We start from the raw sequence: 144,179 nt of genomic DNA, 5'->3' as shown, positions 1-144,179 counted from the left end.
CTTCTTCCTTCACATTTTACAATCTCTTCTGACTCTAAGAAGAGTTCTGTCTCTTCACCAGGCCTGTCAGAATAGGAAGCAGTATTGTGTTCTGGTCAAGTGGATGAACTCTCAACCCAGATTAGCTGGGTTCAAATCTTAGCTTTTCTACATATTAGCTGTATGACTTAAGCTCTATGCCTCAGTTCCCTTATTGATAATATAAGAATTATGATAATAGCATGTTGTTATTAATTATTATATCAATTATTATATCAACCCAATTTAAGGAAAACAGTAATACAATCCAAGAATTGAAAGACAATATCAAAAAGCTAATTTACCACAATAGAGTAGGCTTTCTTTCTGGGATGCAATGTTGGTTTAACATATGCAAATCAGTAAATGTGATTCACCACATAAACAGAATTAGTAACAAAAACCAGCAGAAACAAAAGGTTTGCCCTATAGAGATCTCTGGTATTGGCTAATGATCATTATGTCTCTAGGAGTGAAATAGATGGGCTGCCTATTAAAATATTACTTCAGAAGTTTTAGGTCTGGTGAATTGAAGTCTAATATTAATCACCACACCAGAGGGCCATGGCTTCTCAGTCAATTTCCAGACATGAACCCATTCACAGACTCAGAGCTCCTCAAATATAAATGAATCAGGTTTCTTTAAGGAAGGAACTCACTACACATCCAAAAATTTGTTTTGTAAATATTCTTCCCAGATTTCCCTGAAAAAAGTATGGCTTCTTACACAGGTGACTGTGTATTAAGGAAGAGGAAATAGCCAGACTTTCATCTACTGGTAGAATCTCCACATAGTCTCCCAACTTATGGAGCAATTGTGATAATACTAAGTGGTATTACGATAATACTAAGTGGTAGATACTAGAAGTTCCTTTGTTATAGAAGTTCCTTTGTTATAAGAAACAGTACACCAAAAGCAACATGACATATCTGAAGGAATTACAAAATTGGTGCTAATATTAGGACTTGAAAGATGCAAAACTGGTAATTCTCACTACATTTAACTTGCTATTTATTGTGATGAAGGCAGATAGGTCCTGGATATTGACAGGCAATTATTATAAAATTAATCAGACAGTGACTCCAATTGCTGTTGTCATTTCAGATCATAGGTTCCCTAGACCTGGCATGCTGGTGCCAGTTTGTCAATCGAGTTTTTCTCTATAATGTTAGTAAAGACTACTGGAAGCATTTTGCTTTTGGCTGGTGGGGTCAGAAGTACACCTTCACTATTATTATTATATACAGCAATGTGAAGTACACATTTGCTCTGTAGTAACTCTCCACTGTCCAGTCTGCAAGAACTTGAGTGTTTTTCCATTCCACAGGACATCATACTCATCCAGTACTTTTATGCCGGCATGTTCTTTGGACCAATAAGCAGGAAGGATCAATTTCCATAAAATCCTTGAGAGGACACATGTGTGTTAATGGGCTTAAAATAAAAACCTACCAAAATTTAAATGAAATTTTGAGAGGTCATGGTATATACTGTGTCAAGATATTTCTCCTGCGGTGCTGACAAAGTTGTTGAATAATGTCCTTTTGGAATTTGGAGGCAAGACATGGTTCAGGTAAATGTGGCATTGTGACACATTTGCAGAATAACAACAGGGCTGCCAGTTTTGAGTACATCCTAGGGTAATATAAAGGCTATGGATTATGTCCAGTCTGCTCTGATTCTTTGCCATTTAGATCACCTGTCCCTAAGTGACCCAATGCCACTTGAAGTGTCTTGTCAGATAAAGATGCTGTAAAGAGGCTTTGGCAGGTCCCTATGGGTGATTCATGATGTGAGCTTTTATAATTTTGGAACAAATTGTGTTATCATCTGTAGCTAATGTTATTTTGAGAAAGATTTTAGAGACAGAGACCTAATACAGACTGAATACTTTACCATGAACCACCAAGTTACCATGAAGTCTGAGCTGCCTGGGAGTTTTCTGGCCTACCAAGCCATAAGATTGGGTGTTGGTAGCAGAACTTCATCATCAGAGGCAGTGGTATATTTGGGATCGGTCACATTTTTGATAGTTCTTAAGGCAAAAGTAAATTGTACAAGGAAGTGGCTCAGATTCTCATTTCTCCTATCCCTGCTACATTGCCATCTGTGTTTCAACCCACACCCTTGGCTTTATGAATTGATTCCTATGACCAACTGACTAATAAACTCATCAATAAAAAATTCAGGTATTGTCTAAAGATGCTTTTGAGTGATTTGTTGGTAATATCTGAATGCAAATGCTGCAGAGCTTGTCCTGAAAAAATACAATAAAAGGAAATCTTACCAATGGAAAGAACTTTGAGCTGTGCGCCTCATTGATTATTTTGCCTGAAAGGAGAGATGACCAAAAGTATGGATCTATACTAATTCATTATCAATGGCTAATTGCTTGACTATAAATTCTGAACTTTTGTAAGAAACACAATTGATAACTAAGAGGTGTGTGATTATATCCTTCAAAATGGATATAGTGTTGTGAATATATTTGTATCCCATGTAAATACTAACTAAATAGCAACCTCAGCAGAGAAAAAACTTGTAAATTAGGTGGATCAAATTATTCGTTCTGTGGGTAATCACCTAGCCTCTTCTCCTGCTACCCCTGTTTTTTTTTCCCCATGGGATGATGAGTAAAATGGCCATGGTCACAGAGATGGAGGAATTGAGCAATTAGGCTGTTAGAGCATTTATATTATATTTTACAACACTGTATTGCAGTCTTGTAGAAAAAGACAAGTACTGGAGTTCTAGAACTTTCAGCCCATGGTTTGATAGATGAGCATGGAAATCCTAAGATACCTGTGGTGATCTTAGAAATAGTTGTTCAAGTGCTCATAACATTGATTTTTCTTTCTGATTATGAAGAAATTTCATTGCCTAATGCACTGAAATAGAGAATATATCTAAGTAAGATCAACAAAACTGTGGCTGAGTTACTTGTGTAAGAAGGCCAAAAATATAAATTTAGGTCCTACTGACTTTTAGGCTTCTTCATCTATGTCTTTGCCATATAAATAGTCTGAGGAAGAAAGAAGATGTTAAGAAAGCATAGTCCTTATTTTCTTCTTTAGAGAAAGGTTTTAAGTTCTACTTTAATGTAAAATTAGTGTGATAAAATAGTTCCTTCTTAGCCTATTTATTTCTCTGTCAACTGTGAAGAAAGTTAAACCCTTGAATTCTGCTTTATAGGGTCCCTGTAGCAGGATGGTTTGCATTACAAAAAAATGAGAAATACATCACCTCTACTTATTCTTCTTGGGACAAAAGATGCCAGACAAGAAAAAAAATCCCGAGAAAAATTATTTTTGCACTAAAAAAGCCATCAATTTAAAGGTATGAATGGAGAAAAATATGAAAAAGAAACTTTGGTTATTAATCAGAAAATATGGTAGATTTGAATTAGAACATATAATAAGAGAAGAAATACTTATATATATCCTTTTAATTTGGAAAATCTGGGTCTAAATCCAAGATGGCCAAAAGGAACAGCTCCAGTCTACAGCTCCCAGCATGAGCGATGGAGAAGATGGTTGATTTCTGCATTTCCAACTGAGGTACTGGGTTCATCTCACCAGGGAGTGTTGGAAAGTGGGTGCAGGACAGTGGGTACAGCACACCGAGCATGAGCCGAAGCAGGGCAAGGTATCGCCTCACCCGGGAAGTGCAAGGGGTCAGGGAATTCTCTTTCCTAGTCAAAGAAAGGGGTGACAGATGGCACCTGGAAAATCGGGTCACTCCCACCCTAATATTGTGCTTTTCCAATGGTCTTAGCAAATGACACACCAGCAGATTTTATCCCGTGTCTGGCTTGGAGGGTCCTATGCCAATGGAACCTCACTTATTGCTAGCACAGCAGTCTGAGATCAAACTGCAAGGCGACAGTGAGGCTGGGGGAGGGGTGCCCGCCATTGCCGAGGCTTGAGTAGGTAAACAAAGTGGCTGGGAAGCTCGAACTGGGTGGAGCCCACCACAGCTCAAGAAAACCTGCCTGCCTCTGTAGACTCCACCTCTGGGGGCAAGGCATAGCCAAACAAAAGGCAGCAGAAACCTCTGCAGACTTAAATGTCCCTGTCTGACAGCTTTGAAGAGAGTAGTGGTTCTCCCAGCATGCAGCTTGAGATCTGAGAACAGACAGACTACCTCCTCAAGTGGGTCCCAGACCCTCGAGTAGCCTAACTGGGAGGCACCCCTGAGTAGGGGCAGAATGACACATCACATGGCCAGGTACTCCTCTGAGACAAAACTTCCAGAGGAACGATCAGGCAGCAACATTTGCTGTTTGCCAATATCCACTGTTCTGCAGCCTCTGCTGCTGATACCCAGGCAAACAGGGTCTGGAGTGGACCTCTAGCAAACTCCAACAGACCTGCAGCTGAGGGTCCTGACCATTAGAAGGAAAACTAACAAACAGAAAGGACATCCACACCAAAACCCCATCTGTATGTCACCATCATCAAAGACCAAAGGTAGATAAAACCACAAAGATGGGGAAAAAACAGAGCAGAAAAACTGGAAACTCTAAAAATCAGAGCACCTCTCCACCTCCAAAGGAACGAAGCTCCTCACCAGCAACAGAATAAAGCTGGACGGAGAATGACTTTGGCGAGTTGAGAGAAGAGGGCTTCAGAAGATCACATTACTCAGAGCTAAAGGAGGAAGTATGAACCAATGGCAAAGAAGTTAAAAACCTTGAAAAAAAATTAGATGAATGGCTAACTAGAATAACCAATGCAGAGAAGTCCTTAAAGGACCTGATGGAGATGAAAACAAGGGCATGAGAACTATGTGATGAATGCATAAGCCTCAGTAGCCTATTCAATCGACTGGAAGAAAGGGTATCAGTGATGGAAGATCAAATGAATGAAATGAAGCGAGAAGAGAAGTTTAGAGAAAAAAGAATAAAAAGAAATGAACAAAGCCTCCAAGAAATATGGGACTATGTGAAAAGACCAAATCTACGTCTGATTGTTGTACCTGAAAGTGATGGGGAGAATGGAACCAAGTTGGAAAACACTCTAAAACACTCTACAGGATATTATCCAGGAGAACTTCCCCAATTTAGCAAGGCAGGCCAACATTCACATTCAGGAAATACAGAGAACGCCACAAAGATACTCTTCGAGAAGAGAAACTCAAAGACACATAATTGTCAGATTCACCAAGGTTGAAATGAAGGAAAATATGTTAAGGGCAGCCAGAGAGAAAGGTCGGGTTACCCACAAAGGGGTAATCAGACTAACAGCGGATCTCTCCGCAGAAACTCTATAAGCCAGATGAGAGTGGGGGCCAATATTCAACATTCTTAATGAAAAGAATTTTCAACCCAGAATTTCATATCCAGCCAAACTAAGCTTCATAAGTGAAGGAGAAATAAAATCCTTTACAGACAAGCAAATGCTGAGAGATTTTGTCACCACCAGGCCTGCCCTAAAAGAGCTCCTGAAGGAAGCACTAAACATGGAAAGGAACAACTGGTACCAGCCACTGCAAAAACATGCCAAATTGTAAAGACCATCAAGGCTAGGAAGAAACTGCATCAACTAACGAGCAACATAACCAGCTAACATCATAATGACAGGATCAAATTCACACATAAAACTATTAACCTTAAATGTTAATGGGCTAAATGCTCCAATTAAAAGACACAGACTGGCAAATTGGATAAAAAGTCAAGACCCATCAGTTTGCTGTATTTAGGAAACCCATCTCATGTGCAGAGACACACAGAGGCTCAAAATAAAGGGATGGAGGAAGATCTACCAAGCAAATGGAAAACAAAAAAAGGCAGGGGTTGCAATCCTAGTCTCTGATAAAACAGATTTTAAACCAACAAAGATCAAAAGAGACAAAGAAGGTCATTACATAATGGTAAAGGGATCAATTCAGGAAGAAGAACTAACTATCCTAAATATATATGCACCCAATACAGGAGCACCCAAATTCATAAAGCAAGTCCTTAGAGTCCTACAAAGAGGTTAGACTCCCACACAATAATAACGGCAGACTTTAACACCCCACTGTCAACATTAGACAGATCCACGAGACAGAAAGTTAACAAGGATATCCAGGAACTGAACTCAGCTCTGCACCAAGCGGACCTAATAGACATCTACAGAACTCTCCACCCCAAATCAACAGAATATACATCCTTTTCAGCACCACACCACACCTATTCCAAAACTGACCACATACTTGGAAGTAAAGCACTCCTCAGCAAATGTAAAAGAACAGAAATTATAACAAACTGTCTCTCAGACCACAGTGGGATCAAACTAGAACTCAGGATTAAGAAACTCACTCAAAACCGCTCAACTACATGGAAACTGAACAACCTGCTCCTGAATGACTACTGGATACATAACGAAATGAAGGCAGAAATAACAATGTTCTTTGAAACCAATGAGAACAAAGACACAACATACCAGATTCTCTGGGACACATTCAAAGCAGTGTGTAGAGGGAAATTTATAGCACTAAATGCCCACAAGAGAAAGCAGAAAAGATCCAAAATTGACACACTAATGTCACAATTAAAAGAACTAGAAAAGCAAGAGCAAACACATTCAAAAGCTAGCAGAAGGCAAGAAATAACTAAAATCAGAGCAGAACTGAAGGAAATAGCGACACAAAAATCCCTTCAAAAAATTAATGAATCCAGGAGCTGGTTTTTTGAAAAGTTCAACAAAATCGATAGACCACTAGCAAGACTAATAAAGAAGAAAAGAGAGAAGAATCAAATAGAAACAATAAAAAATGATAAAGGGGATATCACCACAGATCCCACAGAAATACAAACTACCATCAGAGAATACTACAAACACCTCTACGCAAATAAACTAGAAAATACAGAAGAAGTGTATAAATTCCTCAACACATACACCCGCCCAAGACTAAAACAGGAAGAAGTTGAATCTCTGAATAGACCAATAACAGGATCTGAAATTGTGGCAATAATCAATAGCTTACCAACCAAAAAAAGTCCATGACCAGATAGATTCACAGCCAAATTCTACCAGAGGTACAAGGAGGAGATGGTACCATTCCTTCTGAAACTATTCCAATCAATAGAAAAAGAGGGAATCCTCCCTAACTCATTTTATGAGGCCAGCATCATCCTGATACCAAAGCCGGGCAGAGACACAACCAAAAAAGAGAATTTTAGACCAATATCCTTGATGAACATTGATGCAAAAATCCTCAATAAAATACTGGCACACCAAATCCAGCAGCACATCAAAAAGCTTATCCACCATGATCAAGTGGGCTTCATCCCTGGGATGCAAGGCTGGTTCAATAGACGCAAATCAATAAATGTAATCCAGAATATAAACAGAACCAAAGACAAAAACCACATGATTGTCTCAATAGATGCAGCAAAGGCCTTTGACAAAATTCAACAACCTTCATGCTAAAAACTCTCAATAAATTAGGTATTGATGGGATGTATCTCAAAATAATAAGAGCTATCTATGAGAAATCCACAGCCAATATCATACTGAATGGGCAAAAACTGGAAGCATTCCCTTTGAAAACTGGCACAAGACAGGGATGCCCTCTCTCACCACTCCTATTCAACATAGTGTTGGAAGTTCTGGCCAGGGCAATTAGGCAGGAGAAGGAAATAAGGGGTATTCAATTAGGGAAAGAGGAAGTCAAATTGTCCCTGTTTGCAGATGACATGATTGTATATCTAGAAAACCCATAATCTCAGCCCAAAATCTCCTTAAGCTGATAGGCAACTTCGGGAAAGTCTCAGGATACAAAATCAATGTGCAAAAATCACAAGCATTCTTACACACCAACAACAGACAAACAGAGAGCCAAATCATGAGTGAACTCCCATTCACAACTGCTTCAAAGAGAATAAAATACCTAGGAATCCAACTTACAAGGGATGTGAAGGACCTCTTCAAGGAGAACTACAAACCACTGCTCAAGGAAATAAAAGAGGATACAAACAAATGGAAGAACATTCCATCCTCATGGGTAGGAAGAATCAATATCGTGAAAATGGTCATACTGCCCAAGGTAATTTATAGATTCAATGCCATCCCCATCAAGCTACCAATGACTTTCTTCACAGAATTGGAAAAAACTACTTTAAAGTTCATATGGAACCAAAAAAGAGCCCGCATTCCCAAGTCAATCCTAAGCCAAAAGAACAAAGCTGGAGGCATCACGTTACCTGACTTCAAACTATACTACAAGGCTACAGTAACCAAAACAGCATGGTACTCATACCAAAGCAGAGATATAGACCAATGGAACAGAATAGAGCCCTCAGAAATAATACCATACATCTACAACTATCTGATCTTTGACAAACCTGACAAAAACAAGCAATGGGGAAAGGATTCCCTATTTAATAAATGGTTCTGGGAAATCTGGCTAGCCATATGTAGAAAGCTGAAACTGGATCCCTTCCTTACTCCTTATACAAAAATTAATTCAAGATGGATTAAAGACTTAAATGTTAGACCTAAAACCATAAAAACCCTAGAAGAAAACCTAGGCAATATCATTCAGGACATAGGCATGGGCAAGGACTTCATGTCCAAAACACCAAAAGCAATGGCAACAAAAGCCAAAATAGACAAATGGGATCTAATTAAACTAAAGAGCTTCTGCACAGCAAAAGAAACTACCATCGGAGTGAACAGGCAACCTATAAAATGGGAGAGAATTTTTGCAACCTACTCATCTGACAAAGGGCTAATATCCAGAATCTACAATGAACTCCAAGAAATTTACAAGAAAAAAACAAACAACCCCATCAACAAGTGGGTGAAGGATATGAACAGACACTTCTCAAAAGAAGACATTTATGCAGCCAAAAAACACATGAAAAAATCTCATCATCACTGGCCATCAGAGAAATTCAAATAAAAACCACAGTGAGGTACCATCTCACACCAGTTAGAATGGCGATCATTTAAAAGTCAGGAAACAACAGGTGCTGGAGAGGATGTGGAGAAATAGGAACACTTTTACACTGTCAGTGGGACTGTGAACTAGTTCAACCATTGTGGAAGTCAGTGTGGCGATTCCTCAGGGATCTAGAACTAGAAATACCATTTGACCCAGCCATCCCATTACTGGGTATATATCCAAAGGATTATAAATCATGCTGCTCTAAAGACACATGCACACGTATGTTTATTGCGGCACTGTTCACAATAGCAAAGCCTTGGAACCAACCCAAATGTCCAACAATGATAGACTGGATTAAGAAAATGTGGCACATATACACCATGGAATACTATGCAGCCATAAAAAATGAAGAGTTCATGTCCTTTGTAGGGACGTGGATGAAACTGGAAACCATCATTCTCAGCAAACTATCGCAAGGACAAAAAACAAACACTGCATGTTCTCACTCACAGGTGGGAACTGAACAATGAGAACACATGGAAGCAGGAAGGGGAACATCACACTCCAGGGACTGTTGTGGTGTGGGGGGAGGGGGAAGGGATAGCATTAGCAGATATACCTAATGCTAAATGACGAGTTAATGGGTGCAGCACACCAACATGGCACATGTATACATATGTAACAAACCTGCACATAGTGCACATGTATCCTAAAACTTAAAGTATAATAATGATAAAATAATAAAAAAATAAAAAGACAAAATAAATTTATGGGTATAAAAATCAGAAAATGAGTTAATGTTAGAATGATGGGAAAGAACTGTGATTGGGGCAGTATGAGGGAGTACTGTGGGGTCTAGCAATGCTGTATTTTATGATCTGGATAGTGGTTACATGCAATTATTTAGTTTGTAATGATTCATAGGGCTGTGTACTTATCGTATGTTCCTTCTTTTGTATATATTATACCTCAATCATGAATTCTTACTAGGCAAGAAACACTCCACCACTATGAGGAGTTATATGCCCAGTAATGTTTAAAGTTTAGGGATTTTTTATGAACGAAATCCTGGCAGTCCTGCAAATGCTTATTCTTAGCCAATGCATCTCCTCCCTCAATACACACCTATATTTTGGGGAGAATTTCATTTAACCAATTTACCAGGAAGGAAAACAATTGAGCTTAGCTTGTAGATAATATTTGAGTATATGCTTATCTAACCAGAAGTAAGTTAATAACCATGTACATAAAGTTTTCTTTCTGTGGATAATAGTCACTTTTCTTAGCTAACTACTCTGTTGTTTACTTAATTGGGAAAATAATAAAAACAGCCATGCTGATTCTTTAAGACATTATTTATAAGCTCAAGATATGTACTTTGACAACAATACTGACTTTGACCATGATGCGGGCCTACATTGTCTGAGAAAGTGACCCATCCTAAGAACTTGTTTTGGCATCATATCTGTAAAGCAAATGGGAAATATTTGTTTCTAAAACAAATTTTATTTTATATAGGGATGGGGATATGATTTTTCTTCCTGTCATGTTATACCAGTACCAGTACTGATGAACTATCTATATGCTTTTCCACTGGCAACTTATCCCACATGAAACGTTTTTGATTAAGACATGTCTATTTCAGCAAAATAAATATGGCAATGGCTTGGTGCCACATATATTCACTAGTGTTTTCATATACCATAACATATGGAAAAATTTGTCCTTGCAGAATGATGCATTGTCCTATTGAATATCAAGAGGATGGGTACATTATCTTCAATGTTGCCTTGTAGGAGATATACATAATGTTATGAACAAATAGCCTACGTATGCCCTAAATTTTTCATAGATAATATATGGGTCAGAGAATGAAGAATTAGAAGAAGGTGGCTGTGCTTTTCATGTTTTGCAACAATGACTCACCAATAAGTTTTCAGTTAGTGTGATGGTTAATACTGAGTGTCAACTTGATTGGATTGAAAGATGCAAAGTATTGATCTTGGGTGTGTCTGTGAGGGTCTTGCCGAAGGAGATAAACATGTGAATCAGTGGTCTGGGAAAGGCAGACCCACTGTTAATCTGGGTGGACACCATCTAATCAGCTGCCAGTGCAGCAAGAATATAAAGCAGGCAGAGAAACGTGAAAATGCCAGGTTGGCTTAGCCTCTCAGCCTACATCTTTCTCCCGTGCTGGATGCTTCCTGCCCTTGAACATCGGACTCTAAGTTCTTCAGCTTTTAGATTGGAGCTCACTTCCTTGCTCCTCAGCTTCCAGATGGCCTATTGTGTGACCTTGTGATCATGTGAGTTAATACTACTTAATAAACTCCACCCTCTCTCTAAATATATATCAAATTGATATAACTGTATATTTGATATATATGATATATACATATATACACACACACATATGTATATCCTATTAGTTGTGTCCCTCTAGAGAACCTTGACTAATACAGGGTTATCTATTTCTTTGTAACAAATTGCCACAAACCTAGAGGCTTAAAACCATATGCATGTATTATCTCACAATTTCTTTGGGTCGGGAGTTCAGGCATAGCTTAATTGGGTCCTCACAAATGAAGTCTCATCTTAGAGCTCTACTAGGAAAGAATCATTTTTTGGATTCACATGGTTGTTAGCATGATTCACTTCCAGGCTGGTTTTTGAATGGAGAGCTTAAGTCCATTGCTTACCGTGGGCTGGAGGTAACCCTCGGATCCTTGCCACAGGGGATGAGGTCTCTCCAACATGGCCACTTGATTTATCAAAACAGGAAAGACGAAAAGGCAGTAGGGAACTTTTGCTAGCAAGATGGAGGTTGCAGTTTCTTGTAACCTGGTCATAGAAGTAACATTATATTATCTTTGTTTTACTTTATATGTTCAAAGCAAATCTCTAGTCCAGCCTTCACTAAAGAGGAGGAAATTGTACAAATGTGGAGATGTCAGAAGGCAGAGATCATTGGGGGGCATTTTAGAGTCTGTCTGCAGCAGTTAAATTTTACATTACTGTACTCAGCTGAGTAAATATTTTAATATCTGAAGGAGGAATGTTTTAAACAAACTAACACTTGTTAATTTTCTTCACTTTTATGTTAGGTTTGGAGTACATGTGCCGGTTTGTTACATAAGTAAATTGTGTGTCATGGAGATTTGGTATATTTCATCACCCAGGTAATCAGCATAGTACCTGATAGGTAGTTTTTCTATCCTCATCCTCCTCCCATCCTCCACCCTCAAGCAGGCTCTGGTGTCTGTTGTTCTCTTCCTTGTGTCCATATGTACTCAGTGTTTAGCTCCCACTTACAAGCGAGAACATGCAGTATATGGTTTTCTGCTCCTGTGTTAGGTTGCTTAGTATAATAGCTTCCAGCTCTATCCATGTTGCTGCAAAGGACATAATCTCATTGGCTGCATAGTATACTGTGGCTGTATATGTACCACATTTTCTTTATCCAGTCTACTGTTGATGGATATTTAAGTTACAAAAGAAGATACATATGGCCCCAACAAGCATATGAAAAAATGCTCAGCATCACTAATCATCAGAGAAATGCAAACCCAAACCACAATGATACAATTTCCCAGCAGTCAGAATGGCTACTATTAAAAAGTCAAAAGCTAACAGATGTTACTGAGGTTGTAGAGAAAAGGGAACACTTACACATTGCTGGGGGGAATATAAATTCGTTCAGCCATTGTGGAAAGCAGTTTGGCAAATTCTCAAAGCACTTAAAAAAGAATTACCATTCGACCTAGACATCCCATTACTGGGTATATATTCAAAGAAATATAAATCATTCTACCATAAAGACACATGCACACATATGTTCATCACAGCACTATTCACAATAGCAAAGATATGGTATCAGACTGACATATGTTGTATGATGACTATGTTGAACGTCTAATACCACTATATAAACATGCAAAAGAAAACAATGTGTTAAGCAGGTGACTTAATCTGATTATTAAGTTAAAATATATTTATTCACTACTACAGTAGAGCAGGAGGATATATGGATAAAACACGTGATAAAGATGTACCTAAATCAAGCATAAGCAAGATGAACAAACACTACTATTTCTCAGCAATAAAGATTTTGGTCACCCAGCTAAGTATAAAAAGCTGAGAAAATGCTAGATGAAGGAAATTGTAATCTGGATAAGTAACATAGGAGGGGAAATAGGAATAAAATATATGGACTTGTGATTAGGTGCTAATTTTTATCTTCTTTTACCTTTCTGTTTTATCAAATACTGGATTTGCTTAGGCATATTTTTGATGATTAGTTTCATCTGAAGTTTGCATAAAATTAAAATAGGATCATGAGAAAACCAGAGAAAGATTGAGCAGCATCTAAAGAGCATGAAATTTGGCCAGGTGCAGTGGCTCATGCCTGCAATCCCAGCACTTTGGGAGGCCAAGGTGTGTGGATCACTTTAGGTCAGGAGTTCGAGACCAGCCTGGCCAACATGGCAAAACCCTGTCTCTACTAAAAATACAAAAATTAGCCATGCATGGTGGCGGGCACCTGTAGTGCCAGCTACTTGGGAAACTGAGGCAGGAGAATCACTTGAACTAGGAGGTGGAGGTTTCAGTGAGCTGAGATCGTGCCATTGCACTCCAGCCTGGGTGACAAGAGTGAAACTCTGTCTCAAAAAATGAAACAAAACAAAGCAAAACAAAACAAACAAAAAAGATCATGAAATTTGCATGGGCTGGATGAAATGTTTGGTAATTAAATTTTATCCCTTAGGGTAAAGACAAATGGATTCTTAAGCCTTCTCTGTCTTTCTGTCTCTGTCTCTTGTCTCTCTCTGTCTCATACACACACACACACACACACACACACACACACACACCAGCCGAAATATTCATTTGTGTTTGTACAAACAAAATGAATGTACAAAAGCATACATTATTTATTTTCATTAGCTTCACAAAGTTGATGAAGCATACATTTTAAATATACATTTTGAATGTCCTTCTGTTACGGTCTCACCAATGCACCACAATGTAATAGTCTCTCCTGTGAGGTATTACCCGGAGTTCTTCGTCTCATGTCCAAGATGATTAAGGAGCACAGACACAAGGGTCAGGTTGGAGGAAAAGTTTAATAAGTGAAAGAAGAAAGCTCTGCACAGTGGTGAGGGGAGTCTGAGTGGATTTCCATTTTTACGGTTGAGTTCAGAAGCTTTTATAAGAAACTCTTCTCATCTCTGTAGCAGTTCAAGTAACTTCTCTTATCAGTAAAGCTGTCTGTGCAGCTCACTTTATCTTATGCAGCTGTGGGTATGTCTCTAGGCAAGCACAAAGCGCAGCTTTTTTTGTTTGTGTAAGTGTGGGTTTGTTTTAGGTAAGCCTGCCTCCTCCCTGTGCAAGAGCCCACAGAGCCCACTGTGTACTTGTCTGAAAAGAGAAGGAAACTTTTTCCTGGGAGCTTGTTAATCATACAAAGAACAAAGGGCTTGTATGCTGGACTTTGCCTGCCTGTCTGCCTATCTGTGGCTTATTTGTGCAGCTGTAGTCTGAATTTTCACCAGACTGATCTATTTTTGCCTGTAGCTGTAATTTTTCAGGCAGGCAGCTTCTCTAAGGACTGGTCTCTTAGTTGTTTACCCAAGTAATTTTTCCTTTCCTTCTCCCTCACTTTTACTCCCTGCAAAACCCAGGGCATAGGTATGTGGTTTTAGATGAGCTAATTGGATTCTTAAAACTGGTACTTCAAATCTTAGTGAGTGATATAAAAATGAAGGAAGGTGAGATTAGATGTTGTATTAGGCTGTTCTTACCTTGCTATAAAGAAATACCTGTGACTGGGTAATTTATAAAGAAAAGAGGTTTAATTGGCTCACTTTTCTGCAGGCTGTATAGGAATCATAGCACTGGCATCTATTTGGCTTCTGAGGAGGCCTCAGGAAACTTACAATCATAGCAGAAGGCCAAGGGGGAGCAGACATGTCACATGGCCAGGGCAGGAGCAAGAGAGAGCAAGGGGGAGGTGCTATACACTTTTAAATGACCAGATCTCACGAGAACTTACTATCATGAGGAAAGCACCAAGGGGGTGGTGGTAACGTATTCATGAGAAATCTGCCCCCATGATCCAATCACCTCCGATCAGGCCTCATCTCCAACATTGAGGAATACATTTTGACATGAGATTTGGGTGAGGACACAGATCCGAACCATGTCATGTATTCCTACAGCCTTGCCAACATCTGGCTCAATGGCAACAGCTTCAAATGAAAGTTGTTTTTAGCAGATGAGAACTCTCGACAGTATCTGTAGTCTTTGGGAAAGACCCTTCCTACTGCTCATCTCATCTCTGCTCATGATCACATTCTAGGCTTGCTTAATTAAATTTATCAGAGCATTTACATTTTGCAGTAAATTTCTTTTCTGCTTAACTTATTCTGGGCCAGTTTCTATATGCTACCCTTTGCTGCAGAGCAAACCATTTTAAAACTTAGTGGTTTAAACTAACAGCCTTTTTTTTTTTTTTTTTTGCTTATAATTCTGTTGTGAATTGTCAATTTGGTCAGGGTTCTGCTGATGCAGTTCCTCTCTACTCCAAGGGATGCTGGCTTGGCTCAGTCAGGTATTACCAATTATTTAGTAAGTCAAATGAGGACAGATCTGTTTTGTGCAGTCCTACTCACATGTCTGGTGGTTGGTGTTGGCTCTGGATAGGCCACACATATTTCCAGCAGGTGAGCCCTAGCATCTTCACATAATAATTGTGTTCCAAAAGCAGAAAGACGGAAGGCAAGCTCAAATGTACAAGCATTTTCCACTTCTCCTTGTATCATTTTGCAAATGATACAGCAAGGGAACCATGACTCCCTAGTCCATTAATGAAACGATCTGTTATGACTTCTATTGTTAATAACCCTAGGAAAACCCAAAGTGCTGTGGAGGCATGTAGGGTGACAAAGCTTTTGATTCAGCTAGAAATGTTTGCTTGCACGTATGAGACACCTATTTTCAACTTGTTAGAGACAATAGACTCTGTTGATTGATGTGAGACAGAAAGTCTGATGGTAGGGCTGGTGCTTGGTACACTATGATTCAGAAATTCATGTCACTTTTTTTTTTCTGGTTCCACCTCCCTAAGAATTTTTAGGTTCTACTCTTCTCAGTATGACTTTTTATCCTCATGCTGGCTCCCTTTATAGTAGCAATACTTGTGACAGCAGTTCTGCATATAATATCCTTATATAACATCAGTGAGAAGAAAGAAAGTAGTCTGGTCTCTAGGGTTTTCAGGAAAAATTAAGATCTGCTTTTTTTCGTAGGGTCATTTTCAAGGCACTACGGTAGCTAGGCAAACAGAACATGCTATGTGAATAATCCTAGACTACATCATTTACTCTTGTAGTCAACTATAAGATAAACATGTTTTTTTGTTTGTCTATTTGTTTTGCCTTATATGGTTTATTATGAGAAAGGAGAAAAGGTGCTGAGCAGAATAAAACAAAAACTGAAACTAAAACAATGCATGTTTATTACAATATGTATACTTTTTGATAGCCTAGTTTCCACAAGCATGCTTCTTCCTCTACGTATGCTTTTTAAACATCTTTAAAATTATATTTAAAATAAATTGAGATACAATTTATGTATCATAACATTTATCCTTTGAAATTGTACACGTTTTAGTATACAAGCTTTTGAAAATGCTCAAGGGTGCATAGAACTTAATAAATAATTCTCAAAAGGCAAACCCAAAGTGCATTTTCCTTTAAGTCCAGGAATATTGGATAATGTTGAATTACTTTTATTAGTTGTAGGTGCATCTTTCCTCAGATATGGAAGTTATTATTAAATAACGTTGGCCACATCCAACACACCCAATATACCATGGTAGAGAGAGAAGGTGATAATGAAAATGACTTCATTTCATTTCATTATTCCACGTTTGGAATAATAAGGAAAATAATGTATAGCAGTTACTAGTCTATAAATTGTGTCATGTTCTAATTGGAAGGCATAGCAAGAATTAATTGCCCAACTGGAGTGAATCAATTGGTGGCCAATCCAGGTTCCCGTGGTTTTGAAATTTGGGAAATAGTCTTCATCTTGTCAGAGTGCACATACTTGAAATGGGCACTAAAGCTTTCCACCACAGGGATTTGTACAAAACTAACAGTTCACTTCTTGCTGAAAATGGGAGTGTATGTCTCTTGAGATTTTCTGAGGAGCTAAGCAATCATAAGCTGTTGGACAGACTTGGTGTTTCTTTGGCATTGGAGGAGCTTAAATTATTGGTATTTTGCAAAAGCACAATATGTGCAACCATGAAAAGCTTTGTATTAGGTAATGTCACACAGTAAAAATAATAAGCATTATTTTAAAAATTAAGTTTGTGCAAAGCAATTCTAATAAAAATACTAGCACAGGTAAAATCTATGTTAAATTTTTAATAAATAAACACTATAGTAAATATGGGACTTTACCTTAAAAGGTAGTTGAATGTAAGGGTTGGTAGGAAAGGGCTGAAGATGCTGAGTTGTGGTGATAAGGGTAGTTTCAAGACAACATATGCCAAAATGAGCCAAGAGGAAGAATTCTGGATGAATCAGTCTGGTTTCACGATGTTATAATGCTCTATGGTTTCCTGCATTCTTCTCTGATAGTGCTCTTTGCTATTACTTGACTGTACAAAATATTACATGCTGGGAAAAAATGATAAATAAACTAAAGACTCCCATGTTATCTTGACAATATATCCCCATTCACTTATCATTTATGAGCCAAGTCATTACAGAAGCAAAGCTGAAGATATTTTTAAGTCAGATTCAGAAATGAATCTGAGGACTTGTGACATGACATCCAGCTCTTTTCCAGTGCTTTATTCAAACCTCTCATTAGTAACTGTCTTAGACTTGATCATGAACTGGAGACAATTCAAATCAGTGGCCAGGTGTAGGGAAGCACCTTTAATCTGCCTTGTGTCTCCAGAATGGATCCCTCCTACTCTGTTGTAAACTGGAGTCAATCTTTACTAGTTGTAGCAGGGGATGCATCATGAAAATTATTTACTGTGGTACAGTGCCCGAGTAATAAATCCTATTGTTGAGTCCCATATCCCATATTATTTCTTACTAGAGTTCTTTATTCTAGACTTGCTTTCATTAATTTTAACTTGCAATATACAAAATTGACTTTTTCAAGCTTGCAAGGCTGCAGATTACTGATTTACAGGAATTCTGAGAAATAATTTAGTATCTTTTCTTTTTTCTGTGTGAGTCAGTTTCAAGTAAGCTTTATTTTTCTCTATTATATGACCATTTTGATGGCTATAGAAAGCTACTTAGAGTCAACCACCCTAAAATTTTTCCACTGTGTCCCCTAATCCTGTAGTTTTGCTAGACACAAATCCTGCATTCTCAACACAAGCCTGGTGGCAGTTTAACCAATTTGTTCACTACAGTATAAGAAATTTTTCCTTTCTTACATTGGTTTGTACAATTACAATTTTTAGATCTGTCACCTCTTTCTGCTACTCTTGGTAGCAATTTCTCATATCTTTTACTGGCAAGTTACCAAAAAAACCTATGTTGGTGTAAGAAATACATCAATATACATACAAATACTCCAAATAATTTATTGACTGAGTTCATATAACTTGTGGAATTAACCTTTCTCATAGTTTGATCCAGAGGTCCATGAGGCAATAAGGGTACTGTTTCCATCTCTGTGTGACTCACTGAGCTACGTGCTCTAACCTTATCTGTGTGCTGGCCTGGTACTCAGGGTAGTTCCTTCGCTGATAGAAACTGTAACCATAGCAGTGTTAGACGTTACTTTTTCACACCATATCGGAGAAAGAATGTACGATGTATCAGACTTCCAGAAGAAGTCTTGATTAACTCTGATTGGCCTGATTTAGATCACAACCCTGAATTAAAAACACTGTGGATTGGTTAATAGAATGCAATAATTAACTTTTGGGGGGTTTTGAGGTTCTCCACTGAAATTAGGAATGGAAACAACTTTCCTGAAACATTCAATTTGATTAAGTTGTTCACTGGGTGTTTTACCTTCAACCCCAAAGATTAATGTAGGCTGAGAAACAAAGCAAGAGGCATTTGTCAAATATTACCAATAGAAACAAATGACATGGGCTTAGAGAACAGGTGAATATTCTTGAATTTTATGTCACTCACTATTATCCCAAGATGAATGGTGTCAACTGTACAGTGTGTTTTTACATTTCATTTCTATTTACACAGAATAATTTATTCACATATTCAAACTTTCATACGGGCAATCATTCATTCATTCATTTATCAAATATGTTCTGTGCATTGTGCAGCAAGATTATTGTATTTGGTGCTCGTGGTGTGGGAAAGGGATGACTAAAACATGTATTATCTATCTTTATGCATTTATGATCAACATAGGATTTTATTTTTCCTAAATGGCATAATGATGTATGTATTATCTTGCAAATAGTTTAAAATTTTTTTTTTGTTTTTTTTGAGTTGCAGTCTCGCTCTGTCGCCCAGGCTGGAGTGCAGTGGCATCATCTCAGCTCACTGCAAGCTCTGCCTCCTGGGTTCATGCCATTCTCCTGCCTCAGCCTCCCTAGTAGCTGGGACTACAGGTGCCCACCACCTCGCCCAGCTAATTTTTTGTATTTTTAGTAGAGACGGGGTTTCACCGTGTTAGCCAGGATGGTCTTGATCTCCTGACCTCGTGATCGGCCCGCCTCGGCCTCCCAAAGTGCTGGGATTATAGGCGTGAGCCACCGCGCCCAGCCAGTTTTTAAAAATTTTAATATCCTTCCATTATAAGATCAAGTTCTATATCATTTGATAAGTACTACATCTTATGCTGTAATTCCCTAATTGACTTACACATTGCCAAGTGATGTTCATTTGGTTATTTTCAATCTTTTACTATTACAAAATGACTGCAATGAGTATAATAATTGGCAAGTAGATTCTGGCATAAATCCCTAGATGTTGATTTCTAGATGAAATCTTATATGTACTGTTAGTAAATATAAATTCCAATGTTTTCAAGTAAATTGTGCATTGAGGTGTATGTTTTACTTTAAGTGTTAGCATACTGGCTAATATTGAACATACGAAAAATTTAGTTTGTGCAAATATGATGGGTGAAATGTATATCATGACTTTAATGTTTAAATCTGTGGCTAATAATGAAGTTGTGCATCCCTTCCTATTGCTATAGGTAATTTTATTTTTTAGTAAAATAAATATCTAATATTTTCTTGGTATTTATAGTAAATTTGTTGCCTTTTTTGATTCATAGAAACTTCCTACATATTTATTATATTAAGCCTTTCATGTTAACTGTACCATAAAGCTATTCTTTTACTTATGTTTTCTCTTTAATATTTTTCATGAAATTTTCTCTTTTTGCTGTAGATATTTTAAAGTTTGTTACTTAAATCTGACTTTTTTTCAGTGAGGCAAGGAATTTGTATCTTGATTAAGAGTGAATTCTCATAGACCAGGTGCAGTGGCTCACGCCTGTAATCCCAGCACCTTTGGGAGGCCGAGGTGGGTGGATCACTTGAGACCAGGAGTTTGAGATTAGCCTGGCCAACATGGTGCAACCCTGTCTATACTAAAAATACAAAAATTAGGTGGGCGTGGTGGCGCATGCTCTTAGTTCCAGTTACTTGGGAGGCTGAATCATGAGAATTGCTTGAACCTGGAAGTTGGAGGTTGCAGTGAGCCAAGATGGCACCATCGCACTCCAGCCTGGACAACAGAGTGGGAATCTATCTCCAGGGGAGAAAAAAAAAAAAAAAAAAAGAATGACTACTCATAGAAGTTGGGAAAAAAATAACTTCACACCCATATTTTAAAATTATCAGAGAAAATCAACTGGAAAGAAGGAAAAAAGAGTGGTTTAATCTGGTTAAGGATTAAAAGTGATATATTTTGTCTATCATAGAATATTATTCAATAATTAATTTCTCAGTACGTAAATTAATAAAAAATTAATGATTAAATGGCTATGCAGTCAACTTGATTGCTCTATAGACTAAGAAATTACAAAGTTGGTTATTGGCTTTATGAAAAATATGAAGCAGATCTTTTATATTGATTTATCAACTTAGGTACACTTTACTTTTTTAAACGAAATGCAATTTTTTTGAGTGAGTCATGAAAGGCTTGTTTAACTTGCTCATTCCTAAGAGTATATATGAAAGAATTCAACATAGGTGATATGGATGAAATAAGCACTGACACACCTTTATTAATGTTTACCTCTTCTTTTGCAGATGGCTTGATATAGATGAAGATGCAGCTGCCATAAGTGATGGAAACCACAGTAATATGTGAAGAACAGGTAGAAAAGGCTTTTTTCTTTTGTTGAACAGAAGGGAATTTTAGAATTGTTCTTATGATATATGTGTAGGACAGAACTACACATACAAGAGTGATAATAAAGGTTAATACAGCAGAGGCTACAACCATCTGCTCAATTAATGATGTGTCTGAGCATGGTATTTTCAGAATAGGCAATGCATCACAGCCAAAATGATTGATGACATTAGAGTCACAGAATTCTAGATGAAAACCTAAGCTAAGTGGTGGGAGGATAATCATAAGTGCTGCCATCCAACAACAAATAACCATTGTTTTGCACACTTTGTTGCTCATGATTGCCATATAATGCAAGGGTTTGCAGATGGCCACATAGCGATCATATGACATGGTAGCCAAAAGAAAAAATTCAGTTACCCCAAAGAGGTCTGCAAAAAATAGCTGAATGACACATGCATTATACGTTATTATTTTGTTCCCAGTTGAGATACTGTATAAGAATCTTGGAACACAGGTAGCTGTAAATGAGATTTCTAAGAAAGATAAATTTTGGAGAAAAAAATACATGGGTGTTTTCAGGTGGGGATCCAACATGGTGAGGGCGATAATGGTCAGTTTCCCTGTTACACTCAACATGTAGGTGATAAATAGAAACATGAAAAGCAGAACCTGCAGCTGAGGATCTTCTGTCAGTCCCAGAAGGATGAATGTTGTTATTGCTGTGTGTTTTCTCATTACTGACTTCTGCATTTTTCCAAAACTACATGTAAATGTCAGAGAAATTTGAACTGCAGCATTCAATAAAAAAAGCAGCTAATGATGAACACTCTCATGCATGTTTCATTTATCCAACATCATAGGTTTTACTTGTTGATCTGCAGAAGTTTATAGTGAGAATATAAATAACATATATGTACATGTTTTAGTACGTTGAGCTCCCTTGATCTATTTATACAAAATGGCCAAATAAGATTATTTTATAAATTTTAGTCAACGAACTATAGAATAACTTTTCTTTATTAATCTTCTATAGTAATTAATTTATAGTGTATTAAACATTTTAACTCATTCTGAGTTGTGCCTTTTTATTGGATTGCATTATTTTTTGAAATATGACTGTTTTTTATGCTGCCAAATGTTTTTCTGCAACTCATAAGCTACATTAAAATAATTCGCTTTAGTTTCATCTCTGTTTTAAAATTTGGGAATTGTAAAACCCTAAAATAAAACATACATCAGGTTCCAAACAAAACATTTCAATTCCCTCTAAGATGTATATTTATTTGCTTTTTGACTGCTTTTTAATTGTTGGTTATTCATTTTAAGAGAAAACCATCTTTTGACCCTAAGGCATCCACGTTTATAATTTTACATATCTCTTCTAAGCTTCATTATCTAAATCTTATATCTACTCCCTGGATAGTGCTGTGTAGTATAATATGATTATTTTTCAGTGCCCTTTTATCACAGTGCAAGACAGTTTTGATTATAATAAATGAACTGCTGAAAAATATAAAAACTATGTCTTCCTGCGTTCAGTTAGCTACTCAGATTAGAACAAGTTATACAACATGGATAAAAGTCAAGACAAAAATTGCTGAATATCCTCGCCATGACACAATATTCTCTCCTTTTTCATTTCCTTCAGATCTACATTCTTTGACTCTATTTCCACAGTACGCATTCGTTTCTCAATCTGTTACTCTCTTATTTTTCACCTCACCAGATTTTTAAAAGTGCTTAATCAGTTAACTTCCTGTGACTTAACCCAGTATAATCATAATATGACAAACACAAATCTCTTGCTATGCTTCAGGCAAATCTCTTGCTATGCTTCTCTTTTAAGTATATTACATATATAATTAATATAATCCTTAGGACAACCTGTGAAGTAGGGAGGTATATTATCTCCACTTAAAAAATGAAAAAGCTGATCGACAAAGAGGTAAAGTATGTGGCCATTGTTTCAGGATAGTAAGTGGCTAGAGAAACCCCAGAGTCCCAGTTCTTTAATCACTGCGCTGTGTTTGTGGTGAACACTTTACCTGAATGTTTTAATTTCATGAAGATAATATTCTGTCTATTGGTAATTGAAACAAAGCTGGGGTTACTACATAGTTTATTATCTAAACCAAGATACTTGAGAAGCACAGCGGGGGCAGTTAATAATTACGTTGATACAACTGGTGTAAACAGGGCTATCAAGAGCAAAAACTAAATGTGTGCCATTCTCTATACAATTACTTACTCCTTGATTCAGGTGTAATATTAGGGCTAATGGAGATTAAACTTTGCCAAAGTGCAACTGGCTAATTTTCCCCATCTTATTGTTTATTTCTTTTAGTATATTGATCCCTCAATGTTTCCTCAATATTTCTTTCAGTGAAATAATAAGACTGAAGACTAGGGACTCTGTTATTCTGGGCTAAGTTCAATAGCTAGGTAGAAGTTGCTGTTGTGTATTCTCAATCATATTGTTAGATATTCACAGGTTTCTAATTTGTAAGTAATGTCTTAAGAGCTTCAAATTTTCTTACCTTTATTAAATGCAAGAGAGATATAAAATAAGGCATTTTCTTATGGTTTTAGAATATTTCCCTCAAAAAGCCCTAATGCATCTACTACAAGAGCTTTAAACAATCAGTGTTTTTCCCTTTTTTGTCTAATCAAGTAAGCACTGTCTTCTGCTAGTATACACCCAATATACTGAGCAAAATCTCCATGGTAGAGGAACACCATCACAGGGCATGCATCTTAATCTAGGCTCAGGGTAGATAAAGCTTGCTAGGAAGCTAATACCCTTTTGAGAGAACATTATAATCAGAAGATGACTCTGTAACTCACACTTAGAACCTCTGTCCTGTTTTCTTCTTTTTCACTATTTCAATTTACCATCCAGTAGTTCTCTTGGTATTGGATTCAGCTTTGTTTGGGTCTTAAGACTATCTTTCATTTTTGATATTTTGCTTTCCCTGAATCCAGTCTTGCATAAATATTAAATATTTAACAATATCATCATATTCATATTGACTCAATACTGCTTTGCATATTTATTTATTTATTTATTATTTTTTATTTTATTTTATTTTTTATTATACTTTAAGTTTTAGGGTACATGTGCACATTGTGCAGGTTAGTTACATATGTATACATGTGCCATGCTGGTGCGCTGCACCCACTAACTCGTCATCTAGCATTACGTATATCTCCCAATGCTATCCCTCCCCCCTCCCCCGACCCCACTGCAGTCCCCAGAGTGTGATATTCCCCTTCCTGTGTCCATGTGATCTCACTGTTCAATTCCCACCTATGAGTGAGAATATGCGGTGTTTGGTTTTTTGTTCTTGCGATAGTTTACTGAGAATGATGATTTCCAATTTCATCCATGTCCCTACAAAGGACATGAACTCATCATTTTTTATGGCTGCATAGTATTCCATGGTGTATATGTGCCACATTTTCTTAATCCAGTCTATCATTGTTGGACATTTGGGTTGGTTCCAAGTCTTTGCTATTGTGAATAATGCCACAATAAACATACGTGTGCATGTGTCTTTATAGCAGCATGATTTATAGTCCTTTGGGTATATACCCAGTAATGGGATGGCTGGCTCAAATGGTATTTCTAATTCTAGATCCCTGAGGAATCGCCACACTGACTTCCACAATGGTTGAACTAGTTTACAGTCCCACCAACAGTGTAAAAGTGTTCCTATTTCTCCACATCCTCTCCAGCACCTGTTGTTTCCTGACTTTTTAATGACTGCCATTCTAACTGGTGTGAGATGGTATCTCATTGTGGTTTTGATTTGCATTTCTCTGATGGCCAGTGATGAGCATTTTTTCGTGTGTTTTTTGGCTGCATAAATGTCTTCTTTGAGAAGTGTCTGTTCATGTCCTTCGCCCACTTTTTGATGGGGTTGTTTGTTTTGTTCTTGTAAATTTGTTGGAGTTCATTGTAGATTCTGGATATTAGCCCTTTGTCAGATGAGTAGGTTGCGAAAATTTTCTCCCATTTTGTAGGTTGCCTGTTCACTCTGATGGTAGTTTCTTTTGCTGTGCAGAAGCTCTTTAGTTTAATTAGATCCCATTTGTCAATTTTGGCTTTTGTTACCATTGCTTTTGGTGTTTTGGACATGAAGTCCTTGCCCATGCCTATGTCCTGAATGGTAATGCCTAGGTTTTCTTCCAGGGTTTTTATGGTTTTAGGTCTAACGTTTAAATCTTTAATCCATCTTGAATTGATTTTTGTATAAGGTGTAAGGAAGGGATCCGGTTTCAGCTTTCTCCATATGGCTAGCCAGTTTTCCCAGCACCATTTATTAAATAGGGAATCCTTTCCCCATTGCTTGTTTTTCTCAGGTTTGTCAAAGATCAGATAGTTGTAGATATGCGGCGTTATTTCTGAGGGCTCTGTTCTGTTCCATTGATCTATATCTCTGTTTTGGTACCAGTACCATGCTGTTTTGGTTACTGTAGCCTTGTAGTATAGTTTGAAGTCAGGTAGTGTGATGCCTCCAGCTTTGTTCTTTTGGCTTAGGATTGACTTGGTGATGTGGGCTCTTTTTTGGTTCCATATGAACTTTAAAGTAGTTTTTTCCAATTCTGTGAAGAAAGTCATTGGTAGCTTTATGGGGATGGCATTGAATCTGTAAATTACCTTGGGCAGTATGGCCATTTTCAGGATATTGATTCTTCCTACCCATGAGCATGGAATGTTCTTCCATTTGTTTGTATCCTCTTTTATTTCCTTGAGCAGTGGTTTGTAGTTCTCCTTGAAGAGGTCCTTCACATCCCTTGTAAGTTGGATTCCTAGATATTTTATTCTCTTTGAAGCAATTGTGAATGGGAGTTCACTCATGATTTGGCTCTCTGTTTGTTTGTTGTTGGTGTATAAGAATGCTTGTGATTTTTGTACATTGATTTTGTATCCTGAGACTTTGCTGAAGTTGCTTATCAGCTTAAGGAGATTTTGGGCTGAGACAATGGGGTTTTCTAGATATACAATCATGTCATCTGCAAACAGGGACAATTTGACTTCCTCTTTTCCTAATCGAATACCCTTTATTTCCTTCTCCTGCCTAATTGCCCTGGCCAGATCTTCCAACACTATGTTGAATAGGAGTGGTGAGAGAGGGCATCCCTGTCTTGTGCCAGTTTTCAAAGGGAATGCTTCCAGTTTTTGCCCATTCAGTATGATATTGGCCGTGGGTTTGTCATAGATAGCTGTTATTATTTTGAAATATGTCCCATCAATATCTAATTTATTGAGAGTTTTTCTCATGAAGGGTTGTTGAATTTTGTCAAAGGCTTTTTCTGCATCTATTGAGATAATCATGTGGTTTTTGTCTTTGGCTCTGTTTATATGCTGGATTACATTTATTGATTTGCATATATTGAACCAGCCTTGCATCCCAGGGATGAAGCCCACTTGATCATGGTGGATAAGCTTTTTGATGTGCTGCTGGATTCATTTTGCCGTATTTTATTGAGGATTTTTGCATCAATGTTCATCAAGGATATTGGTCTAAAATTCTCTTTTTTGGTTGTGTCTCTGCCCGGCTTTGGTATCAGAATGATGCTGGCCTCATAAAATGAGTTAGGAAGGATTCCCTCTTTTTCTATTGATTGGAATAGTTTCAGAAGGAATGGTACCAGTTCCTCCTTGTACCTCTGGTAGAATTCAGCTGTGAATCCATCTGGTCCTGGACTCTTTTTGGTTGGTAAACTATTGATTATTGCCACAATTTCAGCTCCTGTTATTGGTCTACTCAGAGATTCAACTTCTTCCTGGTTTAGTCTTGGGAGAGTGTATGTGTCGAGGAATTTATCCATTTCTTCTAGATTTTCTAGTTTATTTGCGTAGAGGTGTTTGTAGTATTCTCTGATGGTAGTTTGTATTTCTGTGGGATTGGTGGTGATATCCCCTTTATCATTTTTTATTGTGTCTATTTGATTCTTCTCTCTTTTTTTCTTTATTAGTCTTGCTAGCGGTCTCTCAATTTTGTTGATCCTTTCAAAAAACCAGCTCCTGGATTCATTGATTTTTTGAAGGGTTTTTTGTGTCTCTATTTCCTTCAGTTCTGCTCTGATTTTAGTTATTTCTTGCCTTCTGCTAGCTTTTGAATGTGTTTGCTCTTGCTTTTCTAGTTCTTTTAATGTGATGTTAGGGTGTCAATTTTGGATCTTTCCTGCTTTCTCTTGTGGGCATTTAGTGCTATAAATTTCCCTCTACACACTGCTTTGAATGCATCCCAGAGATTCTGGTATGTTGTGTCTTTGTTCTCGTTGGTTTCAAAGAACATCTTTATTTCTGCCTTCATTTTGTTATGTACCCAGTAGTCATTCAGGAGCAGGTTGTTCAGTTTCCATGTAGTTGAGTGGTTTTGAGTGAGATTCTTAATCCTGAGTTCTAGTTTGATTGCACGGTGGTCTGAGAGATAGTTTATTGTAATTTCTGTTCTTTTACATTTGCTGAGGAGAGCTTTACTTCCAAGTATGTGGTCAATTTTGGAATAGGTGTGGTGTGGTGCTGAATAAAATGTATATTCTGTTGATTTGGGGTGGAGAGTTCTGTAGATGTCTATTAGGTCCACTTGGTGCAGAGCTGAGTTCAATTCCTGGGTATCCTTGTTGACTTTCTGTCTCGTTGATCTGTCTAATGTTGACAGTGGGGTGTTAAAGTCTCCCATTATTAATGTGTGGGAGTCTAAGTCTCTTTGTAGGTCACTCAGGACTTGCTTTATGAATCTTGGTGCTCCTGTATTGGGTGCATATATATTTAGGATAGTTAGCTCTTCTTGTTGAATTGATCCCTTTACCATTATGTAGTGGCCTTCTTTGTCTCTTTTGATCTTTGTTGGTTGAAAGTCTGTTTTATCAGAGACTAGGATTGCAAACCCTGCCTTTTTTTGTTTTCCATTGGCTTGGTAGATCTTCCTCCATCCTTTTATTTTGAGCGTATGTGTGTCTCTGCACGTGAGATGGGTTTCCTGAATACAGCACACTGATGGGTCTTGACTCTTTATCCAATTTGCCAGTCTGTGTCTTTTAATTGGAACATTTAGTCCATTTACACTTAAAGTTAACATTGTTATGTGTGAATTTGATTCTGTCATTGTGATGTTAGCTGGTGATTTTGCTCTTTAGTTGATGCAGTTTCTTCCTAGTCTCGATGGTCTTTACATTTTGGCATGATTTTGCAGTGGCTGGTACCGGTTGTTCCTTTCCATGTTTAGCGCTTCCTTCAGGAGCTCTTTTAGGTCAGGCCTGGTGGTGACAAAATCTCTCAGCATTTGCTTGTCTGTGAAGTATTTTATTTCTCCTTCACTTATGAAGCTTAGTTTGGCTGGATATGAAATTCTGGGTTGAAAATTCTTTTCTTTAAGAATGTTGAATATTGGCCCCCACTCTCTTCTGGCTTGTAGGGTTTCTGCCGAGAGATCCGCTGTTAGTCTGATGGGTTTCCCTTTGAGGGTAACCCGACCTTTCTCTCTGGCTGCCCTTAACATTTTTTCCTTCATATCAACTTTGGTGAATCTGACTATTATGTGTCTTGGAGTTGCTCTTCTCGAGGAGTATCTTTGTGGCGTTCTCTGTATTTCCTGAATCTGAACGTTGGCCTGCCTTGCTAGATTGGGGAAGTTCTCCTGGATAATATCCTGCAGAGTGTTTTCCAACTTGGTTCCATTCTCCACATCACTTTCAGGTACACCAATCAGACGTAGATTTGGTCTTTTCACGTAGTCCCATATTTCTTGGAGGCTTTGCTCATTTCTTTTTATTCTTTTTTCTCTAAACTTCCCTTCTCGCTTCATTTCATTCATTTCATCTTCCATTGCTGATATCCTTTCTTCCAGTTGATCGCATCGGCTCCTGAGGCTTCTGCATTCTTCACGTAGTTCTCGAGCCTTAGTTTTCAGCTCCATCGGCTCCTTTAAGCACTTCTCTGTATTGGTTATTCTAGTTATACATTCTTCTAAATTTTTTTCGAAGGTTTCAACTTCTTTGCCTTTGGTTTGAATGTCTTCCTGTGGCTCAGAGTAATTTGATCGTCTGAAGCCTTCTTCTCTCAGCTCGTCAAAGTCATTCTCCATCCAGCTTTGTTCCATTGCTGGTGAGGAACTGTGTTCCTTTGGAGGAGGAGAGGCGCTCTGCGTTTTAGAGTTTCCAGTTTTTCTGTTGTGTTTTTTCCCCATCTTGGTGGTTTTATCTACTTTTGGTCTTTGATGATGGTGATGTACAGATGGGTTTTCGGTGTGGATGTCCTTTCTGTTTGTTAGTTTTCCTTCTAACAGACAGGACCCTCAGCTGCAGGTCTGTTGGAATACCCTGCCGTGTGAGGTGTCAGTGTGCTCCTGCTGGGGGGTGCCTCCCAGTTCGGCTGCTCGGGGGTCAGGGGTCAGGGACCCACTTGAGGAGGCAGTCTGCGGGTTCTCAGATCTCCAGCTGCGTGCTGGGAGAACCACTGCTCTCTTCAAAGCTGTCAGACAGGGACATTTAAGTCTGCAGAGGTTACTGCTGTCTTTTTGTTTGTCTGTGCCCTGCCCCCAGAGGTGGAGCCTAGAGAGGCAGGCAGGCCTCCTTGAGCTGTGGTGGGCTCCACCCATTTCGAGCTGCCTGGCTGCTTTGTTTACCTAAGCGAGCCTGGGCAATGGCGGGCGCCCCTCCCCCAGCCTAGCTGCTGCCTTGCAGTTTGATCTCAGACTGCTGTGCTAGCAATCAGTGAGATTCCGTGGGCGTAGGACCCTCCAAGCCAGGTGTGGGATATAATCTCGTGGTGCGCCATTTTTTAAGCCGGTCTGAAAAGCGCAATATTCGGGTGGGAGTGACCCGATTTTCCAGGTGCATCCGTCACCCCTTTCTTTGACTTGGAAAGGGAACTCCCTGACCCCTTGCGCTTCCCAAGTGCGGCAATGCCTGGCCCTGCTTCAGCTTGCACACGGTGCACGCACCCACTGGCCTGCGCCCACTGTCTGGCACTCCCTAGTGAGATGAACCCGGTACCTCAGATGGAAATGCAGAAATCACCCGTCTTCTGCTTTGCTCACGCTGGGAGTTGTAGACTGGAGCTGTTCCTATTTGGCCATCTTGGCTCCTCCCTCTGCTTTGCATATTTAATCTCCAGAAAGTATTTCAATTTGGCAAGAGATCAGAAATTCATAATAAGATCTCATGTAATATTTCAGTCTGCTGCTATTATGCACACTGTGCACTTGAATTTATATATTTTTTTGCATACCTGTGTGTGTGTGGCAGGGGGGAGTTTTATTTCTGAATATTTCCCACCCAGAATTGATAGATTTCTAGGCTCATCATTCTAGAAAAAAAAAAGGCATTTCATAAATGATTGTAGGATCTTTCCATCAAATGCTAACATAAGTATTCAACATATTGATTATTTAAGCCTAACACTTTACTTAAAGAGAGAAATATATCATTACACTTCCCACTCACCTCTCTCTTCCTGCCAGTATATATGCAACTGTACACTGAAATACACTGAAAATAACTTAAAGTAAAAAACGTGTTCACACTTACCCTTTAAGCAGTAAGTTATTTCATGAAATCTGTTGACAGTTTATTTGCAGAAGCTCACGGTAAGAGAGGCTGAACAGGAATACGACTGTGGAGTCATGTGAATGCTAAGTTTTCTCAGGAACCAGAAAAGGCCCTGGAAGTGCCCAGGGCCCTTTTTCACAGATTTTTTTTTCCCCTGAAAGGGCTTCTGCCATTTTAATCTAAGAAGCCATGTTTTTGTTCTCTTGTTATCTAAAATAAAGAAATACCTGGTGTAAAGTGCTGGGGATACCATGAGCTATTGGATGATAAAGGAGAGTTGATCTTCTGAACTTATCAGTCAGAAAAACATGTTTGGCCTTAAATATTCATTTATAAAAGAAGTCAAGAGTCAACAAAAAATAGAGTCTTTGGATCCCAGGTTTAAAAGTCACTAAGGAATCTTTATTGTAATCACTTTTGGCAATCAACCTCATACAGGCAACAATGGGGACAGAGTCCCTGGGGACAAAAAAATGCAACATGAGACATACTGTGATCAGACTGGACAATATAAGTCAAATAATAAGGTGTTTGTTTTTTCCCTTGTATTGTCTAAGGCAATAAAACTGGTATCGGAACACTTTCTCTACTTTTAAAAGGTAACTCATGGATATCATGAAAAATATGAAGATTCAAAAAAGACACATAGATAACCGTTCAAATATTAGCACATAGGTAAACCTGTAAAAACAGTTGTAATCTACTATTTTTGTTTATTATAGGTGTTTTTAATGATCATGTTTAGTGACTGAATTTATATATTTTAAATCTCAATTTGATAATAAGTACCACCAGTTTGGAAACTTAAATTGTTTACATTTCTTCTTTGTAATGAAAATACTGCCCTGAAGTTTTTATATAATTATCTTTGCACACATAACTGTTTATATACCAGAGCATTTTCATAGGAGAAATTCTTAATTGTAGGTAGAAAATTTTTGCATTTGTATGGCTTTTGATATGCATTTCCCACCAGATATACTAAAAAAATGAGACCACAGGTCTCAATCTGGAGAAAGAAACCATTAGAATAGATATGATTGGGTGGATAATCTTAATAGATCCTTTGGGCAGACTTAGGAACTTTCTTTGTACTCGAAAGAGTTCTCTTGTAACTACACAAAGAGAATAGTAGTTCAGTCGACATAATTTTGTTTTTTTTAGTCTAAAAGGACATCTCTAGATGTCTCCAATAAGTATGAGTAGAGATGTCAGAGAACACCATCTCCATGACAACAGCTAGGCTATTGAAAGGTTGGGGGCAATGCTGAGAGAAAAATAAGGTAGAAATGTGGAGCACTTAGATATTTAGAGACTGTTCCAAATAAACATTTCCAAATCTCATTTTATTCTCTTCCTTCTTTTGTATACTCGATTGACTATCTCCTTTTTTCTCATTAAAACACAAGCATTCTTTCATTTAGCCAGTATTTATTGAGAACCTATTGTGTATTCTGGGTACTGTTCAGGGTAGTAATGTTACATCAGTGAACAAAAAAGACAAAAATCCATGCAGGTCTTTATATTCTAATCTTAAGGAGATAGAAAACAATCAGATAAATTAGTACAGTATATAATGTTTTAGATGGTGGTAAATGTGAAGAAAAAACAGCATAGTGTGAGAAAGATAGCAATGTGAGGAACATTTTCCACAGTGGATTTGAGGCAGGCTGTCACTGAGGAGGTCCTTTAATGCTGGAAACAAATATAAACTATTCTTAAGAATAATCGCAATTCCTTACATTTTCCTAAAGGTGAGTAAAATGGATTTCTGACTTAATGCTTAAGAAGTAGTACATTTGTGACACGGGAAGAAAATATGACAAATAACGAAAAGTTTAAAATGTGTCTCACTGTAACCTGAAAAATGTCTTCCTGAAATTATGTTTGGAAACAAAATAGTATTATATGTTTCTGTAAGGCACAAAAAGACATTTAATATAGCTTTTTAAACAACAGTGGAAATTGTAAGCGAAGTAAATTTCCAACAATAGAGCATGGCTTAATGGTTTATGCATTCAATAGAATGCCATATAGACTTGAAAATGATTAGGTACTTTATTAGTCAGGGTTCTCCAGAGAAGCAGACCCAAAAGGAGATTTATGTATGTATGCATATATGATGGAAGATGAAGGGTGGATTATTTATTTATTTATTTGTTTTAAGAAATTAGCTCACATGATTGTGGAGGCTGGCAAGTTCAAATTTTTCAGGGTACGCTAACAGGTCAGAGACCCAGAGAAGGGGTGATATTGCAGCTTGCATATGATTTAAATAGAATCTCATCTAAAAAAAATCTTCACAGCAACATATAGACTAATATTTAACCAAATATCTGGGAGCTGTGGCCTAGCTAAATTGACACATAAATTAGCTATCACGAGTGTATTTATACTTACATAGAAAATATTAATGAAAAGTTAATATAAAATAATTTAGGTTATAATGTACAGTTTACATATATGTACACACACACACACATACACACACGTACCCATGCTAGAAATGTATACCTAAAGCTCTTAATTAGTTCTATCTTTGATTATCTCTGTGTTGTGACAGTTTTGAATTCTAGAATACATTTCTATTTTGATAATGATATGCTTTGATATTATGAAGAAATGATAAAGGAAAGAAAGGGGGTTTTGTATTCTCCCAAATACCTTAAAAATGGAAAGCAGCCAACACGATGTGACACTTATTGTTTATACTTCCTCTATGTCTGATGGTATTATTGCATCTTACTGTCTTTTAAGGATGCTGTCCCCACTACTGCCTTTTTGTCTTTTACTTTGCAAAAGTGCATTACACAATAGGCTCATTAGTAATTTTTGAAACTGAGTATAAATGATCATTTAGATCTCTTCTTACCATTTAAAGACAAGTGTATTTGTATGTGTGTGAGTGTGCCTGTGTGTGTACATATTGTTACTGGAATAAAATCTGTCACCAGGCTTTATTTTATGTTGCTGTGAAGATATTTTTAGATGAAATTCACATTTAAATCATATGCAAGCTGCAATGTCACCTCTTCTCTGGAAGAATTAAAAAAAAAAAAAATAATCCCGCTCCCCCAACCATCGTCCTTCATATATACATATATACATACATTTCCTATTGGTTCTGCTTCTCTGGAGACAGATTTTATTCATTTTCTTTTCTGGCTATAAAATATGATTATATGTCAGAGGTCATATAATTACTTTTTTCATAATCAGAAATTAAACTTCAGAGTTTTTCATCTAATATTTAAAGACATAAGTGAGTGATTTTGGGGTGTTGAGGTAGGAAATTATTAGAAGACCTCTATTGAGGCAGATCACTTGAAGTCAGGAGTTCAAGACCAGCCTGGCCAACATGGTGAAACCCCATCTCTATTAAAAATACAAAAATTAGCTCTTGCTCTCGCTCTCGCTCTCGCTCTCCCTCTTCCTCTTCCTCTCCCTCTCCCTCTCTCCCTCTCCCCACGGTCTCCCTCTCCCTCTCTTTCCATGGTCTCCCTCTGATGCTGAGCCCAAGCTGGACTGTACTGCTGCCATCTCGGCTCACTGCAATCTCCCTGCCTGATTCTCCTGCCTCAGCCTGCCCAGTGCGTGCGATTGCAGGCACGCGCTGCCACGCCTGACTGGTATTTTTTTGGTGGAGACGGGGTTTCGCTGTGTTGGCCTGGCTGGTCTCCAGCTCCTAACCGCGAGTGATCCGCCAGCCTCAGCCTCCTGAGGTGCCGGGATTGCAGACGGAGTCTTGTTCACTCAGTGCTCAATGGTGCCCAGGCTGGAGTGCAGTGGCGTGATCTCGGCTCACTACAGCCTACACCTCCCAGCCGCCTGCCTTGGCCTCCCAAAGTGCCGAGATTGCAGCCTCTGCCTGGCCGTCACCCCGTCTGGGAAGTGAGGAGCATCTCTGCCTGGCCGCCCATCGTCTGGGATGTGAGGAGCCCCTCTGCCTGGCTGCCCAGTCTGGAAAGTGAGGAGCGTCTCTGCGGGGCCGCCATCCCATCTAGGAAGTGAGGAGCGCCTCTTCCCGGCCGCCATCACATCTAGGAAGTGAGGAGCATCTCTGCCCGGCTGCCCATCATCTGAGATATGGGGAGCGCCTCTGCCCCGCCGCCCCATCTGGGATGCGAGGAGCGCCTCTGCCCGGCCGCGACCCCGTCTGGGAGGTGAGGAGCGTCTCTGCCCGGCCGCCCTGTCTGAGAAGTGAGGAGACCCTCCGCCCGGCAGCCACCCCGTCTGGGAAGTGAGAAGCATCTCTGCCCAGCAGCCGCCCCGTCCGGGAGGGAGGTGGTGGGGTCAGCCCCCCGCCCGGCCAGCCACCCTGTCCGGGAGGGAGGTGGGGGCATCAGCCCCCCACCCGGCCAGCCGCCCGCCGGGCCAGCTGCCCTGTCCGGGAGGGAGGTGGGGGCATTAGCCCCCCGCCCGGCCAGCCGCCCCATCTGGAAGGGAGGTGGGGGGGTCAGCCCCCCGCCCGGCCAGCCGCCCCGTCCGGGAGGTGAGGGGCGCCTCTGCCCGGCCGCCCCTACTGGGAAGTGAGGAGCCCCTCTGCCCGGCCACCACCCCGTCTGGGAGGTGTGCCCAGCAGCTCATTGAGAACGGGCCATGATGACAATGGCGGTTTTGTGGAATAGAAAGGGGGGAAAGGTGGGGAAAAGATTGAGAAATCGGATGGTTGCCGTGTCTGTGTAGAAAGAAGTAGACATGGGAGACTTTTCATTTTGTTCTGTACTAAGAAAAATTCTTCTGCCTTGGGATCCTGTTGATCTGTGACCTTACCCCCAACCCTGTGCTCTCTGAAACATGGGCTGTGTCCACTCAGGGTCAAATGGATTAAGGGTGGGGCAAGATGTGCTTTGTTAAACAGATGCTTGAAGGCAGCATGCTCGTTAAGAGTCATCACCACTCCCTAATCTCAAGTACCCAGGGACACAAACACTGCGGAAGGCCGCAGGGTCCTCTGCCTAGGAAAACCAGAGACCTTTGTTCACTTGTTTATCTGCTGACCTTCCCTCCACTATTGTCCTATGACCCTGCCAAATCCCCCTCTGCGAGAAACACCCAAGAATGATCAATAAAAAAAAAAAAAAAAAAGAAAATGAATTAAGCTGTACATAAAGAGCCTTAAACACTTCAATTAATCTAGGAATCTATCCTATGGAAATAACAAAAGTTACAAAGAGAAGGGTGCCCATTCCAGAGTTTGTTGTGTGTGTGGTTTTTTAAATAATGGGGAGAATTTGGAAAATAGCTAGTTATTCATAGAAGGGGAAATGGAAGATAATTATGCTTTTTGCAGCACCGAAATAGATAAATCTATTGTCTTCTGTACACTCAGTTGAACATTATGCAGCCATTATGTGTGGTATTTGAAAAAAATTTATTGGCAGAGGGTAATGCTTATGAAATAGAATGTGAAAAATAGAATACAAAATTATATTTATGATATGATCTCAATTGTATATATGGGTGTTTAAGTTCACAAACTTAAGAAGGTTTCCAGATATAGGGACCTAGGTTGGTTTGTTCACTGCTCAGCCACCAGCCTGGAACATAGTAAGTACTCTATAAATACTTGGGAAGTGCTTGAAAAACGTATATAAAAAGCTGAAAATAAATACATCATACTAGTTGTAAGATTGCAAAAAAAAAAAAAATTGTATACTTATTTAATTAAAAATATTGCTCAACATTCTTATCCCATTTACCATATCAGGTATCAGATTATAGACTATTTTCTAAGTTAAATATCTTCCTCCCTCTATGTATCTATCTATCTATCTATCTATCTATCTATCTATCTATCTATCTATCTATCCATCCATTCATCTATCCATTCATTTGTTTTATTGGAAGTATGTCACAAGGGTTAACAAATTATGCTTGGAATCAAAGATCTGATTGCAATCATGTCTCCAAAATTTCTAAACTCTGCCATGAGTGTGAATGAGCATGATTATTTGCTTAATTCTGTTTTTAAACAGCAGAAAGTTCATAATTATTCCTCCCTTGCTTATTGTGATGAATTTTATTATTCTATTGTTAAATAGAATAATGTATGCACAACAGTTAGCATATGCTTTATGCATAGTGAATATTCAATACATGACAGGTATAATCATTTGTAATACTAAAATGGTTGAATTTAGGTGTCAATTCTCAAATCACTGCAGAAAATATTCAAAAGTTTATTCTCAAATTTAATATTATGCAGAAGTTATGCTTTTTTCTTAAACACAATTGCCTCTTAAAAATATAAGTAGAAATAATGTTTGTGTTAGGTACTCATATGCTGTTTTCCTGGTGATAGATAGATTCATATACTGGGGAAAAATGTCATCAAAAGGAATTATCTTGGCAACAGGGCACATGTGTTATCTATGATCCAATACAACCTGCTAATTTGCAGTGTCTCCATGATCATCTTGAAATGGTTGTTTTTAATGTGACAAACCTAATGGTGCTTTATATCATCATGTTTGAAACAATAAATCTACTTTTATTTAAATGATAAAGACATAAGTCAACTGGTGTTTATAGGCTTTTTTGGATATATTTAATCTTCTCTGTTTTTCCTTAGGGACACCATCCCCTTAGATTTTCCACAGAGAAACAGTCACTCCTTTTAATTAATTGGAAACTAGTAAATATTTCACAAGTTTAAAGCAGATCTTCTCAGTTATAATAATCTTTGCAAAGGTTTGTGTGGAGGAATTATTTGGACATACATGTTATCTTATAATTTATCTGGTATTAAAAACAGGAATTTATTAGCAATCTTTATTATAGAAAACATAGATACTTCCATGTGTTCAGATATGTGTGGTATTGAAGAATAATTACATTTACATCTCAGCTTTCTGCTTTGAATTAACCTGAGAGATTATTTTATGTTAATTTTCCTGGTGACAAATTAAATACTGTTTCACAATGAATGCATTTGCCTTTTATTACAGTTGTTCATGTATTCTAGAGGAAAAGAAAGGAATATCATTATATACTGCTTATGGTAAGTAAAATAGTGGTGTTACTTTTTTCACAAATAGAAGAATTATGAATACAATGTATGTTACAAACATAACAGTGACTCAGAGATTATACTTTATTATTCCTCTTTTAATAAAACATTAATAATTCCTCATTTTCCATGTTATGAATCCCTAAATGCAAGAATGTGAACTTTCATTTATGCACTCACTTGCACCTGCATTTCTAATGCTTTAATAATTTAAACCAACACTGCACTGTAGAATTTTGGAAGGAATGAAGTTTGTTCTACTTCCATCTAGATAAAGAAAACCTGAACAATTTTAGAAGTCAATCAAACATAACAAGGTTAAAGGTATTTTTCTTGGAGAATTGACTTCATTGTGTTCATGCATTTTTAAAAATAGAAAAAATATTTCTTTTGGAACTGCTTATTTTGACCAACATGTGTGAGCAATGAAAACTTATTGATTGCCATATTTGCTCTGGTTGAAGAATAAAAGTCTGCTTTATGTACCCTGATAATCACATTGAATTTACAGAAATGCTTAATGTATTTTACAGAAAATATATATGTTAGAACACAGACTCATTGGCAAAATGAAAAGTAGCAAAATAAGATGAGATCAAGGAAGCAGGTTTTCTGTGGTTCTCTAACACCTACCATTTCCATTAAAAGCCTGGAAATAATTGACTGAAAAATTACTACAAGAGGAGAAGAAATATACTAAGAAGGATGATAGAGAAAAAATTTGCCAAAGGATTAACATTGACAGATGAATGTGGGGGCTCTTGAATTTACATTGAGATAATATGCTAAGTCATGTAGAAGAAAAACATTACATATTCAACAATAAAAATAACACTTCAGAACAGGCAAAAATATTGATTGACAAAATTTAATTCAGAAGAAATTTAATTAAATGTTTTGAGAGAAGAAAAAATATTGTATATTACATAATATAGTTTACTTTTTTCTCTTTCAGTTCTTATGTTTTAAGTTTATTTGGAAATAATTTAGCTGCTTTACAAATTAACAACAAAGGTTTGCTCAAGAGTAAAACAAATCTGGGTGTGGTGGCTCATACCTATAATCCCAGTGCTTTGGGAGGATCCCAGTGCTTTGGGAGGCTGAGGTGGAAGGATTGCTTGAGACCAGGGATTTGAGACCAGCCTATGCAACATAATGAGACATCCCCTACACCCGTCCCAACAATCTCTACAAAAAAAATTCAAAACAATTAGCCAGGTCTGGTGATGTGCATCTGTAGTTCTAGCTACTTCTGGAGGTGGATCACCTGAGTCCAGGAACTAGGGTTTGAAGTTACAGTGAGCTATGATTGGGCCACTGCAACCCAGCCTGGGCAACAGAGTGAGACTCTATCCCTGAAAAAATAAATGAAGTGCATCACCATTTTCTTAGTTGAAAATATGACTCTAAAATATATAATCAATTTCTGAATTCATTAGTAGTTGTTTTCACTCTTATTAAAAAAATAGAGATTAAAAAAACATAACGATTTAATCATTTCCTTTGATAAAATACTATTAAGAGTAACTGAATTTTATTAAAAATATAAATATATCATAATTTAATCTCACTACAAGAGAATTTTATTTTTCATCATGACTGTTTTGTACACATTTGCAAAAGTCATAGCTATATGCAGCAAATGTAGACATTATTAAAAAATAAAATCAATTTACACAAACTTCTTTGGAATTTTGTATCTAATGTATACTTTGAATATTTTTATGAGAATATATATTTGTCAATATTCTCACATCCAAATATGTTATTATCAGAGCCAAGTGCAGGGGCTGGCACCTGTAATACCAGCCAAGGAGGCTGAGGCAAGAGGATTGCTGGAGCCCAGAGTTGGAGGTAGCAGTGAGCTATGATCATGATACTGCAGTCCAGCCTGGCTGACAGAGTGATACCATGTCCCCCCCAAAAAAGTTATCTGAATGAATAAATTATTTAGATTTGCTTATTTTTAAATATTAAGTTATTTTTCACTCTTAAACTCTACCATGACTTTTAGTTGATATATGAGAATTGAATTGCTTGTTTTTTCAAAAGGTACATTTTATACTATATATTCTAAAAATGTTTTCCTTTTCAGAAATTTGCTTTATCTGCTCTCATTATTGAATTATCTTCTTGTTATAATAGTTTCAGTCTATTATCTGTCATATTCTAAGGACTGAGTCAATATCAATAGAAAGTAAATCTATTTTATCTACCAATCAAGTATTTAATTGAATTTCATCATGTATAATTTGCCTTTATATGCTTAATTTGGTTACAGAGTTCAGAATAGTGCTGAATAATAGTGATGATGGTCAGTATCTTTGTTTAGTTTTGATTTCAGTGAAAAAAAACTGTTAGGATTTAATTGGTCAATTAGTAATGCCCATTCACTTAGTCTTGCTATCCTAGGAAAGCTTAATATTGCTTTAATTTAGGAATCAACATTTGATGGCAGAGTGTAATGTGACATCTCGAAAATACTGCTTTCCTCCTTTATACTGTTAGTTAATTACTAACAGATAATTACTAATTTTGGACTGTCCACGTATCATTTAAGTTGAAAATAAAACTTACTCGATGCAACACGTATTATTTTTCTTAGTATTGGCAATGTTATAGCTTCTCGTATGAAGTTGAACCAAAAATGTTTTCAACCAAGTTTTAGTATTGTAAAATTTCTTCTGGAACATGTAGTTACTGGAAGTATTTAGGCATTTCTGATGGAAATAATCATGGGAAGAAAAGACAATTTTTTGCAACAAGCATAATGTATTTATCCACGCCCCCCCCACACACGCACTCTTTCATTTTCTCTCTCCCTGAATCTGTCTCTGTGTATGTATATAAGTATGTATGTATCCATCAATCATTTATCAACCCTATCATATTATATGGGAACTAGTATTCTATATATTGTATCAATTATATGATTTTTCTGGGACATGCTTTTTGGACTTAATATTACATATATAAGATTTATTTATGTTGTGTATGTAGCTATAGTTTGAACATTTTATCTGCAGCAAAATATTCCATTGAAAGTGAACAAATCACAGGTTATTTATTATGCATTTATATTGTTTTATCTTGTATTTTTGCACTTATATGCAAAAAGGAGAGCTGTCTTTCAAGTTATCTGTGTTCTTTTTCTAAGTCTTAGCTATTTTGGCATAGCTAGCACACATTAATCTTTATATATAAGAAGTATGTAAGTAAAATGAAAATTATTTATTCTTAGAAGATGTTTATAGTCGCTTAATAAGCCAGTTAAACGTTTTACATCTACTGAAGTTGGAAAATAGATGTTTTTGAAAACTCTTTTAGTTTTCATTGTAGCAATTTTCTGGTTATATTTTTATATTTGCTAACTTATAATTTACTATTTCCTCAAAAATTTCTTATTCTAACTCTCAATTCCTAACTTAATTTTCAAAAAGAAGGTTGGAAGATGCCTTTATATTTTGAAAATTTTAAAATATTATGACTTTAGCCTCATCCTTCTTTCTAATATTGTCTTTTCCCCACAGGAATTTGTCCTCTTTAAGGATTGTCATAGGTGTGTCTCTTTCACTAAGCTTTTTCTCAAATAATATGTACTTTAAAAAACAGGAATTTTATTCTCATTATATGAAAAGTTATTATTAGTGCATTTTCTAAAGAATGTATTAGTTTTAGTTTTAAGTCAAATGAGTCAGTGACATTTGCATTCTAGTGAATAACTTGAGTTTTATAGCTATTTGAAATAAGCCTGCAAAATTTTACTAAAATAAACATCATTTAATTTGCTAATATTACATCTGAATTTGGATAATGAAATCAATTAGATGAGAACTAATTCAGCATCATTTACCCTTCACTTAAAATGTGAAAAGTTGTAAGTAGATTTCTTACACTATTAAAAAATAAAATTTAATATTGTATTAGTAACAGTTTCTTAACATTACGATTTTAGACAAAGATGCTGTGAGCAGTATTTTCTACAGTCCTCCTTATCACTGTTTTTCTTCTCTGCATTTTTCTTTTTTACTTCTTTTTTTAAAGAGATGGGGTCCCATGATGTTGTCCAGGCTTGTCTTGAACTACTGGGCTCAAGAGATATCCTCTGTCAACCATCCAAAGTGCTGGGATTACAGGCATGAGTGACCACACCCAGCCCTTCCCTCTATCTTAAAAGTGAGCTAGAAGAAATTTCACTCAAATATATTTGCTTTCTCAGAACTGAGAAAATAGGACAAATTCTATACTCATCAGATGCTGAAATTTGGAAACATAGTTATGTTTAACTACAGAACTGTGATTTTTATAAATTATGTAATTTATTTTATGATACACATGGAATATCTTTTCCACTATCCAGAAACCCCCACCAGTCTCCAAAGATTTCGGTGATTAGGGAGCTCTGCTATATCTGCAGCTATTTGAAGCTTACTAAAACAATGGACACTCTAACTACATTTTTAATTTTTTTCTTTTTTTTTGAGACAGAGTCTTGCTTTTGTCACCCAGGTCAGAGTGCAATGGCATGATCTTGGCTCACTGCAACCTTCACCTCCTGGGTTCAAGTGATTCTCCTGCCTCAGCCTCCTGAGTAGCTGGGATTACAGGCACCCACCACCATGCCCGGCTAATTTTTGTATTTTTAGTAGAGACGGGGTTTAGCCATATCGGCCGGGCTGGTCTCGAACTCCTGACCTCGTGATCTGCCTGCCTCGGCCTCTCAAAGTGCTGGGATTACAGTCGTGAGCCACTGTGCCCGGCCTTAATTTTTATTAATCTCTTCACTGGTTATTAAAGTTATTAGACATGTGTTGTGTATACATCTCAATTAATCCTTCTAACTGAGATCAGAATTATTTTACCTTTTTTTTGTAGATGAAAAAACTAAAGTAAGAAAGTTAGTTTTCCCAAGACCATATAACTAATAATAATGGAGAAAATTCCAAATTTTATTAAACTTTTCTAAAAATTTCAAGATCTTTGACTTTAAACTGTTAACTTAGCCATTTTACACTTTCTTATGTCTTATTTTTTTCGTTTGTTTGTGATACTCAGCTTAACATTTAAAAATTAATTATTAAACAATAAAGAAGCTTCCCAAACTTTAACCCTGAGAGTGGATTGCCTTTTTTCTCAGTAGCCATTGATAAGTTATTTCTCAGATCCTTAGCTGGATTTTAAGTCCACTTTCTAATTCCTAGCAGTCTGTCACCTTTGCTTTACTTCTGTACTATTACTCACTTCACTTTTTTCATTGGCAACCTGATACTCTGGGAAACCTACAATAACAAACTTAAAATACCATCAGAATCCTTTTGTCCCATTCAAATGATTACACCCTTCCTACCCCATTATTTCCCTAAATTAATAGTCGTTGGTTACCTGCATGAATAATTGTTGGGGACTCAGATAGTGTGGCAAGAAAGCACTGATTTTTCACTCACAGTATTACATCTAGAAAGTAGGTTTAGACTGTAGGTACCTGTAACTGTAGCGACTTGGAAGAGATGCAATGTTTTATCTGTTTTCTTTCTTACTCCTATGGTCTTGATTACACAAGACAAAATTTTTAAGTCCTAAATAGACTTTTTTTTTGTAAATGTGGCAATATATGCATAATATTAAGTTTTGAGTTTCCTAGATTCAACTAGTATTTATTTTGTTGTGGTATCAACTCATACTTTTTAGGGGCATTTTTCCGTATCTTCATATGTAGTTCATAGAGAAGTTGAAAAAGGCTGTATAGCAGGGCTTTAAACAAATGTCACTTTAATATAATATAATGTAAAGTTTCAAAATTTGACTGTAGGTCTTTTAATTCTTAACAAAAAAGACAGGGTCTCTCTCTGTCACCCAAGCTGGCATCTCCCTATGTTGCTCACGCTGATCTTCAACTCCTGGCCCCAGGCGATCCCCAGTTTGGCCTCCCAAGTGCTGGGATTACAGGCATGAGTCACTGTGCCTTCCCTTAACTTAGGTCTTAATTCATTACACTGGCATCATTTTCTTTAGATGAAATTAATAATTTTAAAATGAATGAACTATTTTTGAATCCTGAACCAAGATCTTTACCTAATTTATTTACAACTTGACAAACCTGGAATTAGTTACAATTAAGTGGAATCTTGAAGTGGAAGCATGAAAAAAACTAGCTTGAAAATCAACTATTAAGGGCTTTGCAAATCAATTTTCCAAAGTGAGATGATGTTTGTTGTACTTTTAAACCCCTAGTTTACAATTTCTGTTGCATAGTTCTATATCATATCTTCAACATCCATGGAGTACTACCTCTTAAATGTATATGTTTGTAAGTGTGGAAACTTTCCTGTATCTTTTCCTGGACCTAGCTCAACCCTTGCACCTTTTTATTCCTAGAATTTGATTGAAATCACAACAGAGAAATGAAGAATCATACAAGGCAGATAGAATTTATTCTTCTGGGACTGACGGATAATTCTCAGTTACAGATTGTAATTTTCTTATTTCTACTTCTAAATTGTGTGTTGAGCATGATAGGGAACTTCACTATCATTGCCCTCATTCTGCTGGATTCCCAGCTCAAGACTCCAATGTATTTCTTCCTCCGTAATTTCTCTTTTCTGGAAATTTCATTCACAACTGCTTGCATTCCCAGATTCCTAATCACCATTGTTACCAGGGAAAAGACCATTTCCTGTAATGGTTGCATATCTCAGTTGTTTTTTTACATATTCTTGGGGGTTACAGAATTTTTCCTTCTAGCTGCTCTGTCCTATGATCGCTATGTTGCCATCTGCAAACCTTTGCGTTATATGTCCATCATGAGTAACAAAGTTTGCTACCAGCTTGTATTCAGTTCTTGGGTAACTGGATTCCTGATCATTTTCACTCCACTGATTTTAGGTCTTAACTTGGATTTCTGTGCTTCAAATATCATTGATCATTTCATTTGTGACATTTCTCTTATCCTACAACTTTCTTGCTCAGACACACATTTACTGGAACTGATTGCCTTTTTATTAGCTGTGATGACACTTATTGTCACATTGTTTTTAGTAATCCTTTCTTACTCTTACATCATCAAGACAATTCTGAAATTCCCTTCAGCTCAGCAAAAGAAGAAAGCCTTTTCCACCTGCTCTTCTCACATGATTGTTGTCTCCATCACTTATGGTAGTTGTATGTTTATCTACATAAAGCCATCAGCGAATGAAAGAGTTGCTTTAAGCAAAGGAGTAACTGTGCTCAATACTTCAGTTGCCCCGTTGTTAAACCCATTTATTTATACTCTGAGGAATCAGCAAGTTAAACAAGCCTTCAAAGCTGTATTTAGAAAGATATTTTCTGCTTCAGACAAGTAATACAACTTGTTGAAATAATTAACATGAAAACATAAAAGGATCTTTGAACAAAACACTAATTTGACTCTTCTAGTTTAAGAATTGATACCCAATATTCAATTATTTGTATGACTTTAGCTTGTCCAACAATCAGAACGTTTTTCATTCTATCCATTCTGACTTTAATTTTCTCTTTTTCAGTATTCAAACCTTTCTGTATTAGAAAGAAAACAATTGCAAAATTGATTTTCTCTAAAAGCATGTTAGAATAAAATAAATGAGTGGTTTTCAGTGATTATAGAATATAAGTTCTTCAAGAGTTTGATCTAAATAATTTATAAAAATTAAAAAATTATTTAAGAAAATTTGCGGGTACATAGTAGGTGTATAAATTTATGGGGTATATGAGATGTTTTGATACAGGCATTCAATGTGAAACAAATGCATCATGGAGAATGGTGTACCCATCCCCTCAAGTACTTATCCTTTGAGTTACAAGCAATCCTATTACATTTTTAAAGTTATTTAAAAATATACAATTTAGTTATTATCGACTGTAGTCTCCCTGTTGTGCTATTAAATAGTAGATCTTATGCTAAGTAATTTAAAGAAATGTACCTTGTTTTAGTTAAATGCCATGTTCTTTAAAAGTCTTAGATAAATCAAATATTGTCATTGTTAAAAAATATATTTAAAATGTTTCAAGAAAGCTTACTCCTTAAAAATAATGTAGAAAATTATTTTGTAAAGTGAACTTTTCGAACTGTCAATTGTCAACACAGAAAAGCGTAATTTCCTTTGAAGGGAATCATACATTTCATGTATGTGATATTTATTATTTATGTTGGACAGATTTTAGAAATTGCAGTAGAGAATAAAATATGGCTTTAATCACAAGCAGTTGATTTCACACACAATGTTTTTCAAGACCATATAAGCAAGTTTAATTTTTGAACATGTCAATTAATGTGTTAAGTAAATGGGAATATATAATGAATTGTATTACCTGTCACATGATTATTAGTTTAACTTTTGCCCAAGTTTCCCACAGTACATTATATTGAATATCAGTGTCTTAAAATTTGAGTGGTTTTAAAAATAATCTTATGTTTCATTTCCTCCAAACCAGAGATATGAAACGTTGGTTTTAAAAATAAGCTTATGTTTCATTTCCTCCAAACCAGGGATATGAAACTATGTGCTTTTCTTTTTTACTCACGTGTGTCAGTTGCTAGAGCACTTAGATATCACACTCTATATTTTTCTGATAAATATGTGGATATGCCATTATACCAATTGAATTATACTATGAGGGTGATTAAGCTACTTTACCTTGAAATGTGGCAGTGGTATTTGTTTCTATGTATATCTATAGTTACCATGAATTTACCTAGTCAATATTTCTGAAAATATTTGACAGTTAATTTTAATGGCAATGAGAAAAATAAACATAAAAAGACAAAATTTATTACAAGATTCCTGGTGGACTCATCTTCACAGTAAATTACAAGAAGATAAGTTTATTTACAAAGATGTATGCAAAGTCAAAAAGACAGATTTTTTCCCTCAAATATCAAGACAATGATTACTGCGTCACTTTGTCCAGAAAAACTGGAAAAGCTAAATGCATATGGCAGTGTGCTGCAGAAGCTTCTCATGTTTCATTATCTGTATAAGCTCATCGAATGAGAAATAAAGTGACATGTTCTGTTCACCACTTTCACCTCTTTGGTAGACTGTGTTATCTTAAGGAAATGTAAAGCAACTGTATCTCTCTTCCAACATGCTCTTACAATACAATTTTGAAACTCCTTCCAAGAAGTGGATTCTAAGTTTCCTTTCTTTGAATTTGGGTGAAAATAAGTGACCGCTCCACCTAGTAGAGTATGGAAGAAAAGATGCCTTGTGATTTCAAAATTAGGTGATAAAGATGTTATAGCTGCTGTCTAGATCCCTATGTTTTGGGACACTTACCTTTGGAATTCAACCACCATGCTGTGAAAAAGCCCAAACTGGCTCTAAGGAGAGACAACACAGAGAGGGGCATATAAAAAATAACTGAGGCCTCAAACCGACAGCCAGATGCCAACTACCAAACGTGCGAGTGAAGGTGATTTCAGCTCTTCCTCATATGGTAGACTGGAACATTTTCTGCTTATTATCATGACTGGAGGAATAGCAGCTCAAAAAAAGTAACACTCAATATACGAAAATCAATGTCTTAAACCGAACCATGCACTTTGTTTTTCTCATAAGATTACAACTTACCAAGAAATTGTAATGACCATCTTCTTATTTGCATGCTTGCAAATGTTTCCACAAATGACATCAATTTGCTTCACTTTCTCACAAAATTCATTTTTGTTGCTTTGTTCAAAATCTAGGTCCACTCATGAAACTGCATTGCATGTGGAAACACTGTTGAGCACTTGGCATAGAATTCAGCATTAAACGTCTTGGGTATATTGAGTAATTTTAAAAAGGACATGATGTCAACTAAAGGGACTCCAGCTAAACAAATCTGGAAGAAATTTAGAGTCATATAATAAAGAGAGCAACACATTATAACTCATAGAATAAAATTAAAACCTATACTGTATATACTTATATAGAATAAATAAAGAAAAAAGAAAGCTCTTTCATATAGTCAAATGGCAAGTAAAAAGTATAGAAAAAAATTGGGTTATAAAATGTCAAAAGATGTCAAGATAGTGAAAGTTTAATGAGAAAAGTATATATACATATTCTCAAATTATTACTTACCTATAAAGGAAAAGAGTAACTTTACAGTGGCAAGACCTGACAGATACCTCCTGAATGAAGTAATCAAAATTAGCCTTAGCACTAAAATAATGACAAAATATTTAGTTAAATAAGTCAATAGAAACAAAGCAAGAATATATTTAATTAAAACTAAATTAGTCAAGAAAGGAAAACAATGGAAAATAAAAGATGTGGGATAAATTTAAATGATGGTAGAAGAAAAGACATAAAGTAAACCACAGTAAATACAATACCAACAGACTTAATACCCAGTGAAAGATTTTCAGGTTAGAAGGGAAAAATAGCTTATTTACATGCTGGTTAACAAAAACATACCTTAGGTACAAAGACACAAGTGGGTTCAAGGTTTTTAAAAGGATAGAAAAAGAAAGCCTGCACAAACTAATTTTTTGTCCCTCCTACATGCAGTCAGTCTACTGTACTCTCCAACAGAGTCACTTGAAAGAGTAATTTTGATAATAATTTACTCTGCATTTTCTCTTGGCATACTTTTCTATGGAATTTAATTCTCTCTCAAAAGTCCAGTTTTGAAAGAATTGGTTTACTGAAAAATGTAAGATTTTTCATTTCATTAAAATCCCCAGCTAGGGTTGTGGATTTGCATGTGTTTCTTCTTTTCCCTGTTGATCTTTGCCTAGTATCTGTTGGTGTTATCATTAGGAATATACGTGTATAAGATTTGTTTGTCAAAGTTTAATTTACCCCTTCATCATTATGAAATTTTACTTTTCATTTTCATCAATATTTCTTGCCATAAAATTTCATTGGTTTGATATTAATATAGCCACACCACTTTGTTTGCTTTTTAAAATTTTATTTTAGTTTTACCCTGAATACCTTTTAATTCCAGCCTCTCACTTTCAATTGCTCTGTGCTCTTACATTTAAAATTTTCTCTTGTGATAATAAAAGTTTAAACTTTGTTCTGATAATGCTTATCTTTTCATTATAATGTTTAGTCTAGTAACATTTATATATATATTTTATTATACTTTAAGTTCTAGGGTACCTGTGCACAACATGCAGGTTTTGTTACATGGGTATACATGTGCCATGTAGGTTTGCTGCACCCATCAACTCATCATTTACATTAGGTATTACTCCTAATGTTATCCCTACCCCAGCCCCCCACCCCACAACAGGCCCTGGTGTGCAATGTTCCCCGCCCTGTATCCAAGTGTTCTCATTGTTCAATTCCCACCTGTGAATGAGAACATGCAGTGTTTGGTTTTCTGACCTTGTGATAGTTTGTGTAGAATGATGGTTTCCAGCTTCAGCCATGTCCCTGCAAAGGACACTAACTCATCCTTTTTCATGGCTGCATAGTATTCCATGGTGTATATGTGCCACATTTTCTCAATCCAGTCTATCATTGATGGACATTTGGGTTGGTACCAAGACTTTGCTATTGTGAATAGTGCTGCAATAAACATATGAGTGCATGTGTCTTTATAGTAACATGATTTATAATCCTTTGGGTATATACCCAGTAATGGGAATGCTGGGTCAACTGGTATTTCTAGTTCTAGATCCTTGAGGAATTGTCACACTGTCTTCCACAATGGTTGAACTAATTTATACTTCCACCAAAAGTGTGAAAGCGTTCCTATTTCTCCACATCATCTCCAGCATCTGTTGTTTTCTGACTTTTTAATGATCGCCATTCTCACTGGTGTGAGATGGTATCCCATTGTGGTTTTGATTTGCATTTCTCTGATAACCAGTGATGATGAGCATTTTTTCATGTGTCTGTTGGCTGCATAAATGTCTTCTTTTGAGAAGTGTCTTTTCATATCCTTTGACCATTTTTTGATGAGGTTGTTTGTTTTTTTCTTGTAAGTTTAAGTTCTTTGTAGATTCTGGATATTAGCCCTGTGTCAGATGGGTAGATTGCAAAAATTTTCTCCCATTCTGTAGGTTGCCTGTTCACTCTGACGGTAGTTTCTTTTGCTGTGCAGAAGCTCTTTAGTTTAATTAGATCCCATTTGTCTATTTTGGCTTTTGTTGCCATTGCTTTTGGTGTTTTAGTCATGAAGTCCTTGCCCATGCCTATGTCCTGAATGGTATTACCTAGGTTTTCTTCTGGGGTTTTTGTGGTTTTAGGTCTAACATTTAAGTCTCTAATCTATCTTGAACTGATTTTTGTATAAGGTGTAAGGAAGGGATCCAGTTTCAGCTTTCTCCATATGGCTAGCTAGTTTTCCCAGCACCATTTATTAAATAGGGAATCCTTTCTCCATTTCTTGTTTTTGTCAGGTTTGTCAAAGATCAGATTGTTGTAGATGTGTGGTGTTATTTCTGAGACCTCTGTTCTGTTCCATTGGTCTATATCTCTATTTTGGTACCAGTACCATGCTGTTTTGGTTACTGTAGCCTTGTAGTATAGTTTGAAGTCAGGTAGCATGATGCCTCCAGCTTTGTTCTTTTTGCTTAGGATTGACTTGGCAATGCAGACTCTTTTTTGGTTCCATATGAACTTTAGTTTTTTCCAATTCTGTGAAGAAAGTCATTGGTAGCTTGATGGAGATGGCATTGGATCTATAAATTACCTTGGGCAGTATGGCCATTTTCATGATATTGATTCTTCCTATCCATGAGCATGGAATGTTCTTCCATTTGTTTGCATCCTCTTTTATTTCATTGAGCAGTGGTTTGTAGTTCTCCTTGAAGAGGCCCTTCGCAACCCTTGTAAGTTGGATTCCTAAGTATTTTATTCTCTTTGAAGCAATTGTGAATGGGAGTTAACTCATGATTTGGCTCTGTTTGTCTGTTATTGGCGTATAGGAATGCTTGTGATTTTTGCACACTGATTTTGTATGCTGAGACTGCTGAAGTTGCTTATCAGCATAAGGAGATTTTGGGCTGAGACGATGGGGCTTTCTAAATGTACAATCATGTCATCTGCAAACAGAGACAATTTGACCTCCTCTTTTCCTAATTGAATACCCTTTATTTCTTTCTCTTGACTGATTGCCCTGGCCAGAACTTCCAGTACTATGTTGAATAGGAGTGGTGAGAGAGGGCATCCTTTTCTTGTGCCAGTTTTCAAAGGGAATGCTTCCAGTTTTTGCCCATTCAGTATGATATTGGCTGTGGGTTTGTCATAACTAGCTCTAATTATTTTGAGATACGTCCCATCAATAGCTAGTTTATTGAGAGTTTTTAGCATGAAGGGCTGTTGAATTTTGTTGAAGGCCTTTTCTGCATCTATTGAGATAATCATGTGGTTTTTGTCGTTGGTTCTGTTTATGTGATGGATTATGTTGATTGATTTATGTATGTTGAACCAGCCTTGCAACCTAGGGATGAAGCTGACCTGATCATGGTAGATAAACTTTTTATTTGTGCTGCTGGATTGGGTTTGCCGGTATTTTACTGAGGATTTTCACATCGATGTTCATCAGGGATATTGGTCTAAAATTCTCTTTTTTTGTGGTGTCTCTGCCAGGCTTTGGTATCAGGATGATGCTGGCCTCATAAAATGAGTTAGGGAGGATTCTCTCTTTGTCTATTGATTGGAATAGTTTCAGAAGGAATGGTACCAGCTCCTCTTTGTACCTCTGGTAGAATTTGACTGTAAATCCATCTGGTTCTGGACTTTTTTTTGGTGGTAGACTATTAATTATTGCCTCAATTTCAGAGCCTGTTATTGGTCTATTCAGAGATTCAACTTCTTCCTGGTTTAGTCTTGGGAGGGTGTATGTGTCCAGGAATTTATCCATTTCTCCTAGATTTTCTAGTTTATTTGCATAGAGTTGTTTGTAGTATTCTCTGATGGTAATTTGTATTTCTGTGGGATTGATGGTGATATCCCATTTATCATTTTTCATTGCGTCTGTTTGATTCTTCTCTGTTTTATTCTTTATTAGTCTTGCTAGTGGTCTATCAATTTTGTTGATCTTTTCAAAAAACCAGCTCCTGGATTCATTGATTTTTTGAAGGGTTTTTTGTGTCTCTATCTCCTTCAGTTCTGCTCTGATCTTAGTTATTTCTTGCCTTCTGCTAGCTTTTGAATTTGTTTGCTCTTGCTTCTTTTGTTCTTTTAATTGTGATGTTAGGGTGTCAATTTTAGATCTTTCCTGCTTCTCTTGTGGGCATTTAGTGCTATAAATTTCCCTGTACACACTGCTTTAAATGTGTCCCAGAGATTCTGGTCATTGTGTCTTAGTTCTCATTGGTTTCAAAGAAAATCTTTATTTCTGCCTTCAATTCGTTATTTACCCAGTAGTGATTCAGAAACAGGTTGTTCAGTTTCCATGTAGTTGTGCGGTTTTGAGTGATTTTCCTAATCCTGAGTTCTAATTTGAATGCACTGTGGTCTGAGAGGCAGTTTTTTTGTGATTTCTTTTCTTTTACATTTGCTGAGGAGTGCTTTACTTCCAACTGTGTGGTCAATTTTGGAATAAGTGCGATGTGGTGCTGAGAAGAATGTATACTCTGTTGATTTGGGGTGGAGAGTTCTGTACATGTCTATTAGGTCCACTTGGTGAAGAGCTGTGTTGAAGTCCTGGATATCCTTGTTAACCTTCTGTCTCATTGATCTGTCTAATGTTGACAGTGGGGTGTTAAATTCTCCCATTATTAATGTGTGGGAGTCTAAGTCTCCTTGTAGGTCTCTAAGGACTTGCTTTATGAATCTGGGTGCTCATGTATTGGGTGCATATATGTTTAGGATAGTTAGCTCTTCCTGTTGAATTGATCCCTTTACCATTATGTAATGGCCTTTGTCTCTTTTGAGTTGTTTGTCTCTTTGTTGGTTTAAAGTCTTTTTTTATCAGAGACTAGGATTGCAACCCCTGCTTTTTTTTGTTTTCCATTTGCTTGGTAGATCTTCCTCCATCCCTTTATTTTGAGCCTATATGTGTCTCTGCACATGAGATGGGTCTCCTGAATAGAGCACACTGATGGGTCTTGACTCTTTGTTCAATTTGCCAGTCTGTGTCTTTTAATTGGGGGCATTTAGCCCATTTACATTTAAGGTTAATATTGTTATATGTAAATTTGATCCTGTCATTATTATGTTAGTTGGTTATTTTGCCTGTTAATTGATGCAGTTTCTTCCTAGCCTCGATGGTCTTTACAATTTGGTATGTTTTTGCAGTGGCTGGTACCGGTTGTTCCTTTCCATGTTTAGTGCTTCCTTCAGGAGCTCTTTTAGGGCAGGCCTGGTGGTGACAAAATCTCTCAGCATTTGCTTGTCTGTAAAGGATTTTATTTCTCCTTCACTTATGAAGCTTAGTTTGGCTGGATATGAAATTCTGGGTTGAAAATTCTTTTCTTTAAGAATGTTGAATATTGGCCCCCACTCTCTTCTGGCTTGTAGGGTTTCTGCCGAGAGATCCGCTGTTAGTCTGATGGGCTTCCCTTTGAGGGTAACCCGACCTTTCTCTCTGGCTGCCCTTAACATTTTTTCCTTCATTTCAACCTTGGTGAATCTGATAATTATGTGTCTTGGGGTTGCTTTTTTCTAGTAATATCTTTGTGGTATTCTCTGTATTCAAATTCAGGAAATTTGAAGTTGGCCTGCCTTGCTAGGTTAGGGAAGTTCTCCTAGATAATATCCTGAAGAGTGTTTTCCAACTTTGTTCCATTCTCTCTGTCACTTTCAGGTACACCAAACAAATGTAGATTTGGTCTTTTCACATAGTCCCATACTTCTTGTAGGCTTTGTTCATTTCTTTTTATTCTTTTTTCTCTAAACTTGTCTTCTCACTTTATTTCATTAATTTGATCATCAATCACTGACACCCTTTCTTCCACTTGATTGAATCAGCTATTGAAGCTTGTGGATGCATCACGAAGTTCTTGTGCCATGGTTTTCAGCTCCATCAGGTTATTTAAGGTCTTCTCTACACTGCTTTTTCTAGTTAGCCATTCATCTAATCTTTTTTCAAGGTTTTTAGCTTTCTTGAGATGGGTTAGAACATGCTCCTTTAGCTAGGCGAATTTTGTTATTATCGACCTTCTGAAGCCTACTTCTGTCAACTCTTCCAAGTCATTCTCTGTCCAGCTTTGTTCCATTGCTGGCGAGGAGCTGTGATCCTTTGGAGGAGAAGAGGTGCTCTGATTTTTAGAATTTTCAGCTTTTCTGCTCTGGTTTCTCCCCATCTTTGTGGTTTTATCTACCTTTGGTCTTTGATGATTGTGACCTACAGATGGGGTTTTGGTGTGGATGTCTTTTTTATTGATATTGATGCTATTCCTTTCTGGTTGTTAGTTTTCCTTCTAACAGTCAGGTACCTCAGCTGCAGGTCTGTTGGAGTTTGCTGGAGGTCCACTCCAGACCCTGTTTCCCTAGGTATCACCAGCAGAGGCTGCAGAACAGCAAATATTGCTGCCTGATTCTTCCTCTGGAAGCTTCATCCCAGAGGGACACCCACCTGTATGAGGTGTCTGTTGGCCCCTACTGGGAGGTGTCTCCCACTTAGGCTACATGGGGGTCAGGGACCCACTTGAGGAGGTAGTCTGTCCGTTCTCAGAGCTCAAACACCGTGCTGGGAGAACCACTGCTCTCTTCAGAGCTGTCAGACAGGGACGTTTAAGTCTGCAGAAGTTTCTCTTGCCTGTTTTTCAGCTATGCCCTGCCTACAGAAGTGGAGTCTATAGAGGCAGCAGACCTTGCTGAGCTGTGGTGGGCTCCAGCCAGTTTGAGCTTCCTAGTCACTTTGTTTACCTACTCAAGCCTCAGCAATGTTGTATGCCCCTCCCCACACCTGGCTACAGCCTCGCAGGTCAATCTCAGACTGCTGCTCTAGCAGTGAGCAAGGCTCCATAGGCATGGGACCCACCGAGACAGGCACAAGAGAGAAGCTCCTGGTCTGCTGGTTGCTAAGACCATGGGAAAAGTGCAGTATTTGGGCAAGAGTGTCCCATTTTTCCAGGTACAGTCTGTCACTGCTTCCCTTGGCTAGGAAAGGAAAATCTCCCGAGCCCTTGTGCTTCCTGGGTGAGGTGATGCCCCGCCCTGCTTCAGCTCACCCTCCATGGGCTGCACCCACTGTCCAACCTGTCCCAATGAGACGAACCAGGTACCTCAGTTGGAAATGCAGAAATCACCTGTCTTCTGTGTTGATCACGCTGGGAGCTGCAGACCGAAGCTGTTCCTATTTGGCCATCTTGGAATGGACCTCACATTTTTATATTTATCAGCAATTACAAAGTATTTACTCTAATAATTATAATGGGTTTTATGTCTACTATCTTGCTAGTTATTTTCTATTTGCCTCATATGTTCTTCATTCTTATTAATACATTCATAAAATCATTTAGATCACACATTTTTTATTGTTCCATTTTTCTTATCTATTAACTTTTTAGTTTTATCATTTTGTAATATTCTTTTAATGATTTCAGTAATGAGTACAACATTTATTATTTGACTTTTTACAGCTTAGTTAGTATTTTTAACCACAACCTGAACAACATAAGATCTGCAAGAATGACTTGAAATAGTCTATCTCTATGTAGCTTTTTTTGCTCTTTGGTAATTATTGTCATGTTTTGTACTTGTATGCATATTTTAAACTCAGCAAAACATATTTTAAGATTTTTGTTTTGTAGTCTTTTACATTTACCTTTTTCTCTCTTCATGTCTTTGTCAGTTGCATGCATTTTCTTTTTTTTAACTGTAATTTTTGGTTTGTATTTTTGTGAAGGTTTGTTACATAGGTAAATGTGTCATGGGGGTGGGGGTTTGTGGTACATATTATTAATATTTCCTCACCCAGGTATTAAGATCAGTACCCAATAGTTATCTTTTCTTCTCCTCTCCCTCCACCCACCCTCCCCTCTCAAGTAGACTGCAGTGTCTGTTTTTTCCTTCTTTGTGTTCATAAGTTCTTATCATTTAGCTCCCACTTATAAGTGAGAACATTTGGCATTTGGTTTTTCTGTTTGTCCATTAGTTTGTTAAGGATAATAGCCTCCTGCTCCATCCATGTTCCCACAAAAAACATGATCTCATTCTTTTTAATGGCTGTATAGTATTCCATGGTGTATATGTACCACATTTTCTTTATGCAATCTGTTATTGATGGGCATTTAGGTTGATTCTATGTCTTTGCTATTGTGAATAGTGCCATGAATATTTGCGTGTATGTGTCTTTATGGTACAATGATTTCTATTCCCAAAATTATTTCTATTCCTCTGGATGTATACCCAGTAATGGAATTGCTGGTTTGAATGGTAGTTCTGCTTTTAGCTCTTTGAGGAATCGCCACACTGCTTTCCACAATGGCTGAACTAATTTACACTCCCACCAACAGTGTGTAAGTGTTCTGTTTTCTATTTGGAATCATTTTCCTTCAACTATAACAACTTTCTGTAGTGTGTCTTACTATGAAGCTATGCTGCCAATAACATTTAAATGCTTTTGTTTACTTTGCCTTTATTTTCCTTAGTATACAGCTCTGAAATGGAAGATTTTTTTCTTCAGGACTTTGAAGGTGCTATTCCATTATCCTTTGGCTTCCACTTTCTACTAAAACTATCAATTGTTTGTCTGGTTGTGCCTGCTTTTTCTGAGTGCTTTTAAGATTTCCTATTGGACTTCTTATGGTTTGATATGTGGTACACAGTTATGGTTTTCTTTGGCTCTTATTGAGGTTTCCTGAGATTCCCAAATCAGTTGATAGATATCTTTAGTAAGTTTTGGAAACTCTTTGGTCATTATGTCTTCAAACATTGTTTCTGCCATATTCTTTCCACCATTTGTGGGACATACACATATTTTGGAAAGTTTGTTTGTTTCATATGTCTCTGAACTTCTGTTTGAGTCTTTTCTTTTCTGATCTCTCTGAACTTGAGAGTGTGGATATTTCCAACTGACCTGCCTTTGAGTACAACAAATTTATCTTCACCTGTTTCCTCCTGTTTTACTCACCCCCAACTTTTAATTTCAAATATGACATTTCCTACTTTTAGAATTTTCATTTGATTTCTACATGTAGATTTCAGGCTCATTTTCAATTGTTCATGTTTTCTCTATTTTGTTTACCCTCTTCCTACATCTTTCAAATATTTATAATAGTTATTTTAAAGTGTTTACCAACAGGCTCCAACATCTGAGTCACCTGTGGACTGTTTTCCTTGTTTTTGCCCCCAACTTATGGTCACTTCTTTAATCATTTCTTTTAATTTTTTGTTAGATGGCAGACATTGTGGTTAAAATGTAATAATCTTATAATGGTTACATTTCAGAAATCTCATGCATTAGTGATATTTTCTCATTGTTTACTCAGAGTGTTTTTTTAGATTAAATGAATATCGAAACTGTCGGGCAGTCAATAACAAGGTACAAAATAGTATATCAATTGTAAATTATCTGCACTTTTAGTTCAGGGAGAAGACTAAAAGTGGATAGATCCACCATCTGTTCATTTTGTATCTAGTATGGGAATAAATGTATCTTAATTAATAAATCTATCAGAATAAACACAGTGCCTCATAAAAAAGGACACATTAGTGGCCATATGGATTTTAAGCTTTATAAATATCCCCTGGCCACAGGAAACCACTGTTTGTTCATTTATTTTTTAGTTGATAATTCACAGTTTTTATCAGTGCAAAGAAATGCATTAAGAAACTTCATCACAATTTCATTTGCCCCCCAATTTTAGATAACTGTACCAATGTTTTTTTCCAGGATAATATGGCCTTGAAAAATATTTATCTTAATGCTTTCTTTAGGCCACATGTGGTGGCTCACGCCTGTAATCCCAGCACTTTAGGAAGCTGAGGTGGGCAGATTACTTGAGGCCAGAAGTTTGAGACCAGCCTGGACAACATGGCAAAACCCATCTCTACTAAAAACATGAACAAATTAGCTGGGTGTGGTGGCACACACCTGTAATGCCAGGTACTAGGGAGGCTGGGGCATGAGAATCCCTTGAATCTTAGAGGCAGAGGTTGCAGTAAGCTGAGATTGCACCACTGCACTCCAGACTGGGCTGAAAAAAATAAAAACAAAAAAACTTTCTTTAAAGAAAATTATGTTATAATTTTATAGTTGAATGTAAACATCTGAAGGTTTACAGAAAGTTTATAAGTACAAGGCAGCCCAATACTATGTGGATATATTAGGATAAAAGAAGAACTGTTTTCAAATGATCAGTCTAAATAGGGGAGACTGGTCTAATTAAGTATATTTAACAGAGAACTGGGGAATTATTGCTATGGTTAGGGAGATGTGAGCTGGGGTTCTAAAAATTTAACTACTTTTGTCACAGTTCCTTTACCACAGGGCCAGCTCCTTAGACCCCGTTGCATGCTTGGGCAAAATGATGATAGCATAGTCAGTGGCTTCCTCACTATCCAAGACTGCTTTCTATATGACATCACTCTTAACCTAGGTGAAGTGATTAGGTTCATGTGCCTCAGAGGTTCTCTGTACCTCACAGTTTAATACTCCAGGCTAAGAATTTCACTGGCTTCATCTAGGTGTATTTGCATTTCCTTTTAAAATTATTTATTTATTTATGATACAGAGTGTCATTCTGTCACTCAGCTGGAATCCAGTGGCACAATCATAGCTCACTGCAGTCTTTAACTCCTGGACTCAAGTGATCCTCCTGCTTCAGCCTCAAAAGTAGCTGGGTCTACAGGCATGTGCCATTGTGTCTGGCTAATTTTTAAAATATTTCTAGAGACAGGATCTCTCTATGTTGTCCAAGGCTGGTCTCCAACTCCTGGGCTCAAATGATCCTTCCACTTCGCTCTCCCAAAGTGTTGGGATTATAGGTATAAGCTGCCACACTTGGCCTGTATTTGGATTTCTATGTGCACCAAGATTCCTCTATTTTCTGCTTAGACTTTTAGGGAGCACCAGATATCTGGAGTGGTGATCTTGTTTTACCAAAGCTCAGGATGGAGCTTTGAACTGAGCTAGAATATTGATCTACAGGGTGGTGATGTTCTACCTAAAATCCATTTTACCTGGAACACACTTATGTTAAGATCAAGCAGTGATTTGATTGGAAGCCTTTGTTAAAAGTTTCCAAAATCAGGTTTTTTAAAAAAAATTACAGACTCATTGGTTTAATAGGATGCCAATAATCAGAACATATAAATAATTTCAAAGCCATGCTCCCAATTCTGAGAATTTACTTTAGGAGCCAGAATGTCAGAACATATGCATGAGAGCTATTTAAATAAGTGCTATAGTGTATGTTGGTCTGATAAAATGAACATATTTTAATCCTATTTGAAGCAGCTGTTCAGTATCAGTGACTTTCATTCTTTTCTTTTCAACTATTATATTCCTCACCTTATACCTACAAGGCAAAAGAATACTATTTTTCACTCTGAGTGAAATCTCAAAGCTTCTGATGTGAATTACTAAATATCATTGTTTTTCCTTAGTGAAGATTAACACTTAGGAGTAACATCTAAAGAAGATGGGAACAATGCTACCTGGCTTAGTTTCTTTGCTTCTACTCTTCTATCTGTTTCAATTTGCATATTGGTGTCCTGAATGGTTTTTAACTAATATATTTTATAATATGTTATCCAACTTAAGAGTTAATTTTAAAAATTTAGTCCTGCTTTGCAAATATATAATATATAATAGTTACATTTACTTTGGTTTAGATTATGAATATTTTAGAGAGTCTTTTGTGCAGGTTTCCTAATTTAGATATTTCTTATGTGATTTCAGTACATGAGAGCTCTGAGGTGAATGCTTCCTGAAGTCATGCTGATAATAAATATGTTTCAATATTGGCAGGGAGGTGATTGCTTCAATTTTATGCCATCTACTTTCTCCTTATCAAAACATAAAATCTTACTTAAACTAGAATAGGACAGATTCTGGTATATAAAATCTGTTGCATAAATTGTAAGATTTTAATTTTTTTCTTTAAAGTCAATAAAGCCATTTAAAAAATAGAAGCAGACACATTGATAAACTAACATTGTAATTTTATATAAAGAGAGCAAGAGAGAGAGAAAGAGAGCTGTGTGAGCTCATATATTTCCAGTTAAAGTATCTTTTCTCACTCTGCTCCCACCTCAAAGGAAAAGTCATATAGTGGATTGAACATGATTTTAAATCAGAAATCAGGCTCCATCATTTCCTACCTATGATATATTGGCCAGTGTATGCAACCTTTTTATTTCTATATTTTGATGCACTTAAAATGCATTTACAGGATGGTAAAGACATTAATTATGACATTTACAAAGAGTTTGATGTGGTTCAAAAGTGGCAGTTATTTTCAAAATTATGTCAATAGAAATAATTTGAAGAAATGTTTTATTGCTATGTCAAAGCCCACTTTTGATATTTAAAATAAATAATCCCTGAGTTTGTAATTCAGTGAGGTTTTTTTTCAATTTTCTTGTAATAATTTAATCTTCATCCTTTTCAGCCTGTGGAAGTAATTATTTCTTTCAGCTCTAACCTTTTAAACTTTTGAATATTTTCCTCTATTTTCCACTTGATCATAATTCTATTTTTTTTACATTTTTAGTTTCTTCTTTTCTCTGTATAAAAAAGAATATTGGTTGGTTATCCTCCATATCTTCTTAACCCTTTAATTACTTTTATGTTGTGGTAAATAGTTATCTTATTTAATAAGCACTTAAATTTCGGTGTTTCAATTTGCTCTTATGCATTCATTCTGATTTTGTAACCCATAATAAGTGATTTTATGTTTACATTTGTTTTAAATTAAATGTATACATTTTGCATGAGTTTCCTCTCATGTAATATAAAGCAATAGCTAATATGTCTTGCCAGAGATTTTGAAGGTGTTTCCATTTCTTCAAATAGGATTAATTTTAACTCCTGTTGATGTCTTCTTTCCCAGTTATCCTGATAGACCTGGAATACCTTATTTGATTTAATTTATTTTTAATATATGTCTCTCATTGCTTTCTATTTTTTGTTTTGATTCTTAGATTTACAATATTAATTTTGATAATTTTGTATTAGAGAAAGAATTTTTATTACTACATAAATTAACTTGTAGATAATGTATACACTGATAAGTATTCTTACTTTTTTCTTCCCTAGAGAAATGAAGAAAAGACTAGATCAGAAGTGGAGAAAACCTTGATTTTTGGAAATGTAATTTTTAGTTTCACAATGAGGGAAAACACAATGTATGACCTTGGTTCGAAATAATAAGGATTTTGATAAAGATGGGATTAGGATGCAATATTAAATGTCATTGAGAAGGTTCACATGACTAAACTGTAGTCAGGAAGCAATGAAATAAGTTAAAAGCTGTAGGATGACATTTAGGGAGCCTTCTTCATTCACTTTATGCCAATTCATCACAGCTTCTACTTCTTTGAGAGAAATGCAATCCTCTTTATAGAGTCACTGAAAGCTTGTTTCACTTGCTTGTTCCTCAAGGTGTAAATGAAGGGGTTCAACAAGGGTGCGACAGAAGTAGTAAGAACTGAAACTCCTTTATTTATGGCCACCTCATCTTTTGCAGAGGGCTTGATATAGATGAAGATGCAGCTTCCATAGGCAATGGAAACCACAATCATGTGGGATGAACAGGTAGAAAAGGCCTTTTTCCTTTGCTGAACAGAAGGGAACTTCAGAATTGTTCTGACTATGTACAAGTAGGACAGAATCACACAAACTAGGGTGATAATGAGTGCAAATACAGCCATAAGTATAACCATCTGTTCTATTACCCATGTATCTGAGCATGAGATCTTTAGGAGAGGACCTGCATCACAGCTAAAATGATCAATGGCATTGGAGTCACAGAATTCGAGCTGGAGGCCTAAGCTAAGTGGTGGAACAATGATCATCAAGCCAGCCACCCAACAGCAGAGAACTAATAAGGTACACACCCTGTTGTTCATGATGACCACATAATGAAGGGGTTTACAGATGGCCACATAGCGGTCATAGGACATGGCTGCCAAGAGAAAAAATTCTGTTGCTCCAAAGAGAATAACAAAGAATATTTGACTGGCACAAGCATTGTAGGTAATGGTATTGTCCCCCATTGATATATTGTACAAGAATCTGGGAATGCAGACTGTAGTAAATGAGACTTCTAAGAAGGAAAAATTTCTGAGAAAGAAGTACATAGGAGTTTTAAGGTGGTGGTCCACCAATGTGAGGGTGATAATAGTCAGGTTCCCTGTTACACTCAACATGTAGGTGAGAAATAGAAAGATAAAAAGCAGAACTTGCAGGTGTGGGTCACCTGTCAGTCCCAGCAGGATAAAAGTTCTTATTACTGTGTGGTTTTTCATCACTGTTCTTTGATATCTACCCAATCCTCCTTTAAAAATCACGGTTTATGAGGGGGTAGATATTTGAATTCTATAGCAAAAGGATATGCATCTAGAAGCCAAGCTGACCAGCCTACTTTTATTTTCTCCCTTTATAGAATAATCAATGTTGCCAGTGTTCCAATAACCTTTCTAAATTTCACATATATGAGCAGTGGATATCTCCTTAAGAAATCAAGTTTTGTAAAACAATCCAACTTTTTCTTTGATCATTCCTTATCCATCAGAATTTACAAATGCAGTTGATTGTAGTTTGTTACATGGAATGGATTTACAAATGGGTTAGAAAGAAATGATGTCATTTTATAGGTACTTAAACATTTTTTGTCCAGGACAAACTCTGAATATAGGATATATCCAGGTAATTAATAACATTAATTCTCTTCAGTTGTTATCATCTGAGGATTGTATTAAGATTAAATTACATTTTTCCTGAAAAACAAACAAACAACAATGACAACAGAATACAACCGTTGTCCCTGAGCCTTTCCCCGGTCTTTTTATTCTTCTCTGCTGGCATTCCTTATTCTCAACCCTCTAGTACCTGTAGATGGGTTGATGTACAATTATTTTATCTATAATGTGAGAAAAAGTTGTGTTCAAGGTTTTTACAAAATGAATATTCTCATAGGCTTTCATTTGATGTTCAGTTGTGATTCCTTTCCTTTCAAGCTCCAGAAGCAAATCTACATTTAACACCACTAAATATAGTCTTCTAGGCTGCGTCTTTTTCAATATATCTTTAGGTCCTTTAGAAAGACATCGTATGTTCTCACTTATTCGTGACATCTGAAAATCAAATCAGTTGAACTCATAGACATAGAGAGTAGAAGGATGTTTACCAGAGGCTGGGAAGTATAGTGGGGGGTTCGGGGGTAGGTGGGAATGGTTAATAGGTACAAAAAAATAGAAAGGATAATTACTATTTGATAGCACAATAGGGACACTATAGTCAATAATAACTTAATTGTATATTTTAAAATAACAAATAATATAACTGAATTATTTGTAACTCAAAGGATAAATGCTTGAGGGGATGGACAACTCATTCTCCATGATGTCTTATTTAATATTACCTCCCTGTATCTAAATATTTCATGTGGCCTATAAATACATACATTTGCTATGTACGCATAAAATTAAAAAAAATTTAAAAAGACATTAACGTCTCCTCATCTCACCCCTACTCAATTTATGCTTTAACCCTCTGTGTCCTCACTTTCACCTCCACCCCCTGAAGAATCTGCAAAGACTTCATTACTGTTGAAGCTAAGGGCACATTTAGGTTTTTAATCCTGCCTGTAATTGCTATAGTATTTTTGTTTTAAAGTTCAATAATTCTTTCAATGGGCTTCATGTCTAATACTGATATTCTTTCTATATCTGTCTTTTTATTGTTTCTCTTTTTAGTCTCCTCTTTCTCCATCTGTGAAATATTGGTATTCTCAATAATCTTCAGACCTCCTGCTTCTTGTTTTCTGTTTGTTACTCTTCTTACCCTCTACTCTTCAAGGGTGATTTGATGATCATGTATGTGATGTAGCCAAAGATCAGGTAAAAAGCATTGCTAAGTATACATCACAAGTTGGGTGTTCCACAGACACCTCACATACCACATGCTCTAAGTCAAGTCATGCTCCTTCTTTGAGATTTCTGTTCCACTGGTGTTACCTATTGCTTGTTACAGGTTAATCACTTTCATGTGGACTGCCAGGCTCTTCATGGGCAGGACCTTCCTTGATTTTCCCATCTCATCACTTACCATTTTCTTACCTTTCTTCTTCATAGCTCAAGTTGCCTTAGCATTGACTACTTGCAATTCTTCAATTTTCTACATGCTCTTGTCTGCACAGGCTAATCTTTTGACTGACTGGTGCATACATATTGATTCTTCAAGGAAATGTTCATTTACCCACACAGTGAATGTGAAACTATGCTCCTGTGTCTTTTCCCAAGTACTTATGTACTTGGTTTGGATTATATCACATTGTATTATACTCTTCACTATACTTGTATTTCTCCCGTATGTTTCTGTAAACTTCTTTAGAGACAATATTTTATATATCCTTATTTTCTCTTATATCTGGCCTATGTAGGGTTCTTGGTAAGTTTAGTGAAGAAATAAAACAGATTTGTCTACATAGTGACAGTAAGCTATATTTTTAATGCTTATTCCTGTCAGTTGGTTCAAAGTTCTTATTTTCATACCTGTTTCAAACTGCACTATCATTTTTAGTACATTCTTAGACAAAAGGCCAGACTATTTTCAATTCAAAGTTCTGCAAATGCTATTTTGCTAATACATTTTCCAGAGTTTTTTTTTGCTCTCTGAACTATTTCTTTCTTTACCTTGATATTATAATTCCTTACATGCTATTGTTATCTGCTTGGTTGTTTATAGTAATCTCTTTCCTGACCTTTTCCTTCCTAAGAACTTAGAATTTTTTTTTCCTTTTTTCCAGAATTTGATTCTCATATATCATTTTCTAGAGACTAGAATTGTTTTACTCTCTGTTTTCCTCTTTTTTTAAAGGCCAAAACCACCTACTATGTGTCTAAAGATTCATTTCTTTTCTAAGAGAGACTTCGGATTCTCTTATGGAAAAATCAGGTGGAATTCATACAGATTATATGCATGGATATACCCAAGAAGTTCAAAGATATCCTAATACTCTTAGGATCAGTGGATCTTTAGGGTCACTCAAAAGTAAACACTATGAATAGGAGCTTTGTTCTTTCTCTGTTACATCTTTTACTGCTGTGGAGACTCTGCTTGACACATAGCATGTGTTCAACAATTTTTCAATGAGTTAATGTACCTTTTATACAACTGTATCTGTATTTTTATCTCTTAAAAAGCAGAGTTTTAAAAGTTTTTTTGAAAAACCCATTTTTAAAAAGTATTTTAAAGTTTAGACAATATTAAGCTAAAAGGCTTATACTGCAATGTCAAGAAGATTAGAATTGCTGCTATGCTTATGATTATTACCAAGGTAGAATTTTCTTTTTTGTTTAAATAATTTGCTTTCTTATTTATATCCTAAAGTCTGTTTCTTTCATACCAACACTCCTAGTACATTTGCTGATTAATACAACCTGAATGTATTAGTGAAATAGTCTTTTTATTTGCATAATTCTAGTTCCACCCATCTCTTTCTACACATATTAGAAGGTTCATTTAGTTGCCCAATTTTCTGTGCTATAATAGAACCAACCTCAGTGAGGAGTGTTTTTAGAGAAACAAAAATACTTAGCATAAAGAAATATGAACAAACCTACTTCTTGTAATAGAAAAATAATGTCATTACATTTCCATAGCCTGGAATAATCATGGAGTTTAAAACACTGTATTATTCAGCTTTTCTTTGCCTGGTCAGAACCCCTCCCTCTTTTTCCAGTACATCAGTCCACCTAAAATACTACAGCATTCTAAATTTCTTATGACCCAACACTTTTGAGTTAAGGAAAACAACGCTACAATAGCAGTATATTTCTTTTTTCTTTTCTTTTCTTTCTTTTTTTTTTTTTTTTGCAGTGAATGGAAGCCAGATACAGGATAAGGTAAAAGATATGTGGGTAGGAAAAGTTTAGTTTTAGGTCTTTTTTTTTTTTTTTAATCCTGTCTTTTTTGGTGATTCTATTACCCCTCAGGAGGGGTAATCATGGTTAAGTTTCTTTGCTATGTTGGAATTCTCAGGAGTTTGGAACCAGGTATAGTGAAAAAATAACTGTGACTACTCAGCTAACAGTTTTTAAATTTTTTTCTATAATTAAATTAATTAATTTCTAATTAATGTTATACAAATTCACTCATCCTTATATTTTCAAAATGAACAGATAAATGGTAGTAATTTGGAGAATGCTGGGGAATTTAGAACACAACTTATGAAATGGGAGAAAATATTTACAGACCATATATCTGATAAGGGCTTAATCTCCAAAATACATAAAAAATTCCTACAATTCAATAGCATAAAAAAGACAATGCAATTTAAAAACAGGCAAAAGAGTTGAATAGAAATTTCTCCAAAGAAGACTTATGAGTGGCCAAAAGGTATATAAAAAGATGCTTAATATCATCAATTATCAGGGAAATGCATATCAAACTACAATGAGATATCACCTCACACATATAAGGATGGCTATTAAAAAACAAGAAAAACAAAACAAAAGGTAACTTTGGGCAAGTACATAGAGAAATAGAAACGCTTGTACACTCTGGTTAGAAATGTAAAATGGTGTAGCCACCATAGAAAATAGTATGAAACTTTCCTCAAAAAATTTAAAATATAACTACTATATGATCCAGTAATCCCACCTGTTGGTATATATGCAAAATTATAGAAATAAGGAGTTTAAAGAACTAACTTTACTCTTAAATATTGAGCATTATTCACAATAACCAAGATATGGAAACAACCCAAATGTCCATCAACAGATGAATGGATAAAGAAAATGTGGAATATATAATACAATAATGGAATGTTGTTCAGCTTTAAAAAGAAGAAAATCATGTGATTTGTGACCACACAGATGAACCTACAAGAGGTTATACTAAGTGAAATGATCCAGTTACAGAAGGACAAATACTGCATGATTATACTTATATATGGCATGTAAAATAGTCAAATTCACAGAAGCGGAGAGTTAGAATCTTGGTTGCCAAGGGTTGAAGTGATGGGAAAATGGGGAGTTGTTGTTCAATAGTTATAAAGTTTCAGTTATGCAGGATGAGTAAGTTCTAGAGATCTGCTGAACAACATGGTGCCTATAGTTAACAAACCTTATTGTGCACTGGAAAGGCTTAAGAGAATAGATATCATGTTAAGTGTTTATGTAAAAAAAAAAAAACCCAAAAACTAAAAAGAATCCAAGAAAACTAACTTAAGACTCACAGAAACTTTGGAGGAGTGATGGATATGTTTATCACCTTGATTGTGGTGATGGTTTCATGGTTGTGTGCAAGTGCAGTTTTTAGTATAGATTATACCTCAATAAAACTGTTAAAACGTATATAGTGAGGACCATGAGACTATCTAAATGAATCGTAACTTCTGTAAGTATTAACAGGCTGCAGCACATTCTGCAGAATAGCATTCAGCCCTAGACTCACTGGTCTAAGTTCCTTGTGAATAGACTAGGCTATCGGTGAATTGCATCTACAGGTGTAAGTTCAACAATACGGTTTGGAGAGGAGATAGAATACTTGTTCTGACGGTCTTAAAGACAAAATTTACCTATTTAATTATTGGACCTATGGTTTGCCCTTTTCTACTTTTCACCTTCTCACACGATCCTTTACCTGAACTTTGAGTTTAACCAGCCTCTCATCTCTTTTTCTCTTCAGAAATGCAATGGCACTTTTAATTTTTTTTTCAGTCTTTATATTGTATTGACTAAGAGTGAATATATCTTCCTCTTTTTCAGAAGACAAGTTGTGACAAGTGTATTTTGCCTCCACAGCTTTTGTTCTCCACACTCAACTTTCTAAATTCCCAACCTCTTTTTGCCTGATTCCCTGAGGTATACTGGCTGTGTGCATTTATTGCATGGAGTTCTCCACTCTTCTCAAGGAATTAAGCAGCTCTGGATCCTTCTCTCTCTTTGCTTTCCTGTCAGAGCACATCCACTAAATTCTGTGTTAGGATATGCTTCCACCTAGCTGTTGGAAAATATGATGCAAGCCATGCACAAGGCGAGGCTCTGTATTTTGAAACTCATTTAATTTACACTAAAATTACCACTGGCCGGGCGCGGTGGCTCATGACTGTAATCCCAGCAATTTGGGAGGCCAAGGCGGGCATTCAAGACCAGCCTGACCAACATGGAGAAGGCCCATCTCTACTAAAAATACAAAATTAGCCGGGTGTGGTGGCACATGCCTGTAATCCCAGCTACTCGGAAGGCTGAGGCAGGAGAATTGCTTGAACCTGGGAGGTGGAGGTTGCGATGAGCCAAGATCTCGCCATTGCACTCCAGCCTCGGCAACAAGAGCGAAACTCCGTCTCACGAAAGAAAGAAAGAAAGAAAGGAAGGAAGGAAGGAAGGAAAGAAGGAAAGAAGGAAATTACTACTGTAGTGTTTATCCAATGCTTTACTTTATTCTTCCAGAAATACTTGCATTTGACTAGGTTATTTAGTGTGTATAATTCTCTGAATTAGAAATATCAAAGACATTTGTCACAAGTATAGTTTTCTGGGACACAGAGCTAATACGTTTTAGCCAGGAAATAGGCAAATGAGGTTAGGCCCTAGTGGATAAATTAGAAATTAGAATAGCTGTGGTATAATTACCAAGAGTTTCATATGCACATCAATATTTGAGAACCACCTAGGCAATTAAGGAAGTTTGTTGCCCGCCCTTGACATCATCATCTAAGCTGCCTATCAGTGTTGTCCCTTATGCCATCAGCAATCACCTAATTTATATATTTATAATTTCAGGCACAAATGAAGGATGACTAAAATACTAACTGGCTTCTTTAATTTGCATTATGGGTCTTATTTTGTTCATGTCATCTCTGACCATTATGACATTCTTCAGCAAGAGGAAATGAGTTTATTTCTGTTCATGGAGCAATAACTGCTTCCAGTCCTTAGCCTGCATTAATTATTTATAATGGTAGCTACAAACATATGTCTTATCTGACAACACAGTCTCTAGGGTTCTTGCTATTTCTCCATCACTCAATGAAATTGTATCTCCTTATAAGATACCAATTAGTTTGTTATATGAATGCTTTTTCACCTGCTTTGCGTATAAAAAATTACTGCAAATATCATCAGTCTTCTGGGCCTGGGAAAATGAATTCCTTACTCTTATGGACATGTGCTTCATAAAATCCCATGTGATACATATGGCAAGGCCCATCTTGCTTTAAAGGTACCATTACAGGAAAATACATACTTATGCAGAAAGCCTAATACAAATCTGTTAAGAGAGATGGTACGAATCTGGCATAATGAGAATGAAGATGCTAACAGAGCATACTGGCCAGTAAGACACAGTCAGCTTGTCACATATGCTTACTTCTTAGTACTTCTTAGTGAAACTCTCAAGGTTTTTCAAGAAATCCATAAAACTAAAACTGTTGCCTTTGATTACCTTACTGCCCCCAAAACTGGTCTCTTTGCGAAACTCTCACACTATTCATCATCTTATTCCAGGAAAGAAAAACAGTTCCTTGTTTTCAAATATTCTGAGGTTTTTCATGTTGCCTCAATCCTCTTTCATGCAAATACCATTTTTGACTTTGTTAGATAAAGTCAATGTATTCTAAGTTTTGCTTTTATACAAGCAAAGTAGTGTACTAGTAATTTACTATGCCTTTTTCTTTGATTTTGGTTTAAGAACTAATTTTCTCCCAACTACTTCAGGGTCATGAAAAGTGCAATAAGCAGCATAAACTATGAAGTAACTGAGAATTGACATCCTTTCTGTCATCTTCGTTTTCATGCCTCTCCCTTTGAACACACACTAGGAAAAAGCTATCTTAGTGAAATAGTCTTCTACGCCTTGATCGTCTTGTGCAGTGCAGTGCATCATGAGCAACAACACAAAGGTCTCTCGGTCTTAGTGTCACTTAGACATTAAGGGAGCATTTTTGTTGAACTAATAAATATGAGGGATTGAATTATTTCTGGCCAGACATTTAACCATAAGAGAATATTTACAATTTAGAAAAAAGCTAACATTATAAGCAATGTAATATAAGCAATGTAATATGCTTTTTTGTATATATTCCAAGGATTTGGAAGCATATTTCTGTGTGTCCTTTATATTTTATGGGTGACCACAAACTACTGCATGTGTGACTACACAGGAATGCATAAATATGTCCTAGCTATGATGTTTAGTCTTGTCAAAGATCTGTTAATAGTTTAAAAACATGTTCGCTACAGTTTTCCATATTAAAAATTTGAAACAAGCTTAAACTAGCAAAATTACAGAAGAGTACTCCAACAAAAATTTCTTTCTCTTATCTCTCAAATGAGAAAGTAATTGTCATACCTACCTTAAAATACTTACTGTTTTGATAATTTTTCACGATTTCAGGTGGCAGCTCCCTAATGGGTTGAACTGTGTTGTGTTAAGGAAGTTGTAACTTTGTACTGGTTTAACTTGATCATCAACCTTCAGGTACTTCCTGAAGGATCTTGAGGTCTCCTAGTTTTGCATTTTCACGCTACAATAAACACTCTTTTTAGAAACTTCCTTATTTTACACTTTGGAAATATTTTCCTTGGACTCTGTCATAATGGTAAGAAATTTTGATGTAAGGGAGGAAAGCAACAGATTTCCTCTGATTTCAGAAGAGCAGAGAGTTAGCTTTTCTATCCCCAAAATATTTATTTTTTCTGCTCTATCTCTTGGAAGTGCACTGGGATCATATGAATAAATAGAGGATCCTTAGTGGCCAGGTTCAAACATCACTAATGAAGCTTCTGTGTAATTAACTTTGGCAAAGCAACTAAAATAGGAGGCAACAGAGACACTTTCTTTTGAGAGAGTAATGCAGAACAATAGCATCAGATAGAGGCCTGGTGCCCATGCTAATGAGAAAAATAATGCACAAGTCTGATTCTATTTCCTAATACACTTTTATAAGGATATGAGTATGTCTGTTTTTTAATAATCAAAATATTTTGCTTAATCTAATCCCCCATAATATAATTTGGTGAAGTATCTACCATATATGGAAATCAGTGTGGATGAAAGTTACTATGTATACAGAGATATTGTAAAATCAGTTCATATTGTGTTAATCATAGGATAACTTATTTACATTTGAAAAACAGAAGAAATTACATAGGTCAGATATATTATTTATTCTGTCTACAGACAATGTCTTGTAAGACCATCATTACATGGATGACCTTCAAAAACAGTTCACACCATTAAGAACCACTGTTTCAATGCATTCCAGCTTTGTAATGTTTGTTTCTGGGATTTTTAAATAAGCGTATTTAAAAGTAACATCTCAAACTGACTGTGAATGCTTTAAAAGTGCACAAAATTAGGTTTGGAGGGCTGGCCAGAAGTATTGCTTAAGGTTAAATAACAAAGAGATATGAAAGTCATAGCCTCTATGTAAATTTTTATCAATAAGATTTTATTGTTTCTTTTGTGTATGTTATGCTTCCATCATTAGATTCATTGTCAAGTATTTGTGTAGTTCTATGTTATTTTCAATTATATATAATATATAGTTATATAATATTTACATATTATTTATACATAGCATATTTTTGATATAATGATATTAGAAATTCATTTAATTTTGCAGATTACCATTGCTCCATCAACATTGTTAAACTTAATTATACTATTAAAATTGTCTATAGAATATGTTGAATGTTTTTATGTACACTTCGTAGATTTTTTAATGATTATTCAGGGCCCCTCCATTTAAAAGAAATTTATTTCTTGACCTGTAGACTTCCTTTGAAGTGAAAATATAGCAGCAACAGCCTAGGTTATGCTGCAGTAGTGAAAATTTTAGTAAAGTCATCACCTGAGATAATCTGAAAGGTAGATATATACCAAAAGCATCTGTGGCTTTATGAATGGGAATTTGGAATTAACCTGTTTGCTATAAAGAAACTGATAAAAGAATTGGCCTATTTGGCACTTGGTATGAATGGGAATAGAGAAGATCCACAAACAACTGGGAATTAGATTTGAAGATCCAACCATATCTCACCTCCCCAAGTTAAAAATAAAATTTAGTCATTCTTTGAGGTATATTAAAACCATCTCACAGCAAGAACATGCCAGTGATGTTGCTACCACATTATTTGTTTCAGCCTCTGAATCTATTAACTCAATATCTTAACATTAAGTATGTAATTTCTGTTGGGTGTGGGACTTTTTCAGAAGGACATAGCTCTGCCTTAAAAATCTCTTAAGTTTAAAGTATCTGTAATTAAGTGTAAATAGGCACTTAAAAATAATAATGAGTGAGATTATTGATATATACAAGTAAGAATCCAGCATGTTAAAAGAGGATCATGTTTTTGAGTGGTTAGCCTGGGTAGGAGAGATTGAATGTAAATCAATTTTCTGCTCCACAGTCTGTAGACAAAAAGAAAAAGAAAAAAGAAGGCTAAGAAATAAACTTAGTCCCAAGGGAGTTTTATTTTTCTTTAATGTTTGTTGAGGGAAGTCAGGGACCCTGAATGGAGGGACAAGCTGAAGCTATGGCAGAAGAACATAAATTTTGAAGATTTCATGGACATTTATTAGTTCCCCAAATTAATACTTTTATAATTTCTTTTGCCTGTCTTTACTGCAATCTCCGAACATAAATTGTGAAGATTTCATGGACATTTATCACTTCCCCAATCAATATTCTTGTGATTTCCTATGCCTGTCTTTACTTCAATCTCTTAATCCCGTCATCTTCATAAACTGAGGATGTGTGTCACCTCAGGACCCTGTGATGATTGTGTTAACTGCAAAATTGTTCATAAGCATTTATGTTTAAACAATATGAAATCTGGGCACCTTGAAAAAAGAACAGGATAACAGTGATGTTCAGGGAACAAGGGAGATAACCGTTAGGTCTGGCTGCTTGAGAGCCGGGTGGAACAGAGCCATATTTCTCTTCTTTCAAAAGCAAATAGGAGAAATATCACTGAACTCCCCTTTCTCAGCAAGAAACAGCCCTGAGAAAGAGAATGCATTCCCAGGGGTAGGTCTCTAAAATGGCCGCTCTGGGAACATCTGTCTTTCACAGTTGCAGATAAGGGATGAAATAAGCCCCGGTCTCCAGTAGTGCTCCCAGGCCTATTAGGACAAGGAAATTCCCACCTAGTAAATTTTTAGTCAGACTGGTTGTCTGCTCTCAAACCCTGTCTCCTGATAAGATGTTATCAATGACAATGCATGCCCGAAACTTCAATAGCAATTTTAATTTTGCCCTGGTCCTGTGATCTCACCCTGCCTCCATTTGCCTTCTGATATTTTATTACCTTGTGAAGCATGTGATCTCTGTGACCCACACCCTATTTGTACACTCCCTCCCCTTTGAAAATCACTAATAAAAACTTGCTGGTTTTGCAGCTCAAGGGGCATCACGGAACCTGCCGACATGTGATGTCTCCCCCAGATACCCAGCTTTAAAATTTCTCTCTTTTGTACTCTTTCCCTTTATTTCTCAGACCGGCTGACACTTAGGGAAATAGAAAAGAACCTATCTGAGATAACGTTGAATTATCGGAGGGGGGGTTCCCCCAATAAATGTTCTTTAAAATTTCTTTAGAACGTTTTTGGATATGGCAAAGTAAAAAAGAAAAGCAGATACCTCTCAGATTGTGACTCAAGAGCCATGAAATAAAAGTGGCTGGGTCTTATTCTCAAGGAACGTAACTGGGAACCAGTCAAGAGGCTTCCCACAGCTACAGAGTAAGAGGCCCCTGCATTGCCTATCAAGTTCTATTTTAGACTTGGTATTGACAGTGTTTGCTGTGTATTCCCAATTCCTATCCTCTCTGAATGATAGTGTTTCTTAGATTGTTTTTTTCCTGTTCCTCTAGTAATTGTAAGGTGTGTGCATTAGACAAATCAACTGTCTGAATTTAGAGAAGGCAGTTGTGGCTCTAAAGTATAGAAATTGCCATTAGATCCTGGAAGTTGAGCACAATGGCTGACTTGATGTGACCTTTGGACTGTCTCCCTGAGAGAGGGATAAATATGTTTTGCATGCAGCAAAGAGGGAAGTGAATATTTGTGACCAACAGGGTTAAATGTGGTAGAATATCTCATCATTCTTAAATATTCACTGTTCTTCCCTGTGAGAATTCAATTTTCTCAAATCATTGTCATTACCTTCTGTAATCTGAGTTAATTTTACCCAAGAATCACCAGGTGGTTTTACCCATACTCTCTCCACTCTGTGATGAAAAGGGCATGTCTGAGATAAGGGTTCCTTTTATCCTTGGGACCCAGGAGGAAAAATATGTGGAGAAGAGTACAATCAACATGTAAAATAAGTGTAAATAAGCTTTTCATAATTTTTAAAATTCATTTTAATTTTAAATATTTTTACACTTCTCCAGATATTATACTTAATCTGATGATCAATATTCATTTTTACTTACCAACATATGAATCCTTATTTATTCAATTCCTCAGTTCTTCCTTCATCTTTTAATTTTCATGTCTTTTTTTGTGGTTCAGTTGATAAAGAATTCTCTTGGATTTTGCTGATCTGAAATGCTTCATTTAACTTTACTTATCTTCAATTTTTTTCAATAAATCTGTTGAACTTATTTCTCCTATCTAACTTAAATTTTATATCCTTTAACCAACATCTCTTCAAACTCCTCGTATTTTCCAAGTCCCTAGTAAATGCCATTGTACTCTCTATTTCCATCAGCTCCACTTTTTAAATATTCCACATATTGGTAAAATTATGCCATATTTATCTTTCTGTGCCTGAGCTATTTCACTTAACCTAATGTCCTCCAGGTTTACCTACATTGTTACAAACGACAGCATTTTCTTCTTTTTCAAGGATAATTAGTACTTCACTGTGTGTGTATATATATTTATATATATATATCATGTTTTCTTTATCTAATCATTTGTTTATAGACACATGTTGATTCTATATTTTGACTATTGTGAATAATGCTACAATGATCATTTTAATTACAAAATATTTGGGATATTTTTTTTGATACTCTGTGAGTATGCTATATAAACTTTCACCCATTCACTTTAACATTCATCTGTAAATCTTACTTGGAGCAATGATTATGGTGGTGTGCTAATGCTGATTTATCATTTTCCTCATTCCTTCTACATTTACTAATTGAAATTCTGTGAGGAAGAGCTTGCCACTTCTTCCTAACTGATTATTTACTTACTTGCTTGTGTCAGTGTAGACTCATCAATATTCATTTTATTCTGGGGATTATAATCCAATCCAATCAAGATGTTTAACTGGCTATTGGGAGCATTTTTAGGTGGAGTGCTGTGACCTTTCAATATGCTATCATCTTTTGGAATTTTTAGACCATCCTTATTTTCTGAAACCAAAAGTTGCTTCAGACTTACCTTGAATTCTCTATACCTCATTCCTAAAATATACCAGTTTTACAAGGAGAAGTAATTCCATTTATTAGAGAAGGAACGGCAAGGGAAAACCCAATGCCTGAGTGCTAGGTGCATCCATTGTCACTGAGGTGTCACTGCTTTTTCCCCTTCAAGGTAGTTAGAGATAGGAGATATATATATATATATATATATATATATATATATATATATATATTCAATATATATAGTCATGCACTGCTTAACAAAGGTGATACACTCTGAGAAATGCTTCATTAGGTGATTTTGCCATTGTGCACACATCATGGGGTATACTTATACAAACTTAGATGGTATAGCCTACTTCACAGCTAGGCTATATGGCATAGCCTATTGCTCCTAGGCTACAAACCTGTGTAGCATGCTACTGTATGGCAATTATAACACAGTGGTGTTTGTGTATCTAAACATAGAAAAAGTATAGTGAAAATATGGTATAACAGATAAATATGGTACACCTGTATAGGGCATTTACCATGAATGGAGCTTGCAGGACTGGAAGTCACCCTGGGTGAGTCAGTGAGTGGGTGGTGAGTGAATGTGAAGGCCTAGGACATTACTGTATGCTACTGTAGACTTTATAAATGCCTCCACTTAGGGCACACTACATTTATTTTAATATTTTTCTTTCTCCAATAATCAATTAAGCTTAGCTTACTATAACTTTTTAACCATATACCCTTTTCATTTTTTAAAACTTTTTGACTCTCTTATAATAATACTTAGCTTAAAATACATACACAATGTATAGATGTACAAAAACATTGTCTTTATATCATTATTCTATAAGCTTTTTTCTACTTTTAAAATTTTTATCTTTTTTTTACTTTTTAAACTTTTTTAGCCTAGGTGTACATAGGGTCAGAATGATCAGTTTCACTGTTTTCCAACTCCGTATCTTGTCCCAGTGGGAGGTTTTCAGGAGCAATAACATGCCTAGGAGTTGTCATCTCTTAGGGTAACAATGCCTTCTTCTGGAATACGTACCAAAGGATCTGCCTGAGGCTGCTTTATAATTAACTTTTTTAATAAATAGAGGGAGCATATTCTAAAATAACAAAATTATAATATAGCAAATGCATAAACCAGTAACATAGCCAATTATTATTATTTTAAAATATTATGTACTGTAGATAATTGTATGTGCTATACTTTTATAAGACTGGCAGTGTAATAGATTTGTTTACACCGGCAACACCACAAACAAATGAGTAATGTGTTGTGCTATGACATTATGACAGTTATGATGTCAACAGGTGATAGAAATTTTTCTGCTCCATTAAAATTATATGGGACCACTGTTACATATGTGGTTCATTGTTGACTGTACCATCGTTGTGTGGCACATGATTGTGTGCTAATTCATGCATAAAGACACATCTATATTTATTCCTATATTTACTGATTATAAATTAAAACAAGTGAAACAAATCAAGAGTCCATCATGATACCTCTGACTACAATCACAGAATTTATTGTAATTATTATCTTTCTTTAATTGTAACTTCTTTCTTCAACATAGAAATACTGACTTCTATTATGACAATATATCTAAATATTTATTTAAATCTTGTACAACAATTAGTTTCATAATTCTTAACCCATGTTACAAGTCTACAAACTACATTGCTTACAGCTATTTTTGTAAAAAAGAAATCCACTCAAACCCTGTTTTCCAATTCATTATTGTTGAATGAATCATTTTTTTGTTGTTGCTGAGTAATATGTCAATATATGTATGTACCACAGTTTGTTTATCCATTCCTCAGTTGAGGAACATATATATTGTTTCCATTTTTGCTGATTATAAATAAAGCTGCCATAAAGATTCACATACATGTTTCTGAGGTATCAAGAGCCCTGCTGAGCTGAAGAGAGAGTTGAGCTGCCGGATATTAGAGTGGTTGGTAAAAGCAACCAGCCTAAATGGAAAGTAACAGTCAAGTTTGAAATCAATCACTGCAAATAGTATACGAAAGGCTAAAATCAGAGAAAATGTGGACTCCTGCCTGTTCCATTTTCTACCATGAAATGACACAGCATTGAGTGTCAGGTAGAACAACACAGACACAGGGTTCCCCTTACTACCATGGGATCACCCAACAAAAATCTCTTGCAGTTGTATGGAAGCAAGGGGCCATGGGAAGGAGAGAGTGGCAGGGCTAGGAATGTAAAAGTGCTGAGTACTGAATCCGAGTGGAGAAAAGTGTCTTCAGGTTTTCCCAAGAAGGAGGCCTGCAAGTGGAGGCACCTGGGCTGGAATTAAAGATAAATGTAACAGCATATTTGGCCAGGATGATCTGAGTCCTTTACTGTTATTTCCTTCAAAGACTGTAATGCATAACAGTGTATCATTTGATATGGGAAGGGCAGCTTGCTCCTGTGAACCCTGCTAGGGAAAGCCTTTGTAATTTCCTATAGTAGAGGCTGATAAATCACACATTTTTTTTTGAACAGTATCAAGATCAAGAGCCAGACTCCTGAGAATTAACATAATTTTTCATTTCTTTTGGATAGGAGTAGAATTGCTAGTTCATATGATATGTGTAAATTTAACTTTCTGTGAGTCTTCCAAATGGTTTCCCAAGTGGTTGTACCATTTTATATTCTCACTAGAAAAGTATGAGGCTCCCAGTGGCTCTATAGCTTTGCAAACATTTGATATTGCCAGTATTTTTGTTGTGAATATTCAAATAGATATGCAGGTTTTAATTGCATTTCCCTAATAATTCATGACATAGAGCATCTTTTCATATACATATTTGCAATCTATAAATCTTCTATGGTGAAGTCTCTATGCAAATATTATGCACAGGTTTTATTGTGTTGCTCGTTTTTTTATTCTAAGGTTAGAGTGTTCTTTACATATTCTAGAGACAAGTGTGCTCTCAAGAGTGTGATTTGAAAACATTTACTCCCAGTCTTTAGTTAATCATTTTATTCTTAACAGTGTTGTTTTAAGAACTTTAAAACAATGAATAAAACGAATTTCAACTTACCAGACTTTCTTCCTGTGGATTATGACTTTGGTCAAGCACAAAAACTTCTTGAAAAACCAAGGTCATTCAGATTGTTTCCTATGTTTTCTTCTAGAGTTTTATAGTTTTACATTTTACCTTTGGCTCTATATTTTACTTAGGGGTCACATTTTATATAAGGCTTGGGGTAAATGTTGAGATTTATTTCTTTACATATGGAGATACAATTGTTATATAACTATTTATTAAAAAAATCCTTCTTGATTAAATTGCCTTTGTACCTTTGTTAGACATCATTTCATGTATGTCTATTCTGTTTAAATTGATATATGCCTTTATTTTTTTTTACTAGTACTGCACTATCTTGATTATTGTAGCTTTATAGCAGATTTTGAAATGAAGTATTATGAGTACTCATACTTTATTCTTTTTCAAAATTGTTTTGACTAACATATTTCTGTTGCCTTTAGACATCGAATTTAGGTTTAAGCTGTTAATATCTACAAATACACTAAGATTTTGGTTGGGATTACAAGAATCTATAGATTAAGATAGGAACAATTGGCTTATTAAAATAGTCTTCTATTCAGAAACATAGTATATCGCTTCATTTTTCAAAGGTCATATGATTTTGTTCCAATGGTTGTATTTTTAAGCCTATACATTCCTTACAAATTTTCTTAGATTTATACCTAAGTATTTCATTTTTGAGGACAGTAAATGGTACTGTTTATTTTGGATTTCAACTACTTATTGCTACTATAAATATACACATTTAGTTTTATAAATTAACTTTCTGCCTTACAAAATTGCTAATTTCATTTATTAAGCCTAGAATTTTTTTTTTTTTTTTTGGTCATGAGATCATTTATTTTCTAGGTTTAAGCAAGATACAATTGGGGGATATGCAAATTAATGGCTTACTGTGAAGCCATTAGAATTAACACTTTTATTTTTCTTAATCAGGGATTCTGTGCTGCGGAGATCATTACGGAAGCAACAGTAGCAGGTGGCCTGGCCATACAGGGATTCCTTACTCGCAGCAGAGAATGTTGCTGCCACTCAAAGTCACCAGGGGCTGAAGAGCTCCTGTGGAGACCCACATCATCTAACAACACACATACTCAAAACAGGGAAATGTGCATTTTCGGGAGAGGAAGAGACAAACCTTTTGTTTAGCTAACTGGCATGACAGAGTGTGACATACATGTGCTCCTGGAAGAACGGTGTTGGGTGTCTGCACTCAAAATCTTGAGCATAGGCAACTGGATGAAGGGCTCTGTGGCATTGATTTTCATTGTGTGTGTGTTAATATTTACATTTATAATTAAATAAATAATCGAAATTATGCTGAACTGAAAAAAGATTGTGAGGTTTAATGGGACTGTGTGTGTGTTTCTGTGTGTGTGTGTGTGTGTGTGTGTGATTATTACTAAAGAAAAGGTCTCAAGGTGATTACACTGTTCAGATAAGGATAAATATAGTGTCCCCAGCCCCACCCTCCAAAATGTAATTCTTTTTTTAAAATTTTTTAATTTTATTATTATTATACTTTAAGTTTTAGGGTACACATGCACAATGTGCAGGTTAGTTACATATGTATACATGTGCCATGCTGGTGCGCTGCACCCATTAACTCATCATTTAGCATTAGGTAGGTCTCCTAAAGCTATCCCTCTCCCCTCACCCCACCCCACAACAGTCCCCAGTGTGTGATGTTCCCCTTCCTGTGTCCATGTGTTCTCATTGTTCAATTCCCATCTATGAGTGAGAATATGCGGCATTTGGTTTTTTGTCCTTGTGATAGTTTACTGAGAATGATGATTTCCAATTTCATCCATGTCCCTACAAAGGACATGAACTCATCATTTTTTATGGCTGCATAGTATTCCATGGTGTATATGTGCCACATTTTCTTAATCCAGTCTATCATTGTTGGACATTTGGGTTGGTTCCAAGTCTTTGCTATTGGGAATAGTGCCGCAATAAACATACGTGTGCATGTGTCTTTATAGCAGCATGATTTATAGTCCTTTGGGTATATACCCAGTAATGGGATGGCTGGCTCAAATGGTATTTCTAGTTCTAGATCCCTGAGGAATTGCCACACTGACTTCCACAATGGTTGAACTAGTTTACAGTCCCACCAACAGTGTAGAAGTGTTCCTATTTCTCCAATCCTCTCCAGCACCTGTTGTTTCCTGACTTTTTAATGATTGCCATTCTAACTGGTGTGAGATGGTATCTCATTGTGGTTTTGATTTGCATTTCTCTGATGGCCAGTGATGGTGAGCATTTTTTCATGTGTTTTTTGGCTGCATAAATGTCTTCTTTTGAGAAGTGTCTGTTCATGTCCTTTGCCCACTTTTTGATGGGTTGTTTGTTTTGTTCTTGTAAATTTGTTTGAGTTCATTGTAGATTCTGGATATTAGCCCTTTGTCAGATGAGTAGGTTGCAAAAATTTTCTCCTGTTTTGTAGGTTGCCTGTTCAGGCTGATGGTAGTTTCTTTTGCTGTGCAGAAACTCTTTAGTTTAATGAGATCCCATTTGTCAATGTTGGCTTTTGTTGCCATTGCTTTTGGTGTTTTAGACATGAAGTCCTTGCCCATGCCTATGTCCTGAATGGTAATGCCTAGGTTTTCTTCTAGGGTTTTTATGGTTTTAGGTCTAATGTTTAAGTCTTTAATCCATCTTGAATTAATTTTTGTATAAGGTGTAAGGAAGGGATCCAGTTTCAGCTTTCTCCATATGGCTAGCCAGTTTTCCCAGCACCATTTATTAAATAGGGAATCCTTTCCCCATTGCTTGTTTTTCTCAGATTTGTCAAAGATCAGACAGTTGTAGATATGCGGTGCTATTTCTGAGGGCTCTGTTCTGTTCCATTGATCTATATCTCTGTTTTGGTACCAGTACCATGCTGTTTTGGTTACTGTAGCCTTGTAGTATAGTTTGAAGTCAGGTAGCATGATGCCTCCAGCTTTGTTCTTTTGGCTTAGGATTGACTTGGTGATGCGGGCTCTGTTTTGGTTCCATATGAACTTTAAAGTAGTTTTTTCCAATTCTGTGAAGAAAGTCATTGGTAGCTTGATGGGGATGGCATTGGATCTATAAATTACCTTGGGCAGTATGGCCATTTTCACGATATTGATTCTTCCTACCCATGAGGATGGAATGTTCTTCCATTTGTTTGTATCCTCTTTTATTTCATTGAGCAGTGGTTTGTAGTTCTCTTTGAAGAGGTCCTTCACGTCCATTGTAAGTTGGATTCCTAAGTATTTTATTCTCTTTGAAGCAATTGTGAATGGGAGTTAACTCATGATTTGGCTCTCTGTTTGTCTGTTATTGGTGTTTAAGAATGCTTGTGATTTTTGCACATTGATTTTATATCCTGAGACTTTGCTGAAGTTGCTTATCAGCTGAAGGAGATTTTGGGCTGAGACAATGGGGTTTTCTAGATATACAATCATGTCATCTGCAAACAGGGACAATTTGACTTCCTCTTTTCCTAATTGAATACCCTTTACTTCCTTCTCCTGCCTAATTGCCCTGGCCAGAACTTCCAACACTATGTTGAATATGAGTGGTGAGAGAGGGCATCCTTGTCTTGTGCCCGTTTTCAAAGGGAATGCTTCCAGTTTTTGCCCATTCAGTATGATATTGGCTGTGGGTTTGTCATAGATAGCTCTTATTATTTTGAGATACATCCCATCAATACCTAATTTATTGAGAGTTTTTAGCATGAAGTGTTGTTGAATTTTGTCAAAGGCCTTTTCTGCATCTATTGAGATAATCATGTGGTTTTTGTCTTTGGTTCTGTTTATATGCTGGATTACATTTATTGATTTGTGTCTATTGAACCAGCCTTGCATCCCAGGGATGAAGGCCACTTGATCATGGTGGATAAGCTTTTTGATGTGCTGCTGGATTCGGTTTGCCAGTATTTTATTGAGGATTTTTGCATCAATGTTCATCAAGGATATTGGTCTAAAATTCTCTTTTTTGTTTGTGTAAGCCTAGAAAATTTTTGAAGTTTCTGCCTTTCCAGCAGGTAAGGTTTGACCTTAGAAATATTCTCATTGGATTTGGACTATCAAAAAAAGGAGAAGCCAGTGTTATTTGGCAGCAGTTTCTGGCAGCAAGTAAGAGTCAGCAGTGAGTCAATATGCGATTTGACCAGTGGCTTCTGGGCACCCTGAGAATTGTGAGCCTCATTGCTGAAGATACCCATGATCATTGATCTTGGGTATTTTCTGTCGTTATAACACAATCTCATTGGTACAGCGATCAGTAAGATGATGTGAGAAACATGTGAAAGTAGAACAAATGAAATTTAATGAAAATTTGAGGTAAGAAGAGGAAAAGAAGCAGTAAGAGATGAACCCTGGGCTTATGGTTTGGCAAATTAGGTAACTCAGCAAATAAATGATTAGATGGAAAGCAAGTTTGACTGCAGGAAAAAGACAAATCTTTCAGTTTTTGAAGCTTGATTTTTATGAGCAGTCAGATATCCACAGAGAAATGTAGCTGGGGCACAGGCAAAAAAACAAAAATAGACAAATGGAACTTAATTAAACCAAAAAAAAAATTGTGCACAGCAAAGTAATAACAGAGTGAAAAGACAACCTACAGAATGGGAAAAAATATTTGCAAACTATGCATCTGACAAAGGACAAATATCCAGGTTTTATAAGAAACTCAAAATAACTCAATGATAACAACAATACAGGTAATTCCATTAAAAGTGGAAAAGGACATGAATAGGCATTTTTCAAAAGAAGCCATATGAATGGCCAACAAGTATATGAAAAAATGCTTAACATTACTAATCATCAGAGAAATGCAAATTAAAACTGCAATGAGATATCCTCTTATACCAGTCAGAATGGCTATTACTAAGATGATAAAAAATAACATATGTTGGCAAGGATGTGGAGAAAAGGGAACTCTTACAAAGATTGATGGGAATGTAAATTAGTGCAGCCTCTATGGAAAATCCTATGAAGATTTCTCAAAGAACAAAAATAAACTACCCTTTGATCCAGCAATACCCTACTAGTGAAGAGGAAAGAAAGAAAAGAAATCATTGAAAAGGAAAGAAGGAAAAGAAGTCACTAATAATTTAAAGAAATCATTAAAATCATTAATTATTAAATCATTTAAATAAATAATTAAATAAAAAAGATATGTACCTGTACTCATATGCTCATCACAGTACTATTCACAAAAGCAGAAGTATAAAATTAAACAAAATGGATGGAACTGGAGGCCATTATCTTAAGTGAAACAAGTCAGACAGAAAAAGACAAGTACTGCATGTTCTCACTTATAAGTAGGAACCAAATAATGTGCATACATGGATGTAGAGTGTGGAATAATAGACAATGGTGACTTGGAAGGCTGATGAGGTGCGAGGGGTGGATGATGAGAAGTTACTTAATGGGAACAATGCATGTTATTTGGGTGATACCCTAAGAGCCCTGACTTCATCACTACACAATCTACACATGTGACAAAATTACGCTTATACCCTATAAACTTATACAAATAAAAAAGAATAAAATAAAATAAAAGTCCATGGAATATTTGCTTTGGCAGTTCTAGATATGCCATAATATCATTTATGGAGATTGTGCTATAAGCTGTAGAAAGGACAGCTTGTCAGGCAATCTCCATAAATGATATTATGACTAAGATAATGTTATTTTATGTGATATTGTTTAGCAAGGATGGGTTTTTTTTGTTGTTGTTTTGGAGAGTAGGCTTATTTGAGGTTATTTTGGGGTTAAGATCCAAAAGGAAAAAAAAAAGACTTTGGTTATGATACCCACTACTCAAGCCACGTCTTCATGGTGAAAATGAGAAAATCAGATAGTTAGGCCTTGGGCACATGATAAAAGTAGGTTAGACATAAATTTAAAAGCCATCGTCTCAGAATATAGTATTAAACTCTGAGATACAATTTTAAAAGGCAGGGTGTATACAGAATGACAGCATAAAAATATTGTCAATGGCTTAGTTACAGAAGAAAAATGTGTAATGGGTAAATTTGGGAAAGCATGTCCTAAACAAAAGGAGAAGACATGCAGTTTTTAAAATCCAGGGTGGAAGAGTGCAAGAAAAAAGGGAGACTATATAATAAAATAATAACAAATATCTATTGAGTTCCTGAAACAAACTGTTTAAAGGACTTAATTTACTCTCAACGAGTTTTAAAAATTCTATGAGTTATGGAGTGTTAACCCAATTTGACAGTTAATAAAGCCAAGTAACTGAGAGGTTAAACTTGCTGCACATCAATTAAGGAGAGTTAGCTACTTCATTAATACAAAATAAAATCCCTCGAATCAGAATTTAGCAGTATTAAAGTACAATCCAGTAAGAAAAACATTTGGTTTGGGTCATGTGGACTTATCACAGGTGCTTTCGTGGAAAGGAATGATTTGTCATGTATTTTCACACCTAGTTAAAAAAAGTAAACAAACACAATGAAAAATGAACTATGATAATTATTTCCTACATCATCCTACTGTGCAAAGAATCTCAGCTGCTCTAGTATGCAGATGCCAAGAATGTGGCTTCCTACATAGGGAACATGAAAATTCCAGCCACTAGTAACCATTTTTAAGTTATAATGTTTAGTTACGTATAAAGCATAATGGAAATAAACATTATGCTTTATATATTTAACTCTCTTTTGACTATAATTGGTAGGAATCCAAGATAAAATATGACACTTGGACAAGGCATAAGGTCAATCCTTTACTATCATAAATTTACTCAGGGGATGCCAGTTTTTGAAGAGTTTTGAATGCATTATCATTTGCCCTTTACCTTGTAAGTGTCTGTATCTGCAGGTAGCCATGCTTTCTACACAGCCAAATTGGCCAAATAGATTTGACTGATTTAGGTTTGAATGGCATTTTCTTTACTCAAGAATTATTTTGCTCTTACTTTCAAGCAGGAATAGCTACCAGCCCCCAACTGCACCTCTCAAAGAACAATGTGACCCAGGTAGGCCATGTAAATAACATTAACTACAATAACAATGACAATAATAATATAGTTAACATTACTAAGCACTTTAAGGATGTCAAAGTCTCAAGCTTGCAAACCACAGAGTCAGACTTACAAACCCAAACAACCTAACTCTACCATGCATAAACTAACCAGCACACTTTGGCTGAGAATCATGTAGCTGATCCTCTTGGATCAAAGAAATGTCAGTTACTAACACCTACTCAAAGATGGGTCAATCAACTCTTTTCAACTGACACTTCTTTTGGAGTTGGTCCCAGGGAGTCTGTTTTCATTGTTTCATGAATTGAAAAGAATAAATGGGAGAGTGCAAAGTGTATTTATAATTTGTCAAAAGAGTATCTGTAGTAAGGAAGAAGAAAATAAACAGTAAAGATATGACATATAAAAACAGGAAGAGACAGAGGTCTCACAAAAGTGAGATTGAGCAAGATTGTGTCATGGCACATATGAATCCTTTTTTCTGACTCCTGAGCTAAACAGAATAATTCAGAACTTTCAAGTCTTCCTAAGATTATCAATCCAATAAATCTTTTTTTTTTGGCTTAAACGTGTTTTATTTTGATATTTATTTGGCAACTAATACAATCACACATAATACAGTGGGCAAATTTTATCAAAACTAGTCTGAAACAACTGATAAAAGACAGAAAACAATACCATAAGCTACTATATTGCATGGTTATTGAGTCATAAATCACAATCTTGGATAAAAGTCCTCAGAGAGCATTATTCCCAAGCCAGATGTTGCTAGTTCTCTGTAGAAATGTTTTATAGAGATGTGGCTAAATGCTATCACCCTTTTCTTAAGTAATAACTATAATTAGAAAATTTCTACACTCAGGAAATTATTCTTAATGACACAGTTTGTTATATTAATTGATTTTGTTATTTAAGCATTCACAATAAATTGATCTAAAAACAAAAGAAAAACTAATAAAGGTTATTCTAATTCATAATTTGCTGTCATAATGACAAATGTAACTTAATTTTTTTCTATTTTATATAAGATATAAGTTAAGCATAAATTAAATATTATCACTATAAAAATTAATTCCCCTATTTAAATTATTAAATTCTTAGAGTTTGTTCATATACCAGTTATTACTATATCCCAGAGTTTCCTTTAAGTTTCATTTTAAAGAAAAAAAATGGAAAGAGTGAATATATATATTCACTCTTCATATAGTCACATATATGAATATACACACATATATTATGTGTATTATAAATATATATTTTTTATATATTATATATAAATATATTTATAATATATAAAGATTATACATAAATATAATAGCTTTAGAATATATGTATATATGTGTGCATATTCATATATGTGAATGTATGAACATACAATGTGTACATGTGTGTATATTCATATATGCAAATATATGAATATATGAATATACACATGTATACATACACAAACATTGACACACACAGAAACACACATATATTTGACTACATACATGTGCATGTGTATTCATATATTCACCTATGTGAGTTAACATAGATGATACATTATCATATTCTGTTGAAATAAGTTTGGCAGTGATAAATATAATTACAATTATATTATTTTAAGTATATAGATTAATATAGGAAATGACTTTAGTTCCTTCTTTGAATTGTACCAAGGAATGTGCATCAGATCATTTAATAATGACTTTTCTCTATAAATTCATATAAGGACTTGTAAGAACATTAAATACATTAGTATTTAATTTAACATTAAATAAAATAGTAGAAACAGTTGTGTTCCTGAGAAGACATACAAATAAGAAGACAGAAAGGAACTAAAGCTGAAATCTTTATTGGTTCTTCGGTAAAAAATGTGTGTGTGTTTCATTTATAAATTGCATTCAAATCAGTGTTTTTTTTTTTTGTGGGAAATCTTTCTCAGAACATCCTTAAATGCTTGTTTCACCTGCTGGTTTCTTAGAGTGTAAATAAATGGATTCAGCATAGGAGCGACAGAGGTATTGAGTATAGCTACTCCTTTTGTCAAAGCAACTCCTTCCTTTGCTGATGTTTTCACATACATGAAGATGCAGCTTCCATAAGAGATAGAGACAACAATCACATGTGAGGAGCAGGTTGAAAAGGCTTTTTTTCTTTGCTGTGCTGAGGGGATTCTCAGAATAGTTCTGATGATGTAAGTATAGGAGAGAATTACTAATATCAAAGTGGATATAAGAGTAAACAGAGCTAAAATAAAGCTCATGAGCTCTAGAGTACTTGTGTCTGTGCAAGAGATTTGCAGCAAAGGAGCAGAGTCACAGGTAAAGTGGTCAATGACATTGGAGTCACAGAAATCCAGCTGTAAGCCCATGGCCAGTGGTGGAAAAATTACCAAGAAACCAGCCAGCCAAGAGCTGATTATAAGCTGATAACAGATCCTGTCACTCATGATGGTTGTATAATGCAGAGGCTTACATATAGCCACATAGCAATCATAGGACATAGAGGCCAGGAGGAAAAACTCCGTTGAGCCAAGGAAGATAAAGAAAAATAGCTGAGCTGCACAAGCATTATAAGATATGGATTTGTCCCCTGTTAGAATGCTGATCAGAAATCTAGGATTACAGACAGAAGTAAATGAAATTTCCAAGGAGAAATTCCTGAGGAAGAAATACATGGGGGTCTTCAGGTGGGAATCCAGCAGGGTAAGGGAGATGATAGTTAGATTTCCAGTAACACTCAGTACATACGTAAGAAATAGGAACGAGAAAATCACAACCTGCAGTTGCGGATTATCCGTCAGACCCAGAAGGATGAAATCTGTCACTGATGTTCTATTTTTCATTTCTGATGATTGATTCCTGTCAGAGATTACTGATAAAATCAACATCAAAAGGAACAAAACAATGAGTCCAAAGACAAGTATAAATATTTGCACATTTTTTTTTCAAATACTATTGAATTGTGACAAGAAGCACTTGGGACTTTTAAAATAGTGTATATATATACATTTATATTTCTTATTTTCCATAATTCTGCTTTTAAAGATATATCTTCTATATTTAATATCAGTCACTGCTACATGTTTACTCTGTCTCCATAGTTTACATTTATTTTGGGGAAATGTATTAATAGAACATAAACTTTTCTAATGCTTTACTATTTAGCTAAAATGTAGGGGGCATTATGCTTTGCTTACTGTATCTTTTATAGGAATAAAAATTTGGACTGATGATGTAAATCAGTGATCAACCCAATTTTTTGGTGAAAATTATAAATATCTTTTTTAGGATGTAGACACTACTACCTCTGTTAATTTATCTTTTACCCCTTTCTTTGTAAAACAAAATAATAATTCAGTGGGTAAGTCATTCTAATGTGTTTTGAACATTTAAACAATGGCTTTATATAGATAGTATCCACTTTTTTTTCAATCCACCACACATTCTATTTTCAGGTAATACAGGTGCCTCTGAAACTCCTATCTTTATTCTTGATTTTTTTTAAAGAGCCTTTTCATTAAAATCCAATTAATGTAGTATTTTTCAGTTGAGTGTTTTAAAATTTCTAGTAAAATGTTTTAAATGTAGTCAGGCACCCAAAACATGTTCAGAAAATATTTTAATGAAGTACACAACTACTTCATATATCTAAATCAGATATAAAATGCACAAATACTTCACATATGTTGTCTAGTAACTATCTTGGACACCCACATCTGTAATATGCACCAGCTCTTTCTAAGTGTAAATGTATAAATATTAAGAAAAATATGCTGTGTTCTACCTATTTAATTGCTAGAAATTACCATTTAAAAGATTTTTAAATCTCCATTAATTTCTGAACTATTAAATATGCATATACATAAGAGACAGAGAGGGAAATAAATATGATATGAGATTAATCAGTGCTACAGAATAGAATGGATAGAAGCTAAATCACAAAAAATAAATTTAAAATACTTACCTATTATGAAAATTTGGATGGTTAGAGTTAAATATTGAACAGAAAATAATGTGCTCAATTCTCTTAAATCAAAAGTCATGTAGTGAGTCAATTCTACATGAAGAAATAACTGTTTTTTCTCCCCTCCTACAAAGTTACAGATTTCATCATAAAGATCTTGATGTTTCATCTTAACACATCCAGTGAAATAGTCTCCTCATGTTTCCACCCAACACTGTCCAAAATCTGGAAGCCTGAAATATTCCACCAACCATCTTAACAATAAATCCTTAGTTAAAAGTTTTGCTGACATAAATGAAAAAAATTCTAGAATTATTTACGATAGGCTATTCTGATACTTCACAGAGGGCCATTTCTATTAATTTTCCCTAGGAAAAAAGTAAATAATACCTTTAATATATTTTCCTTTACATAATTTCAGAAATATGCTTTAAGGAAACAAATGCTTAATGACATTTGGGATAAACAATAATAGGGCATTAGTGAATCCATGTACAAGTTTGACTCCAGCAATCATATTTTAATTGGTTGATTTTGGGACCTGTGTCCCAGGAGAAGACTGAGAAAATTATCCAGCAGGATGTTAGCCAGGTATCTGGGGAGGAGTGAGGTCTAGCAAGAATAAACCAACAACCTGCAATGTCCATTGTCATGTATCATCCTTAAGACTATGGGAAAAAGCAATTTAAAATATGACAAGCAAAATAAGCCACGGGTCTATGAAAGAAAAAGTATCTGGTATTATAATCTTTGAAACAATGTTGAAATCACTGAAGACTATTATACACTATCACTGGTGAAACTTATATAGGGAGTGTAACTCCCTTCATCAATTGAGCTGACTAGTATTTATCTAAAATTAGAAGCAACTCAAATTTCATCTGTACATTTCTGTATTATTTTCCACATATATAAAACAACAAATACTTTTAATACTTTATGCAAAATATATTTTTACATAAGAGCACAATAAATTGAGATCATTCTCAATGCAGTGATTAAATACAGTGCTAAAAATATGATTAAAATGGTATCTTCTTCTTTTTTTGAAAAAATAATTACATGTTTTTTATGAGAGGAGGTCTCACTATGTTGCCCAAGCTGAAGTGCAGTAGCTATTCATAGGCAGGATTGCAGCCTTGAACTCTTGGCCTCAAATGAACTTCCTGCATCAAGCTCCTGAGTAGCTGGAGCTGCAGGTGTGTACCATTGTTCCTGGCTTAAAAAATAGTATCTTCTTGTTGAATATGTTATATAAGTGGAAACCAGGATATTTAAATTACATTTGCATAAACAGTAATAGTACTTCAGTAATAAAAACTCAGTCATTGATTTATTATAGACTTTATCACAACTGTAGAGACAAATATAATTTAATAAAAAGATCACAACATGAATCTTTTTATTTGAAAAAGATGCCTTCATGTGATGTTAACATATATTCAAATGTTTATGTGCAGAGATAACCACTGTTACCAATTTGATGTATACTACTCCACATACATTTTAATTGTGGACACCTGCTCTATCAGTCCATTTTCATACTGCTATGAAGAAATACCTGAGACTGGGTAATTTATAAAGAAAAAGAGGTTGAACAGACTCACAGTTCCACATGGCTGGGGAGGCCTCACAATCATGGCAGAAGGCGAAGGAGGAGCAAAGGCATATCTTACATGGTGGCAGGCAAGAGATTGTGTGCAGGGGAACTGCCATTTATAAAATCATCAGATCTGATGAGATTCATTCACTATCATGAGAACAGCATGGGAAAAAACTGCCCCCATGATTCAGTTACCTCCGACCAGGTCCCTCCCATGACCCATGGGGATTATGGGAACTACAATTCAAGATGAGATTTGGGTGGGGACACAGCCAAACGATATCACCTGTCTTTGACACTTAGTAATATATTTTTAAGCATTGATACCCAAATAGAAAATCTTCCATTTGTCTCTAAGCAATAGTTAACCATTTAATATTAGCTTAGACAATTACAACATCCATTTTAATGACTAAATATGGTTTCATTGTATGGATATGCCATAATGAATAAAATTATTCTTTGCTGAACGTACCAATCTTTGAAAATATTCCTTATTATAAATAATATTAGAATGCATAGACACACAAATGCATCTTGGCATTATTGTTCTATTATCCCTTGATTGTAAGTTTTCTCAAATGAGTTACTGAGCCACAACTTTGCACAATTAAAATGTTCATAAATATCTCTGTGTTTTCCTAGAGAACTGTTTGTTTGCCTTACCTGTTTCTATAAAAATGATTATTTTAATATAAATTCAGCTTATAAAAGATTAATACCTTTAATCCTTCCTAGTGTAATAGAGAATAAAACAGGGATTATGTGCCTGCTTCTGGGATATTGATTCTATTTTGATAATGTCTTACTGATTTCAGAATATTTATTGTGGTTGTTTATCCTTCAATTTGATACCTGGTAGTATAATTATTTCTCTTTTTCCCTATTATTTATTGATACCTTGGTAAATTTTCCATTTTTTATAAATTGTTAAATATGTTTCTAAGAAGGAAGTATGATGGTTTTTATTTGCATTATGCAAATAAACACATATAAAAAAGATGGGCTGGGCGCAGCAGCTGTAATCTCAGTACTTTGGGAGGCCGAGGCAGGTGGATTACCTGAGGTCAGGAGTTCAGGACCAGCCTGGCCAACATGGTGAAACCCTGTCTCTACTGAAAAATACAAAAATTAGCCGGGCATGGTGGCGGACGCCTGTAGTCCCAGCTGCTTGGGAGGCTGAGACAGGAGAATTGCTTGAACCCGGGAGGTGGAGGTTGCAGTGAGCCGAGATCATGCCATTGCACTCCCGCCTGGGTGACAAGAGTGAAACTCCATCTCAAAAAAGAAAAAAAAAAGCTGTCCATTTTAAATATTTGATCAAAATATATTGTTTTTAATTTTACAGTAGAGCATAATATCTTCTAGAAGATTTAGAATAAATGTCCTGTTTCTTGATTCTAGAGAAATTTTACACATAAGTATAAAACATTAAGGCACTATTTTTTGAGAAATTCAACACTGATTTAAAAGCATGAAATACTTGCATAATTTTCATATTATTAAGAAAATATTGAATGATTTCAGTTTGTTAGACATGGTCAAGTTTAAGACATTTCTTGACTGGGAAGCCTGTACTCAAAAGAAGGCCATTATGTTAGGAAATAAAATAGAGAGAATTTATAAGGAAAAGTACACAAAGTATAAGGGAAAGAAAGAAATTGGTATAGAGGTAAATCTACTACACAGTAGTAATTGGTATAGAGGTAAATCTACTAGACAGTAAAGAGGTAGATCTACCTCTACACGGTAAAGTAGACGTAAGTTTGCTGTGAATTTCACTGGAATTACTGTTTTTATTTGGTGGTGGCCTTGCTGTAGTGCAAACTTTTAAAAAGATCTATAGTTTACTGTGATATGCATTTTTGCCTTTGTACCAGAGTAAACTGTGATTATAATCCTTTCTTTCTACTTTGTTTATAATAAGTACATCTGTTTAATGCTCAGTGATAAAAATTTGGAATACAAAAGTCAAGTCCTTAATATCCCATTTGGTATCCTTTTGTAGTCCACATCAAGAACACGACAAATTCCTCATCCACATAAGTGATAATGTGTAAGTAAATGCAGAACTCAGCCAAGCTTCACATGTTACACTCAAATTCCAAGAGTTATTGGTTATTTCCTTATCTAAATAAGTAATAATTTACTTGAAATAATGGGTAAAAACTCATTATGTCACCTCATAGTATTAAATATATATATTTTTTATCATCCTCAATTGTCAATCCCTTAATAAGAACCTAAAATAGCTCATGTTCATGAATGTCGTGGGATCTAAGTCTTTACTTAGTATGAGTTAATGTGTTCAATATAAATATGTGTGTCTGCACCTATTAGAAAAAAAGAGACATTAGAGAAAATACAGTTGTATTAGTCAGGCTTCTCTAGAGAAACAGAACCAATAGGATGGATGGATGAGTAGATAGGTAGATAGATGACAGATAGATAGATAAATAGATAGATTTATTTATTTATTATAAGAAATTTGTTCACACAATTGTGGATGCTAAAAAGTTCTAAGAGCTGCAGTTGACAAGCTGGAGACCCAGGAGAGCTAATGGTATACTTCCATTGAGTTCACGCAGAAGCAGGGCTGCTGGGCTGGAAGCTCTAGTACATGTTGCCAACCTGCCCACGAGTAGTAGTGGCAGATGGGGTCACATGCTCTGCCATCTGACTGTTTCCCAGGACAACAGGAAGATGTGCTCTGTGGCCACTGGGCCAGAAACTAGCAGGCACTGCCCACCTTGTTACTGGTGGCAGGATTACCTGGTTACCACTCAGCCATCTGGCTGTTTCCCCAGGCAATAGGAAGCTATGCCCTCCAACTGAGTTCACACAGAAGAGGAGCCACTGGCCCAGAAACTCTTGCTAACATTGTCTGCCTAGCTACCATTGTCTGCCTAGCTACCAGTGGCAGGGGCAGGTGAAGTCATGTGCTATGGTGTTTGGGTGTTTCCCAGGACAACAGGAGGTTGTGCCCTCCAGTTGAGTTTACACAAACATGGGATTGCTGGGCTGGAAGCTCTAGCAAGTATTGCTTGCCTGGCTACCAGTGGTGGGGGTAGGTGGAATGGCTAGCCCAGTTCAGGCCAAAGCAAGACCACTGGGCTGGAAGCTGGCACCAAGCCCCATCTGACAGTGAAAGTCTGGCAATCTTACTGCTCCCAAGTACCACAAGTGTGGCTTCTATTGGGCCTATGGTGGGGAGCTAGAGCTACCAGCCCAGCAGTCCTACTTCTGCCTGAATTTGCAGAAGGGGGTAGCCTACTGTTACTGTGCAAACACTCAAGTGGCAGGGTGGGCAACTCCACCCTCCTCTGCCTCTTCTAGCCAGATAGACCACACCCACTAGAACTTCCAACCCAGTGGTCCCATTTCCCCCAAACTCTGCAGGCAGGCCCAACACCATGTTTCCCCGGGAAATACATAGACAGCAGATTAGGGCCACACTGGCAAGGACATGGCTTGTATTTTCATATGGGTAGGCCTTATGTTCCCACCCAAATATCATCTTAAATTATAATCCCTAGTTCCCATAACCCCCACATGTCAAGGGAGAAAACAGGTGGAGGTAATTGGATCATTAGGGTGGTTTCCCCCATGATGTTCTCATGATAGCCGGTGAGTTTTCATGAGATCTGATGGTTTTATAAGGCAGTTTTCCCTGCTCTTGTTTGCAACTCTCTCATTTTCCACCATGTAAGACATGCTTCTCTCTCACCTTCCACTATGATTGTAAGCGTCCTGAGGCTTCTCCAGCCATGTGGAAATGTGACTTAATTAAACCTCTTTCCTTTATAAATTACCCAGTCTCAGGTATGTCTTTATAGCAGTGTGAGAATGGACTAATATATATGCCAACTGCAGGTGCTGCCTAAGTGATTCCTGTTGACTAGAACACCCAACAAAACCAATGTGAGCACAGAGACAGTAATCAGAGGGGGCTTTTCCACAACCCAGGAGCAGACTAGAATCAAAGCCAGTCAACCGAGTTCACCTTATACCATAATCAAACTCCCAAGGGCATCAAAGGTGAAAAAAGCAAAGCAAACCATCCAAAGGATACTAACTTCAAAGATTAAAGAAACATCAGCCCACACAAATGAGAAAGAACTGGCACAAAAACTGTGGCAACTCAAAAAGCCAGAGTATCATCTTACCTCCAAACAACCATAATAATATTTCCAGTAATGATTCTTAACCAGGATGAAATGGCTGAAATGGCAGAAATAAAATGCAGACTATGGAAAGGAATGAAGATCATTAAAATACAGGAGATACTTGAGACCCAATCCAAGATATCTAAGGATTACAAGAAAACAATACAAGAGGTGATAGCCAAATGGACATTATAAGAAAGAATCAAACTTATCTGATAGAGCTGAAAAACATACTAGAAGAATTTCGTAGTGCAATTGCAAGTATTAACAGGAAAATTGAACAAACTGAGTAAAGAATATCAGAGCTTGAAGACTGGCTCTCCAAAATGACTAAGTCAGAGAGAAATAAAGGAAAAACAATAAAAAGGAATAAACAAAACCTATGAGAAATATGGGATTATGTAAAGAGACCAAATCTATGACTCATTGGCATCCATGAAAGAGAGGGAGAGAAACCTAGCAACTTGGAAAACATATTTCAGAATATTATCCATGAAAATTTCCCCAAACTCACTACAGAGGCCAACATTCAAATTCAGGAAATGCAGAGAACCTCTGTGAAATACTACACAAGAAGATAACCCCAAGACACATAGCTATTAGATTCTTCAAGGTCAAAATGAGAGAAAAATGTTAAAGGCAGCTAGGAAGAGGCAGGTAATATACAAAGGGAATTATATCAGGCTAACAGCAGAACTGTCAGCAGAAACTCTACAAGCCAGAAGAGATTAGAGGCCTATATTCAGAACCCTTAAATAAAAGAATTTACAAACAAGAATTTCATGTCCAGCCAAACTAATGTTAATAAGTGAAAGAAATAAGGCCCTTTCAGACAAGCAAATGCAGAGGGAATTCATCAACATCAGACCTGCCTTGGAAGAAGTCCTGAAGGGAGTGCTAACTATGGAAAAGACCATTACTGGCAACTACAAAAGAAAGACCATTACTGGCATCACACTTAAGTACCTAGACCAGTGACACTATAATGCAGCCACACAAACAATTCTGCATGATAACCAGCTAACAACATGATGATGGGATCAAATCTGCATGTATCAATACTAACCTTGAATGTAAATGGGCTAAATGCCTCAATGAAAACCCAATGGTTTACTATCTTCAAGATACCCATCTCAGATGCAATGACACCCATAGACTCGAAATAAAGGGATGAAGAAAAATCTAACAAGCAAAAGGAAAATATAAAAAGGCAAAGGTTGCTATTCTAATTTCAGACAAAACAGACTTTAAATCAAGATAAAAAAGTAAAAGAAGGGCATTACACAATAGTAAGGGCTCAATTCAACAAGATGACCTAACTATCATGAATATATATATATATATACCCAACACAGGAGCACCCAGATTCATAAAGCAAGTTGTTAGAGACTCACGAAGAGACTTAGATAACCAGCCAATAATGGTGGGAGACTTTTAACACCCCACTGATAGTATTAAACTCAGCATTTGACCAAATGGACATCTACATCTATCCCAAAAGAGCAGAATATACATTCTTCTCACCTGCACATGGCACATACTCCAAAAATGACCACACATCAGGTCTAAAACAATCCTCAATAAATTAAAAAAAAATCTTACAAAACATGCTTTCAGACCACAGTGCAGTAAAATAGAAATAAATACTAAGAAAACCACTCAAAACCATAAAATTACATGGAAATTAAACAAACTGCTTCTAAGTGACTTCTGGGTAAATAATGAAATTAAGGCAGAAATAAAGAAATTCTCGGAAAATAATGACAAAAAAGACACAACATACCAGAATCTCTGGGACACAGTCAACGCAGTGTTAATAGGGAAGTTTATAGCACTAAATGACCATATCAAAAAGTTAGAAAGATTTCAAATTAACAACCTAAGCATCACAAATAGAGAAACTAGAGAAAGAACAAACCAACCCTAATCCCAAGGCTAGCAGAAAAAAAATAACTAAAATCATTGCTAAACTGAAGGAAATTGAGACATGAAAATCCATACAAAAGATCAATGACTCCAGGAGCTGGTGTTTTGAACAAATTAATAAGATAGACCACTAGCTACACTAATGTAAAAGAGAGAGAAGATCCAAAGAAACACAATCAGAAATGACAAAAGGGACACTACTGCTGACCCTACAGAAATACAAAAACCCATCAGAGACTATTATGAACATCTCTATGTGCACAAGCTTGAAAAACTAGAAGAACTGGATAAATTCCTGGACACATACAACCTCCAAAGAATGAACCAGGAAGAAATTGAATCCCTGAAGAGAACAACACTGCGCTCTGAAATTGAATCAGTAATAAAAAGACTACCAACCAGAAAAAGCCCAGGAACAGAGAGATTCACAGCTGAATTTTACCAAATGTGTAATAAACAGCTGTTAGTATTCCTGCTGAAACTATTCCAAATAATTGAGTAGGAAGGAGTCCTCTCTAACTTATTCTATGAGGCCAGCATCATCCTGATACCAAAACCTACCAGAGATAACAACAAAAAAAGAAAACTTAAGGTCAATATCCTTGATTAACATAGATGGATAAACACAAAACAAAATACTAGTAAACCAAATCCAGCAGCATATTGAAAAGCTAATCCACCACGATCAAGTAGGCTTTATTCCTGGGATGCAAAATTGGTTCGACATACACAAATCAATTAATGTGATTCACCACATGAGCAGAACTAAAAGCAAAAACCACATGATCATCTCAGTAGATGCAGAAAAGGCTTTTGATAGAAATCATCTTCTCTATAATTTACAATCCCGCAACAAACTAAGCAACGAACACACATACTTCAAAATAACAACAGCCGTCTGTGAAAAACCAACAGCCAATATTATGCTAAATGGGCAAAAGCTGGAAGCATTCCCTTGAAAATATGAACAAGACAAGGATGCCTTCTTTCACCACTTCTATTCCACGTAGTACCGGAAAACCTAGCCAGAGCAATCAGGCAAGAGAAAGAAATAAAAGACATCCAAATAGGAAGAGAGGAAGTCGAACTATCTCTGTTTGTAAATGATATGATTCCGTACATAGGAAATGCCATAATCACTTCCCAAAAGTTCCTTCAGCTGATAAACAATCTGAGCAAAGTTTCAGGATACAAATGCAGTATACAAAAATCAGTAACATTTCTATAAACCAATAATATTCAAGCAGAAAGCACAATTAAAAACACAATCCCATTCAAAATAGCCACAAAAAGAATAAAGTACCTAGGAATATAGCCCACCAAGGAGGTGAAAGACCTCTACAATGAGAATTACAAACCACTGCTCAAAGAAATCAGAGATGACACAAATAAATGGAAAACCATTCCATATTAATGGATAGAAGGAATCAATATTTTTAAATGACCATACTTCTGAAAGCAATTTATAGATTCAATGCTGTTACTATCAAACTACCAATGACATTCTCCATAGAATTACAACAAACCTATTTTAAAATTCACATGGAACTAAAAAAGAGTCTGAATAGCCCAGGCAATCCTAAGCAAAAAGAATAAAGCTGGAGGTATCACATTACCTGGCTTCAAACTATACTCCAAGGATACAGTAACCAAAATAGCATGGTACTGGTACAAAAACAGATACGTAGACCAATGAAGCAAAATAGACAGCCCAGAAATGAGGCTGCATACCTGCAACCATCTGACATTCAACATAATTGACAAAAATATGCAATGGGGAAAGAACTCAGTATTTAATAAATGGTGCTGGGATAACTGGCTAGCCATATGTGGAAGATTGAAACTAGCTCCCTTCCTTACACCATATACAAAAATCAACTCAAGATAGATTAAAGACATAAATATAATACCTAAAACTATAAAAGCCCTGGAAAATCTAGGAAATATCATTCTGGATACAGGACTTAGCAAAGATTTCATGACAAAGTTGCCAAAAGAAATTGCAACAAAAGTAAAAATTGACAAATGGGACCTAATTAAACCAAAGAGCTTCTGCATAGCAAGAGAAACTATCAGTAGAGTTAACAGACAGCCTATAGAGTGGGAGAAAATTCTCACAAACTAAGCAGCTGACAAAGGTCTAATATCCAGCATCTGTAAGGAACTTAAACAAACTTACTACAAAAAAACAAACAACCCCATTAAAAAGTGGGCAAAGGACATGAACAGATACTTTTCAAAAGAAGACATACATGTGGCCAACAAGCATATGAAAAAATGCTCAGCCCGGCCCGCAGCCCCTGGCCTGCGGCCCCCACCTTCTCGGCCGGGCAGGAAGTGACAGGCCCGGAGCGAGCCCCGGAGGCCTGGCTGAGCCGCGGCCGGGCCCGCACCCGGAGCGGCGGGAGGGGCGGGGAGCCGCGGTCGCGCCGGGCGCCTCCCACCCCGCCCTCGGCGCCCCCGCCCCTCCAGGAAGGGGAGGAGGCGAGGGGAGCCCGCCGCGGAGGCCGAGCGAGCCCCCAGCCCAGCCTGGCGACTGGGGACCCCGGCACATGAGGTGGACGCCCCCGGGGAAGACTTGGGTGCACAGCCAGGCGAGAAGGTCTTGAGTCAGACAGAGCACCAGCCTTGGGGACCCTGGACCACTATCATGGAGACTGCGAGCGAGCAGAACTCCAATTCCACCAATGGGAGTTCTAGCTCAGGGGGCAGCTCTCGGCCCCAGATAGCTCAAATGTCACTATATGAACGAGAAGCAGTGCAGGCTCTGCAAGCACTGCAGCGGCAGCCCAATGCAGCTCAGTATTTCCACCAGTTCATGCTCCAGCAGCAGCTCAGTAATGCCCAGCTGCATAGCCTGGCTGCCGTCCAGCAGGTGAGAGGTCAGCAGCCAGCTGGCCCGAGAGGGAGGGGACAGGCACTACAGGCCACAATTGCTGCCAGTCGGCAGGCCAGCTCCCCAAACACCAGCACTACACAGCAGCAGACTACCACCACCCAGGCCTCGATCAATCTGGCCACCACATCGGCCGCCCAGCTCATCAGCCGATCCCAGAGTGTGAGCTCTCCCAGTGCTACCACCTTGACCCAATCTGTGCTACTGGGGAACACCACCTCCCCACCCCTCAACCAGTCTCAGGCCCAGATGTATCTACGGCCACAGCTGGGAAACCTATTGCAGGTAAACCGAACCCTGGGTCGGAATGTGCCTCTAGCCTCCCAACTCATCCTGATGCCTAATGGGGCAGTGGCTGCAGTCCAGCAGGAGGTGCCATCTGCTCAGTCTCCTGGAGTTCATGCAGATGCAGATCAGGTTCAGAACTTGGCAGTAAGGAATCAACAGGCCTCAGCTCAAGGACCTCAGATGCAAGGCTCCACTCAGAAGGCCATTCCTCCAGGAGCCTCCCCTGTCTCTAGCCTCTCCCAGGCCTCTAGCCAGGCCCTAGCGGTGGCACAGGCTTCCTCTGGGGCCACAAACCAGTCCCTCAACCTTAGTCAAGCTGGTGGAGGCAGTGGGAATAGCATCCCAGGGTCCATGGGTCCAGGTGGAGGTGGGCAGGCACATGGTGGTTTGGGTCAGTTGCCTTCCTCAGGAATGGGTGGTGGGAGCTGTCCCAGGAAGGGTACAGGAGTGGTGCAGCCCTTGCCTGCAGCCCAAACAGTGACTGTGAGCCAGGGCAGCCAGACAGAGGCAGAAAGTGCAGCAGCCAAGAAGGCAGAAGCAGATGGGAGTGGCCAGCAGAATGTGGGCATGAACCTGACACGGACAGCCACACCTGCGCCCAGCCAGACACTTATTAGCTCAGCCACCTACACACAGATCCAGCCCCATTCACTGATTCAGCAACAGCAACAGATCCACCTCCAGCAGAAACAGGTGGTGATCCAGCAGCAGATTGCCATCCACCACCAGCAGCAGTTCCAGCACTGGCAGTCCCAGCTCCTTCACACAGCTACACACCTCCAGTTGGCGCAGCAGCAGCAGCAGCAACAACAGCAACAGCAGCAACAGCAGCAGCCGCAAGCCACCACCCTCACTGCCCCTCAGCCACCACAGGTCCCACCTACTCAGCAGGTCCCACCTTCCCAGTCCCAGCAGCAAGCCCAAACCCTGGTCGTTCAGCCCATGCTTCAGTCTTCACCCTTGTCTCTTCCACCTGATGCAGCCCCTAAGCCACCAATTCCCATCCAATCCAAACCACCTGTAGCACCTATCAAGCCGCCTCAGTTAGGGGCCGCTAAGATGTCAGCTGCCCAGCAACCACCACCCCATATCCCTGTGCAAGTTGTAGGCACTCGACAGCCAGGTACAGCCCAGGCACAGGCTTTGGGGTTGGCACAGCTGGCAGCTGCTGTACCTACTTCCCGGGGGATGCCAGGTACAGTGCAGTCTGGTCAGGCCCATTTGGCCTCCTCGCCACCTTCATCCCAGGCTCCTGGTGCACTGCAGGAGTGCCCTCCCACATTGGCCCCTGGGATGACCCTTGCTCCTGTGCAGGGGACAGCACATGTGGTAAAGGGTGGGGCTACCACCTCCTCACCTGTTGTAGCCCAGGTCCCTGCTGCCTTCTATATGCAGTCTGTGCACTTGCCGGGTAAACCCCAGACATTGGCTGTCAAACGCAAGGCTGACTCTGAGGAGGAGAGAGATGATGTCTCCACATTGGGTTCAATGCTTCCTGCCAAGGCATCTCCAGTAGCAGAAAGCCCAAAAGTCATGGACGAGAAGAGCAGTCTTGGAGAAAAAGCTGAATCAGTGGCTAATGTGAATGCTAATACTCCAAACAGTGAACTAGTAGCCTTGACCCCCGCCCCTTCAGTACCGCCTCCTACACTAGCCATGGTGTCTAGACAAATGGGTGACTCAAAACCCCCACAGGCCATCGTGAAGCCCCAGATTCTCACCCACATCATTGAAGGCTTTGTTATCCAGGAAGGAGCAGAACCTTTCCCGGTGGGTTGTTCTCAGTTACTGAAGGAGTCTGAGAAGCCACTACAGACTGGCCTTCCGACAGGGCTGACTGAGAATCAGTCAGGTGGCCCTTTGGGAGTGGACAGCCCATCTGCTGAGTTAGATAAGAAGGCGAATCTCCTGAAGTGCGAGTACTGTGGGAAGTACGCCCCCGCAGAGCAGTTTCGTGGCTCTAAGAGGTTCTGCTCCATGACTTGCGCTAAGAGGTACAATGTGAGCTGTAGCCATCAGTTCCGGCTGAAGAGGAAAAAAATGAAAGAGTTTCAAGAAGCCAACTATGCTCGCGTTCGCAGGCGTGGACCCCGCCGCAGCTCCTCTGACATTGCCCGTGCCAAGATTCAGGGCAAGTGCCACCGGGGTCAAGAAGACTCTAGCCGGGGTTCAGATAATTCCAGTTATGATGAAGCACTCTCTCCAACATCTCCTGGGCCTTTATCAGTAAGAGCTGGGCATGGAGAACGTGACCTGGGGAATCCCAATACAGCTCCACCTACACCGGAATTACATGGCATCAACCCTGTGTTCCTGTCCAGTAATCCCAGCCGTTGGAGTGTAGAGGAGGTGTACGAGTTTATTGCTTCTCTCCAAGGCTGCCAAGAGATTGCAGAGGAATTTCGCTCACAGGAGATTGATGGACAGGCCCTTTTATTACTTAAAGAAGAACATCTTATGAGTGCCATGAACATCAAGCTGGGCCCTGCCCTCAAGATCTGCGCCAAGATAAATGTCCTCAAGGAGACCTAAGGTGGCCCTCTTGCACAAACCAGCCTAAGGCAGACACTCTCCACTGTCCAGGTTATAACCTGGTACCAGCAGACTTTGCAGGGAAGAAAGAGTTGTTCCAATCATGTAACCTTCTGTAGGGGATTACTGAGACAGGGAAGAGAAGTGCAAGAATTGGTTGCTGGTGCTACATGGCGGCAGCTTTGACATTTTCTCTGGGTTCTACTTTATTTTTTAAAATCTTTACAGTTCTCACCATTTCACGTACCTTAATCCAATCTTTATAAAAGAGGCAGTCTAGAGAACTAGGACTGCTCAGCCTTATCCCGGAGTGGAGCATTTAGCCCAGGTCTTAATTCTCCAAGAGGAGGAATACATAGTATGGTAAGGCAAGGAACTGGGTGGAATGTCAGGTTGCCTGCCCAATGGGAGAGGTAGGGTTTTTCTAGCTTGTGTGACAGAAGTAGCAAAATCTGGTCCTTCCCCCTCCCAGTGTAGCTGTGGCTCAGAGTTTTTTCTTTTTGTTGTCACTTACTCCCTTGTGATTGAATTTTTTCTCCTGCATCCATGGCAGGATCCCCAGCCAGTATAGAGACTTGGTTGGCATCTTCTGCTGCAGGGACTAAAAGTATTTGACTGGGGCACATGTGGCTGTTGTCATTCTTTCTGCATCCCACTGTTCCCCTCCAATTTATGTTATTTTCTACCCTGTTTTTCAGTTCCATCTCTGCTCTGTCCTATAGCTTTATAAAACCAGAGTGTGTGGGGCTGAGGTCAGGAGTATAAGTACCTGCCTTAGGCACTATTCCTTATATAACAAAAATATTAAATATTTTTTTCCTCAGTAAAAGGATGAAAATTGGTTTCAGTTGTCTTACTCTATTCCAGTCTTTGCCCACTTTCACACAAATGACAAGGCCAATATGTTTTGTTTGTTTGTTTTTTAATCATTAAGAGTTTTTGTACAAAAAGTGGTTTTTTTTCTTCATTTTAAAACACCAGGGTGTGGGGGAGGGATGCAAACAAATAACAAAAAAGATGCTTTTGTAACATTATTTTCCCTGTTTAGAAAGAAAAAAATCACTCCAATAGTATTGAAAAGTCCAAAGATGAAATAGTTTCATTTTCTTTTCCTAAGGCTTATAAAAGGCCCCCTGCCTGTTGATTCCATCCCTCTTTTGTGTCCAGTGGAGCCATGTTACTCTTCAGTGGCCCAGGGGTTCACTATTAAAGAAAGATCAGTCCAGGTTTCTGGGCACATGGCCTAAACAGGAAGATGGAAGCATCAGAGGATTAAAAACCTTTCCCCACAGAAATGTGGGCAAGAAGACACTTCCCTGAGCCAGCAGAAGGGACAGGTGCAGCAGCATTCCACACCCAGCGCAGAGGACAGCAGAGCCCTCGATGTCCCACTTCTGCTTCCGTTCCCTTTCTAGAAGATTGAAAAAAAGGTCAAAACCACATGCCTGTGGAGAAAGTGCGACATGTTTAGAAATACTGGTAGGGAACCAGGAGTAAGAAAAGCTTTACCAGCTTTTACTACAAATGGATGAAAGACATCAGGATCCCACCACCGCAAGGTAAAGTGACTTCCCTTTTCTGGAACCCCTGTGGCACAGGAGTACCAATTTTCCTTTCCAACGAACTGGATTTCTGGATAGGCATTTTGGCTGTATGTGGACAGATAAGACCACAGTCCTTAGCCCAATCCCAGCTATACAGTCACCCCAATTTCCACAAATGATGTGATGGTACCGTATAATCCTGTAATTGGGAAATTTCACATTTTTCCTGTCCTAATCTCAGAGGTGGGAGAAGCAAGTCTAGAACATCTCCAGGCTCAGACTAAACGAGAATACTTGGACTGCAACCAAGTAATCACTGCAAAGTAGTTCCAAGCAGCAAGAAATACCAGATTCTCATGGAGGCTACTATAGGGTACAGAATAACAACATGAAAACAATCAACCCTGTATAAATAATGTTTCTTGGCATTTTTTTTTTAATTAAAGAAATCCAGTGTCTCAAAAAAAAAAAAAAAAAAAAAAAAAAAAAAAAAAAAAGAAAAAATGCTCAACATCACTGGAGAAATGCAATTCCAAACCACAGTGAGATATCATCTCACACCAGTCAGAATGTCTACTATTAAAATATTAGAAAATAACTGATGCTGGTGAGGTTATGGAGAAAAGGAAACACTCATACATGGTTGGTGGGAATGTTAATTAGTTTAAGCATTGTGGAAAGCAGTGTGGCAATTTCTAAAAGAACTTAGAATTACCATTTGACCCAGCAATCCCATTATTGGATATATACTCAAAGGAATATAAATCATTCTACCATAAAGACACATGCATGCATATGTTCACTGAAGCACTATTCATAGTAGCATAGACCTCTACAATGCTTACGTTGCAGAAAACCAAATACTATGTGATCTCACTTATAAATGGGAGCTAAATTTTGAGCACATATAGACACAAAGAAGAAAACAACAGCCACCAGGCCTACTTGAGGGTGGAAGGTGGAAGGAGAATGAGGATCAAAAAACTACTTATCAGGTACTATGCTTATTACCTGGGTAATGAAATAATCTGTACACCAAGCCCCCATAACATTCAATTTACCTGTATAATAAACATGTATGTGTACCCCTGAACCTAAAAGTTAAAAGTCCTATATTTATCTAAATGAAATAATAAAGCCAGGGGACTAAATAAATATTTGTCTTTATCTTACAAAAAAGAAGAAAAACAATACAAAATAAGATTATAAGGGGATCAGAACATGCTATCCCCAAATATGACACTTTAGCATATTGATTATTTTGAGCTAAAGGCAATTGAGAAAACAGTAGATGCAGGAAGAGCTCTTTGGCCTTCCACTTTCTACCTAAAAGCAGGGTATAAATTTCCTCTGAGAAAGATGCTCTTCCTGTAACAGGAGAGGAGAACACTCTTATCACCAGAGATGGGGAGGTAACACTGAGAGAATGTGTAAGAACAAATTTTACTAAATTGACCCATCTTTTCATTAGTTTCCCCTATACATTTCCTCATCACATTCCCACAATTTACTGCCCCCAGGCCATACTCCTTTTTCTATTTTTTGTCACAACTCCACAATTTATCTCTTTTTATTATAATGGTATATAGGCTTTTGGGTCTAGCCTTTCTTCAAGTCTTATTTTTTTTCCATGAAGACCTTTATGCACACATAAAAATTAAAATTTTAACATCAAATAAAATTTGCATACTTTTCTTATGTTAAAAAATAATTAGTCAACTTCCTTGAAGATGTTCCAAAAACTGAAGACAGACATGGACAAAGACAAGAAAACAATACATGAACAAAATAAAATACATAACCAAAGAAATTGAAATAGTAAAAGAAACCAAATCAAAATTCTGGAGCCATAAATAACAACGGAAATACAAACAACCTAGAAGGATTCAAAAGCAAATTTGTGCAAGCAGACAAATGAATCAGATAACCTAAAAATAGAACAATTGAAATTATGAAGTACGAGGAAAACAGTGAAGTCAGTGAACAGATACTAAAGAATCTGTGAGGCACAATCAAGCAGACCAACAAGAGCATTGTGTTTATCCCACATGGACAGCTGGGAAAAAAATGGGGAAGAAATACTATTAAAAAAGTAATGGACAGAAATTTCCTAAATTTAAGTCATGAACCTACAAATCCAAGAAGCTATATAAACTCTAAGTTGGATAATCTCTAAGAGACCCACATCAAGACATATTTTTAATCAAACAATTGAAAGCCAAAAATGAGAAAATCTTGAGAGCAGCAAGAGATAAATGACTCATCACATACAAGTTATCCTCAATTAGACTATCACTCCATTTCTTATTAGAATTCATGAAAGCAATAGGGAGTAGGTTGATGTACAGTCATACACCATATGATAACATTTTGATAAATGGCAGACTGCACAAATGATGACTGTCCCATAAGATTAAAATGGAGCTGAGACATTCCTATTGCCTAGTGAACATTGTAGCAATGTTGTAGCACAATGCTCTACCTTTTATATGTTTAAGTATACAAACACTTACCATTGTGTTATGACTGCCCACGGTACAGTAACATACTGTTCAGCACAGTAACATACTGTACAGGTTTGTAGCCTAGGAACAATAGGCTATATCATATAGATAGCCTAGGTATGTAGTAGGCTATATCATCTAAGTTTGTGTAAATATACTTGATAATGTTTGCACAATGACAAAATTACCTAATGTCACATTTCCCAGAATGTATCCTCATCATTAAGTCACACATGACTATATTCAAAGTGTGGAAAGGAAAAAAAGTATTGACAATTATAAATCCTATATCTGGCTCAACTGTTCTTCAAAAATTAGGGAGAAATTAAGATTTTTCCCAGATAAAAGCTAGGGAAGTTCGTTACTACTAGAACTGCCCTTTAAGAAATATTACAGTAAGTTCTTCAGGTAGAAATGAAAGGACACTGGACAGTAACAGCACTCCATATGAAGAAATAAAGGTCTCTGATAAAGGTAAATACATGGACAACTATAAAAGTTACTATTATTTTAATTTTGTTTTATAATTCCAATTTTAATTATAAAAGAATTAATATAAAATGCATAAAACTATTGTTCTATGATATTTGGCACACAGTGCACAGCAATGAAATCTGTGATATCAATTACCAAAAAGGGAAAGGGAGATTTATAGGAACAGACTCTTTTATGGTATTAAAGTTAAATGTGAATAAATTTAAATTCGGTTCTAGTAATTTTAGAGTGTTAAATATAATTCCCATGATGAACACCAAGAAAATGTCTATGTAATATACACAGACAGGAATAAAATGTGAAAATGTCATTACAAAAAATCAACTAAACATAAAAAAAGACAGTGATGGTGGAAATGAAGGGCCAACTATAGGCGATGTAAACACCAAATGGCAAAATAGCAAGAAGCAGAAGCACATCTCTTATAATAATTACTTTAAATTCAAAACAGATTAAACTCTCCAATCAAAAGAGATAATTGCAGAAAGGATTTTAAAAGATCCAACTATGTGCTGTCTTCCTGAGACTCTGTTTAGATTCAAATATATAAATATGTTGAAAGTGAATGTATGGAAAAGATATTCCATTCAAATAGTAACCAAATGGGACTGGATTACCTGTAATATTAGACGAAATACTATTTAAATGTAACAATATTATAAGAGATAAAGTGCATTATATATTAATAAAAGTTTTCATCTTGAAGAAGATAGAAAAATTACAAACATTTACTCACTTAACAATGCATTCAATATATATGAAGCAAAGATTTACAAAATTGAGAGGGGGGTCACACAGTTCAAAAGTAATAGTTGTAGAAATCAATTCTCCACTTTCAATAATGGATATAACAACTAGAGAGAAGATAAGGAAAGAGAGGACTTTAACAATAAAACAATAAGCTAGAATGAACAGAGATATACAGAATATTTGACCCAACATCAGAATATATATTCTTCTAAAGTTCACAGGATATTCTGCAGGATAGAACACATGTAAGGCCACAAAATAGTCTCGGTAGTTTTTTTTTTTTAAGAAGTATACATATATAATGTAGTTTTCCTATAATGGCATAAAATTAAAAATCAATAACAGAGTGATGACTAAAAAATTTTCTGCAGAAATATACAGAAAGTAAGCAACACATTTTTAAATGACCAAGAGGCCAAAAAAAGAACCACAGGGAAATTAGAAAATATTTTGCAAAAAATGAGTGTAAAAACTATCACTTTGGGAGGCTGAGGTGGGAAACTCACCTGAGGTCAGGAGTTTGTGACAAGCCTTGCCAAAATGGCAAAACCCTGTCTCTACTAAAAATACAAAAATTCACCAGGCATGGTAATGCATACCTGTAGTCCCAGCTACTGAGGAGGCTGAGGCAGGAGAATTGCTTGAACCCGGGAGGGAGAGGTTGCAGTGAGCCGAGATTGTGCCACTGCACTTCAGCCTGGGTGACAGAATGAGACTCCATCTCAAAAAAACAAACAATGAAAAACAACAACAAAAACCAATAACATATCAAATCTTATGAATATAGTGTAAGCAATGCTAAGATATAAATTTATAGGTGTAAACAAATTAAATAACCTAGATGAATGGACAAATTCCTAGAACGATACAACCCACCAAGACTGAATCATGAAGAAATAGAAAATCTGAACAGACCGGTAACTAGTCAGGAGATTGACTCTGTAATCAAAAACCTCCCTGCAAAGAAGAATCAGAGACCTGCTGGCTTCACCTGTGAATTCTGCTAACATTTAAAGAATAAAAACCAATCCTTCTCATACTTTTCCAAAAAAAAAGAAGAAAAAGAAGGAAAAACTCCTAATCCATTTTATGACATCAGCATTAGTAAGTTTGAAAATATTGAACTTGTGCAAAGCATCTTTTCTAATCACTATGGAATAATACTTGAAATCCATATGAGGAAAAAAATTGAAAAAATTTCAAATATATAGAAATTAGACAGCATACTCTTAAACAACCAACGGGTCAAAGGAGAAATCACAAATAAAAATGAAAACACATCATTTCATAACCTATCGAATTCAGACAAAGCATTGCTAACATAATTTCATCCATGCTTTCACAAATGGCAGGGATTTCTTCTTTATGACTGAATAACGTCCCTTTATGTGTGTGTGTGTTGTGTGTGTAAACATATATGTATATACATATATATTACATTTTCTTTATGTATTCATCTGTCACTTATCACTTAGATTATCTTCATATCTTGCCTTGGTGAACAATGCTGCAATGAACATATGCGTGTAGATATCTCTTCAATGCTGATTTCATTTCCTATGAATATATAGTCATAAATATATAAATATATACTCACAATTGAACTGTGTGGTAATTCTATTTTTAATATTTTGAGAAACCTACAAACTGTTTTCCATGTGACTGTACCAATTTACATATGGCTGTTCCCTTTTCTCCACTCCCTCACCAACACTTAATCTCTTATCTTTCTGAGGCTACCTACTCTAACAGGTGCGAGGTGATATCTTATTGTGATTTTTATTTGCATTTCCCTGATGATTAGTGATGTTGAGGATGTTTTCATATGCCTTTTGCCCATTTGTATGTCTTCTCTGGAAGAAAAATGTTTATTCAGGTTTTTTGCCCATTTTTAAAATTGGATTTTTTTTCTATTGAGTTATATTTGTTACTTATATATTTTGGATTGTTAACCTTTTAACAGAATTATTTTTTTTCCCAGCCCATAGGAGATTTTCTTTTTATTTTGTTGATTGTTTCATTCCACTACAGAAACTTTTTGGTTTGGTGTAGTCCCACTTGTTTAATTTTGCCTTTGTTGCCTGAGCTTTTGGTGTCATATCCAAAAAATCATTGCAAAGACTAATGTCAAGAAACTTTCTCCCTATGTTTTCTTCTAGGCATTTTATGGTTTTAGGTACTGCATTTAAGTCTTTAAGCCATTTTGGATTAAGTTTTGTATATAGTGTGAGGTAAGGGTTCGATTTCACTCTTTTGCATGTGGATATTCAGTTTCTTCAATACCATTTATCAAAGAGACTATCCTTTCCACATTTCTATTCTTGGAACCTGATCAAATGTGATTTTTTTTCTAAAAAAAATTTGCTTTCTAATTTGTCACATTGTTCTATGTGTCTGTTTTATATTCCAGTGCCATACTGTTTTGATTGTTATGACTGTGTGATATAGTTTGAAATCATAAAATGTGGTGCCTCCATCTTTGTTTTTTCTTTCTCATGGTTGGTTTGGCTATTTGGGATTTTGTGGTTCTTTATCAACTATAGGATTGATTTTTTTCTATTTCTATGGAAATGCCATTAGAATTTTGATAGGGATTACATTGAATCTGTAGTTCACCTGGATAGTATAGACATTTTAACAATACTAATTTTTTGAATCCATGAACACATGATATCTTTCCATTTATTTTTTACTTCTTCAATTTTTTATGATTAGTTTCCAGTAATTTTAAAACTTTTCTGGGGAATATTTGTAAAAAATACCGAAAAAATGTTATATCTGTCTTCTCATTTTGAATATTATGAATTTTGCTTCAGCTTTGTATGTTATAGCATTGGTTAAATGCATCTAGGACAAACGTCTCTATAATACAAAGTGGGGGGTGTACATTATTATTTTGTTGTCAGGAATACAAATTATATTAGTTTCATGTTTGAGTAAAAGTTTAATTGCTCATTTACTATGTGTTTTCCTTATGGCTTTAACATAATTATTTTCATATCTGTCTCAACTAAGAGATTTTAAAATTTTTTGTTGATGATTTGTGGGTAAATAGTAGTATAATTTAAGATCTGATACATTGTTTTCATTGGGCCTATTTAAAAGACAAAATGATACATTATATCCCAAATTTTCCTAGTCAAATTTCCTTATGTTTCTTATCTTATACTAGTATCTTTTTTATAGTATTGATCCACTACAGTAAGATTTTATACAGGGAACATGCATATATGTTATGGATATTTTGTATATTACTAAGTGAATATTTTTTCAACCATTTTATAGTCTACAACTATTTACAAGAATATATACTTTAAATGAATGTTTTATACTTCTAAAATTTAGAATAAAATAATATTAAAATCTTGGAAATGTTTCAGAGGCATAGCTCTTAGAACTTTGTATCTTTTGGTAATTTGTTTCATAGTTAAAATATATATTCAGTTTATTTGCTGCTTTATAAATATTTTCTAGTTAATACTTTTCCTTAAAAGTAATGTCTTTATGTAATTGCACATAGTACCATTATTACCTTAGTATCACATAATTACACAATTTTATGGTTTTATTAGTATTAAAAAATTATAACCTTATAAATTTAAGGTCTAGTCTCATATCTTATATAAGATTAGAATTTATAAGTAATTAGTTTATGTACTAATCTTCCTATTTTATATTAATTTATAAAATTAAATATATATATATTTGGTTTTCCTCAAATTAAATTTTTAATTTTCAAGGCTCTGAATTTCATATTTATTTAAAATATTTTTATTCCTACTAATTAAATTGTGTGCACTATTTATGCTGACTATTTGGAAACTGCATAGGTGTATGATTTGTCTTTGAACTATTCTTATTTATTTGGGCATCAATAAAATTGTGTTCTCTGATCATTATGTGCATGGTAAAGGGGTGTATATCAAACCTGCATTAATTTTCAGCAACTTCATGGATTGCATTTTTATGACCTCCTACCTTCATCTATTTGATGGTGGATTGTTATGATAATATATCACAAAATGTAAAGTCACTGCATTTAGTGTAAAAGCAATCATTTCTAATATCTCTGCTTGCAGCACTTTATTGGAGATTGTTCTCCCCAACAGCTCCAGTCTCTCACACTTCCATTTTTGCTTAACAGAACATGTGAAATCTGGAAAGACACAGATAAATCTTTCTGATGAAGCAGAGTTGGCAAAACTTGGATGGCTTGAAATAGCCCATTTTCACAGAAGATTATTGTTTCTCAGCTGTTTTTCCATGTACAGATTCTGAATATCAGGTTCAATAGAATACGGGATTACAAAGCACAGTTTTCTCAACGTTGAAATTAGGTGCTAATCCATTCATTAATTGTGAGTTGCTGTTAATTTTTTATAAAATGATTTATTTTCAGGTAGGATTGGAATAGGCTATTTAGAGCTTGCTATATATCTTTTTAAAGCAAAGACCAATATTTATTTAATAGTCACACCTCACAATCTTGATCTGCTTGATAAATATAAAACAGATATGATAAGATGGAAAAATTACAGAAAAAAAGGAAAAGATTAAGAACAAACCTGCACGTTGTGCACATGTACCCTAGAACTTAAAGTATAATAAAAAATATATATAAAGAATACAGAAAAACGTGTGTGAATATAGAAAAAAAATAAAAGAAGCTTTAAGATGACCATGAAATCTTTGACCAAGCTATTTAATTTGAATTCTACCTGCCATATTACTTTCTATACCATATTTCTTCTATTTTTTTTAAATAGCATTTGTTCCTTACTAAAGTACTAGGTAATTTTCTATTATATTGATTGTTCCATATGTGTGTTTTATCACTAGAAGTAAGCTCTACAATGGTGTGAATCTTTGCATGTGTGTTCCTTTGTGTATACCTATTACGTAGAAAGATGCTTTGTGTTTTTATTGGCTTATTTGTGTTTCAGCCACAGATTTAGTTATCATTATTGCTTGTTCAATGATAATATTTTTTTGGTGAATTCCCTAAGGGCCTGTTTCACCTGCTGGTTTCTTAAGGTATAAATAAAGGGATTCAACATAGGAGCAACAGAGGTATTAAGCACTGCTACACCTTTGCTCAAAGCCATACCTTCTTTTGCAGATGTTTTTACACACATAAAAATGCAACTCCCATAAGAAACAGAAACCACAATCATATGGGAGGAACAAGTTGAAAAAGCCTTTTTCCTTTGCTGGGCAGAGGGAATCTTCAGAATTGTTTTAAGGATGAGTGTGTAGGAGAGAACCACCAAGGCCAAAGTTACCATGAGTGTGAATACTGCTAGCAAAAATGCCATAAGCTCTAGAAACTGTGTGTCTGTGCAAGCAATCAGCAGCATAGGGGAAGAATCACAGATGAAATGGTCAATAGTGCTGGAGTCACAAAAATCCAGTTGGAGGCCCATAATCACGGGGGGAAAAATAATGAGAAAACCAGCCAGCCAGGAGCTGATTACAAGCCAATTACAGACTTTGTTACTCATGATGGTTGTATAATGTAGAGGTTTGCAGATAGCCACATAGCGATCATAAGACATGACAGCCAGAAGAAAAAATTCTGTTGATCCCAAAAGAATTAAAAAAAATACTTGGGCCATGGAAGCATTATAGGAAATGGTTGTGTCTCCTGTAGCAATGTTGATCAGAAATCTAGGAATGAAGACTGTCGTAAATGAAATTTCTAAGAAAGAGAAATTCCTGAGGAAGAAATACATAGGAGTTTTCAAATGAATATTTGACAATGTTAACATAATGATGATCATGTTTCCACTTACACTCAATAAGTATGTGATCAACATAAAGAAGAATATCACAACTTGTAACTCTGGGTTATCTGTAAATCCCAGAAGAATGAATTCTCTAATTGATGTCATATTTGGCATGGCTTAGTTCTGAATTCTGATAGGTCTGTAGATAAAAAGAAGAGTGAATGTCAATACGTGATTTGATTTCAAATACACTAGGATTGCTCTTATTCTGCATCAAGAACTTTAAGACCCATTCAACAAGAAGTGGCAGAATATCCATTAGAATTGCAAGTTCATGACAGAATTTATTTAGTAGTGAAAAGATTAATTTGTGTTTCATTACTTTAAAAAACATTTAAGTTTTATCTTTGATAATTCTCTGCTGTATAGTTTTGATTACTTAATGTACAGAAAGGTTTTTTATAGTTAAATAATAATAAATATTTTGCTTGCTTTGTTCTGTTGGTGGAATATTGAACAAGTTATCAGAATACATAGTAATTTTGAAAACTTAAAGGCCATAAAATACAAATGCTAATATTGTCATTAGAAAACAGACTTTCGGCCGGGCACGGTGGCTCACGCCTGTAATCCCAGCACTTTAGGGGGCCGAGGTGGGCGGATCACGAGGTCAGGAGTTCGAGACCAGCCTGACCAACATAGTGAAACTCCGTCTCTACTAAAAAAGAAAAATTAGCCGGGCGTGGTGGTGTGTGCCTGTAATCCCAGCTACTCCGGAGGCTGAGGCAGGAGAATGGTGTGAACTCAGGAGGCGGAGCTTACAGTGAGCCCAGATCACACCATTGCACTCCAGCCTGGGCAATAGAGCAAGACTCCATCTCAAAAAAACGAAAAACAGAAAAACAAAAAAAAAAAAAGAAAAGAAAAGATTTTGAGTTATTTCAATTTTAAAAATGAGCCTTGATTTCTTTTCATAGCAAAAACAAACAAAAACACAGAAAATACTATATTTATGGGAAATTAATTGAACTCCATCTCCTCTTGCTGTAGGCAAAACTGATCCTCTTAGCTCCTTTCTGATTGAAGTTGACATAAACACAATGCCGACCTTTATTAATGAACAAGATCACAGTATAAAAGTTCCAATCGGACTTTTTAAATATAGTCAATCAATCCAGTGTTTGTTTTAGTTCTATGGGCCAAACTCTGCATGCATGCATCAATTATTCTGAATTAGTCCATTTTGATTGATACAGGTACCTGTAGTGGTCTATGCCAACAAAACAGGAATTTTAGTGAAGTACATAATCAACATCCCGAATATGAATTGCTCAGCATGATCTGTTGCTACCAGTACTAGAAACAGAGAAACCATCTTGACAAATTTTGAGTGACCCATGAGAGTAATCTGATTTAATGAACAGAGTCAAAGTGTGAGATATTAGGAAGGGTAAAGATGACATTGAAATGGGGTCATGCATCCTGGGTCTGGCATCCCTGCAATAAGTCATACCAGCTGAGGTTTATCTAAGAAAATGCTGTCTAACTCCTTCCTGAAGCAGGTATTTGTATGCTTCTGAACTAAGCTGTGACAAATTTAAAAAGACTCGGAGATCTACGTTGAAGTTTAAACTGCATCCATGAAGTTTTGTTCTCTTGTGACATCTCTCTCATTTTTATAGACAATTTCATGTAAAATTTGGTGTCAAAGGTTCCTGGCTAGGTACTTGGCTATTGAATATTGTGAGGTACTTTTCTGTCATACAACACAAAGTTATTTTCATGGTCTTGATGGGATCGTCTTTAAATTTCAAATTCAAATGGGCATATTTGATGCTTCAAGGATATCTGGTGACCAGTTGAAAATCATGCTGTGGGGACCCTGTGATTCCCTGCACAAAATATAAGGAGTTCCTTCAAACAGAGGGGCTAGGATGCTAGTGATGCTCTTGATCAAGCAGCTAGCTACCTGGCTGGCCACATGTTAACATCACAAAATATGCTCAGGCAATTTCTCAATTTATCTGCTAAGATTGTTCTAGGACATTTTTTTCATCATCTTTGATTAGAGCAAGTATACCAGATAACATGCAAAAGATACAGGATATGACTCCTCAGGATTAAGAAAACATCCATGCTAAATAACGGTGCTCTCAGAAAAGGAAGTAATGATGATGGTGTCAATTTCAGTAAGTTTATGTAAATGTAATGCACACCAAAAAACAAAAAGACTCAGAGAGAGAAAACAATACAAGCATTGATAATAAAAACCAAAAAAAAAAAAAAAAAAGAATTGACAAAATGCCTTCATGGTACATTTCAAAAAGAGTAGCTGTCAAGAGTTCTATGATTTAGGAAGATAAATTAACAACATGAAAAAAAGAAGAAATATACTCACTTATGTTAGTCCTTGATAGATTCAAGTAATAGTTTAAATCTAATTAGTTTTCTCATTATCTATAAGAGAAACCTAATGTTTTAGCTAGAAAAGGATCAGTTTTACACCTTTTATCAAACTAATTCATTTTTGTACAGCTGCTAAATTATTAAAATTTTGAAGATTTTTTCCAGATTCCCCTTTGTTATTAAACCATCTATTTCTCAACCCAAAAGCCACTCTTGGTGAGTATGAGAAAATGCAGTTGGCATATTTTGAAATTTTTTTTTTGCATTTAAATGTCAACTGTTTCATATTTTCTCTGACTTTGCTCAGTGATACAGGCTTTCCAAAAAGCTTTTTCTCTAAAAGAAATAGAAAGGCATGTTTTGTGTGTTTAAAAAAGAATAATGAAAAATGAACAGAGCCAATGAGACTTCTGGAACACCATCAAGTGTACTAAAATTTGCATTATGGAAGACCCAGAAGTAAAAGAGAAAGAGAGAAAGGGTCAAAAAGAGTATTTGAAGAAATAATTTTTAAACTTTCCAAATTTGAGGAAAGATGTGAATCTACATACCCAAGAAGCTTAATGAATTCCAGGTAGAATAAATTCAAGGAAATATACCATGAAACACATTAAAATAAAATGTCTAAAGCCAGCCGATTTCTAGTACTTTGCTTTAGTAGCACTTGGAAATGAATACATTTTCTAAAAGTTTTGCTCTGGAAAGATTTATACTGATTTTCATTTATTTCCACGTATTAACTATTATAATGAACTTCATCAGGTAAATTTTGACTAAGAGGATAGAGTTTTCCTAACTCTGTTATTTGCCTGATATCTATTAGTATCTATATCTATCTATAGATATCTATAACTATTATGTATGATATATACATTATACATACATATAGACATATGTGGACATATACATATATAATGATATATAAATATATGAATATAGAACGTATATATCATATATAATACCTATATACATATGTGTATATATGGTATATATCATATATAATACATATGTATTATAATCTTACAAAAAGACTTGCATTGTTTCATTTTCTTTGTAAATTGTGTGTTATAATAAGGAACTTGTAAACAAAGTAATCATAATTTTAGTTTTCTGTTGGTATTATGTTAGAATTTGAAAAAACATGTGAGTCATTCCATGAAAACACAATGGTAAGAAGTACGTGATTGTTAAAGACAGCCTCTTCTTTGAACAATAATGAAAACTATTTGCCAGGGAATTAGATTTTCTACAGTCATTTACATTAATCAAGATAATCAGATCAGGCTGAAAATCAAGGTGCCAATATCAAATCCAAATACCTTATACCTAGTCAGAGTCACAGCTACTGAGTCCTGATAATTAATTTTATTAATGACACATTGATTTTGAGGGACTCAATAACTAAAGATAATAAGCCTGAACTCGTTTTTTGGCAGTTCTCAAAGGCCTCCAAAAGTCATTTGCTTGGGTTGGGGAAGATGTTGAAACTGTGAAAGAGACAATGAAAAGATGAAGGCAGTATCACAGGTTTGGCAATAAAGGAAAACTAACATATAAATAATTTATCTCTTCATTTATAGAAAACTCTTTAGAATCATGTAGCAGTCAAAGGACATAGCAGCCAGAAGGTAAAATTTGGTCACCCCCAAGATGAAAAAAATAGCTGAGACACACAACCATTATAGAAATGGTTATGTCTCCAGTCACGATGGTGACAAGGAATCTGGGAATGCAGACAGACATGAATGATATTTCCAGAAATGAGAAGTTCTGAAGGAAGAAATGCATGGGAGTCTGCAGATGGGGATCTGAAAGGGTGAGAGAGTGATAAAGATCAGATTCCCAGTCCCACTTAGCATGTAGGTAGCAAGAAATATGAAAAGCACAACCTGCCACTGTGGGTCACTTGTCAATCCAAGAAGAATAAATTCTATTACTGCCTTGCAATTTCTTATTACTTATTTCTTTCTTTCTTTATTATGTTACTCTTTATTTTAGCTATAAAATAAATGAAGAAATAAGAAAGCTATAACACCAGTAAAGAAACTTAAACACACACGCACACAAACACACATTTTAAGAACATCATTGTTATCTTTTCTTTTACAATAAAATGATTTTGTGGTACATAGACCCACAATATTTTTTAACAATTTTGTTATTTATTATGTCACATATTAATTCATTACTTGTATATTTCTTTCATTACATTCTCATATATTACAATACAAATATCTCTCTTCTGAATGTTCAACATACTTCCTGAAAATAAAATTAAACCTCTTAGATTGAAACTTTTCAAATAACATTCTGAGAGTTCATTTACCAGCATTTTTCAATACTTTGATACTCATTTCAATACCTTTTAATATTTTATTTTGCTTTCCCTTGATATTTTTAATTTTTGAAAACTTTTGAATAAGCATGCATTTCACCTTCCCTATTTAAAATTTTAGAGTTAAAAAAGTCAGCACACTCATTAGTCTGGTAGAGTAGTCTGTCCCTAATAATGGTTTGCAGAGATATTTAATGTCCGGAAGTGGTTTTTACTCTAATTGTAATGTTGTAATGAAAGACATTCTAGTTAAGTTAATCATCTATGATAATCTCCTGTAAGATTGTAAAATGTACTCTTCTTGAATATGTTTTTATTTACCAGCTACCTGTCATAAAGCTGCTGTTCATTATGTAAAGTAGTACTTTTATTTAATTCTAACTGTATTTTAGTAAGCTGCAAGTGTTTTATTAATCCTATTTCTAGACCAATGTAGCATGTCTTCACATTACTGTGTATTCTTTTCTCCAGTGGTGATAAATTAGTTCGATACTCAGGATACATTTTAGATGAGGCAAGATTGTTTTTCCTTCACTTTTTTTCTTCTGATATCATCCTTGATGTTATGATGCTTTACTTCTTTGTTCAAGTTTAGTTATTTTCCACAAAAGCTTAAATGTGCTGCCACTTAGCACAATTTTTTAAAGTACTTAAAGGTCCAGACAGCTTTTCTGAGTTTGTAAAGTCTCATCTGGTTCCAGTATTCTTCAGAGATTTAGCACTTTCAAATGGAATATTTTCTCAGGATTAGATAATTTATTATGTGAATATATTTACCACCAATTTTTACCTACAAGATTCCTAAGAGGGAGATATTTGCCCTTCTTATTATCCATGTTCTTTGTGAACCCAGAGTTGCAGTTTCTTTTGGTCTTTTGCCTTTATATTATGGATACTGACCTTCATTACATGTAAAATTCACACTGTGTAAAACTAAATACATAAGGTATATCTACTGTGTTAAAATGCATCAAATTCTTTTGAATCTTGTGCAAAAATAATTATATGTTTTTCTGATATTGATTATATTGCAAGCAATTGCATAGGATATCTCTACAAGAACACAAAATGTCATTCACTACCATGAGTCGCAACCCATGCTATAAGGAAGAAACTTGAAACTTGTTGCTTCAAACTATAGGAATGCAATGGTTTTTAAATTTCCCTGCTATTTACATATTTTGATATTATGAAATGTCGTAATTGTGTGGTTTAAATGTGCTAATACTTAATATAGTACATAATTGAAATTACTTGTATAAAGCGTAAGCATATACTATTAAGCAGAAAAATTATATTCCTGAAATAACAATTAAGAATACACACTTTTAAGGTAAACATGACTGGATTAGTCAAAATGTCATTTCTAGTTGCTTTTTAAATTTACTTAAATTAAAGCATCAAGATTTTTCAAAAAACCTCTGCATATTGTTCTGCTTCTTTTTCCTTGTATTTGTAACCAAATATTCAACATATGGGTAGAAAATAAAAATCCCAGGAGTACCTCTACTACGTTCACAAGAAGGGTATATATTTATCCATTTCTGTACATCCAGTCAAATTTCTCTAAAGGTCTGAAGTCATTGGATACTCTACCTATTTCTACTTAAGGAAGTATTATCCTGGCATTTAAAATGAAATAAATTATAGTTGAAGTAGAGGTGAAGGTAACATCTCCCCAAGCCTGATATGCAAGATCATATTTTGGGGGTGGTAATTATTCAAGCTAGCCATTATTCTGTTTCCTCTAGATGGAGGATAGCCTGCAAGGCTTATTATTCAAGCTCTGTTTCCTCTAAATGGAGGAAACAGAATAATGGCTTGCTTATATTCCTATTAATATTCCTCTAAATGGAGGAAACAATAATGGCTAACTTATTCTATCAACGTTCCTATTAATATTCCTCTGAATGGAGGAAACAGAATAATGGCTGGCTTGAATAATAGTATTACTACCTTGGGATTTATTGAATGAATAAACAAAAGGGGATTAGTGTTCTGAAGACACTGGGTGCTAAGCAATAGTCTGAATTAGCACACATTTTATAATAGAATATTTAGGTAATAGTGGCCAAAAAACAAAGCAGAAGATATAGGAAGATTTACGGATATATAAATATCTTATAACTTTACAATGAGAAGAAACTTAATAGTGGAGTACTAGATATTGGCAGTCTCTAAATGACAGACTATGCTGTGAACAAGTAGGTTTATCTTTAATCTTAAAGAAAATGTCAAAAATTCATTGTGATGTTCTAGACTTAGGCCAAGGTTCTCATTACACTGAATCAAATGTCCAGATTGTCTTTAAGGTTTTTTATTTTCCCACTGATTGAAAATGTAGAAAATATGATTATAATAAAAATCATTACTGCTTATTAGATAACTTTTAAAATATTTATTATGTATTGAGCTCATTCTTGGGTTATATGAACACAGTAATGATAAAGCTAGCTGCTTGCATAGTTTTTACATCTTCTGGAGTACTGTTAGAAGGCTACATTATTTGTTAAATTTCACAATCCCTTCTTCATATCTCCAGCCAACAATTTTCCCACAGATGTCAATTTATTATCCTCTGCTTTGATATAAAAAGACATCCATAATATCCCTTTTACACTAGTTATTTTGAGACATATTTAGACAATATTTAATCCAAGAGCTCCGTCAAACATATAAGTATTTTGAATTAAATCAGAACTAAGATTATTTAATGGTCATAGGATGCTAGACACTTCTTAAAGATTTTAAGATGTTTAATGTTTCTTTGGGAGACAAAGTTGTAAAATAAAGTTACAACAAAATTATTAAAGGTATATAATTAAACAATACAGATGGCATATGAAGAAAAATTTGTTAAAGTATAACAGCTACTTTAAGTTCAAAGTATATAATATTTAATTAGCCACGATTAAAGCCAAGAACTTGAGTAAACATTTTAAGTATGCTTTAATAAAGAGGTTGTTATAAAATTATTATTATAGGAAGATGGTTACTTGCAGATCAAAATACTACTTTAAAGTGTACATTTAGTAGTAGCATGACATAAAGAAAGATGGAAAATTGGTTTAATGTGTATAGTGAACAAAAAATAAATTGAGGTGTAGAATGGGTACACTTTTTGGTCGATGATCTAATATAGCCCTTTTTATTCTGAATTTTGAGTATACGGGATAATGCCACAGTGCTTATGATGGCAGCAGCTGTTGTCCTCAAGCCGGCTGCAGCAGGGAGGTGCCACAGGGAGGTGCACGCTCAGTGGAGCCGGCGGGAGTCCGGGACAAGTGAGAGCCCAGTCCATTCCGAGTTGGGGCAGGAGCTTCCCGGGTGCCCGCCTAATCCCGGGCTGTAGACCTGGGACTCTGGCTCCATGGAGCAGGCAGGCGCCCGGTCCCTCAGCACGGCTGTAGCCGCCCAAACCCGGGCTGCAGGCCCAGCAAACCCTGCATTCTTGGTTGACCTGGGAAGGCTCCCTTTGCCTTTGCAGGCTCGGAGGTGCCTGCTCCTGCTGGCTGTCCTCTCCCCACTCCCGATGCCCGCTCAGATCTCGGAGTGGTGTTGGGGCCAACCTAGGCACTGTCACTGTCTGGCCGGGTGTGCTCACGCTTGGGGCACGGCTGACATGCCAGTCCCCAGTGGACTGGGCCCCCTCTGGACTTTGGGTGCAGAGGAGCACAGGAGGAGAAGCTGAGAGGGTGGTGAGGGTGGCTGGGTGCTGGCTTGCAGGTGCCCCTTGGTGCCAGCAGCCTGGGTGCCATGGATAGCTACTGTAGGCAGGCAGGCTCCTGGGAGGAAGGGAGTGGTGCCCCTGTAAGGCCCCACCTTCAGTCCAGGGATGGCCTGAAGGCTGGGCACTGGGCTGCCAGTCCTGTAGACCGCAGACTGGAGTGGGAACTTGTGGTGACTTTTCTGCTGCTGATGGCTGCCCATGGACCAATCTGCATGTACTTCCTCTCCTCTGGGTTCCATAAAAGCCCTGGGCTCAGCCAGAATGAGGCAGAGGATGGAGAGGATGGCCAGAGGACTGGTTGAAGTGAGGAACTACCCTCTCTGCTGATAGCTGGAGATGACTAGAGGACCAGCTGAAGAGAGGAGCTACTCACTCTGCTGAGAGCTGCAGAGACCACTAGACAACCTGAGTGCAGAGAGGAGCCACCCAATTCAGGGCCTCCTCTCTGCTGAGAGCTGAACTCTGGATGAGACAACCTGTCTGCAGAGAGGAGCTGCCTGCTGCTGGTCTCCTCTGAGCTGTTCTGTCACTCAGTAAAGCTTCTCTTCATCTTGTTCACCCTCCACTTGTATGCGTACCTCATTCTTCCTGGACGTGGGGCAAGAACTCAGGCAAAAGTGCCACCAGCCACAGAGGTTTCCAGCCAGAAAAGTGACACTCTAAAGATCCCATAACATTTAGTTTTTAGGACTCTCGGCAAGCAGTTATTTTAAAAGGTCATACATAATTCTAACATAAATTATAAAAACTTGTAATTAAAGAAATTAAAATTAATATAATAATTCAAAACTCATTAATTCTCAGATTTAATGACTAAACTTATAGAAAAAGAGTTCACAGATTGAAATACAATTCCATTTGTCAAACTGTGGTTGAGTTGCAAAAATAAATTGCTTATGAACATAAGTTTGGTAAAAGTCAATGAAATATTGCATGAAAATCAACTGGGTATATAGAATTGACACTAAAATTTATAATTACATCAGGTTTCTATTTTTTGGAGGACTAGTTGTTAAACATTATGCAGCATATCCTTTCTCTCTGCCCACATGAACTGAAGGATCTGGCCTTTATTGAGCATCACATTGCTTGAGCCATATCCACATCAATAGATGCAAATTAAATTCAGATTTGCATAGAATCTGCTAAGCAACTACCAGAAAAATAAAAAGTTTTGTAAAGCAAAGAGAAATAAAAACGTAATTTTTGATTAGCTGGAATATTTAGCTCTATGATGCCTAAAGGAGTCCAGTATTCTTACCAATTCTAACTAAACTTATTATCAATTTAACAAAACACTTCCTATAAGCAGATGTAGTAAATCATTTTGCTCAGATTCACAGATGCAAATATCATATGGCTATTTTAGACATTTAGACATTCATACTGTCTCTCAGATTGAATGTGTTAGTTTTCATTCACCTGCTTTTGATTACGTGTAACCTTTTTTCTACAAATACTTGTTTGAATAACTCATTTTTTAAATGGGGGAGAAAAGAGAACCCCAAAACTAGGAATTTGAATACATATTAAGGAAAAGTGATCCAATAGTAACTTAAATGATTTCATGTGTTCATGCATTGCTTGTGGAAGAAGACAGGAAAAAAGCAAATTGATAAATACTAAACAAATTTTTATTCTTACAAGTGTATAAGTAAGAACCTCTTATAGGAAAAGTTTATATCAAGGCGCAGGCAGTGTAAACATACTTAATCCCATACTCTCCATTGTCCATAAAAAAATGAAAACTTTTTTAAAAGAATGTAACCATATAAATAGAATCGAGGGTATCATTAGTATACTAGAAATTTTAAGAACCACTTGGGAGATAGAAAGCACAGGGGTTTAAAGGGCTAGTAAAATCAAAAGAGAGAAAGGCAAGCCAGATTCTTTTCAAAGGAGCTGCAGGTAAACTCCAGACCCAGCAACAGCAAATTAACAGAAAGAAATGGGCTATCATCAGTGTAGTTCATTAAGGGTGATTTGTGGTGAGAGTACTGGGGCCTAACAGAAATATCAGAACCGGACTTGAGGTAATTTTGGAATTTGAGCCAAGAAAAGACATTAAGCAAGATATTTTATACTATTAAATAATGGAATTCACATTGAAGATATAGAATGCCAATGTACCAAATAGCATATGTAAACATTTACAATGCAAAAACCAAGGGAGATAAAAGGAGAAATATAAATATACTATTTACAATGCAAAAACCAAGGGAGATAAAAGGAGAAATATAAATATACTAGAGGTAGGAGACTTCATCTCACAGAAGAATTTATTTTAGTACATTGTGCTAATGCACTGGGATAAATAATTTTTCAGAATTGCTTGATGGTAACTTTTTAAAAAAATTTTTTTCTTAGGATCAAAGGGAAAGTCTTTCAATGATTGTTTAAAGCTAAATTCTGCAGCCTGGCCAACATAGTGAAACCCTGTCTCCACTAAAAATACAAAAAATTAGCTGGGCGTGGTGGCAGGAGCCTGTAATCCCAGCTCCTCAGGAGGCTGAGGCAGGAGAATCACTTGAACCCAAGAGGCAGAGGTTGCAGTGAGCCGAGTTGGCACCATTGCACTCCAGCCCATGCAATAGTGTGAGACTCCATCTCAAAAAACAAACAACAAAAAACAAACAAACAAAAAAACAAATAAAACAACACCTAAATGTTCACAGCATGTAAATATAAATGGGTTATGAAGCCAAGTGAGGTCAAAATGGGATAGAAGAATAAATCCTGAAGGAAAAATAGTTGAATATATTAATGGTATTGGATGGAGATATAGAACGATGTCAGTATTATGCTACAGATAAGTTTCCATTTCAAGTTCAGGCTATACATTTCTTTGTGACTAAAATTTATTTGAAAAACATTTTTTGATCAAGTTCTGAAAAGACTGTTTTACCTACTGGTTCCTTAGGGAGTAAGTAAAAGGATTTAACACTGGGGCTACAGAGGTATTGAGCACTGCTATACCCTTGGTCAAAGCCACTCCTTCTTTTGCTGATGTTTTGACATACATGAAAATGCAGCTTCCATAAGAAATGGAGACAACAATCATGTGTGAAGAACAAGTGGAAAAGGCCTTTTTCCTTTGTTCAGCAGAAGGAATTCTCAGGATTGTCTTAAGGATGAATACATAGGAAAGAATCACTAATGTTAAGGTTACCATGAGAGTGAATATGGCCAGGAAAAATCCCATGAACTCTAGAAACGCTGTGTCTGTGCAGGAGATCAGTAGCATAGGAGAGGAATCACAGGTAAAGTGATCAATGATGTTGGAGTCACAGAAATCCAGTTGAAGCCCCATAATTACAGGTGGAAAGATAATGAGAAATCCAGCTAGCCAAGAGCTAATTACAAGCTGGATGCAGACTCTGCTGTTCATTATTGTTGTGTAGTGCAGTGGCTTACAGATAGCAACATAACAATCATAGGACATAGCAGTCAAAAGGAAAAATTCTGTTGAACCAAGGAGTATAAAGAAAAATACCTGGGCCATGCAAGAATTATAAGAAATGGTCTTATCCCCTGTTACGATGCTGACCAGAAACCTAGGAATACAAACTGTTGTGAATGAGATTTCTAGAAAAGAGAAATTCCTAAGGAAAAAGTACATGGGTGTTTTGAGGTGCACATCTATCAAAGTGAGAGTAATAATTGTCAGGTTCCCAGTTATACTCAGTATATATGTAAAAAATAGAAATATAAAAATCAAAACATTTAGCTTTGGGTCATCTGTTAATCCCAGAAGAATGAACTGTTTCACAGAAGCATAATTTTTCATTTCTTATTGTTGACTGCTACCAAGTCTATAAAGGAAAACAAGAAACAATGGTTTAGTGAGTTTGGGTTACATTTTATCACATCTGCTGGGTTAGGAAACATATAAGGCCTATAATAAACCAAAAGAAAAATCAGCCAACCAAGTTATACTGAATTATAAAAATATATATTAACCATGACAAAAAAAATCTATGTCTGGTACTTGCCTTGTTGGTCACCAGCTATTTAATATTGAGTGTGTTCAATCAGATACCATCTCACACCAGTTAGAATGGCAATCATTAAAAAGTCAGGAAACAACAGGCGCTGGAGAGGATGTGGAGAAATAGGAAGACTTTTACACTGTTGGTGGGACTGTAAACTAGTTCAACCATTGTGGAAGTCAGTGTGGCGATTCCTCAGGAATCTAGAACTAGAAATACCATTTGACCCAGCCAACCCATTACTGGGTATATACCCAAAGGACTATAAATCATGCTGCTATAAAGACACATGCACACATATGTTTATTGTGGCACTATTCACAATAGCAAAGACTTGGAACCAACCCAAATGTCCAACAATGATAGACTGGATTAAGAAAATGTGGCACATATACACCATGGAATACTATGCAGCCATAAAAAATGATGAGTTCATGTCCTTTGTAGGGACATGGATGAAATTGGAAATCATCATTCTCAGCAAACTATCACAAGGACAAAAAACCAAACACCGCATGTTCTCACTCATAGGTGGGAATTGAACAATGAGAACACATGGACACAGGAAGGGGAACGTCACACTCTGGGGACTGTTGTGGGGTGGGGGGAGGGGGGAGGGATAGCATTAGGAGATATACCTAATGCTAAATGATGAGTTAATGGGTGCAGCACACCAGCATGGCACATGTATACATATGTAACTAACCTGCACATTATGCACATGTACCCTAAAACTTAAAGTATAATAATAATAAAAAAAAATTGAGTGTGTTACCTGATAGGTTTAATAAATACATCTGTATAAGAAAAATGTGCTTACCAAATGTGTTTTACTTTCTCTTAAAAAATTGATTGGCCAGGTACGGTGGCTCACACCTGTAATCTCAGCACTATGGAAGGCTGAGGCAGACAGATCACTTGAAGCCAGGAGTTCGAGACCAGCCTGGTCAACATGGCGAAGCCCTGTTTCTAGTAAAAATATAAAAATTAGCCAGGCGTGATGGTAGGTGCCTGTAATCCCAGCTACTCAGGAGGCTGAGGCAGGAGAATTGCTTGAACCCAGGAGACGGAGGTTGCAGTTAACCAAGATTGCACCACTGCACTTCAGCCTGGGTGACACAGCAAGACTCCATCTCAAAAAGAAAAAAAAATTTGATCGTATGTACGTGAAAACTAGAAACATAAAAAACATTAAAATGTAAAATATTCTTTTACGGTTATTAAGATGCTATACCAAAGATCACATGTCCTGATTGTCTGAAAATAAAACATTTTGAAGCATTTTTAGAAGTTATTTTCCATAATATTTCAAGATATTTAATTTCAGTCTTGTCTAGAGAATCAATAATTTATAAATAAATCAGGATCATCAAACTAATATTTCTATAATCCTAAAATACAAACAGAATTTTTCAAAGTTTTGAAAACTTTCCAAAGTTTTTTCTTTCTGAATTAAATAATATTCTATAGAAGATATTCTAACAGCCAAAGTTAAGTCATCTCAGTTATAAATTAATTAGAAAAATGCAAAAAATGAGGAAAGTAATTGAAAATACACTTACAATAATATAATTCCACGTGGTAGCAGTTTAACTGCTAAAACCCAAATGTTATGTGGCTTTACTTTAACTGGCATCAGTGTTTGATGCTTTACTTTGGGAACGTTTCATAAGCTTCACAACTTGTTTCTGTCTTGAATTTTCTTACATAATAACATACTTATATAATGAGGAGATGGAATTTGGAAAGATGAACCCGGTTATGTACAGTGGGATGGAACACAACGTAGGAACAAGTCCAGCTGAAAATTCTGCTTTCTCTTCCAGAAGTGGGAGAGGCCCCGATAGGTGACATAGTCCCAGTTGCTGTTAAGAGGTGCTACAACCAGACTACGGTAAAGTATCCAAAAGGTCCTGCAGCTGGAGATCCAGGAAAGGGCTGACAATACAGTGAAAAATCTGGGTGTCTCAATCAGTGGCAAAAATCTGAAAGTCTGAAACTCACTGAGTAACAGTGTCTCTGGTACTAGTTTGTTGTTAGTAGTAAAGGTAGAGGCCATGGAAGTGGGAAAGGGCAGTAGCAAAATGGGCAGTTTGCATCTGGTTACAGCAGAGGGCTTCAGACCAAACCAGATGCAGACTCTGCTGACACTCCAGGAAAGATCAAGCTTTCCTGGAGTGTCAATCAATGAGACTCTCAAAAACAAAAAGAGGAAGGAAGGAAGGAAGGAGGGAAGGAGGGAGGGAGGGAGAGGGAAGGAGGGAAGGAGGGAAGGAGGGAAGGAAAGAAATGTGGATCCTTGTTAGAATCAGGACAATACTTACAGGGAAATTGGTAAACAGAGATGATGAAGTTGTATATTTTACTTGTCAATTAAGTGAAGTTCTTAGATCATCAGAAGGAGAGGGTTCAAATCACAAGAAAGAATCCAAAAACAGCACCAGTGGAAAAGATGAGCTGCATGGCATATGAATGAAAACGGTTGAGATGGAACATCCTTGAAACGTAAAAGGACTCTCCAAAGGCTAGGCATTCAGTATCTCTTTTTACTCCCCAAAATTTCCATGACAATAACAATGTCTTGACCCTGGATACTAGGAAAACTTTCCAATGTAATATTTTAAGTGACTCTCAGTAACTCTTGTGAAAAAAAAGATCTGTTGTTATTATTTTTTTTCCTGTCTTCACCTTCCCGCAGGAAAACTTGTTTTTTTAAAGTATTCTCTCCAACACAGGCTGTTTATAGCAGCTTTTTTCTTTCTCCTTCAAAATATTCACAGAAGACTATTGCAGTAAAACAGAGTTAAAATGTCTCTAGAGAGATGGTAGTGATGAATGCACACTGAGGTTATGTTGAATAATTTTAATTAGGCATCCTTTGGAAATTATTATTTTTAATCATTAAATGTTAGAGAGGTGTATAATGAAAACAAGAGCAGTGAGGAAATAACAGTATTAGAATTATTTTGAAGTTTATATTGTCAATATCGTTTTATTTTAACCTGAAATAAATGTTTGCCAAGGTAATATGATTCAATTACATGTAAGCACGGGAAGAAGCAGAAAATAGAATGAGAAAAGGGCCCTAGGATATAAAATATGCTATACAAGTGTTTTATTTGTTAATACATAGATGGAGTATTTTAGGGAAAATATAACTAGTATATAGGCATACCATTAAGATGCAGTAAAAATAGAAAGTATAATGTAAACATAAAACTCATGAAATTGATTATCTAAAGACCTCCTTAAGTATTGTTTCTTTCACATTAGAAAACAAAGAAAGCAAAGTTTATATTAGACAATTTAGACCTAGTACATTGTTTACAACTACTGAATTCATTCTCATTTTTAATCTTTTTCTTACAGTATGTTTGTTATGGACACTAGATTCAAATTATTTTCATTTTTAGGATTATATGTTTGTATTTACCTGGACTTGCTATAGGAGCTGAATCTATTAGAATGAGGGAAAAATATTGGAGGTTTAGGCTGATTGTCTTATTTCAAGAGAACTTTCAAAGAAGGACAATATTTTCTAACCAAAAATTAATACATTTCTTTTTCTAATATTTTCTACATGTTATATTCAGTATGTTTCCATTTCAGTGTTTCAGATACTTTTTTGTTTGTTTACTTTCACCACCTAGCTTCTAGGAATATATCTTTTTTCCAAGGTGTAGCAGGTGACTTTAAAATAGTCCCCATAGTACCCAACTTTTGGTGTTCATGGCCTGGTATAACCTTTTCTCCAGAAGTGTGGGCAGGGCCTGTGACTTGCTTCTAAACAATGCAATATGGCCAAGATGATGCATTGACACTCATGATTATGTTATATTATAAAACACTCTTGCTTGCCAATTTGCTATAGTGTATCATTGCTGACTTTGAAGTAAACAGTTTCCATGAATTCTACAGCCACAGAAAATGTGGTTCTGCCAGCAACCGAGTAATCTTGAATAGATCACCCAGAAATAAAGTTGCTCACCCACAACTATCTGATCTTCAACAAAATCAACAAAAATAAGCAACGTAGACAGGACTCTGTGTTCAAAAAAATGGTGTTGGGGTAATTGACTAGCCATAAAGAAAAACAGACACTAGGAGTCACTATTTGCGGTAGCCAGGGAGGAGAGCATGGGCTGAAGAACCATCTGTTGGGTTGTATGCTTACCTCAGTGTGACGGGATTGTTGGGACCCCGAGCATCAGTGTCACACAACTTATCCCTGTAACAAACCAGCACATGTACCCTTTATTCTATAATTAAAGTTGAAACATTTAAGGCTGGGCGGGGTGGCTCCCACCTGTAATCCCAGCACTCTGGGAGGCCGAGGTGGGCGAACCCCCTGAGGTCAGGAGTTCAAGACCAGCCTGGCCAACATGAAATCCCGTCTCTACTAAAAATACAAAACTTAGTTGGGCATGATGGTGCACGCCTTCAATCCCAGCTGACTCAGGTGGCTGAGGCAAGGGAATTGCTTGAACCCAGAAGGCGGAGGCTGCAGTGAGCCAAGATCTCACTGCTGCATTCTAGCCTGGACAACGGAGTGAGTTTCTGTCTCAAAAAAAAGAGAAAAGAAAAGAAAAAGAAAAACATATTTTAAAAAATATAATAGCTATAGATAACTATAACTCTGTGTGTGTGTGTGTGTGTGTGTGTGTACGTATGTATAAAAGTCCTGCACTGCATAACTATGTTTGTCAATGATGGACTGCATGTACGATGATGGTTCCAACCATATTATAATGGAGCTGAAATTTTCCTGTCACCCAGGGATGTCGCCATCATCACTGTTGAACCACATTCATTGTATGTGGTACAACATCGCTGTAATGTTGTACCACAATGCATTACTCATGTGTTTATGGTGATGCTGGTATAAACAAATCTATTGCAATGTCAGTTGGATAAAAGTATAGCACATAGAATTATGTACAGTGCATGCTTGATAATGATAATAAACACCTATGTTACTGGTTTATGTAAAAAAAATTCAATGGCTTAAAACAAAATTATTTCTCATTCCCAACACATGTCAAGTGAAGGCCAGCTAAAGACTCTGTTCTACATCTTGCTCCATTCAGGACCCAAGTTAATCTAATTTAAACATAATCAACAACTGTCAGGAGGAAAATAAGGTAGAAAATAAACATAGAGGCCATTATATACTGCCATTAATAAGTGACACGGGATTTCTACTTACATTTCATGGCCTAAAATAGTCAAATAGACATATCTATGATAATGAATATAAAGAAATAATACTAAATGTCAGAAAATGTTAATTTTTATTGATTATTTTTCAGCTCCAAACCCAACATTTATTATTTAGCTCTATAATATCAGGGATCAGTACTGCAAACTACAGTCTCTTTCACCATCAGATTTCCTAATATGCACTGCCAATAAGAGGCACTACAGCAAAATCAGCAGTGGGAGAAAGTGAATTTATTTTTTCCCTTTTTGTGTGTTGCGAGGATGAGTCTTGAGTATCTGTCTGATGGTCCTAACAGTGGCAGTTGACTTTATAGAGGCAATTAGCCCCAGGGATCAGCTTATTTCTTCATTACAAGAACTGGCTACATCATGGCCTTCAGATGTGTAAGCAGTAACAGACAGTGCCCCCTTTTCAGAGATAGGAGTATAAAATCTGTGGGGGCTTTGCAAGGAGTTCCTAGCAACTGAAGGAATCCATGCAGTATTACAGCCTCAAAAGAGCACCAGTTCCATCTAGCACCTACTCTAGATCCTGAGTTCTGGAAATCCAGCTCTTTCCCCAGAACAGATAATTCAAGAGACCAAGGCAAAAGTATCAATGCCCCTTATGATCTATCCTCAGAAGTTATACATCATACTTCCTTTTATTCAAACCTCATACTTCATGGGATAGTTTTTATCTCAGGGTGACCTCAGTGTTCCTTCTTTTTTTTTTCCCTTTCACCTTTTCCAACCTGAATTAAATATTTCTGGTGTGAAATTTACCCTGGTGATATTTTCCCTTTTCCTTTCTGAATCTTAATTGAGAAGAAAGGGATACTGATAAATAGCAGAAGTGACTACCATATGTGGTATTTATGCATCATTCTTCTGTTAGTTATTATATTTCCCCTATGGCATTGGCTCAGACTTTAGCAAAAGTACATTTAGTTACTAGCTGAAGAGATACAAAAACTCATATCTAGGGTTTTGAACTCACAATGATTTTGTCTATATTCATTTTCAGTGGGTACCAATGAAGATACCACTGAGTGTGGTTTTTCACTGGGGTTTCACTGAGCTTCCTGAATCTTTGGATTGATGTCTTTTAGCACTTTAGGACACTCTTTGCACTTATTGTTTTGGATATTGCTCCCCCCTATATTCTTTCTACTTTTCTTCTGGGATGCCAGATTACATGTACTAGAACTTTTGATCACGGTTCCACATGTATCTTATTCTCCATGTTCTTATTTTCTCTCTTTATTTTGGATATTTATTATTCATGCCTATCTTCAAATGTATACTTTTAGCTATTAAAGTGATTTACTACATTCTTCAATTTAGATATTATGTTGTTTAATTCTATTAAGTTTATTGATCCCTCTCTATATATTTCAAATCTATTGCAATCTCAATATTTTAATTATTTTATCAATTTTTTTATTGCCTTGAGTGTTGCAGGAAGTCAGGGACCCCTAACGGAGGGACTGGCTGAAACCATGGCAGAAGAACATAAATTGTGAAGATTTCATGGACATTTATTAGTTCCCCAAATTAATACTTTTATAATTTCTTACACCTGTCTTTACTGCAATCTCTGAACATAAATTGCGAAGATTTCATGGACACTTATCACTTCCCCAATCAATACTCTTGTGATTTCCTATGCCTGTCTTTACTTTAATTTCTTAATCCCGTCATCTTTGTAAACTGAGGATGAAAGTCGCCTCAGGAAAGTTGCCTCAGGACCCTGTGATGATTGCGTTAACTGCACAAATTGTTTAAATAATATGAAATCTGGGCACCTTGAAAAAAGAACAGGATGACAGCGATGTTCAGGGAACAAGGAGATAACCTTAAAGTCTGCCTGCCTGTGGGCTGGGCGGAACAGAGCCATGTTTCTCTTCTTTCAAAAGCAAATAGGAGAAATATCGTTGAATTCTTTTTCTCAGCAAGGAACAGATCTAGGGGTAGGCCTCTAAAATGGCCGCTCTGGAGAACAACTTAACCTGAACTGGAATTAAGCTAGATTTTGAACTGAAGCTGGATTTATATAGATAGATTCAATGTACCTTTGGCTTAATTCAATACCTAGTGTGTGATTCTTTCAAGATTCCAGTTATTACCTTGGGGTGGGAGGTGAGATATATGTCTTCCTACCACTAAGAGTCTAGGCATTTTAGAAATGCAGAAATTATCTCTTCAAACTTCTGTTCTATTCATCTTCAAAATTTGGCAAACATCTTGAGAAGAAGCCTGCTGGATCTGCTTAAGTATTTAGCTTCCAAATCTACACAGCTTTAAAATCGAGCAAGGGTCTTTAATGGTACAATTGGCCATTTGTTCAAAATCCATCAATTTTTCCATTTTTTCACTCTTACTCTGCTGTACTATCAATAATTTTCTTGATGTATCTGACCCAAGAAAGCAGCCCTCTACCAGGGTCAAGCCAAAATTCTCATTTCTGACCAAAAGTCATATATAACAAAAAAATCCCAGTGTAAAAAAATAATAAAACACCTGTATGTATATTGATGTTATCTCTGAAGATTTTTCTTTTTCTTTCTGGAATTTTAATCTCTCTAATCATCACTGTTTCTGCAGTAATCTGTTTCTTTAAAAGTAAGATGTCTCCCTGCTTCACCTCTGACTTTCTTCTAAACTGACTACCTTGCTTTCTGCAAAAAAACTTCAGGAGTATCACCAGAAATTAAAGCAACAATCTTTCACATATTTCTTCATCAATTACACAATCATACATGATTTAATACATTCATATTTTCTAAAAATTATTTTATTTCATATCCCTCAAAATAGATTTTCTTCCCTTATAGAACTCTAATAAGTATTCCATCTTCCTCTGCTGTTTTCAAAGTTCATGTGAAGAGAATATATTTAATACATAAAAAGTGAAGCATTTTGCTTGTTAATTTAATATTTACATTTTAGATATTTTCTAAAACATAACCAATCCTCTGCAAGGAAAATACCTTACCATTCCTATATATTTGAATCAGTTACTGATATTACCATTTATAGAAAATCTCTCTAACTTCTTGGTTACCAATTCAATTTGTTCTTTCATCAATTTTTATAATTTTAATTTGGTTTTCTTAATAAAGAATAAATATAAAAGATTTGCTCTTCTTATGTTCCTATAATTTTACATTACATCTCATGTCATAATAAGTCTTCTCCTTGGTTTATGGGACATGTAGGCAAAAATCTACATGTGTTTTCTTCTAAAGGGGTTTTATTAATGACTTCTCTATTATTCGTTACTTTCTAATTATGCCATTGCTTTCCTAGTAGTTATATTAGTATATAATACATATTTCATGTTATGAAGTTGTATAGAGAGAATAAGAAATAAGTATATTTGACTCAAAAAAGCATATGAGTCAATTTGTGAAGATTTAGTGAATTAGAAGTTACAGACAATGTTGTCATTAGACAGATGTCATTAGATAGATTGATTCTTCTTTTGGAACAAAAATGAAAAAGCTCCAGTTCTCTTCTTTCTTTGGACCAGTATTAGCTCAGACACTTTGAAAAGCCTAAAGTACTTTATACAACCTTTTAATCCCACTACAGGAATTAGACTTCGTTTTAACATCAACATTTCCGGTTTTTCTACAGATGCCATAACAAGACTTTTAATTAGCTTTGCGATTTTGTTTTTCTTTTTAGAGTTAAGGAAGAAAATAGCCAATTGGTATCTTCTTCAAAAGAATCCCCAGAGCTCTTTATCAGTTCTGAGTAAACATACTCATTATTAAAGAACAAAGATAAATCTATGGCACTGTGGAGACAAAACCTTTTTTATTCCAGAGAGAATGAGAAACTCTAAGTAGTGACCAGAGTTCTTAAAAGACAAACTGAAAAAAAAAATACTATTTTGATTCTAATAAATAAATCAGATTTTCAGATTTTAAGTTAGACTGAATCCAGACATTATTCATTTTGTTTATAGGAAAAGTCAGAAAAATGTGTTTGAAATGGCACATGTAAGCTGATTGGAGAGAGAGAGAGGAAAAGAAAAGAAAGAAGGAAGGAAGGAGGGTGGGAAGGAAGGAAGGAAAGAAGGAAGGGAGGAAGGGAAGAGAGGGAGACAAAGAGAAAGATCCACAAATGTTTTTAAATATCCCTGGCTTTTAGCATGAACAGGTCTCTCTGTTGAGAGTGAGGAAATAGAGAAAAAATATGGGTTAGGAAGAAATAAATATTTTTTTGAAAAATCATTTAATATTACATTTTTGGCTAATGATACAAAAGAAAAATTTCACAATGCCTCAGCAAACAAAAACCTTGTGAAATTTATGCAAAGTAAGTATTTTCAGTATTTTGTTGTTTTTTGTAGACAATTGATACATACGTTATTCTGAATGTGTTTCCATAAGATTAAACCCATTAAATTCAGAATTAGAAAAATAAAGAAAATATTTATGTAACTCTTGATTAAAGATTCAATACATATATTTAAAAGAGTCTCTAAGTTTGTCTATTAGAATAACATCATGAGCCATGATTTATAGTTATTTTTATTAAAAATTTGACTAGGATGTATATATCCCTTCATACTTAGTAAAGGATTGACTACTTTAACAGTATTGAATATAAAATATTTTTTACATTGATAAAGCTACTTATGAAGTTGAAGCTTACTGAACAATTGAGTAAATAAATTCCAAATTCCATGAAAATTTTACCTTCATATTTACATACTAATTTTGAAATTTGCATAATTTTGAGATTCATGCATGTTTTTTCCATTGAAAATGTTTTCATTGGCTGCACCAAACAACCCAAAGACTAGGCAGAAATATATGATCAGAAAAGAGCAATTTTAAAAAGATTAATTACAAGAATTCAGTTCTAATTAGCTCTTTAAGATGTAGAAGTGTGCAGAAAAGCTATATCTAGCTGAAAAAAACCTGAGATTATGTTAACAATCGGGGGATTAACCAATCTAATCTGAAAGATTTTTTCTTATGGATTGAGTGAAATTGCAGGAGTTACATTTTGGTATTTTAGACAAAACTTTAAACTAGAAAAATGTACAGATACTTATAACAGGAAACAATAAAACCATTCTTTCTCAAAGTAAAAAAGATCTGAAAAGAGATTCTGGGGTTCTGACCGCTAGGCAAAATTGTTAAAATCATAGAAGGAAAAAAAGCGTATGCTTCTCAAATGAGTTACTTGGTTCTTCATATCACTTTTAAACCTATGCTCAGTGAAGCCTTTTTAACATATATTATTTATTTTTTTCCAGGTCTGATGAAATTCAGAAGGAATTTAATTATGAGAAACCATACAATGGTGACAACCTTCATTCTTCTAGGACTGACAGGTGATTTACACTGGCAAACTGTAATTTTCCTTTTTCTATTTTTAACGTATTTATTGAGTGTCATTGGAAATCTAATCATTATCCTGCTCACCTTGCTGGATTCTCACCTCAAAACACCCATGTATTTCTTCCTTCGGAATTTTTCTGTTTTAGAAATCTTGTTGACATCTGTCTGCATCCCTAGATTCCTAGTAAGCAAAGTGACTATGGATAAAACTATTTCCTATGATGCTTGTGTGACACAATTATTTTTTGTCATTTTTTTTGGGTGTATCAGAGTTTTTTCTGCTGGCTGCCATGTCCTATGACCGTTATGTGGCCATCTGCAAACCCCTGCATTATGCATTCATTATGAGCAACAGAGTCTGCAACCAGATGGCTGTTGCCTCTTGGTGGGCTGGTTTGTTAATGATCTTTCCTAGACTTACATGGGCCTGAGATTGGAATTCTGTGATGCCAATATTATTGACCACTTTTTCTGTGACTATTCTCCTGTTCTGAAACTCTCCTGCACAGACACACAGGTCATAGAAATGTTAAGCTTTATTTTAGCCACTGTCACACTCCTGATTACATTGGTCCTGGTAATGTACTCCTACGCAAATATCATAAAATCTATTCTGAAGGTTTCTTCTGCGCAGCAGAGGAAGAAGGCCTTTTCTACCTGTTCCTCCCATATGATTGTTGTTTCCATCTCTTACGGCAGCTGTATTTTCATGTATATTAAATCTTCTGCAGAAGAAGGGGTAGCTTTAAACAAGGGAGTAGCAATACTCAGCACTTCAGTTGCACCTGTATTAAATTCTTTTATATATACCTTAAGAAATAAGCAAGTGAAACAAGCCCTGAAGAATATAGTAAAAAAGTATATCTTTACTACTTTGAAATGAAATAATAGTTTTAGGTATTATAATAGAATGCCACTCAAACTTATTGAAAATTGTAGCCTGAATTAGCTGGGTTTTTGACATACCCCTTTATTTTATGTTTATATTATGATAGTAACTGAAGTCACCCATGAAGAGCCATTTTATCTATTCCTGAATTTTTATCTTTTCAATGGTATTTTCTGTATCCATGATATTCTCTTATGCATTGCTGGAATTACTTCATTCTTTTAACTTAATAATTGACTTTGCTCACCCTAAAAATATTTCACTATGAATTCATTTTGGAAATCTAAAAGCTCTCTGTTTTTCTAGCATAAATGTGCCCAGAATATAGATTACTTGTGGACTCTTTCAATAGTGATTTATTTGATTTTATAAATCTCTAAGATAGATTTATTTCTTAAAACCAAATAATGTTATTATTTTATTAAAGTGTGTGATGTTTCCAGAAACATAATAGTGAACTTAAATAGAAGTATTTATTGGGCCAGGTGCAGTGGCGCACACCTGTAATCCTAGCACTTTGGGAGCCCAAGGCGGGTGGATCACCTGAGGTCAGGACCAGCCTGACTAACATGGTGAAACCCTGTCTCTACTAAATACAAAAAAAAAAAAAAAATTAGCCAAATGTGGTGGCGCATGCCTGTAATCCCAGCTACTTGGGAGGCTGAGGCAGGAAAATCGCTTGAATCCAGGAGGCGGAGGTTGCAGTGAGCCGAGATGGTGCCGTTGCACTCCAGCCTGGGCAACAGGAGCGAAATTCCGTCTCAAAAAAAAAAAGTGTTTATTTTCAGGCTTAATAATATAACCCAAATGCCCATCAATGATAGACTGGATAAAGAAAATGTGGCACATATACACCATGGAATACTATGCAGCCATAAAAAGGATGAGTTCATGTCTTTTGCAGGGACATGGATGAAGCTGGAAACCATCATTCTCAGCAAACTAACACAGGAACAGAAAACCAAACACCACATGTTCTCACTCATAAGTGGGAGTTGAACAATGAGAACACATGGACACAGGGAGAGGAACATCACACAGCAGGGCCTGTCGGGGGTGTGGGGCTAGGGGAGGGATAGCATTAAAAGAAATACCTAGTGTAGATGACAGGTTGATGGGTGCATCAAACCACCATGGCACGTGTATACCTATGTAACAAACCTGTACATTCTGCACATGTATCCCAAAACTTAAAGTATAATAAAAAAAAGAAAAATAAAGTATATTATCTAGATGCAAAAAAAAAAAGCAAAAAAAAAAAAAATCTCCAAATCTCTATGCTAGTGTAAATGAAAGGAGCCTTTTTCATTTAGGAAAGAAAGCTTGTGTTGAAAACTAACTTAAAGATCCTAGGTAGACTATCTCAGTGTCACACAGCAAGTAAATGTTAGATCTTAAATTTGTATCTAGATTTAAAAATTCAAATCCTATGAAGCTATTATCAGGGAATATTGAGTTTTTATCAATTGGCATTAATCTGAAAAAAACTTGAGAAAAAACAGCTATTTTAAAATATTTAAAAAGCCACCCTGGGAGGCAGAGAAGATTGGCTCTGTATAACTCTAGGAACACAACTAAATCTTATGTCTGAGATTTTTAAAATATATACCTTAACTTATACAGAACTGTTTTATATCTTGTAATGTGCTATGTTTTCTCTCACTAGTGTGTCTTTACACATGCCCTTTTCTTGCTCTGCAATTCTTCCTTTGTATTCCAAATGTTCTGCTCTGAATAATTGTTAATATTCTTCTAGTCTTAAGAGCCCCCTTTCTCTTAAGAGACACTTTTATTCAGTATATGTGAGTTTATGTGTTTGGACACAATAATAAAAGGGGGCATATATATGTAATTAAACCATCTGACTAAACCATTGCGTTTTAGTTTTCAAATTTAATTTCTCATATAGCAGCCTCATTATTCTCTCTTTATCTGGATTAATTTGTCTTTATGGCTTATATTAATAAAAATTATTTATTAATTATTTGTTTCACATGTAGAATATAAGCTCAGTTAAAGTAGAGGCTCTAATTTGTTCAACATACTATTTTCAAGGCCTACCACACTATCTGGTACAAAGTGATGTTAAATTATATTTGTTAAATAAATAAATGCCAACTCTAGAATGACTGTGTCTTTAATTTTTTAAAAATAATAGTTTTTAAAAAATTTTAATTTCTAATTTTTGTGGGTACATAGTACGTGCATACATTTATGGGATGAAATATGTTAATACAGGCATACAATGTGTAATAATAATATCAGGGTAAATGGGGTATCCATAGCCTCAAGCATTTATCCTTTGTATTATGAACAATCCAACTGTACTGTTTGAGTTATTTTAAAATGTACAATTAAATTATTACTGACTGTAGTCACCCTGTTGTACTATCAAATACTAAATCCTATTTATTCTTTCTAACAAATTTTGTACCATTAATCATTCCCACTTCCCCCAACCCTTCAAATAATTGTTTAACATTACACTTTAATATATTTGTCAGAATTTTTTTGGATCGTTTCATGTTTTCTGTTAATGTAAACAATAAGACGTGTTCTCTATTTAAAAAGATTGCAGTTTATATTTTAATGGAAGTTACCAATATTTCTTTTTAATTATCTTTTACAACTCATTTTAATAATATTTATCTTTAATTTTGTGTTTAATTATTATACATAGCTTATCATAGACGATCATAAGATATTTCTATGTATATCTATGTCTATCATCCATTTATTATCTATCTATTCTAACATATGTCTTTCTATCTACAATTGTAATTATATTTTGCTTTTATGATTCATTTTTCCAGGTAGTTATCTGTGTTTTCTCTACCTTTGTATCACTTATTTTTTCTATTAAAGTGAAACTTAAGTTCTACATTTTGGTCTCTTGTTATTTGTTTTCCACATTTCCACTAAATTATTTTTGGTCATTTAAAAATATTCTGAATTTTAATGTTTTTTAGTCTAATCACAGCTTTGATTTGCTGCAACATCAGATTTATGAATTTTTATAGATTTGACTTATCTTTCCATTATAAATTTATTAGTTTATATATCTATAGAGCTTTGTTATTTTATCTTTCTTTTAAGCCTTTCTTATACTCTTGATTTCTTTTACTTTTACTACTATTGTCATAATTTGATTGCTTTTTTGCATGACTTTATATTTTACTTTAAAATAACAACTACATTTTTTTTTTTCTTTTTGAGACAGGGTCTCACTTTGTCCCCCAGGCTGGAGTGCAGTGGCTCAATCTTGGCTCACTGCAACCTCCGCCTCCTGGGTTCAAGCGATTCTCCTACCTCAGCCTCCTGGGTAGCTGGGATTACAGGTGTGTGCAACCCAGCCTGGCTAATTTTTTTTTGTATTTTTAGTAGAGATGGGCTTTCACCATGTTGGCCAACCTGTTCTCCAATTCCCGACCTCAGATGATCTGCCCACCTCGGCCTCCCAAAGTGCTGGGATTACAAGTGTGAGCCGTCGCACCCGGCCTAACGACTACATAATTTAAAAAATGGCATTGAAATTACCAAGTGATCTTTCAAACTTTCTTGTGGATTTGGGAATTTTCAGAAATAGCTTTCTCATTGTGTGAGTGTTGTGTATAAGTTTTTTGTTTAAAATTTGTTTTACTGATAAATTTGATATTTTTATGAGGGAAAACTGTTGTCAGAAATAGAGTGAAACAGGCCATGCGCGGTGGCTCACGCCTGTAATCCCAGCACTTTAGGAGGCTGAGGTGGGTGGATCACTTGAGGTCAGGAGTTTGAGACCAGCCTGGCCAACCTGGTGAATCCCCGTCTCTAATAAAAATACAAAAATTACTCAGGCATGGTGGCACATGCCTGTAATCCTAGTAACTCAGGAGGCTGAGGCAGGGGAATCACTTGCTGGGAGGTGGAGGTTGCAGTGAGCCGAAATCGTGCCACTGGACTCCACTCCAGACTGGGCGAGAGAGTGAGACTTGGTCTCAAAAAAACAAACAAACAAAAAAACCCAAAATACAGAAATAGAATGAAAATGAAATAATAAAACATGATTTTATTAAATAATAAATTTTATTTAAATATTTAAATATTATTTTATAAATAATAAATAAAAAATTATTTATTAAATAAATAATTAAATAATAAAACATTTTCTAGGAGTAGAAAATACAAGCTCCTAGAAAATACAAGCTCCATATAACGGAATTTGACTTTAATCAGGAGACAGGTAGGCTTTATATTTTGAGCTGGCCTACTGAAGATTGATCTTTCCTTCCTTCCCTTTCCTTCCTTCCCTCCCTCCCTCCCTGCTTCCCTCCTTCCCTCCTTTCCTCCTTCCCTCCTTCCTTCCCTCCTTCCTTCCTCTTTCTTTCTTATTTTTTGAGTATATTGAATGACAGTTATTTTCCACATATTTTCTTTCTTCTCTTTTTTAATAGGTTTTATATTACATTTTTCTTTTAATTTTAAACTTTGTTTTGTTACAGTCAAATCTCTAAAGGCAGAGTATTGTATATAACGCCCATTACCATTGTTTTGTGCATGTGAGATATTCCAGTATCCTCTCTGTTTATTCATTTGATCTTCTGAACTAAAAGAATCAATTAAAAAACCAGAATTATCAACAGGGTTTATGACAAATATTTTCCCCAAAAATATTTGCGTACGTGTGCATTATATCTATGAAAATCCAATAAATCACCACCACTGCTCACCACACTACATGCATTTCTTTTATACTTTAAGAAATACATCATAATATACTCAAACATCACTTTATTTCTAGTATCAGAACCTATTGAGGGAGAAAAAACGGCTGTTAACTAAAAAACAAAACAAAACAAAATAAAACAACTTATCCTCTGAATGTGGGGACAAAGAATGAAGTTTTGTAGTATCTTTCTTTTTTTTATTATACTTTAAATTTTGGGATACATGTGCAGAAAGTGGTTTGTTACATAGGTATACACGTGCCATGGTGTTTTGCTGCACCCATCAACCCGTCATCTACATTAGGTATTTCTCCTAATTCTATCCCTCCAATATGATTGGTATCCTTAGAAGAGGATGCATGGACACACAGAGAAAAGACGTGAAGAAGGAGCAGAAATTATAATGATGGAGCTACAAGCCAAGGAATGCCAAGAATTGTTTTCTACTACCAAAAGCTGGAAAAGCGAACGAAGGATTTTTCCCTAGAGCCTTCAGAAGCACGACCCTGCTGTCACCTTGATTTCAGATTGCTAGCCTTCAGAAATGTGAAAAAATAAGTTTCTTGCAAACCAAAACCGTAATAAGACAACATCTCACACCAGTCAGAATGACTATTATTAAAAAGTCAAAAAACATAACTCTTAGATTTGGCTTCTTGATGTTATTTTCTAGATCTTGTAGGCATGCTTCATTGCTTTTTATTCTCTTTTCTCTTCTAATTGTGTATTTTCAGATAGCCTGTCTTCAACCTCATTAGTTCTTTTTTAATTTTTAATTTTTGTGGGTACATAGTAGGGATATGTAATTATGGAGTATATGAGATCTTTTTTTTTTTTTTTTTTTTTTTTTTTGAGATGGAGTTTCACTCTTGTCACCCAGGCTGGAGTGCAATGTCACAATCTCGGCTCACTGCAACCTCCATCTCCTGGATTCAAGCGATTCTCCTACCTCAGCCTGCCAAGTAGCTGGGACTGCAGGTGCCTGCCATCGCCACCATGACCAGCTAATTTTTGTAGTTTCAGTAGAGATGGTGTTTCACCATGCTGGCCAGGCTGGTCTCTAGAAGGAGAGAGCAGAATGGTGGTTACCAGCATCTAGGGTAGTTGGGGTTGGGAGTAGATGGATTGGATGGGTAGCTGTTGGTCAAAAAGAAGGAATAAGTTCAAGAAATCTGTTGTATGACATGGCAACTCCAGAAAAGTGCTAAGAGAGTGTATGTAAAGTGTTCTCACCACAAAAAATAACTATGTGAGGTAATGAATATGTTAATTAACTAGATTTAGTCATCTCACAAATATGTATACTTCAAAACATGTTATACACAATAAATGCATACAATTTTATGTCAATTTAAAAATAATAAAAAACAAAAATAAAAATATATCTAATGCTTTTTAATAATATGCCTTATAAAAATAACACGAGGGAAATTTAAGTAATTGAATGTGCTATAAATTTATTTACCTGATTACTAAATAATACATCATTCTGGATAGTAACCCTTTTCATGTGGAGCTTTGCCTATTAGTATTTTTGGCAATAGAAAGAGAGTAAACAGACTGCTTTGTCCAGTTTTCTCTACACTATTTTAAAGTGTTAATAATCTCATTTGTATATCAAACTAAAATCCTTACTGATGGCAAAATTGATAACCTTTCTGTGCTCTGAGGCAATTCCTCCCTTGTCTTTTTACCTATTTCTATCTCTCTTTTTATAGAGTGATCTGTATTAATGATTTCAATTTCAGGAGGGATTGAAGGTAGAATTATTGAATGACTATTTAAAGGTTTCACTTAGCATCTTGTGAATTAGACACAAAGAAAATAACTGAATTTTTATGAAGGCATAGAGATAATATAGAAAGTAGTTTCAGAAAAGTCGAAAATACCGCCACCATTCCTGAGTTATAATGTTGTTTTTGAACAAATGATAAAT

General features: G+C 36.2%; 5 protein-coding genes, 1 long non-coding RNA gene and 4 pseudogenes across 6 annotated transcripts; 4 read left to right on the top strand and 6 right to left on the bottom strand.

The window, feature by feature from the left end:
* On the bottom strand, positions 21,013-21,951 carry OR6C68 (olfactory receptor family 6 subfamily C member 68). The gene has a single exon (NM_001005519.2). The coding sequence runs from the start codon at positions 21,949-21,951 to the stop codon at positions 21,013-21,015; it is 939 nt and encodes a 312-aa protein (NP_001005519.2).
* OR6C70 (olfactory receptor family 6 subfamily C member 70) lies at positions 44,191-45,129 on the top strand. The gene has a single exon (NM_001005499.1). It carries the CDS (start codon positions 44,191-44,193, stop codon positions 45,127-45,129), a length of 939 nt encoding a protein of 312 aa, NP_001005499.1.
* Positions 45,130-60,981: 15,852 nt separating this feature from the next.
* OR6C2 (olfactory receptor family 6 subfamily C member 2) lies at positions 60,982-70,253 on the bottom strand. The gene is made up of 2 exons (NM_054105.2): positions 70,170-70,253; positions 60,982-63,002 (listed from the first exon to the last, which is right to left on the bottom strand). Exon 2 carries the CDS (start codon positions 62,113-62,115, stop codon positions 61,177-61,179), a length of 939 nt encoding a protein of 312 aa, NP_473446.1. The 5' UTR covers positions 62,116-63,002; positions 70,170-70,253; the 3' UTR covers positions 60,982-61,176.
* On the top strand, positions 61,756-79,595 carry LOC124902940 (uncharacterized). Its single transcript, XR_007063324.1, has 2 exons — positions 61,756-61,843; positions 79,198-79,595. It is a non-coding gene; the product is annotated as an uncharacterized LOC124902940 (long non-coding RNA).
* Positions 79,596-87,136: 7,541 nt separating this feature from the next.
* OR6C76 (olfactory receptor family 6 subfamily C member 76) lies at positions 87,137-88,075 on the bottom strand. Its single transcript, NM_001005183.1, has one exon. The coding sequence runs from the start codon at positions 88,073-88,075 to the stop codon at positions 87,137-87,139; it is 939 nt and encodes a 312-aa protein (NP_001005183.1).
* An 11,110-nt stretch (positions 88,076-99,185) lies between these two features.
* Positions 99,186-104,616, top strand: PHC1P1 (polyhomeotic homolog 1 pseudogene 1; annotated as a pseudogene).
* OR6C65 (olfactory receptor family 6 subfamily C member 65) lies at positions 112,862-113,800 on the bottom strand. The gene has a single exon (NM_001005518.1). The coding sequence runs from the start codon at positions 113,798-113,800 to the stop codon at positions 112,862-112,864; it is 939 nt and encodes a 312-aa protein (NP_001005518.1).
* OR6C73P (olfactory receptor family 6 subfamily C member 73 pseudogene) lies at positions 117,056-118,053 on the bottom strand (annotated as a pseudogene).
* Positions 124,952-125,884, bottom strand: OR6C66P (olfactory receptor family 6 subfamily C member 66 pseudogene; annotated as a pseudogene).
* OR6C71P (olfactory receptor family 6 subfamily C member 71 pseudogene) lies at positions 136,594-137,529 on the top strand (annotated as a pseudogene).

Source organism: Homo sapiens, chromosome 12 (assembly GCF_000001405.40).
Source record: "Homo sapiens chromosome 12, GRCh38.p14 Primary Assembly".
NCBI classification, from domain to species: Eukaryota; Metazoa; Chordata; class Mammalia; order Primates; family Hominidae; genus Homo; species Homo sapiens.
Note: the sequence above shows the minus strand (reverse complement) of the source record. Positions and strands in the feature narration are given on the sequence as shown.

Coding starts and splice junctions, on each gene's coding strand:
- OR6C65 (NM_001005518.1), bottom strand. CDS start 113,800: ATGCCAAATATGACATCAATTAGAGAATTCATTCTTCTGGGATTTACA.
- OR6C76 (NM_001005183.1), bottom strand. CDS start 88,075: ATGAAAAATAGAACATCAGTGACAGATTTCATCCTTCTGGGTCTGACG.
- OR6C2 (NM_054105.2), bottom strand. CDS start 62,115: ATGAAAAACCACACAGTAATAAGAACTTTTATCCTGCTGGGACTGACA.
- OR6C68 (NM_001005519.2), bottom strand. CDS start 21,951: ATGAGAAAACACACAGCAATAACAACATTCATCCTTCTGGGACTGACA.
- OR6C70 (NM_001005499.1), top strand. CDS start 44,191: ATGAAGAATCATACAAGGCAGATAGAATTTATTCTTCTGGGACTGACG.